This window comes from Notamacropus eugenii, chromosome 3, assembly GCF_028372415.1.
Source record: "Notamacropus eugenii isolate mMacEug1 chromosome 3, mMacEug1.pri_v2, whole genome shotgun sequence".
NCBI lineage: Eukaryota > Metazoa > Chordata > Mammalia > Diprotodontia > Macropodidae > Notamacropus > Notamacropus eugenii.
The window spans coordinates 377,691,629-377,813,524 of NC_092874.1; the positions used below are offsets into that span (position 1 = coordinate 377,691,629).

The window sequence follows — 121,896 nt, forward strand, 5'->3', positions numbered from 1 at the left end:
CTCGCCACCTTAAGTGACCTACTCCGGCCCCTCCCCACCACCTCCTCACTCTCTTAAACTCTCAGGTCACGTGAACCCCATAACCTTCCGTGACCTCCTCACTCCTTTTAAGTCATCCCTGTTATCCGGGATTCGAGGAGCTTGGCCAGGTTTAGATCAGGATTCTGCCCCCCCCTCCCCCCCGCGCTCCCCGACCACCTAATGGATAAACCCAAAGCTCGAGGGGGCGGGCGTTCTAAATCTGGAAATCACAGCACGTGACCTTCACCTCCCCCCTCCCTTCTCCCCCCTCCCCCCTCCCTTCCGCCCCGCCCCCGAGCTCCTCTGCCCCCCCCTTCCGGAGAAGCCCAGAGAAGGGGGGGTCCCCAGCGCGTACCGGCCCGGAGTCCTGGGCTCGTCAGGCCGGTTTTCGGCTGCTCCCCCATTTGTGACATATCGTGACCTTACGACATATCTGCAGAAAGTGGGTTCTCTACGTCCGACGCCCCGCCCGGAGGCGTGAGGAACAGGACGGCTCGCCATTTAGTACTTGACTCGGTCGAGGGCAGAAGGCAGCCCTGAATCCTGCCCCTCTGCCGGCCCCCTCAGGCTGCCGCCCTCCCTTCGACATCCCTGTGAGCCTGCCCCGCGCCCACCCCGCTCCTGGCGTGGCTCGTGCGTGGCTCCTCCGCCAGAGGCCGGGGCGAGCCAGAGCGCTGTGGCGCCTCCTCTCCATCCCGACCCCTCAGCCCGGTCCTTAGTGACGATCTTGACTCGCTCCGACCAGATACCCCCCACTGCTCTTAGATGTAGGGCTGCACAGGGCTGGACCTGTGCTTTCAGTGATGGAGCGGCTAAAACAGGTAAAGACGCCGGACCGGCATCCAATCCGCAGTAACTGGGTTATCTTACCGTAGCGGGGCCAGGCTCCGGGGAGTTCTCAGCTGGTCTCGTCTCTGATGCTTCCGCAGGTCCCTGAAGACCGCGGCAGCCGAGGGCGAGTGCTGGGAAGGCTTGCAGTCTGGGCTGGCCGACCGCAGGACACCTGTGGGGCGAGTTAGGATGGCGGTGGTACTTCCTACGGAGCAGGACCGAGACGGTGCTGGCAAAATACAGTGTGTCCACTGTGCTGATCAGACCAGCAGGTCCACGCGGTCCACCGCAGGTAAGGCACGAACTCCTGTGAACGTCTGGAGTGGAGATGTCTCCAAATATCCTCATTTCACGTTTGAACTTCTGCAATTCTGCTCCGCTCATAGAGCACGGCACGCCCATGGGTACATGCACATCATGTCGGACAGTCCTGTGCCAATGGCTTGCATGTCTGATAATCGGTACCAAAGTTCTACAGAGACACCTTGGGCTGTGGCACTTCTTTTGACCCCCGTATGAATGCTTGCCTTATAGGAGTTCTCAGTAAAATAGTCCTTTAGCAAAGGTATATTTGGTATTTGAATGATTTCAATTCAGCCTATCAGAGTTGCACTCTGCAACAGAGTTGGAGTGCTTGGTCATTCTTCTTGAGAAAGGACCTCCGTAGCTGGTACCTTATCTTGCCAGGTGATCTTCTGAATCTTTCTAAGACAGTTCAAATGGAATTGATTCAGTTTTCTGGCAGTTCATCTGCGTGTCCATTCAAGATAAGTATACTGCCAAGATAAGGGAAATTATACACAGCATTCAAAATTTCTCTATTTGCTGTAACCCATGGTTCCATGTATGAATGGTATGGTGCTGATTAGTAGAGAACCTCTATTTTTTTGGTATTAATTGTCAGGCCAAAATTAGCACAGGAGGCAAAGAATGGATCCATACTGGGTTGCGTCTCAGAGGCTGCCTTGAGTGCGCAAGCATCTGCAAACAAAAAGACTCACATCAGCTCTCCCTCCACTTTAGTTTTGGCTTATAACTTTCAACTTTAGTAACTTCAGTGCAATAACTGAATTTGGTGCTGTTTTTCATCTTTGTTGAAGGTGTCTAACAACATCGAGGAAAATGTTATGCTAAAAAGCATGGGAGTAAGCACACAGCTCTGTTTCATTCCACTGATGACCGGAAAACTGTGAGAGGATCATCCATTTTCCAGAACCTGTGTAGGAATACCATCGAAACAAGTGTACAATACTAATGAACTTTTCTGGGCAACCAGACTCCAACACGATCTTCCATAACATCTCATGGTTGACAGTATCAAAGGCCTTGGTTGGATTGATGAATGTTATGTATAGATCTCTGTTCTGCTCCTATTTCTTCCAGAGCTGTTGGGCAGCAAACACCGTATCAATTATTCCTCAGCCCTTTCTGAAGCCATACTGGCTCTTGAGTAGATTACCATCCTCCAGAGAAAGGATCAGCCTATGAAGGAGCACACACAAGAATCTTGTTAGCAAGGACTAAGAAAGAGACCCCCTTGTAATTGTCACAGAACAACCTATTTCGTTTTTCTTTTTTTCCTTTGTCTGTCTTTTTAAAAAATTTATTAATTTATTTGTTTTCAGTTTTCTACAATCACTTCCATATATCTTAGATTTTTTCCTCCTTCCTCCCCATCCTTTCCTGCTCCCTCCTCCTCCCTAACCAAGACAGTGTGCAATCTTGTATAGGTTCTATAATACATTGTTGTTAAATACATTTTCACCTTAGTCATGTTGCATAGAAGAATTAAAATGAATGGGAGAAACTATGAAAACAAAACAAAACATAATACAAGAGAAAATGGTCTACTTTATTCTGCAATCCAGTTCTTACTCTGGATGTGGAAGGCATTTTGCCTTGAGTTCACTGGGAGTTTTTTAGGTCCTTGCATTTCTATGAATCAGAAATTCCTTTTTCTTGATAGAGATGGACAATGGAGGCATCTTTGATCTCTTGGGGAATAACATCTTTTTGCCATATGATCCAGAAGATTTTTAGTCAGTTTTTGCATGAACACTAACCCTTTGCCTTGTAGATTTCTGCTGGAATGGAATCAGCACCTGTCACTTTGCCCACACAAGAGGAGCCTAATGGCATTCAACTGCTTTTTCAGTTGGAAGTTTAGCTAAAGAGGTGTTGACTTCAACCTGTGTTATATCACCAATGGCTTCAGCATTGGTGACATTCTGTTGAGAATAGTATGGAAGTGGTCAACTATATTGATAATGCATTTTTGCTTATTGTTAACATAATTTTGTTTCTTAATGGGAAGCTCTTTCCCACCCATTAATGGGCCTGCCCATTAAGGGGAGTTTGATTTGGAAAGATTTGTGGGAAGACCCACATCTTTTGTTTATTTTCTAATGAGACACTGGTTATCAAAGGGTGTGATGCCCTCTGGCTCTAAAAAGTGTATAAAGACTCTGAGGTGAGGTTTTACTTTGGAGTTTAGTCTTGGAAGAAGGTTTTGGTGCCAGACGAGACTTTGGGAAGCCACTAAGCAGCCCCCTAGCTTTGAAAATCCAGATATTGGTGCTTCTCTCTGGTAACCATGTATGCATGTAATAGTCAGACAATTGGATCTGTCTGTTGATCTATGATGTATATATTGCTTATGTCAGATAGTTGGAAGTCACATCTGTTGATTTTCATTTCTCTGTATTTTCTCTGAAGTTTAGGGTTCTGACTTTTTTCCCCTGAACTAATTGAATGATACTTGTGCTTAATTAAAGTCATTGTTGACCCCTCACAAGTTGCCTTTCCTTTTAGAAAAGCAGATCTCAGAACCTGTAATAGCAAGCCCCCCATGTATGTCAAGGTGCTTTCTGCTACATCAACCCATCTCTCCAGGATCATGTCCTTATCACTGATTAGTGTGGCTCCATCAACACTGAGTAGCTGAGATGCATCAAAGATCTTTGATCCATAAATAGCCTTAAGGGCATTGTAGAAGTGCTTTAAATTGTTACTATTAAAATAAAACTGAATCACTTCTGTCTTCTCACTGATCCAAGAATCCTGCATCTCTCTAAGCTTCTTTTGCACTTTGCTCTTGATGAAATTTTAAAACTGCCTTCCTAGAACTGGGAGAACTGTCCTGTTGTTAAACATTGTGGAATTCTCATTTTTTATATAGTAGTTTCTGAATTTCCCCATGATTTTCATCAAACCAATCCTGATGTTTGCAAGTGTTTTGACCCAAAGGAGCAAATGTGATGCTGTTCACCAAAACTCTGAAAGTTGCCCACTCATTTTCTGCTCCATTGTTGCCAACCATGGATAGGGATGAAGACTAAACCCATGATTGCATTGCTGTGGGAAATTCCCTGATGAGGAAACCCCCTCTACCAATTCCAGTAGGCACCTTTAATGTAGTACAGAGTTGACTAGACTACTGGGAGATTAAGTAATTTGCCCAGAGTCATAAAACCAGTATGTGTCACAGGTAAGATTTAAACCCAAGTCCTCCTGGTTGGAAAGACCAGCTCCCTATCCACAAGACCCTGCTATCTCTCTCACACATGTGCACAGATTTAGAGCTAGAAGGAACTCAAAGATCACCTATGCTAACCTTCTTATTTTTCAGTTGAGAAAAAAAATTTTCAAATGGCTTTTTTCAAAGTCACATAGTTAGGAAGTAACTAAACCAGAATTCAAACCCATGTCTTTTGATTGCAGGTATCAACACACATACTAAAAAGAAGGTATATGTGTATTAACCAGACATATACCCATATAAATACATGTATATGTGTGTATCTTATAAATATGTGTATGTATGTATATGCCAGGCAGTGCTTAGGCCAGATGACATTTAGGAAATTGCATAGTCCTGTGAGTATATCCTAAGTGCTCACTGCTTCGAAAGATGATCTCTTTAATACCAATATTCTTGGGGTGGTGCCTTGTGTTTGTGAACCATGGAACACCACAATTTCAGAATCAATATTACAGATGACTTAAAGGGAAAAGGGAAGTGAACTGTAGTATGTTACCAAGAACAATATATGTTATAAAAGACACCAGGGGATGACAACTAAATGCACCCTATCATATCTGCCATCTGTCCCAATGTTTACTCTCATTTTCCTGTTATTAAAATGGAAGCAATAGTAGGACATACCTAGCAGTGAGTCTTCACAGAACTATTTCAAAACATCTGTTGTAATAAAGGTTGATTAGGGGAACCCACAATTATTATTATTAACAGCAACAATAATAGAGAATACTCAGTGTTAATGGAGAAAACCAAGCTGATTTAAACTACTATACATTTATATTACGTAACCTCAACTGGGCATTCACTGCTATTCAGCTTTACCTCTACTGACTCACACAATGTCAATATAAAATCATGTCTTCCCTCCAGATCTCAGTTCCGCCTTCCCCACTTAGCATATGACTGCTAAAGGAGTTGAATCATATCAGTCTTAAAATTCTTGGTATAAAGGAAACAAGAAACAAGAGGAAGTTACATCTAAATGGAAGATAAATCCCAGTACACCTTGAAGAGGCAAAGAAAGGAGTTGCTCTTATAGTATAGCCAATGGTAGCAACATTGTTATTGTTCAGTCATATCTGACTCTTTGTGACCCCACTTGGGGTTTTCTTGTAAAAGATACTGGAATGATTTGACATTTCCTTCTCCAGCTCATTCATAGATGTGGAAACTGAGGCAAATAGGATTAAGTGGCACCTAGTTAAGTATCTAAGGTTAGGTTTGAACCCAGGAAGATGATTATTTCTTCTTTCTAACTTCAGGCTCAACCATCCAGCTGCACCCCCATCCCATCTAAGAAATGCTGTTTCATGGGATATTTGGTCATCTGGTATTACAGTACTGATAAGTGTTTGTAAAAAGACCACCATGAAAATAATTGTAGCTTTTGGACCAATATTGATTGTTGAGGATGAAGAGGTAGGTAGAGAAATTCTATAAAAACATTGATAAGGTCCTCCAAAGTAAAGCAGCATATATTTTGATGCTTAATAACTTCAATAAAAGTGAAAAAAGTGAAGATAAAATGTAAATGAGAAAGCAGATTTTAAGAAAAAGGGATGAGAGAAGTCAAAGACTTGTAAATTTCACAGAACCCTCATGCCTTTATCTCACAAACATTTTCTTCAAGAAAAGACATAGTAAGGTTCTACACATGGTGAGCAACAAATAACATTGCAAAAAATGAAATAGATTTTATGCTAATGGACAGAAAAATGCATTAGTGGTGTAAAATTATCTTGGATCAGTTATTTGTGTACAATCAGATATGTTAAGCAAAGGTCAAAATTATTAAAAAGTAAAGAGAACAATAATGAAAAAGTATGAGTTCCTATTTAAACAACTCAATCCTAGATTATTTAAACAAATAATCAGCAATGAAAATTGGGAAATGGGGATCCAAAATGACATTGATACCAATGAAAATTTCTTTTATACAGAAGACTAATGACTGTGGCTATTTTCACAATAAAAAGACCCAAAGGAGCTTAATTTAGTAAACAATGTTTAATGCTTCATTTAGTAAACATTTTACTTACTTGCCAAGTTGAGAGAGATGGGGGCCAAAGGCAACTTCTTCATTTGCCAAAGGCAAATTAGACTACAAATTTTTTCAAAAGGGGGCAGATCCAAGATGACAGAGTAGAAGGACAGACCTGTAGAAGCTCTCCCCGCATAGCCCATAAAATACCTGTAAAAAATGACCCTAAGCAAATTCTAGAGAAGCAGAAACCACAAAACAACAGAGTGAAAGAGATTTCCAGCCCAAGACAGCCTGGAATGCTAACAGGAAAGATCTATTGCACCAGCTCGGAGTAGAGCACAGCCCAGTCTGGGTCACAAGGCAAGGACAAAACTAGAGCAGGCTCCAGGGTGCAGAATCATGTGTAGCAGCTGCAGTTCCCAGATTTCTCAACTCACAAACGTCAAAGATAGCTTCAAAAGTCAATGAGAAAGCTCTTTCCCCTGTGTGAGAGGGGAGCATGGTCTGGCCCCAGCACTAGCCCCTAGATGGCAGCAGCCACTGTGCAGCAGTGTCCACTTTTGGAGCCCTCAGCCTAAAGACCCTGGGGACACTGAGCTGCTGATCTGAGTCTCAGTTCTGAGTGGCAGTCCTGGGGTGAGGAGGAGCACTGACATGGTGGAGCTGGTGGAGGCTCTGGAGAGGGAATCCTACTCACAGATCCTGGGCAGAAAAGAGTGCTTGTAGTTGCTCACAGACCAGAGAACAGGTTAGGAGAGGAGTAAACTCCTCTTCCTTGATTGTACCATCTTGGAGGCCCTGAGAACTTACAGGTCCCTAGAGTATAACCTCCATTTGACAAAGGACTCAAAAGTCAAGTAACTGGCTGGGAAAATGCCCCAAAGGGAAAAATAATACTATAGAAGGTTACTTTCTTGCTGTAAAGGTATTTTCTTCCTTCCTTTCAGATGAGGAAGAACAAAGCATACCATCCGAGGAAGACCTAAAAGTCAAGGCTTCCAAAACCTCCAAAAAAATATGCAGTGGTCTCAGGCCGTGGAAGAACTAAAAAAGGATTTTGAAAATCAAGTAAGAGAGGTGGAGGAAAAATTGGGAAGAGAAATGAGAGCGATGCAAAAAAGTCATGAAAAGCAAGTCAACAGCTTGCTAAAGGCAACCCAAAAAATGCTGAAGAAATTAACACCTTTAAAAATAGACTAACCCAAATGGCAAAAGAGACCCAAAAAGCCAATGAGGAGAAGAATTGCAGAACTGATTTATTAATTAAATTAATAAAATAATAAATAAAAAATAATAAAAAAATAAATTAAATTAATTAAAAAGCAGAATTGATCAAATGGAAAAGAATGTCCAAATGATTACTGAAGAAAATAATTCCTTCAAAATTAGAATGGAGCAAATGGAAGCTAATGACTTTATGAGAAATCAAGAAATTATAAAACAAAAATAAAAGAATGAAAAAATAGAAGACAATCTGAAATATCTCATTGGAAAAACAATTGACCTGGAAAACAGATCCAGGAGAGATAATTTTAAAATTATTGATTTACCTGAAAACCATGATCAAAAAAAGAGCCTACACATCATCTTTCAAGAAATTACCAAGGAAAACTGTCCTGATATTCTAGAACCACAGGGTGAAATAGAAATGGAAAGAATCCACAGATAACCTCCTGAAAGAGACCTGAAAAGGAAAATTCTTAGGAATATTGTAGCCAAATCCAGAGTTCCCAGGTCAAGGAGAAAATATTACAAGCAGCCAGAAAGAAACAATTCAAGTAATGTGGAAATACAATCAGGATAACACAGGATTTAGCAGCTTCTACACTAAGGATCAAAGGACTTGGGATATGATATTCCAGAGGTCAAAGGAGATAGGATTAAAACCAAGAATCACCTACCCAGCAAAATGGAGTATAATAAATACTTCAGGGGGAAAAATGGAAATTCAATGAAATAGAGGACTTCCAAGCATTCCTGTTAAAAAGACCAGAGCTGAATAAAAAATTTGACTTTCAAATACAAGAATCAAGAGAAGCATGAAAAGTTAAACAGGAAAGAAAAGCCATAAGGAACTCATTAAAGTGGAACTGTTTACATTCCTACATGGAAAGATATTATTTGTAAATCATGAGACCTTTTTAAGTATTAGGGTAGTTAGAGGGAATATACATACATACATACATATATATATATATATATATATATATATATATATATATATATATATATATATATATATATATATATATGTAAGTGGGTATGGGTATGTATGTGTATATTATATATGTGTAGGTATGTATATGTATATGGGTATATGTGTGTATGTGTGTGTATATATACACACACACACACAGAGGGCATAGGGTGAGTTGAATATGAAGGGAGAATACCTAAAAAAATAAAATTTACTGTTGAATAGAATGTACTAGGAGTAAGACAAAGGGAGAGGTAGAATGTAGCAAATCATCTCACATAAAAGGGGGAAGAAAGAGCTTTTACAATGGAAGGGAAGAGGGGGACGATGAAAGGAAATAATTGAGCCTTACTCTCTTGGGATTTGGCTTAAGGAGGGAATAACACACTCAATTGGATATGCAAATCGATTTTACCCTGCAGGAAGGCAAGGAGGAAGGGGATAGGAGAGGGAATATAATAGAAGGGACAGCAAATTGGGGAAAGGGATAATCAAAAGCAAATACTGTTGTGGGAGGACAGGTCAAGGGAGAGAATGGAATAAATGTAGGGCAGGATAGGACAGAGGGAAATGTCTTTTACAACATAACTATTATGAAAGTGCTTTGCATTGTTACACATGTATGACCTATATTGAATTGCTTGTTTTCTCAATGATGGTGGGTAGGTGGGGAGGGAGAGAATATAGCACTCAAAGCTTTAAGAATGAAGGTTAAAAATTGTTTTAGCATGCAACTGGAAATTAAGCTATACAGGCAATGGAGTATAGAAATCTATTTTGCCCTACAGGAAAATAGAGGGGAAGAGGGATGGAAGAAGGGTGGGTAGTAGAAGGGAGGACAGACTGGAGGAAGGGGTGAATGGGGTTCATGCTGTCCTGGGGTAGGGGATGGGGAGAGATGGGGAGAAAATTTTGAACTCAAATTCTTGTGGAAGTGAATGTTAAGAACTGAAAAATAAATAAATTATATAAGGAAAAAAAAAACCTTGGGTGGGAGCTGAAATATGAGCTGAACTTTGAGGGAAGGTGGGGATTCTAAGAGGTAAATAAGGTAAGGAAAGGGTCAATTCCAGACCAGGGAACAGATAGTTTGTACAAAGACTGAAGATATAAGTTTTATATATGAGGAAAAGAAAATGGGACACATTGACTGGATGGTAGAATGTGTGAATGGGAGTACTATTTGCTTGGAAAGTTATGTCAGATCAAGTTTGTGAAGGATTTTCAATGCCAATAAATGGAGGTTGGATTTGGTGGTCCATAGTCTTCTTAAATTTCTGAATCTAGTGTCCTTTCTAGGTTTAGAGGCAGTTTATGTGTCTTTTTTTTCTGGTGTTAGTCAGTCAGCAGGCATTTATTGGGTGCTTAATATTTGCTAGACATTGTTAAGAGCTGGAGATACATGGAAAGCAGAAGAAAAAACACACAACATGGTCTCTATCTTTAAGAAGGCCGCATTTTACTGGGGGGAGAAAACATGTAAATAGTTATGTACATAACAGATTTTTACATTGTAGATGGGAGGTAATCTTGAAATGAAAGGCACTGGCAGTAAGTCAATAAACATGTATTAAGCACCTAAAAAAAGAATTTTTTTCAAAAATTTTACAAAGGATGGTGGACAATTATTAGCAATCTAGCCTTAAAGCAGGGAGAAGTAGTAGAAGGTACAGCTAGTTTAATGAAACTTTTGCAAGAAATCCAGCTCCACAAGGTCATCCAAAAGGTATTTGGAGACTAAAATGAAAGGACAACAAATAGAAGAAAAATACAAATAATCTTTAAAGAATACTATGGCAAACTTTTCACCAGTAAGGGAACCTTAATAGTCCACACTTGGACCCTAACATATTCCAGGATACGCTCATAGGGGAGTTAGACATGCCATTAATAAATACAAAGATAGGAAAAGCAACCTGAGTGGATGGAGTAAGTATATGCAGAGGAGATTTATGCTAAAGAACATGCAGTTGTGGGAGAGCTAGAGTCAATGTGTAAGGTTCTGAGTCAGGAGAACATACCAAAGACATGTTTAAAAGAATCAAATAAGAGGACATCAACAGCTATCTATCTATCTATCTATCTATCTATCTATCTATCTATCTATCTATCTATCTATCTATCTATCTGTCTGTCTTTCTATCTATCTATCTACCTACTTTTCTACCTATACATAATCTTTATTCAATTCACATATATAGAATTCAAGAGAATCCTCAATTTTGTGGGGAACAAGCAGAGTTTCAGAAGTGATATTTCAAAAAGAACATCGTTCCAAAATTGTTTGAAAAATATAAAGAATAGAAGATCTTACTATGTTCTTTGTTGATTATTCAAAGTATTTGAATCAATGGGGCAAAATGCCACCTTAAAGGCTCTTTTCTGATGAGATGCCTCTCTATCTACATTAAATCACTGAAGATTTCTGATAAGATGTAAAAGTAGAAATCATAATCATCATAAAACAGGAAAGACTCTCTTCCCCTTATATATTTGTCACTGTACCGGTGCAGAAAATAAATGGGGATTCTCTGTGGATGGTGAGGTCCTATAGATATTGTTGCTTGGGGATGACATTGTATTGTCATCCTCATAAATAAATGGTGCACTGAAAAGACTGTTGGAAAAGATTTGTAACTGTTCAAAGAGTTTGGCCTGACCATCCAAAAAGACCATTATGAATGTCTCTCAGATTATGACATATGTTTACATGGAAAGTCTATAGAGCTTCTCTATTAGTCTATATAACTGGTATAAACAATATAAATGGATAACAAATTGAAGTAGGAGTTGAACAGAACAGGGAGAATGGGATGAATTGTTTTCAGAAAATTATGGAACTCCTTGAATGATCCCAAGTTTTCTATGGACATAAAGGACTATCTTTTAAATGCCAACTTTCTACTGGTGTTCCTGTATGACAAGATATGAAATAGAACAGTCTCTGAAGAATTGAAATAGATTTGCAAGTTAATCTAACAAACATTTAAAAAACAATCCATTCTAATATTGCACAAATTGTCATTCTATCAAGAATGTAGTATTGGTTCAATATTGTTGTTATTCAGTCATTTATTGGTTGTGTCTGACTCTTTATAATGCCATTTGGGGTCTCTTTGGCAAAAATATTTGAAGTGTTCTGCCATTTCCTTCTCCAGCTCATTTTACATTTGAGAAAACTGAGGTAAACAGGATGAAGTGACTTCTCTAGGGTCACAAAGTCAGTAAGTGTCTGAGGCTGGATTTGAACTCACAAAGATGAGTCTCCCTAACTCCAGGCGTGGTACTCTATCCACTGCACCACCTAGCTGCCCTTGGTTCATTATTAGGAAAACTACAAATATTATAGACCATGTTAGTAATGAAACAATAACATCCACATGAGTATATCAAAGTGTAGTGAGAAACTCTTGGAAAAACCACTATAACACCTATTTATGTTAAAAACATAAAAACAAAAACAGGAATAAACAGACTGTTCCTTAATGTGTTGAATAGTATCTACCTAAAAACAAGTTCTAGCATTATCTGTAATAGAGAAACTCTAGAAGCTTTTTCAATAACATTAGGGGTAAAGTAAGCACGCCCACTGTCACCACTATTATTTGAGATAGTTCTAGAAATAAGAAAACAAAAATAAGTTCAGTTCATAGGCAGAAAGGAAACAAAATTATTGCTTTCTGCAAATAACATGATGGTTTGCTTAAAGAACTTAGTGAGCCAAATAAAAACTAATTGAAACAGTAACCAGTGAAGTAACAGGATATATAAAATAACCTCACAAAAATTGTTAGGCTTTTTATATATTACCAACAAAACCTAGCAGGAGGAGATAGAAAAAGACATTCCATCAAAATAATTAAAGAACATGTAAAATACCTAGGACTCCAGACACTAGAACATATAGGAATTAAATGAATATGACTATAAAATACTTTTTATAGAAATAAAGGCAGACCCAGATAACAAAATATCTACTCAGGTTTGGACTATGCCAAAATACTAAATCATTTTACTTATTTTTTTTATTTCAGTGTAATACCACTTCTAAAGAGTTACTTTATACAGTTAGAAAAATAATAACAAAATATGTCATGAGGAACTAAAGGTAACTTCTGAAGAGAAATAATGAAAAAGAGAGGGAAGAGAAAGAACCTAGCAGTCAGTACCAGATGTACTATAAACTGTAATCATTAAAACTATTTGCTCCTGGTTTGAAAATAGAGAAGTTAATCAGTAAAACAGATTAGGTTCAGAAGACCCAGGAGTAAATAAATCTATTAGCATAGTATTTAGTTAACATAAGTTTTCCAACTACCAGCACAAGAATTTAGCAAAAGCAACTAAAGAAGCTGGAAAACAGTCTGGCAGAAATTAAGTTTAGACCAACTTATCACACTGTGTATCATAATTAGCTCCAAATGGAAATGAGGTTTAATTATAAAAGCTCATGTCTTTAACAAACTAGAAGAGCAAGTAAGGAGATACCCTTTACAACTATGGGTAGGGAACTATTTCTTCATCAAACAAGGAATAGAAGGGACAGAAGATACAATGGGCAATTTTGATTGCATAAAATTGAAATGTTTTTACCAAAAAAAAAAAAAACCTAATGCAATTAGAATTAAAAGGGAAAAGTTATTTAGAGAAATATTTGTAGCACATTTCTGAGCTAAATGTTTGATATCTAAGAAATATAGAGAGTTTATATATATATAAACAACTGCCATTTTACAATAAATAAATACTCAAAAGATATGAATAGACAATTCTCAAAGGATTAACCAAACCATTAACAATTACTTGAAAAAATGGTCCAAATCACTAATGCAAAATTAAAATAATACTGAAATTCCATTTCTCATCCACTACATTGATGAAGATGAAAGAAATGGAAGTGACCCTTGTCAAAGGAGTTAGGTAAGTACAAGCACACACTAATGCCCTTTTGTCTCAGTTATTTTTTGATGTAACCATTTAGAAAAATAATTTGGTACGGTAATCAAAAAGTCACTAAACTGTACATGTGCTTGGCCTAGAGATACTCCTACTTGAATTACATCTCCAAAAGATCAAAGAAAGAAGAAAGCAACTCAAATGTACAAAAGTATTAATAGGCGTACTTTTTTTTTTTTAGCAAAGAATGAGAAACAAGGTGGTTGCCCATCAATTGAGCAATGACAACTATAGTATATAAATGTAATTAGATATTTTGTACTATAAGACAGATTCATGGAAAAGATAAGGGACAGATTTAGAGAAACTTGGAAGCATTTGTATGAATTGATTCAGAGTGAAATGAAAAGAACAACTTATACAGTGACAACAATATTGTAAAGAAAAACAGCTGTGAAGGACTGAAGAACCATGATCAATGAAACAAACAATTACAACTACCAAAGACTGATGATGAATCATGCTTTTCGCTTCCTGGCAGTGAGGTGATAAACTAGAAGTAGGAAATGAGTCAAAAGGCAACGTTTAGATTGGTTTTGCATGACTATGCTTGTTTGTTACAAGAAAGGGCTTTTGTTTTTCTTTTGGTGGGAAGAGTTGTGGAGTAGGATAATGAGAAGGAAGAAAGGGGCATTAATCAATCATTTAAAACCATAAAGAAAGAAAAAAGCATTGATGAATCATAAACACATAAACAGAAGAGGACAAAAAAGACATTCTGAAGGGGACACGGTTGGGTAGGGTAATGTTGGAACTACTATTAAATCATTATTATACAAAAAAGTCTTTACACTATAGATAGTAGGTGGAAAAAGAGAAACTGGACACAACAGAAGTTCATAGTTTCATATAAAATCTCTTGTTTTTCTGTGCATAATGAAATAATCTGTTAATGTGAATATTTATTAAAAAGAAAATTTACCAAAAAATATTATTAAGAGGTTAATGGAATGGGCATGATAGGTATGAGTAAGATGCAACATATAACCAATGAATAACATCAAAGAATGGTAATAAAGGATATCATCTAGGAAATATATGATATGGAGAGAAGATGGTCTAGTCAAATGCAGAGGTCAAAGAATAACAGCCTGAATGCTCTGTTGGTCCCCTCCTAATGCCAGAAGAAAGCAAAAAAGGCTTTCAGCATATCATGTAGGCGTCCTGTAGTAAAGTTATGAAAAGATGAAGATAAGAATGGCACAGGATGGTCAGGCACATACGGATTCCAATCCACATTTTTGGAGGGAACTCCCAAATCAGTAAAATCACATATCTACTTAAGTAAGTTAAATTTCCTAACTAGAACTGTTCAAACATGGAATGGCTTGCTTCAAGAGATAGCGAGTTCCCTGTTCTTGGAGGTTATCTGGTAAAAACTGGATGACAACTATGAGGTTTTTTATAGAGAAGATTCTGATAGATCTAGAGGTCCCTCTGAGTTCCCTTTTGACTTTGAGAAGCTATGAAATTTCACATTCTCTGGTATGCATACCTGGATACTCTTTGTGTTTGTTTCTTTATGTTAGTATTTGTTGAGTGAAAAGACATACTCAAAGATCTATAACCATAAATGGAGGTGGCACAGCCAGGTAGCAAAATGGAGAGATAACAGGTGAACAGTCTGAGTACTTTCCAGGTTTCTTCTAGATATTAAAAAAACTAAGTGGAAGGTTTCTAGTGAGTTGGATGGGTTAACTATAAAGGATGAATGGGAAAGTATGTGGGGGGGGTATTACACAGGAGGAAAAGCTGTGGAGAGATTGTGGTTAAGTCATGGACCCACCGTAGTAGATGACATAGCTGCTACCTGGTGATAATATTTAATATAAATGTTAGACTTTAATAAGGGTCAAAGTTTGAATTAAGAAGCGCCTGGACATAATAGTCTCCTTTGTTTAACTTAGAGGATACCTTTTGATGTCAAGCAAACAAATGGGACTTCCTTACCAGACCCTTCTGGCATCTTAGTGATAAGGCCTGGGTTGTAACTCCAGCTTTTGTTAAACTCTGTTAAGATAAACGACTTCAAAGGCCTGTTTAGGACAGGATGTCTGTTATCTGGGTGATGGGACCTTTTCCTTATCTTAAATCACAGAGACATGCTACAGAAAGAAGATGCCCATAGCTTGGGATCATAAAACCCAACTGACACCACTTTGTTTGCAATGTGTTTATCTAAGAGAACTCCTTCCTCATGGCAAAATGTACTTAAGACAGTCAATTTCTGTACTAAGTCAGCCAGTTCTGATCCTGGCTCCATAGCGCTATGTAACCGTTTTCTTTATGGGGAATTGATTGATTAATTAATTAAATCATAAAATGTATGCATTTAGCCTGTTGCCTTTTCTTAACAAGTTTTCAGGTCAACACTGGCTATGCACACTATCTCTTGGGGATAGTAATGAAATCTTTTTTTAAAATGGTATTTTTTCAATTATATTGGAAATTTTAATAATTTCCAATTATATGTAAAGACAAATTTTAGACAAGATTTTGAATTCCAAAATTTTTTCCCTTCCTCTATCCCTTCCTTACCTCTCCTCTTCCTAAAATGGTAAGCAATTTGAAATAGGTTATACATGCAATCATGTAAAACATTTCCATATTAGTCACAATTGTGAAAGAAGAAATAGATCGAAAGGAAAAAACCATAAAGAAAAGGAAGTAAGTGAAAATAGTATACTTCGATCTGCCTTCAGAGTTCATTAGTTCTTTATCTGGATGTGGATAGCATTTACCATCATGAATCCTTTGTAATTGTCTTGGATTATTGCATTGATGAGGAGAGCTAAGTCATTCAATGCTGAACATCACACAATGTTGCTGTTACTATGTACAGTGATTTCCTGGTTCTGCTCATTTTATTTTTCATTGGTTCATATGAGTCTTTCCAGGTTTTTCTGAAAGTAAAGAAATCTTAAGTATAGAATCATATCAAGCTGGAAGGAACTTAAAAAGCTATCCCTTTATAATCTATAACTGAACAGGAAACTACTCTAAAACATCCCTAAAAAATGGTCATCTGGACTCTGTTTAAAAAGACCTCAATTAATGGAAATCACTTTGTGAAATAGCCCATTTTGCTTTTGGACAGCCCTACTTGTTAAGGATTTCTTTTTAATTTCAAACTGAAAAATGCTGATTTGTAACTTCCAAGGAGTTGCTCCAAGTTTTGTCCAATGCGGACAAGTTAAACAAGTTTAGTCTTTTTGTATATAATGAAATTTACCAAATATTTCAAGACAGCTATCAGGTCCTATGAGGGCTTTTCTCCTCCAGGTTAAATAGCCTAAGTTTCTTTAAGCAGTTCTCATACAGCACGGTCTCCAGACTTTTCATCTTCATGATTACCTTCTTCTGCATGAGCTCAAGCTTGTCATAGGTTTTCTTTTCTTTGAGGGTGTGTGTATGGCAATTAGTGACTTGCCCAAAGTCACACAGCTAGTAAGTATCTGAGGCTGGGTTTGAATTTACATTCTTCTGAGTCCAGGGCTAGGACTCTGTCCGCTACACCACCCAGGGGCCCCAGATTGTCGTTGCTTTTCCTAGAATGTATTGTGAAGAACCAAATATAGTACTCCAGATGTGACCTAAATGGGGCATAATATAGCAAGACTATTTCTTCTCTCACTCTGGGTCTAGCCCTACACTGAATTCACTTTTTTTTGGTCACTATGTCATAGTCTTGACTTATATTGAGTATATGGTCCCCTTTTCCATGTGAATTATTGTCTAGTCATATGTTTCTCATTATGTACTCATGAAGTGTTTTTTTTTTTTACTTCATCCATCCCTATTATTTTTCATTTTGTTAAATTTGGCCCATTATTTAAACCTATTATGATCTTTTTCTAACCTGATTCTGTGAACCAGCATATCAGCTATCCTTTTCCCCTCCAGCTTCCTATCTTCAATAAACTTGGTAAATGTTCTATCTCTGCTTTCATCCAAGTCATTGATAAAAATGTTGAACAAACAAAAGGAAAAGACAAATCTTTGATGCACTTTACCAGAGACCTCCCTTCAGGTTGAAACTGATCTATTGATCACAACTTTTTGGAATCAGTCATTCGTTCAATTTTAATCTACCTAATGTGATTATCATCAAACTAACAATTCTACCTAGTCATTTGGTCCTAGGTCTGCATTCCAGGTCCATATAAAATAGTAGGGATGGATGAAGTATCCCAAAATGGGGTCCAAAAAATATCATAGGACAAAGCTTTAGCTATTTGGAAATATTGATCAAAGCCTGTTTGGTCTAGAATGAGTGAATGGATGAATGAATAAAAGAAGCATTTATTAGGTGCTTAGTATGTGCCAAGCTCTATTCAAAGAGAAAAAAATAAAAATAAGATAGTCCCTGATCTCAATAACACATAAAATAAAGATAAGCTGTCAGGTTAACCAGAAGGGCTAGAAAGTCCTAGGAGTCCTGTGCCTTGAAAGATGGCAAAATCCAGGGATCCTGAGGGTCTTTCCTTCTATAATGATTAATAAGGAATTCTCAGGTTTCTACCATCCTAATCACCCTCATCTGGATGTGTTCTAGATTATAAATTATCCTTTTAAAAAGTGGCACATGGAAGTATACATAGTATTTCACAGGCAATCTAACAAGGGGAACATAAGGTTAGATCTATCATGCTTACTGCTAGGTGAAATAGGATTGTGGGATCTGTACTTCTTTTTAGAAGTTTCTCTAAGTGTTTGGTATTTGTTTTTTTTTTAAATCAAAAGCAGGAAATGGTACTTCCTCTTATTACACATATTTCTGCTTCAGTTTCAAGGGAGTATCTTTTCTTGTTATTTAAGGATTTGGTGAACAAGTTCATGTTCGCTTATCTATACTATTTATGATATTAAAGATTCCTATTCTGTTGATTCGATTTAATTAAATTTAAAAAGCTTTGTTTAATTTATAGATGACAGAGCATTGTGTGGCTCAGGGGGTATAAAACTTGGCAATGTCTGCTCTCTTTGAATTGAAGTCACTAGGTCTACATGAACTACATTCCAGAGTCCTGAAAGAAGGGATCAATATTAAGCTGAGTTACTGTTACTTTTCTTTGAGAACACATGAAGAACAAGAGGGATACAGCTGGATTAGAGGTGGACAAATGCTGTTTCAATTTTCAAAAGATAGGTCTTTCAAACTTGAGGTTGGCAAGTTTGATATTATTTCCTTGAAAAATTCTGGAACACACTATTCAAGGGAGGGCCAATTGGAAAAGGAAGTGGTGGTCACTACAAGGCAGTATAGCTTCATCAAAAACAAGTTGTCCCAGAATATCCTCGTTTCCTTTTTGCAAAAAAAAAAAAAAAATGTATTAATTTGTTTGTATATATTTTGTTTTGATACTACAGATGCTTCCCAAGAACTGTCCGCCCTTCACCCCCCAACAAAATCTGTTCCTGAAAACAGTTAAGAGCATGACTGTAATTTTCCGTTTTTGTTGTATACCAATTGTTGACGGAAAGGAAGGATGTGTGCTTTAACTTTCATATTATGGCTCCAACATTGTTCATCATGTTAGACCTGAGCTTGGTGCCTTTTAATGTTGTCTCTATTGACATTTCTAATTTCCTTTCGTAGCAAGTATACTAGAGTCTGCCAACATCACTTCTAGGTCACCTCTTAGCCTACTTGTCCAGTTCTCACATTTAATTTTATTATTCTGAGTCCTCAGGGAAATCTAGGTGTTTGTATGGATATTTTCTTTCAATAAATAAATTGCAACATTTTTCTCATTAATTATCTCAAGCCCTATCTCAGTTTGTTAGATATTATTTATATAATCACCTGGAAAAAATCTCTTTTCGATAATAATTACTCATTTCTCAATACATTAAATTCTTTAACCTTCCGTGATTAAATAAATATTAAAATTATTGATCATACAATTTATTACCAGATGAAAGCATTAATAAAACAAAGGCATATTTTGACTGTGTAAAAATCACAACTAGTTACCTCAAACCCTCACTCTAACGGCAAATGGCTTCTTTTCATTTATGAAAATAGAGTCACACACTATTAAATTTCTCTCAAGATACCAAATCCTCTTTACAAAATAAAGGCAAAAACAGCATCTGAAAAGCAGATCTCTCCATATCTATTTTCTCTGTCTTCTCTACCTTCTCTCACTCCATCATATAAAACAATCTCTTCATTACACTCATTCTTTATTATACTTTATTATTTTACTATATTTTATTATACTTTTCCTATAGTATAACACTTATGCCATTTCTCACAAGAAGGAAAATTTTCCTTCCTTTCTTTCTATCTTCTCCTTATCCTTATAGACCATAGAGGCACATTTTAGGATACTTTAAACTGTAATTGTCAACACAAACCACCTTTTCTACAACTTACCATTTGGCTCTTAACGATACTGTAACAGTATTGATCATTTTAGTAGGACAGCTTAATGAATAGATGTTATATATTTGTAACTAGACTGGTAGGTCAAGTGAATGCTGTAGATGTGTATTTAGCTCTTAATGAAGGATTTGACAAAGTCTTTCTTAATATTCTTGTGGATAAGTGGAAATACAGGTTAGGTGATAATACAGTTAGGTGGATTAAGAATCATTCATAGAGTTGTGATCAGTGTCAACCTAAAAAAAAAAGATCTCTTGTTGCATGCTCAATGGATCTGTCCTTTATCCTGTCCTATTCAACCTTTTAATGAAAACAGATGATTTCCTTATCATATTTATAGATGACAAAGTGCTAGGAAAGATAGGTAACATATTTGATGATAAAATGGAAAAGATCTTACCGGACTAGAATGAAGGGCCAAATCTAATAAAAAGACATTTAATAAAGATGAGTATAAAATCCTGTACTTGGTTTAAAGAAACCAATTGGATGAGGACTGGATGATAAGGGAAACATGGCTTGATAGCAGTTCATGGGGAAAGGTCTCTGGAATTTCATAGGTCTGGAGGGTCACTATAGGTCAACAGAATGACAGAAGCTCCTTAAAACAAAAGAAATATGACCTTCAAAATAAGAAAGGACCAGTTTAAATACTCACTATGTAGGATTACTCAAAGTATGAAAACATGAAATCCATACCTCTAGAGCTTCTGCTTCATGCCTAAGTTCTCCTCTCTCTGTTCACCAACCCCTATATTCATAGGACTCAGAATATGCTGTGATCACATAATTTCTTGAACATAAGGGAAAATGGAAGGAAAGCATTAAGTGCTGCTATGTGGAGCTATCTCCCTTCAGGCATCTGTTAAAAGCTCTTCCCACTTACTCTCCTAGTTCTTTAGGTGTGGCTAGGGAAATTCTTGAAACTCATTCACCCTTGGATCATGGAAAGGGCAAGAAATGTGCGTCCTAGACCCCAGCTCTGGATCACAGACTATACCAAAGGGAATCAAACGAGAGAAAAGCAATTTTTCCCCTCTAGCTCATCAGCCTAGCAGGAACTGTACCTACCAGACTTGGGAATGGAAATTGATCTGTATTGTTTTTGTAGCACTGGTCTGCTGAAGTCTTAGTTGGCCACTTGAATCTCTGGCCATAGCCATCAGTAGCTGGGAGTCTAGCCATCCCATCACCTTATGGTAGTTATTCAGTCTTAGTCAGATGGCAAGGACAATCATCTCTGTCATCCTCTTTCTCTCTGAATCATCATCATCACCTTGGGCCCAGAGTAATATAATAATAATGCAAATAGATTATATTTCAAATGAGCAGAAGAGACTAGAATTTCTATAGTCAAAAAGCCAAGTCAACATGCACTAAGTGCCTTCTATGTGCCAGGCACTCTGAGAAGATAGAATTCATGCTGATCTAAAGTGGGTAGGGAAAGGTTCTTGGAAAAGCAAAGATCTGATGGACTTTAAAGGATGGATAGAATTTAGCTGGGCAGAGAGGAAGGAGGAGTGGCTTTACAGGAATGAGCCTAGCATGACAATGAGAAGGAGACAATGGGGAGACCTCTCTGACAGAACTTCAATCATTTACAGTCATGTCTGATTCTGTGACCCCATTTAGGATTTTATTGGCAAAGACACTGGAGTGCTTTGTCATTTCCTTCTCTAGCTCCTTTTACAGATGAGAAAACTGAAGTAATCAGGGTTAAGTGACTTGTCCAGGGTCACGCAGCTAATAAGTGTCTGAGTCTGGATTTAAACTCAGGATGATGAGTTTTCCTGACTCCAGAATAAGCACTTTATCTACTGTGCCACCTGTGAGCAGAGGGAGACAACATAAGTCTGGAAAGAGAGACAGAGCCCAGATTGTAGAGGTTTTGAATGCTAGACCAAGGAGTTTAGACTTTAACCTATAGACAGAGTTGCAGGTTTTCAAACAGCAGAATGATTTGCTCAGATCTATTCCTCAGGAAGATTTCCCTAGCAATGTATGCATGATGGGAAGATCAGTAAGGAAATTCTCATTGCAGTCCAGGAGAGAGATTTTGAGGGCCTGGCCTCATGCAATGTTCTGAATTAGAAAATTCTTGTGGAGGTAAGATTGACATCATTTAGTGCCAATTGGGTGTAGAAGATGAAGGAGAAAGGAGGAATAAGGAATGATGGGGATGCTAATGATAGTACGAGCGACAGACTCAAGGAAGTCAAGACAAGGGATCAGTTTCTAAAGAAGAGTCAATCTAATGGTGATTCTTGACATGAATGTTCTATTCTAGAACCCCCCCCCCTTGATCCTCTAGGCTCTGACTTTATCATTCCTTCTCAAATTGTAAGAGTACATCTCAGCATGCAGGTACCCAAACTTTCCTGTCCTTTGCCCTCTGCACTAAACAACCTGCAAAATCCAGAATCTTCTCTTAATGGAAAAAGGGTAAAAATGGGCCTCTCTCCACCCCCTCCATGTGCCCCCAGTACCTTCACTCTGGGATTACCTTCCACTTAAAACATTTGTCTATATCTTGTATATTTGTAATCATTTATATGTTGTCTCCTCCGTTACAATGGGAGCGTCTGCAATTGTGCTTAACACAATGCTTGGCATACAGTAAATGCTTAATAAAGCTTTATTGATGATGATGATAGACAATGGTAGTTGTAGTGTCATGCCCACTGTGTATGAGCCCTACCTAGGGATTTTTGCCACTAGGACAAGGAGCACAAAGGAGCCAGGACAAGCAGTAAATTGGGGGTGGGCAGAGTGGGTAACTCAGGGGAAGAATTCACCCTATAGACCATTTGGTTAGCTTCTTTATTTAAAACTGATTTTTATTGATGGGATAGGAACTGGATTTATGACTTCATTGGCACAGAGAATTTCCAAGTGAGGAAATTCCCTCTCTCAAAGCAGGTTAGCACTTTCTCTACGACTTTTAGTCTCAGGGAGTTGCCTAGGGAACTGAAAGGTAAGGGACTGCTCGGGGTCACATAGATGGCATTTGTCAGAGGCTAGATTCAAAACCTGGGTCTTCTTGGCTCAGAGGCCAGCTTTCTATCCACTGCACCACACTGCCTCTATTTTCATTAACCAATTGTGAAATTGTCAATTCTAGCTACTGAAGGATGTACAAGTGCCCTCCAATACAGCATTCTCTGAATTTGGACTTTGAAGGAAAACCCTGGTTACCCATTCCTCCTGTTGCTCTGGGTGTCTTTACATAGCTGGACCCATCCAGATTTGTGTATGTACCAGAATATCTTTTCGTCTGAGTCAAGGTGTGAGTTTGTGTTTGTCTGGTGGTTCCTCTGTTGGTTTTTATTTGTCATTTAAAAAATAAAAACTGTGTTCATGGAGTCATGTCTATATCATCTTTCAGTGTATTATTGGGATGTCTCTAACAGGGATGGGAGCTTTGTGAATGAAAGGGTATTGGGCAACCAATGCAGCAAGTAGAGATCGGCTATGGGGGGGATGGTGGTGGGGTAGAGGTTGCTGGGGGTGGGGAGAGGGCGGCATGAGTCTGCTGGTGTCTAGGCTCCAGGCTGCACCAGGGACTCTGCAGACTAGAACTGGCTTATTTATGTCTGGTATCACAATGAAAAGATCCACATTATTTTTATTTTCCAAACACACACTTTATTTGCACACACACACACACACACACACACACACACACACACACACACACACACACATACACACAGAAACACAAGGGCATGTCCTAGAGAAACGCACAGGTTCACTGGCAAAATACAAACAAAACCCAAACCATGAACTGTTATAAAAGGACACACCGACACGCTACCCTCCCTGCTACCCTACCCTTCGCTTTCCCTGTCTGCCCCTTCCAAATCCTTTGTCATCACCCTTCTTTTCTGTCTTTGTCTCTGTCTCTCTGTGTCTCTGCCTCTCTGTCTCTCTGCGTCTCTGTGTCTAGCTCTTTGCCTGTCTCCGTGCGTGCCTGTCCTGACCTTACCTTCTCCATCACCACGAATCTTTCCTCCCACCCCTTCCCCTCCCTCTAGTGCATCTCTCTCTCCCCTCCCCTCCCCTTCCCTCGGACTACATCCCCCAGGCGCCCCCAGACCCTGCGTTGCGCATGCCTCCTGCTCCCCCCACCCCGTTCTTCCCCCTCCCTCCCCTCCACCTTCCCCCCTCCCCCGCGCCTCCTCTCCCGCATCCCTCCATCCCTCTGCCGCAGCCGCATCGCCACCGCAGCCCTGGTACAGCCGAGCCCGGCCCAGGCCCCTGATCCTACCCCTGTTCCGGCCAGGCTCGATCCCTCGCCCCCTCCCCTGGGGAACCCAGGTGGCTCAGGTACCCCTCCAGTCGCCAGGCTCCGGGGAAGCCCTGCGCCCCTGGCCCGTGCCCCCTCACAGCTTCGGCAGGAGGGAGAGACGAGGAGGAGGAGGAGAAGCCGCCGCAAGATGAAGGATCGGACCCAGGAGCTGCGGAGTGTGAGCTGGGGGGCAGGGAGGAGGTGGGGGGAGAGAAAGTCAGGGGGCACCAAGCACCCCATTATTTGGGGAGGGGGCATGGAGAAGGCATTGAGATGAGGGGCGGAGAATTCGACCAGAGGTGACTTAATGGGATGCACACACAGGTTATCTCCGGGATTCCAGTATTTCCAGAGTGTACCCCCATATTCTGAGGGTATTGGGAAAGCCTGGGAGGGATTAGGAGACTAAGATGAGAAGAGGAATTTGGGGAGCTAGACTGGGGCCTCTGATACTCTGTATTTCCAAGAGAGTACCTAGTGTATAGCAGGGGATAGGATGTGTTTAGGAGAGAATAAGGAAGATAGGTCCCCTGGAGATGGGAGGGGAAGGGGTCTGGGGCCCAAAGATTGTCATATGATGATATTTGAGAGAATGAGAGAGACTGTGAGGACTGGAATAGACTTTAATGGTAGCTGTGTAACAAGCTGATGTGCCCCAGTGTCTTCAGTGGGGATCATAATATTGGGGGGGGGTGCTGAGGAATGAAGAACACCGGACAGCTTCGGAGGGAGCCCAGGGTAGCTGAGGAAGAGGAAGGTGGGGGAATGGGCTTGTGTAAATATTTCCCCCCACCTTTTCTCTGAATGGGGGTTCCTGAAATTTGAAGAACCTGAGAGAGCTTGGAAAGGCCTAGATGGAGGAGGAATAGATAGACAGCAACTGTCATTGTCAGGACACCCCAATATTGGATTGGGCTTGGGACCAAATATGAGATGTGGGAGAAAGGGGAGTTGGCGGAGGATGGCTCAGGGGAACAAGGCACCGTGATAGTTTGTGTGGGATGGGGAAGCGCCTTGGAGTGACAAGAAGGTACTGAGTATGCTGATTGGGGAACGTGATGGGAAATGGTTTGGGGCAGCAAAAGTCCCCTATGTCTGGGAGAAGGTGAGATGCATGAAGATGAAAGACAATAGGAAATTCTGGACCCCCAAGGGGCAGTAGGAGACTTGGGGGAAAGATGAATTTGAGAGGTTGAGGGTCACAGGTTTTGCAGAGATGTTGCTATTTTAGGAGAATTTTGAAAAAGCCCAGGAGAGTCTGGGATGTGGGAATTTGAAGAGGAGGGAGGGGTCCACAGGCCCATGAAGGACTCCAGTAATTAGGAACAGTAAGACAAGGACTGAAAGAAACAGTCTTGGAAGCATTTGGATAGGAATGAAGGTGTTTGGTTTGAAGGGGTGGCTTATTCAAGGCCTTGCATAAAACTAGGATGCCCCCACAGAAGGAAGGGAAAAGGGGGTGATGGCTGAGGGTATCGAGCAGGGACGTTGATACTTAGTCCTTGATATTTTAGGGGCAACAAGAGAAAGGGAATGTTTAAAAAAAAGTGGTTTAGGAAACTGAGTCTCCTGGTGGAGAGGGAATTGGGACATGAGATAGAAGGAAGGAGCTGAAGGTTGGGAGATGTCATTTTGAAGGATAGGGCTCCCCAGATTTTAGGAAGAAGGATAGTCAAGGAAAGGGAGACAGGTTATATGGCTTGAGATAAAGTGAATTTATGGGATTGTGGTATCAAAGGGAAGAATGAAAATGTAGGGGGTCCCTGAATATTTTCTGAAAAGGTTATTCTAGGGGAAGGTGAAAGGGGAGGAAACTTCATATCTGAGTAAACTAAAGAGACACTAGTTGGGATGTGAGGAATTGTGGGGGTGGCAGAATTATCACCCAAATGTTGGAAGGAGGGGTGGGAGGAGCTGGGGAGTTCTTGAGAGGAGTGACTAGGGGCTGGTATAGACATTCTGGGAGATCAGGATTTGATGTACTTGTTGGTCAATCAATGACCATTTATACTAGTAGGAGAGGGGGTGGTATGGGTAGGATGGTAAAAGCCTCCACTGGTTTAGGAAGAGTTAGAGGAATGAAATTCTAGTAAAGAGAAGAGGAAAGCTGGGAGGGGAAAGGTAGGAAGCGGGGAGACTGAATGAAGATTGTCCTGGCTGTCACATTTTTGGGGTGAAGTTCAAATGGAAAGGAGAAGACAAATAAATTGAAAGAGACTGGGGAGGGAGATACTAGGGAAAACTGGAAAGTTTTGGAGTATAGGGACATAGTCCAGAGAAATGAGAGGGATGTGTCACCTCTAGGTTTTGAAGGCACGTTAGAATATACTGAGAAACAACAGGAGGGGGACATTATTAGGCTATGGTAGCCATTGATTGGTGATCTAAGTCTAGGGAGTGAAGCCTTGGATTTGGGAAAGGAAAGGACTGGAAAGGGGAAAAGAAGAGGGTTGGTAGGGGAATCTGGAATAGGAAAATGATGGAGCCTGTGGGGAAAGGGGAAAGAGGGAGCCGAAGGAATGGTGGGAAGTGGGAGGCTGTAAGAGGTGGAAGTCAGGAGCAGCTGGAGGCACCAGAAGGGGCAATGGATGCCCAAAACTGGGAAGGACAGATGGAGGGAAAAGGAGGTAAGGCCTCGAGGGTGAAGATAGAAAAGAACACGGGGTCAGGAGGGAACAGAAACTGGATTTAGAGACTGGGAAGAAATAGAGAGGCCAGAAAACACGACAGCAGAGAATCTGGGAAAGCAGAAGACTGAAGGAACAGTTAGGAGAGTGAATGAGCTCAAGGACGACAGACAGAAAAGTGCCTTACATGAAGAGGGAGATCTGGGGAAAAGGAGCTAGGGATTAAAGCAGGAATTCCTGATCTGGATCTGTGGATAGATTTCAGTTGGTCTGCGATCGTGGATGGAGAAGTGTGTGTGTGTGTGTGTGTGTGTGTGTGTGTGTGTGTGTGTGTGTGTATGTACCTTTATTTTTCACTCACCTCTAACTGAAATTGAGTTTCCTTCAATTATGAATGTAAGCAATAAACCATGGTAATATTAGGCTTCACCAGACTACCAGAGGGGTCCATGATCTGCCCACTCCCTCAAAATGTTAAGAAGCCCTGTTAAGTTAGAAAAGGAGACCAGAGAGGGATGCAGTGGAGACTTAGAGACATGGAGGGATAAGGTACAGATGGAAGAAGGGTGTACTTGAAGGAAAGAAGTCTTTAGTGTCACTACTTGGGATATAAACGAGAAGTAGATAGTGAGTGAGGCAGTGAGAAGTGAGTGAGAAGAGAATTGGGCTGGAAGGATCCCAAGTATGAAGCTGGCCCTGGGGGAAAGGAAAGAAGGTGAGAATGAAGGAAGAGAGGTGAGCCTTCAACGTGCAAAGAGTAAGCTAGAAAGGGGGTAAGGGAAAGGGGACCTAGATCTGTGGGATGGAAGGGGAAAGGAACTGGGAGAGGGTTCAGGTCATGGGAGGAACAGGGATGTAGGAAAGGAGTCAAGAGAGAAAGGGGAAAGAGAGAGGAGAGAGAGAGGTGAATGAAGACCGGATTAGGGAGCCGGAAGGACTGAAGCCATTGGCCCTGTTAGAACTCAGATTTGGGCATCATTTCTCCAAAGGGAGCTGACATTGCCGTAGGCGAGAGAGAGAGAGAGGGATAGGAAGAAGGAGGGGGGGGGGGGAGAGAGAGAGAATGTGTGTGTACATGTGCACGCAGGCTTGCGTGTTTTCCATTTGATCTCTCACCCAGTTTGCTTATGTGTCTCTCTGTTTGGGTTTCAATCTCAGTGTCTCTCTGTTTGGGTTGTCATCTCTATATGTCTCTCCATCACCATCTGTCTCTCAGTCACTGCTTCCCTGCCTTTTGCACATGTGTCCTGGCTCTCTCTGCCTCTGTTCCTTTCACTTTCTTACTTAGGTTTGTCTCTCTTCTCTCTGTTTTCTCCATTTTTTCCTTTCTTTTTCTCCCGTCCTCTCTCTTTTCTGTGTGTCTCTTTATTTTCCCGTTTGCATTTTGTATTTCTCTGTGTCCTTTTCTCTCTCTCCCTTTTCCAAACTCTCCCCTTCTAGTCCCTTTTATCATCTGTGGGTCTGATTGCAAGGAGTTTGGCTTTATGGGGCCCTAAAAGGGCTGGACCTACCAGGCGGGAGGCAAGACAGGATTTGGATGACCTCCTCCCTGCTTGCATTTTCCTGATCGAGCCAGTGCTTAAGTAACAGCTCTTGGGCCGGCTGGAGGCCCAAGCTTTGTACCCTCCTGCAGGCTTACAATCTGGAGCCAGCTGGAGGCAGCAGCCCAAGATCTGGTGTGCTGGAGGCACAAGGCAGGGAAATCCTGAGTTGGAGGTTCTGGGAGGAAGGCTTGGGGAAAAGATGGGGGGGGGGGGGTAGGGAAGGTAGGAAGGGAGGCACCCTTGTAAGCAGCTGGGATTCTCCCACATAGCCTACATTTTAAGGGACCCCTCCTGCGGGTTGCAGAGCCTCAATCTTTCCTTAGAAGATTTTGGAAATTGTGGGGGTTGGGGAGGAATAAAAAACAACAGACGTTTTTCATTTTCATTTAAAATCTCACCTGCCTGTTAACACTCTTTCTTTTGGTCTGAGTCTAATAATTCTAAGACCAAGAAGCTCTATTCATTGTTCTTGTAATCACAGAATGACAGAAGGCTGCTGCTGAAAAGGGACCTTTTAAGACATACCATAACAGAAGGGACCTTGGAGATCAGTGCAGAGGGTCAAAGCTTTTTTTGTGTGATGGATCCCTTTGACAGTCTAGTAAAGCCTGTGGACATCTTCTCGGAATAATGTTTGTAAAAGCACAAAAATGAAATACATATGATTATAGAAGAAACCAATTATGTTGAAATAAAGTCCAAAAAATGTGAAAAAAAACCCCCAAGATCCAGTCCAAAACACACACACGCACACACACACACACACACACACACACACACACACACACACACGCTTTTTCTTTTTTACAGTAAAGGAAACTGAAGCCTATTGAGAGGAAGAGATATAGTCAATAACAAAATTAGAACTAATACTCGGGGGAATCTGGTTCCAGAGACAGTGATCTGAGATTGGACAGAGACTCTAGGTCTGATGAATTGCAGCTACCAGCCTTGAGGTTGGCCTCCAGTTGTCCTTATGACTAACAGGAAACTAACAGGATGGACTCCTATGAGAGGAGAAAGAGAGCCGACCCAAGTGGAGAAGGAGAGATCAGCTACCTGTGGAAACCAGCCTGTTGGTGGAAAGTAACATGATTTTCAGACTTTGGGAGAAGACAGGCATGCTGTGAATGCTAATAGAAAGATCACTGGTCAGAGAGTCAGGAAGCTTAGATTTCAGTCTTCCCTTTGATTTGAGCAAATACTTGACCTCAATTTCCTCATCTTTTAAATTAGGGTAATAGACCCACTTCCCTGCTTCCCTCACAGATCAGATTGTGAAGGAATTCATTGGAGACACAGCTGAAGGAATACAAGCTAGGCCTCAAGAAGAAATTTCTAAGGCCATCCACCATAGGGTGGAGGGAAAGGGGCTGGGGATGGGGGAGCTCTCAGATTTTTGGCCGAGAGGTGGAAGGATCCAGTGACTTATAGAAAGGAAGATAGAGCTGAGAATTTAAGCAGAAGTTTCCAGAGGGAATAGCCTGTACAGGGAGAGTTTTTCAGTTCAATATTTTTTTGTGCTGTACCTGGTTTTCTCTTGAATCACCATCATCCACCCTTTGGAGGGCAGAAGGAGCCTTTTGGTGGGTCCTTTGGGACCCCAGGACTGAGGTCTATGCTCAGGTGGGGCAAGAAGGGGTGATTGGTATGTTCTCCAGACACTAGTGCTAAGTAAGGCAGCCATGAGGTGGGAGGAGGAAGAGGAAGAAGACTGGCCCAGGAACGTGAAGGAGATGGAAATAAGGGGCCGGGAAGAGACAGGGACAGGAGTTGAGACTGAGGTCAGCAGCCTCAGGAAGGTAGTAGCTAGAGGAGGCAGAAAAAAAAAACAGAATAGAAACAGAAATGGAATATATGTATATTGAGCTGTATCTGTGTGTGTGTGTGTGTGTGTTCTCTGTGCTGTGTCTCATTGTGTGGTTACCTGTCCTTAGGTGGATATGCTGAGGGGTACCGTGGTGCAAATTTCCCTGTTGTGTATGTGTGTGACCATGTACCACAAAAGGTATCTCTTCCTGGTATACACCTACCCTATGCTCCTGAATCTGTCTGTGCCCCTGTACATATATTCCTGGGGCATCTTAGTATGTCCATCTGTTCTCATATCTATGTGTGTACCCCTGCACATATATTCATTTTTTGGTAATTTTTTAATTCATTTTAAACTTAAATACAAAATGAGAAAAGAAAAAAATATTTCCATATACACAGAAGAACATGAGAGGATTCAATGAAAAAATAATAAATTTCCATTTCAAGAAAACCTATATAATAAACGCTACATATTTTTTTCAAAGCTACCCAGCTTTTCTTTGCTTCCTTGTAGGTTTTTTTTCATTCTCTGCTATGCACTTTTTACTTTTTTTTTCCTCCCTCACCTAGTCCCAACCTTAAAAAAGGCTACAATTAAACTCATATATGTGTATATATATATATATATACACACATACACACATATATACACACACATGTACATATACTTAGATATCTGTGAACACACATATATACAAACATATGTACACATACTTAGAGATATCTATAAACATACATGCTATATATATACACATACACACATATATACACTCATACATGTATATGTAAGATTGCGCTATGCATGTGCCCACCTGTCATCTGTTTCTCTGGAGGTGGATAGCCTCTTCCTTCATAGGTCCAAGTCTTTTCCTGTTTTTCTGAATCAACCAGCTCTTCATTTCCTACACCACAGCAGTATTCCAACACAATCACATCCTATCTGAGAGACTGTCTATGAAAGTCTTTTCCCCAATTTTCTGCATTCCTTTTATTCTTAGCTACATTGGTTTTATTTATACAAGAAAATCTTAATTTAAAATACTCAAAATTATCCACTTTACACTTTAACAATGTTCTTGCCTTATAATAAAGTTTAAGGTCTGATACTGCTGAATCTCCTTCCATTACATCTTTTTCCCTTGGTTTCTTTGAAATTCCTCACGTTTTATTCTTCCAAATGAACTTTGTTTTTATTTTTTCTAACTCAGTAAGATAATTTTTTACTAATTTAATTGGGATGACATTGAATAAATAGATGAGTTAAATAAAATTGTCATTTTTTTTATTATATTGACTTTACCTACCCATGAACAATAAATATTTTACTCCAGTTATTTAGATCTGACTTTATTTGTATAAAAAGTGTTTTATGATCATGTTCACTTAGTTCCTGTGACTGTTTTGGCAGGTGTATATATATATATATATTCTTGTGTTTGGGTTCTTGGTTTTGATGATTGTGTCTGGTAGTATCTGTGTGCACGTATGGATGTATGTTGCTTTCTCTGTGAATGAGCACAGCATGTTTCTATCTGCAGGTCAGTGGGGTCTGTGTAGTGATGACAGCTTAACATTTCCAAAGACTTGCCATGCTCAGAAGGGACAGATGGGACCACACCCCAAAGTTTCCACAGCTGGCTCCCTGGGGTGTGGGTGATACAGGAACATGACCACTGAAATCTCTGTTGTCCGGGGTTCTGTCTAGTTTCTAGCTTCTAGGCTCTGTCTTGTTTCTGTCCAGTTTCACTTGAGAACTCTCTCTGGGCTCTATCTGAGGTTCGGTGATGCCAGAGCAGTTTGTACTTATTTGTTTCCTGATGCTCCATTTGGGGGTCTAGGTGGCCCCTGCCTAGACACTGAGGCCTTATCCAGATTCTGAGACTTTTTCTGGGTTCTGGCTTGGTTCTGTTTGTCCAGGCTGTCAGGGCTCTGTTAAAGCTGTCTAGATGTTGTCTAGGTTGCATGTGAGACTTTTACCTGGGTTTTGTTTGGGTACTGTCTAGGTTTCGTCTAAACCTTGTCTGAGACAGTCTGGGTTCTGTCTTGGGCTTGTTTTTGCACCTAGGCTTCCTGCTTGGATTTCTGCCTGGGCTCTCTCAATGTTTCCGGATTCAAATCTGGACAAGATTCCATCTTGGGCCTCATCGTGGTTGGGACTCTGTTGGAACCACTTTCTAGGGTGTATTTTTTGAGGCTTAGCCTGGGATATGTTTTGTGATCTGGAGTCCCACCTGGATTCTCGTAGGACCACTAGCTTGGGCTACGTCTCTGTGGACACCAGATACTCTCAGCATGGTGGACCCTGGATTTGACCTGAAGGACCAAGAAAGGGTTGGGAGTCCTCCCCTCCTGCTCTTTTGTTGTATTCCAACCTCTTCTCAAACTGAGGGATGTGAGCAGTCCTAGGTACACTGAGACTTGAGGGGATAGAACCAGGCTGTAGAACAGGGGGGAGGGGATGCATGTATCTGTCAATGTGTGTGTATGTGTGTGTATGGGCCTTTGTGTGTTGGTACATGTCTGTGTATCAGGATGTGGGTGGATGACAGCATTTTGTGTATCAGTGTGCGGGTGTGTCTGTGTGAATGTGTAAGTGTATGCCTCTTTTTGCCTGTGGGTATTGGGGGTGGGGGGCTGAACAGTGCCACAGGAAAATCCAAGCAATAGAAAGTAAGTGGATGTCAAGTTAGCGGAATGAAAGGCAGAGAACTGCGTGGAGTGGGAAGGAGAGGGGGAGGGGAAGAGCATCACTGAGGCCTGTTCAGGACGTCAGGGTTGAAGAATTGTGTGAGCCTTCTCCTGTTCTCTCCTGTCCCAGCTCCCTGGCTATGGTCCTGACTGTGTCTGGCTCCCCACAGGAAGGCAGCAGGGCTGTGACTTTGCAAAGGGGACAGAGCCAGCTGAGGGAGAAGCCAGAGAGACCTGGGGAGTGGGGGACTTCAAGAGGGGAGACTGAGATCGAACCAGGTCAAAGTGAATGAGGAGAACCAGAGTGCGGAGAAGACAAGTCACCTCCCCCTAACAATACCCAGTCCTTGAATTTCATGGCAGGGGAACAAAGAAGCAGAATTCTCCCTCTTTTTCTTGATGGAAAGTGGAAAGCTTGGATAAGGGACACTGGGGTGGAGGGTAATGGTTTTGACCTTGACAGGACAGAGATGCATATGATCTACCCTTGCTTTCCAGGCAAAAGACAGTGATGATGAAGAGGAGGTGGTACATGTGGACCGGGATCATTTCATGGATGAGTTCTTTGAACAGGTAAAAATTTCATGGGAGGCCCCAGTCCTTGTCCTGACAGGCATCCCAGCTCCCATTTCCTTCCCCAAACCCAAATCCCAAATCTCTAGGTTTCCTCTTCCTCTGGACCTCATCTACCTACCAGACTTCCTTGAGTATTTTTTTCCTTACTAGAACTATGATTTCATGGGTGTCAGGAGCTCTCTATAAGGTACTCTCCAAAATGATGCACACTGACCATTTCTTGACAAGTTATAGTTTTATAGCATTGCCTGGAGTGTCACACAGCCAGCATGTAAGGGATTTGCACTCGGGTCTTCCTGACTCTGAGGCTAGCTCTCATTCATGACCTCTCCCTCCTTGGGTTTTTGTTACCATTAACCCCATACTACCACCTCTCCTTCAAGTCCCAGGACTCTTCCTCCATTGCCAGTACCCCTGAACCCTTCCACCTATTATCCTGGGTCTCTCCTCTCTTCCCCCCCTCCCCCCCCCCCCCGCCCCGATCTATTCAAACTCTACAGGTGGAAGAGATCCGAGGCTGTATTGAAAAGCTGTCTGAGGATGTGGAGCAGGTGAAGAAACAGCACAGTGCCATCTTGGCCGCCCCCAACCCCGATGAAAGTGAGTGGGGGGTGGGGTCCTCAAGCCAGGACAGGGGGAGGGGAAAAAGGTCGTTTGTACCTCCACTGGCTCATTGTCATAATCAACCATTGAATCCTATGGATTCTACCTCCACACTATCTTTGGCTTCTATCCCTTCCTCCTTACTGTCACTGCTGACACATTCTTGTACAGGCCCTAACCACCACCTACCTGGTATATTACAATAGATTTCCCAATGGGTCTTCCCACGTCCCCCTCCTTCTCACCCTCATATTCTTACACATAGATCTAGTCATTCCTCTCCTCTAATAATAATAAAAATTCACCAATTCCCTCTTTATTTCCTCAAAGTTCAAATTCTTCTGCCTAGCATTTAAGGCCCTTCGTGACTTAATGCTGAAATACCTTTCCAGCTTTGTTTCTTATTATGCTTCCACATATTCTTCAGGTAGACTCTGCACTCTGTCTCCTAAATATGCCCGAAGCTTTTCTACCTCAGTGCCTTTCTACCTCTGCCTACGTGTTCCCTCTTTCCCTTTTCACTTGTTGAATTTCTCCCTTCCCTGTAGGTGCAGTTCAGAAAGCTCTTTCCCTCCCCAACCCCCTTGTTGGTAATGACCTTCCCCTTGGACTTCACATGGCATTTTGTTTTTCATATCGAAAAACCATTTACAAGTAATGTCATCTACAGTATATAGTTCACTGTGCATCTCTTATCCTCTTGCTTGACTGAAAGGTCCACAAAGTCAGGTGTCACGTCTTACTCTCTGCCCCTGGCTACTCTAGGACAAAACATATTTCACATATATTCCTTTTTTCCTCCACCAATTGCCCCAGCTATCTCTGGGGTTTCTCCATCCCTAAAATGATAAATTGATGATAATGAGAGGTCTCATTTCTAAAGCATTTTATGGTTTACATGATGCTATCCTCATCTCCATACTCTTAACTTTAAAGTGTCAATTGTGGATATATGCAAAATGGAGCAAGACTTGAAAATCTTAACTCCATTTTACAGAGGGGAAAACTGAGACCCAGAGAGAGGAGAGTCACCTGGCTAGCAAATTATGTTGAGACTTGAACCTTTTCTTGAACATAGAATCTCAGATCAATCTCATCCATGAACTGAGGTTCACACAAATGAAATAACTTATTCAAAGTCACACAGGTAGCACAAGGCAAACCCACAGCCTCTGACTCCACATCTTTTTTCATTTTTTCATTTCAGCACACTGGCCTCTCGGATCTTCCGACAAATCCAGTGTTACATCATGGTCACTGTCTTATGACATAGTTTGCTTGATCTTTCCCCTCCATCTGCACAGTCATGGGGTTGTCAGAACAAGGCCTCCATGACTGGCTCCTGTTTCATCATCATTCTCACCCACCAAAAAAATTAACCCTACAGTGTTTTCTAGTGTTTCCAAGTTTCCCATGATTAGTTGAAGGAACAGGGATGTTTCACCAGGAGAAGAAAAAATTCAGGGGGGATATGATGGCTGCCTTCAAGTAGCTGGAATGGTGCCACATGGAACAGCAATTAAACCTGTTCTTCTGAGTCTCAGAGGGCAGAACCAGGAGTGATAATAAAAACTCAAACTGATAAAGACTTACAAAGTATTTTCCTCATGATGACCCGGGAGATAGGTAGTATTATTCTCATTTTACAGAGGAGGAAACCGAGGCTCAGGGAAGTTAAATTATTTCTCCTAGGTTCACACAGCTGTCAAATGTCAGACCCATGACTCAAACCCATATCTTTTTTTTAAAGTTAATTAATTTATTTTTAGTTTTCAAATTTGCTTTTATAAGTTTTAAATTTTCTCCCCCTCCCTCCCATAATCCTCCCCAAGATGGCATGCAATTCAATATAGGCTCTACATATACATTCTTATTAAATATATTTTCACATTAGTCATGTATAGAAGAATCAGAATGAATGGGAGGAACCATGAGAAAGAAAAAAGCAAAACAATACAAAAAAGAAAATAGTCCTTTTCACTCTGCATTCAGCCTCTGTAGGTCTTTCTCTGGATGTGGATGGCATTTTCCATCTTGAGTCCCTTGGAACTGTCAAACCCATATCTCTTGATCCTAAGTACAAAACTCCAGTGCCCCTTGCAAAGATGCAGATTTCTGTTTCATATTAGGAAATTTCCCCCTATAAATTAGAGATAACCAAGAATGTAATGGCTGTCCTGGAAGGTAGTGAGTTCCTCAATAGTAGTTCTCCATCAGTGGAAGCTAGATGATTGTTTTTCAGGAGCTTTACAGAGAGAGACAGGGACAGAGAGAGAGAGACAGAGACAGAGGCAGACAGAGAGAGAGAGAGAGAGAGAGAGAGAGAGAGAGAGAGAGAGAGAGAGAGAGAGAGAGAGAGAGAGTCCTTAGTCAATGGACTAATGATTTAGTCAGTTATAGGCTCATTGATTCTCAGTTTTACTTTTCCCCCACTGACTAGCACAGACTCCTGCTCACACTAGGAGCCCAGTAACTGTTCATTGAACTTGAACTAAAGTTCTAAAGACTTGACCTTTCCCCTCTTTCACCTCTCAGAAACCAAACAGGAGCTAGAAGACCTGACTGCAGACATCAAGAAGACGGCCAACAAGGTTCGGTCCAAGTTGAAAGGTGAGGAACGTCACCCTAAGGCCTCGGGGTCTCACTGCTGTAGTCTAGGGGAAAATGCTATCTCTCCACTAAGGTAAAAAATACCATCTCCTACATAGATTTACAGGTAAATCTCATTTGTTTATCCAGACTCCCAGACAACAGAGGCTCAAACCCTATCTACTGATTATTGAGAAACAAATGGGTGACCGGGAATTAACTCTCCCCTCTATACTAAAAAAGAACAGAAATTCTGTCTCCAATGGCTGCCGGTTGCAGGTGTTATTATGACAGGTGTGTCTCCTATCTGACTGGCACCAATTAAAAAACCCACCTGTTTCTCCAGAATCCTAGGGGATGAACTTTGAGCCCTGTGCAGTTGAGTTCAGTCTTATCCACACTTAGCAAATGCTTGTGAAGTCTTAGGCTGAGTACTGATTCAGCACATCTCTGTGGTATGGTGGAAACAACTCAGGCCTGGAAGTCATGAGGGCTGGGTTCTGAATTCTCATCCTGGTGTCTCTTACTATGTAACCTTGGAGAAGTCATTTCCCTTCTCTGGACCTCAGGGTTCTCATCTATAAAATGAAGGGGTGGGTCCTGAATGGTCTTTAAGCTCTCTTCCAACATTCTATGGTTCCATATTTTAATGTTCCAAGTTCCCTTCCAGTTAGGACATTCTGTGTTCTAAGGTGGCTTCTAGCTCTGATTCTGGAGATCATCTATTGCTGGGGCTCCCAGCCTATGACCCATTGACTATAATGGAGGGCCATGGCGTAATTATCGCAATTACTTTGCAAAGGATTTGCAAAATTATGGCAGAGCCCACACATTTTCATATGTTCTTGTTTAGTCGTTGATAATATTCATTTCTTCAGCTTCTGAATACTAGTAGTACAACAGAATTTCTTAGGCAGCGAGACAGTGCAATGAGTAGAGCCCTGGACCTAGAGGAAGGAAGACCTGAGTTCAAATTTGATCTCTGACACCTACTAATTGTGTGGTCCTGGGCAATGCACTTAACCTCCTGTCTGCCTCAATTTCCTCATCTATAAAATGGAGGCAATGAATAGCATCTGCTTCCCAGGGTTATAGTGAGGATAAATTGAAATGCTTTGTAAACTTTAAAGCACTGTGTGAATTCTAGTTATTATTATCAGATAATCATGTGAAATGTTTTGATGTTAAAAAGAGATCCTTATCCTTGAAAGGGAAACTATTATAGGCACTGGAGACAGAGGATCTGGGTTTGAATCCCACCTCTGACAGTACCTGTGTCAGATCTTGGACAAGTTATTTCAGTTCATCTGTAAAATGAGGGGGTGGGCTTGATGATCTCTGAGCTCAGGATCTGTGACCTGAATAAAATAATCCAATCATGAGATACTAGATTTGGACTGGGAAGGGTATGCAAAGTCTTCAGTCCTATCTTCTCATTTTATAGCTGAGGCAACTTAGGCTCGGAGAAGAAAAATGACTTTCCCAAGGCCACCACAGTAAGAGAGGTCAGAACTGACCTTTCACTCAAGGTCTCAGGGGTGAGGAAATAATAATAGCAGACTCAGGATTTGAACTCAGGTCCTCCAACTCCAAATTCAGCGCTCTTTTTACCCTGCCACCAAAGCTGCCATTCACTCATTTTACTTACAAATTCTTACTGATGCTTTTTTGTCTTTTTTAACACCAAAGTCATTCCCTCTTTAACCCCACCCCATCCCCACCCCCTCCTCTCAACCACCAGAAAACTGTCCTGAGCAAAAGAAAACATTTAGGCAAAACTGACTAACACAGGGACCTCATCTGAGAGCACGGGCAACATTCCAAACCCGGTATGTAAATCTGACCCTCAGTTTGTCAGATCACTCCATTTTACAGAGCGGGAAACTGAGGTCCAGACTGACTTGCCCAGGGTCACCAGAAAGTCTCAGAGGGCAAGTGCATGTTCTGACTCCAAGTCAAGTTTCCTTCTCCTCCAACATGGAGCCTTCTGAGCAATGTGACTGTTCCTCTGGTCGTCTTAAATCTGCCATTGACTGGCAGGCCACTAGTTATTCATCTCCATTTTATGGTCCTAGGTCTGTGCAAAAATGGGGAAGCCAAAGTTCTTAGACACAGCCCTTAGGCCTGAAAAAGGGCCCAAAATGTTCCTACATTTCCAGTATTCTTACATTTTACTTCCCACCATGCAGTCCATGATCCAGTTACACTGACCTACTCAGTCTTTCTGTTACATGAAGCTCCACGTCTTCGCTCCATGCATTTTAAACTGGCTGTGTTCCCAATTCCTGGAAAACTCTCGGTCTTCCTCCTACCTTTAGCTTCTTTCAAATTCCAGCCTTCCTCAAGAGGCCTTTCCTTGCCTCTTCCCTTCCTAACCTTCTGATACTTGCATTTTATCAGTTCTATGTCTGTACATTTATTTCTATACATACATATTTACTTATTACATGCCTTCTTCCTCTCATTACAGTGTAAACTCCTTGAGGGAGTTTTGTGGGGTTTTTGTTGTTTTGTGGATTTTTTTTGCCTTTCTTTGTGTCATCAGCATTTAGCACAGTACCTAGTATATAGTAAGCACTTAATAAATGAATGTTAATATATACATCAACAAGGGAAGATTGAATTACATTTAATAGAATTTTAGGCTCAAAGTATATTTTATTACATTCTCAGTTCTCTGAAGATTGGGAATCAGCGCATGGCTATTCCCAGTTATAGAAGATCACTAGTACCCAAGGTATGCTTTCTCAAGCATTCCAGATGCCTTGAAGCCTTTCCCAGGAAGCTATGGTTAGGTTGGGAAGGAGGGTCATAGGAAATCTTGTGGGTCACCCCTCCCAGCCTGACGGTCTCTCCTTTGCACTGCTCCACACTCTTCACTCTGCTTACCTGCTCTCCTGGCAGCGATTGAGCAAAGCATCGAGCAAGAGGAAGGACTGAACCGGTCTTCAGCTGACCTCCGTATCCGAAAGACCCAGGTAAGAGGGATCAACCCCTCCCCAGGAAAGTTCCCTAGCCATCCTTTGTCCCAAGCAGTACCACAATCTCATGGAGTCATCTCTGGCCTGGCCCAGATGGGTCTTCACATCCCAATCATCTGACTTGTCAGAAGCCTGCCCAGTCCTGGGCTCTAGAAGGGCACAGAGGATGCCCATCCCCAAACTAGGGGGTATGAAGTAGAGGTGGGGAGGGGGGGAAACAGGACTTAACCAGTTCCCCAAACCTGGCCTTCTCTCTCTCCCTCTGCTCTCTATTTTTTATTCCCTTCACCCACCTTTTTCCCACTGTTTAAATACTTCCCCTTTGTCACTTAATCTTTGTCTCTTAATCTCTGACCTGTCACTCTCTGCCTCTTTCCATCCTCTCCCTTCCCTATCTTTCCTCTGCTTCTTCTTTCATCCTCATTATCTTTCTACTCTTGTCACTGTATCTCTCTCCCACTTCCTCCACCATCTCCTTTATCTTCTCTGTCTCCCTTTCCCTGCCTTTCTCTTCTCATCTGTGTCTCTTTCGCCTCTTCCCCTGCCCTTCTCTTTCTTTTTCTCCTCTCTTTTCTTTCCTCTTCCTTCTCCTTCACCTCTTCCTCCATCTTCTTTCTGCTTCTTTCTCTCTCTCTCCCTACTTTTCTCTCCACACCATTCATTCTCTCTCTCTGTCTCTGTCTGTCTCTGTCTGTCTCTGTCTGTCTCTGTCTCTCTGTCTCTGTCTCGGTCTCGGTCTTGGTCTCGGTCTTGGTCTCTCTCTCTCTCTCTCTTTTCCTCCCTCCCTTAACTTGCCTCCTCTCATTGCTGTCTCTCTTGGCCTTACCTGGGGGTCTATTCCTCCCCCCTCCCTAAGCACTCCACACTGTCTCGGAAGTTCGTGGAGGTGATGACTGAATATAATGCAACGCAGTCCAAGTATCGAGACCGATGCAAGGACCGGATCCAGCGACAACTCGAGATCAGTGCGTACTTGGCCCTCCCCTCCCTGCCTACCCAGCTTTCCCCAAATTCTGACCTGCTCCTGGCCTGTGGTTGAGGCTCACAGACCCTGGGACCAATCTGAGATTTACAGGTTCCAGGAGGGAAATGGGGTGGGCAGAGAGGTCTAAACTGAGGCTGGGCCCACCTCTTTTAGGCCTACACTGAAGAGGGGCTTGGGGACTCCCCTAGGCCCAGACCCTTCCCTGGGTATCCATCCTGTCTTTCAACTGGCTCCCTCGCTGGGTCATCCCCATCCCCTCCAATGTCCCTTTCTCTCTGCAGCTGGAAGGACCACAACCAATGAGGAGCTGGAAGACATGCTGGAGAGTGGAAAGCTGGCCATCTTTACGGACGATGTGAGGGAGGGACGGGGTAGTGGGAGGGGGAGACCTCAGCATTCTGTGGTTATCCTTCCACCCAGGACAGAACTCTTTGGCTCATTTGTCCGTGCCCACCGACAGTTCCCAGGGGTTCTCTCCTCTTGGGCGCTTTGTTGTTATTATTTTTCTCACTCAAGCCCTGTATTTCTGTCTTGCCTAACTCTCCCTCTCTTACATAGTAATTTATCAATCAGTCAACAAGCATTTATTAAGTACCTACTGCATGCCACATATGGGCCCCTTAATTGTTGGGACTGGCCTCCAACAGTACCTGTCCCCTGGTCTCTGGGAGCTGGGGGGATATCAGAACTAAGGATTGTCAGAAATCTCGATCAGATCTAGGACCAAAGCAGTTATTTCACAATGAAGGGGATGAACCTGATGTGTCTGCTGATGAGGCCCATTCTTCATCTCCATCCCCACCCCCACCTCCACCTCCCCAGATCAAGATGGACTCACAGATGACCAAGCAGGCTCTGAATGAGATTGAGACAAGGCACAATGAGATCATCAAACTGGAGACCAGCATCCGGGAGCTGCACGACATGTTTGTAGACATGGCCATGCTTGTGGAAAGCCAGGTAGAGTTGTGTGACCCCATGGTCCTCTCCAGACTGTTATCTTTGACTGCTGGACCACTTGGAGCCATACGGGCCCTTCTCTCTGCAGGGGGAGATGATTGATCGAATTGAGTACAACGTGGAACACTCTGTGGACTACGTGGAGCGGGCTGTATCCGACACCAAGAAAGCCGTGAAATATCAGAGCAAGGCCCGGAGGGTGAGAGGGTTGGGCTGGAGCTGGGCCAGGGTTAGGTGGATGGGAAGGAAGTTGGGGACGGGGAGGCAGAAGGCTGGGGTTTAGGGCAAGAAGTATGAGGTAAGTGGTGAAATAGGGGTGGAAGGACCTAATCTCCTGCTCTGACCTCTTCCTTATTTCTGTTTGTCTTTTTTCTCCTGCCCTCTTCCTCTGTGCCCACATCCCTTTTCTCTCTTTACATTCCCAATTACCTCGTCCTCTTTGGCCCTGCCCATCACCTGCTGTCCACCTTTGCTTCTCCTGTTTCACCGTCTTCCTTTTTCTCTCCTTCCCTTTTTCCAATCTTTCCTCCTCTAACTTACCTTTTTTTCCTCTGCCTCCTCCAATTTTCTCTCCCCCCGCCCCTGACTCCCTCCCTCCTCTCTCTCCTCTTTTTGTCTTCTGTATTGCTCTCTCCATCCTCTTCCTCTCACCTCTCCTTTCATCCTCCGTTCTTGCCTTTCTCCTTTCCTTTCACCTTCTCTTCTCCTTCCTCCTTTTCCCCTCTTTTCTGACTTTCTTTTCTCTTACCTTTTTCCTTTTTACCTCCCTCTTTCATATTTTTCCTTCTTCCTGTTCTCCCTTACGTTCTCCTTTCTCTTATCGCCTTCGTTATTTCCTTTCCCCCTCACTTTCAACGCCTCTCTCCCCTCCTTCCTGTTCGCTTTTCCTTTCTTTTTCTTCCTCCTCTAATCCTTTTTTTTCCTCTCCCTTTCTTCTGTCTTTCCTTTCCCTCCTTCCATCTTCCCTCTTCTTTTCTCCCTTTTCCCTCCTCTCTTTACTTCCCTCCTGTCTTTCCTCTCTCTTCCTCTTTCCTTTTCTCTCTTCCTCTCCTCCCCTGTTACCTACTCTTTCCTCCTTTTCTCATCGTTTCCTCACCTCCCCTTTCCTTTCTTTCTCCCCTCCCCCTTTCCTGTCCCTTCATTCTCCTCTCCTTTTCCTTTTCTTTCTCCTCTCTACATTCCTTCCTCTACTTCCTTTCCTTCTCTCCTACCTCCCTCTTTCTGTCTCTCTGTCTCCCGTTACTTTCTCCCACCTGCAGAAGAAAATCATGATCATCATCTGCTGTGTGGTGCTGGGGGTGGTGCTTGCGTCGTCCATCGGGGGGACGCTGGGCTTGTAGACTTGTCCCCTTACTTTCTCCTCATCTCCCCAAGACCCCCTCACCAGAATGGGAGCAATACCCCTCCCCCATCCATCCATCCATCCATCCCCCAGCTCCCCCTACCCGTCCCCCTTCTTCCAGTCTCAGCCCCTAAGATTGGATCCAGGCAGTGCCCTCTCCTCCCCTCCACTGTCCATAATATGGACCTGAGCAATCCCCTCCCCACCCTGAAGTGGGACCCCCATGTCCCATGCCCCTCCTCCGCATGTAGATTACAGCAGGCATGAGCCCTAGCCACCTGCCTCTCCCCACACAGGCCTAGCACCATGGGGGCCCACATGCTGGCAATGTGTAGGGTGGGCATGTGTGTGCTCGGGTGTACGTGCACGCTGGCTCCCCCCACACTCTCCCCTCCCCCATTGCCCCATCCTATGTGTCTGCCTGTGGCCTGAGCTGTCATATACATTGTGGCTGAGTGTATCCCTCCATCAATCCCTACCATGTGTGTCCAGTACAGATTGTAGGGGCTCTGATAGTGGGAGAAGGTGTGGTCACATACGTGGATCTGTAGGCACACTCACTGGCACTGACAAAGTTTGTCTGAGGGACAGCTTCCACATCTATACACACACATGCACGCACACACTCACACACACACACAGAGGTCTGTATGCTCATACATTGCGGATGACATCCTGGGGTATGAATAGCCACCTGCATCCAGTCCATTCACCCTAGATGTACATAGATCATAGGTCAGGGTGTGTGTGTGCTCGGATACACACATGGAGGTGTAAACAATGTGACTTGGTATGTATACAGAGACCCGCTCATTTCTTCCCAGCCATGTGTACACATACACCTTCTTGCTGTGTTTATCCACACGCTATGTAGATACCTATTGTGTTTGTTGTATGACTTATCTTTGTTTAAGCAGTATGAAAATTTACATGCATACACACATGCACGCACGCAAATATGCCTCTCTACTAGACGTGTGTAAATGACCTTTGCATGTGTGTGCACGCTCCTGCACGTATTTACCTCCAGGAGGTGTGTGTGGAGTATGATTGTATGTTAGCCCCAGGCAGAGCCCACCACACTGTGTGTATAACATCTGTATATGTGGGCACAGAGATATATATTTCTATGACCTATCTATACATATTTGCGTGTGTGTTTGTGTGTACATGTGACTACATGGTGTGTCTATAACCCTTTATGTATTCCATACACACATATATTTATCAGCACAGCTGTGTGTCCTGTATGGGTTTGTGTGCATCTGTGTTTAATCTGAGGTCATTCCCCACTCTCCTCCCCCTGCAGGTCTGCACAAGTTCATGTGGAGATGCAAGCTCAAATATTGTGCAACTAGGCATCTTGCCACAAGATTGTGGATCTTTCACATACACACAAACAGACTGCTATCGGTACCATCTCTGCCTCTAGCTTTCATGTTGGTGCATACAGAGGCCCTGACACCCCTAAGCTGGCAGGGGTCTGGCCTGGGTGGCCGCATGACACATACACACATGCTCACAGAGGCATATACACAGACATGCGCACACACACACACGCCTCATTTGTTGGAGAGAGCCTGGGGGAAATAATGGGTGTGCATTTGACATACTTCCTGAAGCCTGACAGAGCTAAAAAAAACACAGGGGGTAGGCAGCCAAAGGCCTGGAAGCAGGATTTTTTTCTGTCCCTGAGACCCAGTTTCTCCTATGCCCTTTGCTTTAGGGTTCTAGGTCCAACACTCATCTTCCTCCTAATGGTGTGATCCTGCTGTGTCCCATACTTACTCCCTCTCTGCCTCGGTAACATGGGCCTTGGCTGCCATCCATAGCAGAACTCAACATGCCCTGAGATGCACTCAGCCTACACTGGAGATCCATAGTTAGATTTTGAGCCCTGAAGCTATTAATTAGTAACTTTATTTTGCTCTGTATTTGTTTCAGTTGCATCAGGACTACTGTATTTCCTTGTGTATCAACTGCCTTTTTTCTAAAGCCATGCCTGGAGCATAGAACTGGTTCATACAAGGGTTGGGCCTCCCTCTTCTCCCCCAAACCCCTGCTCCCTGAATTAAGTGGGGGCTGGCCAGGAAGTACAGCTGCTATGTGGGTAGACTCTTCATCCTTGTGGTGCAGCTAGGGCAGTGTAGGGGTGAGGAGGAAGGTCTCCCATGCCTTCACTCAGGGCTTTGTTTAGTTTGGCATAGCCTGGGAGCCCATGGTAGTTCAACCTTGCTCTCTGCACCTAGGGGCCCCAGATTCCTCTCACTAGTTGGAGAGAACCAAGGCTGGACCTCCCTTATGGTAGCAATAAATAATTCCCCAGCTAGGAAAGACATGCCCTCTCAGGGATGGGCAGCTCTGTGTGTGTGTGTGTATGTATATATGCATCAGTATGTGTATGTGTATTAATGTCTTTGTTTTGTGTGTATCTCAGTACACATACACACACACACATATGCACACAAATACACACACACACACACAAGCAACAGGCTCCAGGGGCCCCTTTGGTCCACTGGCTGAATTATGTACCAGACACAGATGACAATGGAATACCCTCTCCCAGGCTATAGGCATCATTGCCATGTTCAGATATGTGTCTAGTTCATTTGCACACCCACCAACATGGTTGGATATATGCCAACATGCACATATGCCACCCTTGGATCACTGGTGATATATGGCATTGACATAATCCCTCAGTCTCCCTCCTTCTCCACCCCACCCCTGCACCTACATGGCCTTTATAAATGTGCCCTCAGGGTGTGACTAATTAGGGATTTTTAGGCATAGCTGAACCCATAAGGAACATCCACTAGAGGTGAAGTTGACATGTAAGTGAACTTCCCACAGCCCACAACTTTTCTCATGCATATGTGCATCACCCACCCCTTTGGTCAGATCATGTATGTTCTCGTATGTAGATAAGGACTGTGGTTACTGTACCTGTTTAAGAGTGGTTGTCTACGGAAAGTTACTTCTCCCACCCTGGTCAGCAGAGGCCTGTTTCCAGGAAAAGGTGAGCCAGCTTCTCAGAACAGAAAGTATTTGCTATTTGAGCTCCTTTCCCCCCATTACTGTCTCTTTCTAACCTATTTTGGTTGAGGTCTTTGTGCCACTAGGCCCTTCCAGACTTAGACTGCCTCTCACAGTCTCTCTGCCCCACCATCACCCACCCTCAGCCCCTACTAAAGTCCTCAAACCAGGAAGCCCAGACCAGCCTAGGATAAAGGCCAATTAATGCAAAAACAGACAAACTCCTCTCCCACCATCCCCACCCACCCCACACATACATTAACACATATGGAAAGGAAATTTTGTATAGTGGAAAGAATCCTGGAATGAGCATTCAGGAAATCTAGGGCCTAATCTTTGCCCTGTCTCCGAGTCTGTGTGACCTTAGGCATGTCTCTTCCCTTTTCCCTCTCTGGGCTTCAGTTTCCTCCTCTAAAAATGGTGGTGATAGACTAGATGCTCTAAGGTCTTTTCAAATTCTGACATTCTGTGATTTTTACACATACACATACGTATACACACACATTTTCTTGCCCACTCTGTGTTCAGAGACAGCTCCCGCAGGGTGCCAATTCCACATCGCTTCACCCTGTGCTGTCTACATGGTAGCTGTGCCCACACGCCCATCCTGTGTTTGCCAGTCGTCCCCATTTCTACTTCTTCCACTCCCCCCTCTAAGGGTGTCCATGAGAACCTCTGAGAATCTCATCAGAGCTCCTTCATCATTTGGGTCTTCCTGTGTTCTGGGAGGTTACGTCCCAGCGATCCCACTGCATCCCCCAGCAAGTCTTGTCTCCTTCGCTCCGCTCTGGGGTTTCTGTCCTTGGTTCTGGGCGTGAGTGGTAGAGACACATCCAAGATTCATCACAGGCATGTTTCCATCCATGCTTGCCGCTTGTGCCCGTGTGTGCAGGTGTCTTGTCTGGGTACAGATGTGTTTGCATGTAAATGGAAAGGTGTGCCCCGCTATCCCCACGGAACACCCTCAGAGTACGTGGCCATCCGCTGTATCTCCCTAAGTCCCAAGCCCTCCGTGGATCCTGTCCGCAGGTTCAGGCTGGCCCGGGGGTGGCATGGAGGGGGTGGCCGGGGGCACCTCTCCCCCCTCCTAGCCCCCCGCCCAGTTCTGCCTCTCACTAAGCACACTGTGTGTACATCCCATGTGCCCGTGGGTCTCTACACACGCTCCCAGCGCGCTCCAAGCGTGTACACTCTGTGTCTATGCATCGCCCCCTCCGCCCCGCAGCCCTTGTCCAGCCTGACCCGCACCCAGGACGGCCCGGGCTCCCCCGCCCCTCCGCGCTGTGCAGCCGTGTGGCTGGCGTGTCGCGTGACGTAGCCCTTGCCGCCCCCGCCCGTTTCTCCCGTTGGTTTTTAGGGTCCCTCCCACCTGCCCATCCTCCCCGGCCCCCCGCAGAGCGAGGACAGGGTGCCTGGGACGCCGGGGTGGGGCCGGGACGCCTGGCTCCCGAGCAGGAGAGGGCTGCGGAGAGGGAGAAGGTCCTGGGCCGGCGCCGGCCCCTGGGGCTCCCCCCGTCTCTCCCCGCGCCCCCAAGCCCCGGACGTCCTCACCATCGGTGCCCAAGAAGCAAACGGAAAAACGGAAAATCACGACCCTGACCCCCCCGCAGCCCTGCATGTCCCGTCCCGAGACCTTCCCACCCTGGGCCGGGCCGGGCCCCGCGGGAAAAATAGCAAACGTCCAGCCAGCGGGTCGGCCGTGTGCTGCCTCTCCTTCCCCTCCCCGCCGCTGGGGACGGGGGTCGCGACGGGGCGGGGGGCGGGGGTCAGCGCCGGGGGGGCCTGCTGCTGGGGCAGACGGAGGGGCACGGACGCCGGAGGGGCACGGACGCCGGAGGGGCGCGGACCCCAGGGGCAGGAGGGCCAGTGTCGTGTGCGTGGTCGGAAGCCAGCCCCCTCCCCGCCCCCCTTCCCCGGTGCCTGGGCACGGGGTGATGCCAGTCATTTAGACAGAAGAAGCAAAATGTTTAATGTCCACGACACGGGGAAAGTCCATGTTGGGGTAACACTATGGTAAAGGCGGCGAGGCAGCTCGGCCTTATGGAGGATTCCGGCAGAACAAGGCGGCCAACAGAGCCACAGAATGTACTGGGTCCCGAGTTCTCAGGGGAGGCCTGGAGCTCGTGGCTAGGCTTTAGAGGCCAGATCTAGAACCCTAGGCGCTCTTAGGAATCAAGGGAGCTGCTGCCCCTGGGAGCTGGTGGTGGGTGAGGAGGGGAGTGCAGAGGCACTGATCGCAGTCCAGAATCTAGGTCCACCCCTCCCCAAGGCCCTGTCTTTTCACCACCAGTGGAGAGAGATAGTTATCCTTCGGATGGGTGTCAGAAAATGGCATTTAGCACTCAGGTCTACCTTTTCCCAGTCATGGTCACTAGGAACATATGTGGAATTTCCCTCAGTAGAGTTAGAGAAAAGAATCTAAAAGTGTGAAACTTGCCATACTTCTCAGGGTTTGGTCTTTAGATGAAAAATCCCCTGGATAGGGTCATTTATGGGAAACCAGGCTAACCATTCAGGGCTCAGTCACTAGGTAAGGAGAACCCTTGGCTAGGATCAGAGGATGGAATCTAGAACCCAGGGTCTCCTACCTTCAGGGCCCGGTCACAGGGAAGGGGACCAGGACACCCCTTTCTGGTCTTCACCCAGGAAACAGTGCGGTCTCTACTGTCCTCCCAGCCATAGAGGGGCTTATAGCCAAAATGCCTCTGGGCCTTGTCTGTACGAACAGTGAAAGTGGTGCTTGCCAAGGACAGAGTATAGGGGTTGATTAAAGCTGTATAGACCACCAAAGGCCGGAGTAGCCACTGCAAGAAAGCATTGACAGTGGCCAGGAGAAATAGCACGAAGTAAGGCAGAAGGGGCCGAGTTCCCAGGAGGCGAATACCACAGGGGCCCAGGATTTCCAAGTTGAAGTCCTCATAGCTCTTATAAGGGGAGTCATCATAGCAGAAGTAGACTTGCCCACCCATTGTGTCAGCCCTGGAGCCTAGCTCCCTAGCTGCCAGCAGGTGCATCCAAGCAACATTGCCTGAGGAGAACAGATCAGATGCTGCTCAAACACCCATTAGCCCTAAAGGCAACCCACAGAGATGCTTCGAACACCCAGTCTCCTTCCTTGACTACATAGACACCAAGTCCCCTTCCCAGCCTGTACCTCACCACCCATACAGGGAGCCAGCCCCTTTCAGAAGTCTGACTCTTGCTAAAAAGAGACTCTCTCCCCCTAGCCCTTTCCCACATACATACATGCAGCTTCCCCAGTACTTGCTGTCCCATAACCTGGCTTTTGTCTGCACAGAGGTTTCACACATCCCTGCCCTTTACTTAGTCTATACACTGTCTGATACCCACCCTTCTCCTCCAGTCAGAGGGCTTGGTCCTCACCTGCGTAAACTCGGCCATGTTCCACAGAGGGAGAGACAGTCCTGAAAAGCCACCCACCAGTTCGCTGGGCCTTCTGGTAAAAATCGAGCATGAGCTGGTGGCCTTCGCCATAGATCCCCGTGGGACGTAGAGCACATGTCACCAAGGGAAGTCCACCCCGGACCTGAATAGAAGTCGTTGTTGAGACCCAAGCTTCCTGTCCCTCCCCTTCCCAGCTCACCTAACTACATTCATTTGTATGTATCATGGAGGCAAACAGGTGAACCCTATACCCCCAAATTGCAAGACTTCAGGTATCTTCCAGTGGTTTGTTTCATTACTGTACGTACAAATACATACAAGAGGGCTCCTATCTGTGTCCTTGAAAGAGCCATGTACCAGCGATTGGAAGATCTAAATTGCAGTCTTGGCTCTGCATGGGCCTCAGTCTCCCCAGTGAGTGAACTCAATGCCCTCTAAGCTCCAGTGCTGTAGGATTCCCAGACCCAACCATCTGAACCCCCTTACCTTTCTACCATTGGCCTCAAGGACTAGCCTCTCAGCCTGGGCCTTGCTTCGGGGATAGGGCTCTGTATGAGTCACCTCATAGGGGGTGTCCTCGTTACCCCTGGATGTGGGAGACAGGGCATACAGTGAACCCCCTACACACAGTGGGATAGGTGTGATACATCAGGACTTAACTATGAGTTCTCTATGTTTAGAGTTTTCAGAGTCCTTTACAAATATCATCTTGTTTTCCTCACAAGTGCCTTGTGAAATACATGCAGCTATTATATTAATTTTTTAGATGAAGACCACATGATAGAGTGGATAGAAAGCTGGTCTTGGGGTCAGGAAGATATGGGTTCAAGTCCTGTCTCTGACACATACTGTGTGACCCTGGACAAGTCATTCAACCTCTCAGTGGTACCTCAGGCAACGCTCAAAAGGTGGAGACCAGTTTTGCCTGTCTATTTGTCCATGCCACCCTAACAGTGATGATCTGGGAAATGGACCAAGAGAGGTTGTCACGTCCACGAGCAGAGTCAGGTTTTCTGGTTCAAGGTTTTTCCGAATTGGTTTTTTTTTAGTCCAGGGCTTTTCCCATGATACCATTCACATAATTCTGCTTTAAAGTTTACAAAGGACTTCCAGCACCCCCAATAAGGCTGTGAGATGAGTTCATTAGCATTTTATAGCACAGGACCCCTGCAGGAATTGGGAAGGGGGTGGGAAAGAGAGGAAGATGAGGAGTACCGGTAGAAGGGGTGTCCTTTGATATTGGGTCCCAGGGCCTCCATGCTGCTAGTGTACACCAGGAACCGAGTCCCAGTCTGCACACAGGCTTCAATCACATTCTGAGTCCCTAGGGGGAGGAGGGGCAGTTTGTTTTCCTTTCTCCCCAGCTTCCCTCCTATCCTAAGCACACACACACACCTCCACTCTCCACTGGGCAAAGTTTTCTTGACACAGAATTCCAGGGGAAAACCAGTGGGTGGGAGGGAGAGGGAGAGAGAAAGGGACAAGGTCAGGTTAGTTGCACAAATTGGGGAGGGATGATTGGACCATTAGACTAGGTTTAAAGATTCCTCACCCTGAACATTAACCCTGTGGATGACCTCAGGGTCATTCAGTCCCCACACATCCACCAGCCCTGCTACATGAATGACCACATCTGCTCCAGCTACAGCTGCCACCACATCCTCTGCACGAGTCACATCCCCCTGGATTGGGATCACCTGCATGGGCCCTGAGAGAGAACAGATGTTGGCCCACATGACATGTTCCTCCCAGGCCCCCTCTTCCCCACCCCCAATAGAGTAACACCCTCCAAATCATCACTTTCCATCCGTGAGTCATTCCCCATCCAGATGCAGTCCAGTCATAAACACACTTCCCCTTGAGGACTGGAGGGAGAAACTGGGTTGCCTCCCTTTGTAATGGGGAGCAGGGAAAGGATTTGGTCCTGGGAAGGAACAGGACCTGGGAGTTGGAGAGGTGGGTTTCTGATAGGTCCAGATACCTCCTCTTCCCTCACCTGGGTTTAGTGCCTCCAGCCAGGGCCCCAGGTGAATGTCAAATACCCGAAGCTCTCTGAGCCGGGGCTCCATCTCCAGCAGGGTCCTAACCACATGTTCCCCCAAGAAGCCGCAGCCCCCTGTCACCAGGTACACCAGATCTGGGCCTCCGTCTGTCATATCTAATTGCAGTGAGAAAGACAGGTGGGCCAGGCATGTTGATCAGTGCCTATTCGTGCCCTCCACCCATCTCAAGGACTATCTTCTCTGCTCTTGCCAAATGGCTTATGTTTGGTTGCCCAGCCATACTCACCCATTTCCCACAAAGGCTCATCTGTGACTCTTGTATAAGGCGGAACATGCACATTATGGCCAGAGCAGGACACAGCCTGGCTTCACCGTCCAAAAATATCCAGGAGTTTGTTTAATCAAGGGACAGGAACAGGATTAGGTGGGAGGGAAGGGACGGTTCTGGTAAACTCTGAGCCCCAACGGCACTTTGTTCCTGACTTAAGATGAGGAAAGGGGGATGGCAGGTTGGCAGAACTGTGTAAGAGAGGGTCGAGGGGGCTGCATGTCAGTGAAAAGGGGAGATAGGGCTGAGGTCAAAGTGGGACTAAGAATGAGAACCTCCTACCTGGAAGAGGTCAGCTCTGCAGTGGTCTGTCAGCTCCCACAGCTTGTAAGACACCACCTAAAACCCTTTAGGACAAAATCTTGGCCACCCCTTTTTATAAAATTCAGTTCCCTTAGCTTTCCTTTTCCGTCCACCCTCCCCCATCCCAGCTATTATCCTAAGTACAGCCCCTTCTAGGAATCAGCCAACCTACAGTCCCGAGCAACCGCCCTTTGGCCCCGCCTTCGATTCTGGTAGAGAAAACACCTCCTGCTGACCCAGACTGGCTACTGCATCTGCCAGCCAGTAGGACCTGGGGTGGGATTTATAGCGGTGACCATCCACTATTCCTCAGTTTCCGGACCCTCAAGGCTGAGACTGTCTAGACTCATGGCAAATGAAAGGATGTTAAGACTGGGAAAATGACTTGAAGGCTTCAGCTGATGACCCCCTCATCACTCTTCACCTTCACATATTTTCTTTCACTATTGCCCCATTCCCCACCCCTCAGTGTTGGGCAGGGCAAAGGGCTCTGGTAAGGGAAGCAAGGGCAGGGGAAGATCAAGGAACCCATAGTCACAATAGTTATATGCCCTCAGCTAGTCCCCAAGCAAGTTTCTCTGCATTTAAAATTAACAGGCAGAACCAGAATAAATACTTAAGCATCAAGATGTGAATGGGACGATGGTCAGGTGCCTGAGCATACCACTTCCTAATCCCATTAACACAAAAGATGATCTTTAAGGTCTGTTCTAGCTCTAAATTTATAACCCTAAATTACCCGTGCTCATGTACCTCAAAAGTCCAGTCATCTCTATCCATTCTGCAATAATCAGGTACCGACAGATTCCTACCACCACAAAGCCAAAAAGGATGGACAACTTTTGTACAATAAAGTTTAATCACAATTATAAAAATGTGGCGTCGGGTCCGAGGCATCCGCGCTATTAACATATGTACAAAACCAGGCCAACAGGAGTGGGGGCGGGGAAAGATACAGCTGGGGTCAAATCCTGGGGGCCCATGCCATCTGTCTTCTCCCAGCCCCTGGCCAGCTGTGCAGCCACTTATGGGGTGGGAATTTGAACATGGCCTTTTGAAGAACAGGGCAGAGGCAGCTTAGGGGGGAACAGGAGACACCCTCCCATGTCCCAAATCCCCTTTCCCCAGGCCTGGCCTTGATGCCTCTAAAGCCCAAAGGGAAGGCCCAGGTTTCAGATAACCCCTTGTGGCCTCTTAGGCCTAATATGGCCAGACGACAAGGCCTGGGAAATCACAGACCCCTGTCTTCCCTGGTTTGGGGGAGGAGGAAGTATCAATACCAGGGAAGGGAGAGATTCCTAGCTGGGGTCCAGGAAAGAGCTCTCCTGAGGGTGGAAAAATATGGCCAGCTGCTCCAGAGACCCCAAAATGGAGAAGAAAAGAGGTGTAGGGGGAACAGCCCCCAATAAAACAAGGTGAGGGGATGGGAAAGTCCTCCCCCCTCAAAGAACAGCATCTGTACAGGCCGGCACCCCAGGTTTCCACAGGAAACAGCAGCTAGCAGCTACAAAACATTTACAGTTTCTTCTCCGAAAAGAAAAAAAGTGGGGGCAGAACCTGCCTCATGTTTTGGGCATTCCCCACAACCCAGAATCTGGGAGACCCATACTCCCCACAAGGGGAAGGGGCAGGGAACACTCCAATTATTTTTTTCCTGTGTCAGTTCCTAAATGGTGGGGTAGACTTTATCTGCTCACCCTGCAGAGACCTCGTGCCCCCTACCACTCTCCCACCTTATCTTGGGAACCACAGGAAATGGAGGCTCAGGGTCTAAGTCTGAACCCCAGAACCTAAGTCAAAGGGCAATTCAAGCCCCAGCTGGTTCTCTAGCCTGTGGCGTGAATAAATTAGGGGCATATGTGTGTGTTGGAGGAGGCGGTGGTAGGGTAAAGCCAATCCCTCCATAAGGCCCTCAGTTGAGGGAACCTCGGCAACTTTCAGTGCCGCACAAACATGGGATCTTGTTGTCTTCCAAGGGGAATTTGTAGTCATAGGTGATTTCTTCATCCACCCCAATTGGCTGCTTGGAGTAGATTACAATCTTCTTCTGGGCCTCAATGGTGATCACCTTGGCATAGCAGTTGGGCTGTGGTTGGAGAAGGGAGTTATTAGCTTTGACTTTGGCTCCTTAGCTACTGCACCCATTTCTCCCAAAAACCAAGTTTCCTCAGTCATGTATCCCCTTTCTCTGCCTTCATTTTGCTCTCCAGCACCTTTAAAAGTGCCCTCCCAAACCCAAATAAGTAATCCAAAACCAGTTCCTGCCCCCAGATCCAGCTCTCACCGTGCAGCAGTGATTGATAAATCGTGCCAGATTTCCACATTTGGTGGCATCAATGATGGTGTCATGGTCCACCCGAAACAGATAGCTGCTGCCAATGCCCTCCTGCACATACCGTTTCTCCCTCATGTCAGCTACCACCTGACAAGCCAAGAAAGTTCAGAAAAAGTTTTCCAGAGAAAACCAAGATCTTCCTTCTTCCCCATCTAAGTCTTGAAAACTTTTGGTATAAATGATATTAGATGTCACATTTGTTATCCAAATATCCTTCACACATACTTGCTTTGGCATACAGGCTTTCCACCCTTTAGGCCTGTGACTGTCTACCTTGTCTCTGTGCTCACTCCATAAAACAACTCTCTCAATCTCATACCTCCTCCATGCCCATTAAATTGTCTTTTTTCATCATAAAATAGCTCTAAAACTTCCACCTCCTCCATGAAGTATTCCTGAGTTGATTTGGTTCCTTCTATTCACCCACATGGACATGATTCTTCCAATGTTACCACTGCTTTCTAGTTGTACACTTACCCTTAGTCCCCATAACAGGGATTTCAGAGGGCATGCCCTATGTATGGATGAGTCCACATCACTGCCTATCTCTGAGGCTCTAGTTCTGCCTCAGAGCAGTGACCACACCTCCCCTAAGAACACCACACCCAATCTGACGCCTCATCATCTTCATGCTGGTGGCTAGACAAGGCAGCTTGTTCACCTGACGTATGTTCTGTCCCACATACTCGATAACCATCTCATCAGCTGCAATAGGTTCCATAGCAAAAAGACCCCACTCGTGGATCCGGCTCCTGCCAAATCTCAGTTTTTTCTTCCGGAACTACAGGGGTAGAAAAGACAGAAGGGAGAAATTCAGGCATAAGGGATAGCATCATGTCCTGCCTTCTTCCCCACTGCCCAAACCAAGCTCTTTACTTTCTCACTATGGCTGTGATTCATGAACACAATGGGCACATGGTGCTGGGGGACTGCTCTTCCCCCAAGATAAAAGACCACATTCTTTCCCTTCTTTTCTGTTCCAAGACATTCCCAATTCCTTGTTTACCATGATATCTGTGTATGTGTGTGTGTGTATACATATATATGTATATACATGCATACATACACATATTTATGTATAAGTATATGTGTATATATACATACACACACATACACATAAATAAATAAAAACCAAAACGGCTCCCCATCCTTGAAACTCCACTCATTTGCTTAAGGCTTCTCTCCTGCTATGGCTATGCTCCTTGCGTAAGACCAATGGCTGTTGTACCCCAAAGTCTCAGAGCTCCCCACCTCCCTCAAAGTTATTCTCACCTTGAGCTGATTCAGTTTCAGCAGGTCACTGTCCACAATGGCTGATGTACCAATGGCACTGAGCAGCCTACGCTGCTCTGACCTTCTTTCTGATAACACCCGGTTTGTCCCCTGGGAAGGAAAAAGAACCTCATCAGTAGGAAAGTGCAGGGAAATGAACAAAAACTGGTCAACTGCAGAGAATGGCCCTGGTGTCATTACCTGGGTGTCTGAGCCCTCTAGCTGACGTGCGGATACAGGACAGACATCCAAGTACTTATCCTTTTCTTTCTTACTGATGGGGTAGTAACCTTCACTCCGAGCTGAACCTGTCTGATGCTCCCGGGGTCCATCCAGGGGCTTTCGCTTACGTTTGGGAGTGGTCAAGTTGGTGAGTGATATAAGGTTAAGGAAGAAAACAGGTTTTTCAGTGGCCCACTCCCAGGCCTGTTCAGAGGCTCAAGAATCGTTTGCAGCTCTCCCTGACCGCTCCCCAGTCTGGAAGGAGAGCAACCTAAGATGGACATGAGAGTGAAATGGTGAAGTAGGGGAAGCCAGATTGTGGGGAAAGAAGGCAAGAGAGAGACATACAGCCAATTCTAATAACCTTCCTAAGACCATGGAAATGTATTAGGCAGAGAAAAATGAAATGAAATGAACAAGAATGAAGGTGAAAAGTGGCAGACAAAAAAAAAGTACTCAACAATGGACTCACAGAAATATCATTACTAAAATGACTGATTAAGAAGGAGAGGTGAGACTTGACGCTTCTGGTACAATAGCTCCCACATGCGCACAGAGGTCTAGGATATTGGTGTGATGGACCCAGTGGGTATCATTGAGCCAGTCAGCTCCACCATCCTGCTGTAGCAGCCTCTCATAGGTGAGTCGTAAGTAGCTCATGTCCTCAGCATCAAGTCCAGAATTCCAGATGTCATACAAGATGGTCATCTGTTCAAACTCACTTCGAGGCTCATAACTGGGTGGGGGTGGAGGGGCAGGGGGCAAGGGCTGTCGACGGCGCTTGGCATGGGATCGAAGGCTCCTCCGCCTCAAGGCACCCTCCCCATCACTGCTGCTACTACTACTCTCTGATGATTCAGACTCTTCTTCCTCTTCCTCGTCCTCCTCTTCCTCCTCCACCTCAGCAACCACCACCTCAGGGGCTTCTAGGACCTCATCGGCAGGTGAGCTGAAGACAGTGGCAGGGGAAGGAAGTGGGTCCAGGGATCTGGAAACTGGAGCAGGGGGAGTGGGCCGGACAGCCAGAGCATAGTTGTGCTCCAGAAGAACATGAACAATTGAGGGACCTGCTGGACCCAAACGCTCGGCCTCGTCTGAGGTCTCCGTGGCCTCAGAATCATCTCCTATGGGTAGAGCGACCAGCCCTCGCCGAGCTGGAGTCAGGGCCAAATCTGCCAAGACTGCCAGGTCTACTTCAGTCCCAGGTTCTTCTTCTTCTGGCAGACGACTCCGACCTCCACTCCGGTTTCGCCCTGCCCGGGATCCATCCTCTGGCCAGCTCTTGACCAGAGAAGCATGGTCCAGGGGCAAATTTCGAATGGTCCGATCCCCACCCCGGGAGATTTTCCGGGGAAGGGGACCAACAGGCTTAGCTGGAGGTGGAACAGGTGGTGGAACCTCAGGAGTTGGGGTGGTTGGGGTTTCCTCTGATGCAGAGAAGGAGACTGTTTTCCGCCGCTTCTTCGGTGGTGGGAGAAGTGGGATAGGAGAAGATGGACACTCTTCAGGACGAGGGGCAAGAGGTAGGGGAGGAGAGGTTTGGGAGACAGCTGGTGGCTCTGGGGGATGTTGAGGTGTCTCAGGCAATAGTTCCTCAGGAGGACCTGGTGAAAGGGATGTAGTAAAGAGAGTATCACAAACTCAGACTTCAATATGACATGTTCTTGTAATAAGCTGGGATTTATCCTCATACTATGTATGTTGGACACACAATTATAATAATTCACTGGCTATCACTCAGAGAGGCATGTTATCATAGGATCAAGAGCCACAGGAGACCTTAGCTGACCTTAAAATGACCAAAGTCATTTCACAGATGAGCAAACTCAGACCCAGAGAGGGGAAATGACATTTTCAAATTACAAAATTAATACAAGGGAGAACAAGGATTTGAACCCAGGTCTTCTGACACTAAATCTAAGTGATCTTTCTACTTTTCCACAATGATTTTGCTACTCTTGTTTCCTCCATTCACTCAAAACTCAAAAGTCCTCTTTCCAAACAGAGGGCATATACACATTATGCATCATAATCTCACAGTCTATGGTTTCATACTCAACTTTCTCATAAATCTACCTACCTGGAGGCCTCACTGGGACCTTCTCCAGCTCAGGGACAGGTATGACAGGTGGAACTGGAAGCTTCTCTTGTTCTGGTTCCTCCACAGGGATAGGGAGGTCTGATGGGACGTCCAGAGGGGGTGACAAGGCTGAAGAAACTACTGATGGTTCCTCCTCCTCCTCCTCTTCAGATGCAGAGGAGGAAGAGGAGGAAGAGGAAGAGGAGGAGGGGCTGGAGGAAGAGCTGCTAGAGGAAGTGCTGCTCTCAGAGTCTGAAGTGCTGTCATTCTCACCTTCTGATTCAGCGTACAGAGAATATTTGGAGGAGGAGGCACTCTCCTCATCCTCACCTGGAAGTCCAGGGGCAAATAGAGAAAAGGTCAAGAAAAGATAGTCAAGACAGCACAGCAGGACCCACGTAGAGTTCATCATGCTTAACTGGGCAAGAAGAGGGACCAGAACTTCCAGGGGTGCTAAGGAAAGTCGTAGGAACCAAGTGCAACACTGAAACACAGGACCTTGTGGAGGGAACAGCTGCCTATGTCTACAGGAAATGTTCTCCTACTCTTCCCTTAAGGTTTCCAAAATGATAGCTTCGACTCACCTCCAGATGCCTCGGCTGTCTTCTTATTGGTCTCCATGGTTTCACTGCGCTCTTCTTCCTCTTCCTCATCCTCATCATCTTCTTCCTCCTTAGGAAAAGGGATAAAAACAAGCGACTGATTCTCCACACTTATGAAGTGGGACCCAAGCCCCTAACCAGAGCAGAGTGTTACATAAAGTCAGCGAGGAGATTTCCTGGGTCACAAGAGTAGAGAAGTTGGAAAATAGACCCCAATACATTGCCAGTGCCCAGACTGAAAAAGCAAAATGTACATGGTTCTTTGAAAGGGAGAGATGAAGCAACAGGGACAGAAGACCTAACAAGGCAGCCAAACCACTGTGATGAGCTGCTGACATACAGCAAAGCCATCTCACTCACCTTCTCAGAGGAGGACTCTTGTGACGCCTCTTCTCCTTCACTGTCCAGAGCAAAAGGTTTTCGGTGTTTGCCCTGGGCCTTACTCCTCTCCTCTTCCCGCTTTGGGCCCTTCATCCCTGGTCGACTTGACTCTCCAGCTTCCTTCTCTCGATCAGGTTCTGGACATCAGCATTATCATGGTAATGTATTATCAAGAGTAATCCTTAGGATTTGCCTAATACTTCTAAAATTTTTCAAACAATATTTTATCTTTTATGTTAATGAAATAGGTAGTGGGAGAGTTATGCCTATTTACAGGTAAGAAAATGGATACATAGTGAAAGCGACTTGCCTGAAGTCATAGCAAATTAGTAGTAGAACCTAGACTAGATCAATTTAACTTCCAATCCAGGGAAATGCCTCCAAAAACTATTCTACCCAGTTTCAAAATCTCCCCTCCATTCAACTCCTCTGGACATCTTGGTCCCAAGTCTCTAATTTTTTCTCCATAGTTCCCCTCTCCTCTCAGAAACTGGATATTCTGTTTTGCTCTCCTTACTCACCATCTTCATCCTCTTCTGCTGGGGTAGAAGGCCGAGGCCGCTTTTCTTCTCCACCCTCTGAAATTTCAGAAGGCTCTTTCCGTTTTACCTGAAGTAGGGAGAGAATAAAAAAGAGACACATGCTTATCTAGACTCCAAATTTATTTCCTACTACTTCCAGCCCTAAGATAGGAACTCTCCTCATCCCCCATTTTTTCCCCACTCAGACTCTAGGAGTCCCAGTTTCCAGTACCTTGAATGATGGTAGTCGAAGTGCCCCTCGAAGCCCAGAGCCAAATCCAAAGCCTTCCAGGCCTGCAGCACCCCCACTCTTGGCCCAGTCCACTAGGGAGAGCAGCCCTGGCTCCTTTAGTTTTGTCTTCTCCTTGTCTTCCTCTTTTGCCTGCTGTTTGGCTGCATTCTGGAAAGGCTGCGAAGAAGGGGTAGGCAAGTATGAACAACTGAGTAATCCAGCATCTTTCAAAAGTGCTTCCTTTCATCCAAAAACCATCCTAGATCCTATGTATCCAGCCAATTCCAATGTTTTCCTCTATCCTCTTTCCTTCTTCTTAGTTCTGCTTCTCTCTTTTAACTCCTATTTATCTCTTAAACCCAAGGATAGGACTATGGAATCCCAGAGATGAAAGGCCCTTGTATGGGTGAACCTTGACCCAAAGTACCCACCTCATCTCTGACCTCTCCAAGAGTAATTACCTAGACAATACTTCTAATGATGGGTGGCTTATCATTGTCAACTCATTCCACTTTTGGAAAGCTCCAACATTTTAGTAAATCTTTAGAGTGAGTTGAAATCTGCCTCCTAATAATGGTCACACACTGATCCTTGCTCTGAAGCTACATGGCAGCCTCTTGGAAATTTGAAGTCAGTCGGGTCTCCTCAATTGCCTATCCCTTGGGGGAAATCTTCTCTTCTCCAAACTAAAGACCCTCAGTTCCTTCAACCATTCCTCATAAAACAGTTTTCCAAGTGCACTTTAGCTTCAACAGCCCTCACTCTCACCTTAGCCTTTTCCTCTTTACTTTCCCACCACTGGTCAAAAGCTCCAAAAGCTACATTTTCAACCATCTTGCGATTAAGGTCCCGTTGCATGATGTTCTTCATCTCCTGTACCAGCGTAGCCAGCACCCGGCCCACTGTGCCAGCAGGAGGTGGTGCCTTCCCCTCTGCCATTTCTACCTCCTCCCCAAAAGGGGGATGTTCCTCCTCCCTTAAGGCAGAGGAGGAAGGCAAGGGCTCTGCCTGTAAGGGCAGATGATAGCCCTCACGGGCATAAGCCCCTCGGTTCTCCTGTCCAGGGGTATACAGAGTGTAGGGTAGTGTATAGGCAGCTTCTTGATGTGGAGGGAATGGAAGGAAATGTTCCCCAAAACCTCCACTAGGGGGGGCTGCTGATGCAGCAGTTACCCCACTACCCTGCCTCAGCTGGTGCAACCGGGTCAACATTTGGGTCTGCATTTGGAAGGACATGGGCATCCCTCCCCACTGAGCCCCAAGTCGGTCCATTAGCTCAAGGGAGTTGACAAAGTCATAGATGTGTGGGGGAGGGGGAGGGGGTGGAGGATATTCAGGGGGTGGGGGTGCCTCTGGCCGGGGTGGAAGAAGATAGGCAGGCTGATGGGGATAGCCCAGGGGAAGGGGAGCCAGAAAGGGTGGAGGGGGAGGTGGGGGAGGTGGAGGAGGTGGAGGTTGCGGAGGTGAGGGGGCTGTTGGGGGTGATCCTCCACCATCATCATCTGAGATTTCCATGTCCTCGCCAGAAGAATGAAGAGAGGCCTAAAAGAACATGGGAGAGAAGGGTTAGAAGGATTCTGCTCTCTGCTTCCCAATTCATCGGTTTTATTCCTAAAAAAATTGACAAGTCAAGATCCCTTCTCAGAACTCAAGCTGTTTCTCAGGTTTTTTCTCTTCTCACCTGGTCCTGTCCATTGGCTTTGGGAGATTCTCCGGGTGCCCCAGGTTCAATGTTCCCCATGGGAACTACATCCTCAAAATTTGCCGGGGCTGGGGGAGGTGTGCAAGGCCCATGAGTTGGTCCCAGAAGGACCTCACTCCCAGATTCTTTGACCCCAGGGCCCAAACTACTGTTGTCCTCCTCTTCTTCTGTGTCTGAGGCCAAGAAGGAAAACTTGGACCGCTGTTCCTTCAGTAGCATTTCAATCCGGGAATCTAGGCTGCTATGCTGGGCAAAGGGCACACTCTCATTGGTGATCTCTGGGGCAGGTGAGCAAGATCGAATGGGGGATGCTGGACGAGGTGAATTCTTGGCTTCCTCTTGTTCAGGGCTGGCCCCCCTACCCACTCCACCAACAGGTTCTGGAGGCTCTGGAGGTGCAGCCTCTGGGGCTGAAGGTCGATAATCCTGGTCAGCAGGGCGACTGGGCTCAGGGGGCAGGTAGGAGGTGTAGGAGGGTGGAAAGCGCTCAGGAAAAGGAGTTCCTGGGGGCTCCTCCCGGGGCGCACGTCGGGGTGGGTAGGAGGCATGGCGCTGGTATCGGCTACTGCTCTCATAATATGCTGGATAATGTGAGTCAGAACTACGGTAATGAGAAGAGGAGGAGGAGGATGAAGATGAAGAGGAGGAGGAGGATGACGATGATGATGATGATGATGATGATGATGATGATGATGATGATGATGAAGAAGAAGAAGAGGCAACAGTGGTAGCTGAAGAAGAGAAGTGTCGGCGGGAATAGGAATCCTGATAGCTGTTCTCAGACCGACGAGGCTTAAAAGAAGAAGAGGTGGTAGAAGAAGAGGAATCCGGATGGTAACTGGAATAGCCAGGAGTTCCTTGCCTAAAGGAAAAAAAAAAGTCAAAAAGGGTTATTAAGAATAAGAAATCTCTTCCTAAGCTTGTATGGCATCAAACCCAAGTATTCTAGTTTTTAGGCCCTATAGCTCCCATAGGAGCCAGGCTTTCCATATTCCTAAAACAGACTGTAAATTCTCTGACTACAAGGACCATGTATTCCACCTGGCACAAGGCCTGACACACATAGTAGATATTCAATAAATGTTTTCTCAAAGAATAACAGCAGCAAACTCCTTAGCCTCAGATATTTTGCCTGGCATGTATTAGCTCCCAGACTTCAGTAGCTGAGGGAACCCCGGTATTGCCCCCTTCCAAACCTGCTGGAATAGGCAGAGTCCTGGGAATACGGGGTGCTGCCCCGGGAGGTATAAGGCGTCCCTTGAGAGGATTGTGGCGTGAACTGGCCATAGGAGGAGGGGGTGTCTTGCCGGCTACCGGAGTAAGTTGTGTCCTGAGAACAGGGTGTGCCATTTCCAGGTGTGACTGGCACAGAAGTGCTTGATGGGTAGGTTGAATCAGATGAAGGCCGGCGTCGAGATTCCGTCTTGAGAGAAAGGGAGAAAAGAAAGTTAGTGTATATTCACTGCACCCTCTTTGAATCAAGCACCTTCCCACTTATAAAAAGACCCGAGCACTTTTCCCCAGGCCCTTCCTACTCACATTCACTTTTATTCCTCACCTGGAAGTCCTTACTCATCAGTCTTTCCCTCTTCAATCTCTCAAATACCCTGAATCTAGTTCCCTCCAGGAGTCCAGGCATCTGTCTCCCAGAATTCAGATGACCCAACCCTAGGTAGTGTCAGCTTCTCACCGTCTCAGTGGGTATTGCAGGTCCTTGGAACTTCTCATTCAAGACTTTGCCATCTGTGGGCACTGTTTGGGGGGTATAGGAGCCATTGACAATCAGTTCATAGTATTTCATCCGTTGTTGCCCTGGAACAGGAATCAAAAAAGTCAGTCTAAACAAATGGAGGGTATTAGCCCATTCTCTGACAGTCCAGCTTCTCTCTCTAGCTTTAAATTCCCATCTCCACCCTCCCTTGGTCTTAGCACATGAAGTCAGTTTCTCTCACCCATCTCTAACTTTAGGATCTCAATTCTTCTTCCTTTCCCAAATTATCTAGATTTTTTTTTTTCCAAATAGGAACAGATCAGGATTGTAAGAGATAGGCAAGGGACATCACCTTTGATGTCAAGCTGGGCGTGGATGATATTGCCCATGACCGGGGTGTGATGGAGATGTTTTACAGTCTCTTTGGCACCCCGAGTGCTGGCAAAGAGCACTCGGGCTAGGCCTAGATGCTTTCGTGTTCGGGGGTGCAACAGGATCTCCACCTCTTCCACCTCTCCATACTTTCGGCACATGTCCTTCAGGAAGGTCTCCCGAACGTTGTCATTCAGCCGGGCAAAGGTCACTTCCTTCAGTGGGACCTGCCCGATGTAGAACTCGTCAAGCTGTGGAAGGAAAGCAGAAGCTGGGTCAGGATCCAGAGTCACCCTGGCATGAAATAGAGCCTTCAGGAAGATCTGCTCATGGACAAGAGGCAGAGCCATAGGACACTGAGCCTTGGTCTGTAGATTCATGTGTATGTGTTATGGGCAGGAGGGATAGGCAAGAGGGAACTCTATTGAACGCTAAGAGAGATGGCTAACAGAGAAGACTTGAATAAGATGATCTCATTGTACAAAATCGTAAAATCATGGTCCTAAACCTCCTCTGAAGTGAATGCAGGAACCAGAAAAATAAACCTCATAAAAAGCCATAGAAGAAGGACCAAGAGGAAAATCTTTACAAAGTCCAAAAACCTGAACACCCAGATGGGGAAAGATAAGACAGAGAAGTCCTATGAAAAGACACAGAACTTAGAGCTGGAAGTAACCTCATAGGTCATCTAGTCCAATACAACTCTGTAGGAATCCCCTCTACAATATCCTTGACAAGTGCTCATCTACCCGAGAAGAGTAGTTAAATAGAACTTATTCCCTTGTCTATACACTTTTGGACCATTCCAACAACTAGAATGATTATCAGAGGTACCTAGGAGGCAGAGTAGATAGAACACTGGGCTAGGAGTCAGGAAGACCTGAGTTTAACTCTGGCCTCAGACACTTACTAGCTGTAACACAGGGCAAATCACTTAATCTCTGTTTGTTTCTACTTCCTCAACCAAAAATGGGGATAGTAACAATACAGACCTCCCAGGATTGTTTTGAGGATCAAATGAAATAATATTTGCAATGGGATTAGCATGGGGCCTGGTCCATAGTAGGTGCTTAATAAATCCATCCTTCCTTCCTTCTCTTATTTAGACAAAATCTGCCTCTCCTAACTTCCCCTTCTGATTTGTAGTTACAGCTTGAGGCCACAAAACCTAAGAGCACATGAGAATGTAAATAGAGTACTCTGTAAACCTTGGAACACATATATTCTACTTGTTATTCCATGTAACAGTCCTTCAAATATTTAGAGACAGTGACTTTATCTGTTTCTACTTCATAGCCCCCAGTCCCAAGACTAAAACTCTATAGTTCCTTCAAATCTTGTATGTAATGGGCTCAAATTCCTTTAATATCCTCTAGAAAAGTTCCAGATAAATTAATGTCTTTCTAAAAATGTGGCAGCCAGAACTGAGCATATTATTGCAGACGTGATCTGACCAGGACAGAATACAGCGGGAACACAACCCCTCTCATTCAGGACATTGCTTCTATTTAATGCAGCCCAATTCAAATTAGCTCCTCATTTTGTGAGATCTGCAACTATGACAAGCATGCCAAGGAAGATCACAAGACTACATGAGAGTGCAACTTTTGGAACTCCAGAGTCTTTAATACCATCCCTATGATCTAAAGGTAGAGCTGCTACTACTTAGGATACCACATCATTTTTTATACAACACAAAACTCAGATTCAGAAATCACATGAACTAGATTTCTTTTCTGCTCTCATAGCTAAGTTCTCATCAGAATGTCAACCATCCCTTCCCCAAAGGCTAAGGCCACCTTCCTTAACTAAAAAACAACAGCTAATCATAACCTCTAAGGAAAGCCCACCTAGACTCAACCACAAAGTGAAATTATGAATTGCTAGGTCAGGACACTTCACTCAGTTATTCACAAATGCTATGTACAATTTGCTTGTTCAAAGACAAACTCCTTCCTTGGTTGCCTATGTGGATTTGCACATTTTCCTATAACTGTCACCCTCCATAAAAACTATCAGATCATGAAAGTAATGAAGACTTACCTTAAACTTAGGAACTGGGAGGGAAAGGTCTCTGTTTTTGGACCATGTGAGTCGTTGACGGGGATCTTGAAGCTTGCTAACAATCTTGTATCCTGCATCCTGGGATGAAAGAGATGGGAAGGCAATTTAATCACTTTGGGGGAAACAATTTAAAAACTTAGGCCCAGAGTTGGTTGAAATGTAGGACTTCTAACTTTCTGAAAAAAAACAGTGGGGTACAAAGAGCAGAAATTTTGGGAGACAGAAAATTATCTACCCAAGAACCTTGGGGGGAACAGTTGAGGCAAAATAACTCACATTGACACTGAAGTGAATCCCATCATAGCGGTAAACCTTCTGAGGGAGCCTGTGCAGTGCAGGGTCCACAATGAGTTTGTAGTTTCGCCACTGGAAGTTGGGGGGCTTTTGCCCATCTCCCCCTCCTTCCTGGTCCATCCTGGCTCATTTACACTATGAACAATTAAAGGAAGGGAGTAAGGCCCTGAACTTCCAGTCTTCTTTCATACTTATCTATACCCAGAGCCCTTCCAGGGCCCCAACCCATTCCCCATAGACAACCACAGTCCTTTCAAGGTACCACTTTATGCTCCACAAACACAGACCTCTTTACCCCAAGTGCCTCAGATATACTTGCCCCCAAACACATCCCTGTGCCCCCACAGCTTCCTTTCACCCGCAGTCTTCTGCCACCTGTACATGTCCAACCTTCACCCCATACACACTGCAGAAAGCCCTACCTCCATGGCATCCTTCCCCCGTGCCTCCCTCCTGCAAGTCCCTTTGCCCCCGCACCCAATCCTTCTTCCCTACTCATGCCCTTTACAGCCCCCCCTTTCATACGTATTTCTCTCAGGGCAACTTCCCCCCACTGATAACCCCTCCCCGCCTGCCAATTCGTCCCCACAGCCTGCTCCCCCAAACACATCCTGTCCTCACACATGCTCCCCCCAAGCCCTCCCTCTCCTCACCTCCCCTCCCTCCAGACGCGGCCTCCAGGAGCCCCTTCCCGAGCCCCGCCACACGCCCCCCAGGCCTCCTGAGGTGCCGGGCACCCGCGCCTTCCCCATCGCCGGCGGCCCCGGGACACCGCTTCGCTCCCACTCGCAGAGGGACCCGGACCTGGGAAGCCCTCCCTCAGCCCCCCCGCCCCCCGCCCGGCCCCTCCCCCCCAGCCGGAGGCGCGCCCCTCCCAAGCCCCGCCCCCTCCGCCTGTCTCCTCACCGGCGGCCAGCCAGGGCCGGTGCCCCGCTCTCCGGCCCCCCCTGCCCCTCCACCCCAGCTCCCCGGGGCCCAGGGACCCTGCGGCCCCGAGCCAGGAAGGTGGAACCTTCCTCCGGGGCCGCGGCGGGGCTCCGGAAACGCCGCGAGACCCTCCGGGCCGGCCCGGCCCGGGCCCGGGCCCCGGCGGGGGAGGAGGCAGCGCGCGCGGCACTTCCCTCTCCTCGCGCACCCCCGCGAGCCGCCCCCTCCCCACCCGCGCGCGCAGTCCCCTCCCCGCCGAGCGCGCGCGCGCACCGCATTCTGCACTCACCCGCTCGGGGCGAGCGAGTCGCTCCCTCCCCTTCCCTTCCCCACCTCGCTCCACCTCCGCGGCGGCGCGAGACCCGGGCCCCGCAGCGGCAGCGGCGGCGGCGGCGCCCCCACCACCACCTCCCTCCTCCCCGGCGCGCGCACCAAACACCACCGCCACCTGCGCGAGGCCCGGCGGGCTCTGCGTTCACCGGAGCACATTCGACACGGGCGCCTCCGGGACTCTGGCGGGTGGCAGAGGAGCGCTTCCACCTCTTTCTTCCCTCCGAGCCGCACGGGAAGAAGCAGTGGGGGAAGCCGGCAGGCCGGCCGCATCCCTCGAAGAGCGGACCTCACCAACACTCTCTCCTTGCCCGGTTCTGGACGTGTGACGAATCTGCAACTGCTGAAGCGGCGCCGAGTCCCCGAGGAAAAGGGGGCGGGGCGCACGGGCGGAGGCCGGGCCGGGGATGAGCAGGAGAGGTTAGCTCGTCCGGCAGCCGCAGATTCGCCGGAGGTGAATCGGCGGTAGCGGAACTTGCGCTACTTCCTGCATCGGTCTGGCTGGGAAGAGTAGAAATTCCGGATTCGCAGATTCGCCACAGGCCCCGGCTGCTGGCTTCGTTCGGGGTGCCCGGTCTACATCGGAAAAGCAACGCCAGTGTTAGCGTATGGCCACTCGGCTCCCTAACAGTAGTCCAGTTTGGCCTCTCATCCTTGGTTGGCGTTTCTCGCAAATATCACTAAATTTTCCTACTTTGGCATTAGGCACAGAAGATGGATCCAAACGGACCCGACTTTGAATTAAAGGGCTGGGTCGGAGCGATCCGAAATAGGCTTGTCATCGGAGGGACGAATCTGCAGATCACCGTCCCGGTGCTTGACAGGAATGCGAATCTGCGAGCGGGAACCCGACAGCTAGCGGGAGGGGCGGGGCTTGATAGGAGGCGGGGCGAAGGGCTGCGGCGGGGGCGGGGCTGGGAGTGAAGGGGTGGGCTTCTTCCCAAGTCCCAAGTCGAGCCCCAAAGCTACCTCTCCCCACGTGGCCATTACCGCGGTGCTTTTGACAGGAGTTGCTGGAACTGGCACCGGCGGCGACCTTGAACAAATGTGACAGCTTCTCCGAGCCTCAGGGTTATCTGTGACATGGGGATTATCCACGGCACACCTGGTGGGGCCAGGACGGAGAAAACCGCTCGCTGTGGTCCCAGCGTGCAGACATTATCCGGCTGGGAACACCGGCGTCCGGAGGCGAATGCCTTGACCAAGCATCTCCCTAACCTCCCCTCTCAAAGGATGGAGGCTAGATGATCTCTGAATCCCATGACCTTTTGGGGGCAAAGCGAGGAACAGTGGTGGGATGGCCTCTTGCTTCGGAGGACAGACTGAAAAAGTTTAGGATCTAGAGGAAATGCAATAAAACCTTGGGGGATGGGAAGGGTTGGAGCACCCTGCCCCCATCCTCTGCCAAAAAGGTCTGGAAATACTTTCCTGAACTGTCAATTCTCTGTTCCCAGTTTCTAGATGAAAAGTCCATTACAGACTCCTTTAAGACCCTATGACAGTCCCCCTTCCTAAGCCTCTTGGCATTTATTTGCATGGTCAGGGATTAGGAAATCAGGAGGGGGGGCGTGTTACAGTTCCCCTGGACAGAGAAGGAAGAAGCCACTCTGGCCCCAAGAGATGTCAGAGAATGTGCTAAGATGGGACTGTGCTGGCAGCAAAGGGAGGTACCTAAGACCATTATGTCTGGAGTCCTTGCCCCAGGCTGCATTCCCATGTGTTGGCAGGGCCCTGCTGGTGAGGTCAGTCATTACCCACCACATACCCGGTGAACCCAACCCTTCATCTCCAATAGCTACTTTTTTTTGGTAGCCCACCCATTCATCCCCCACTCCCATCTCCACACTCCTCAGCTTGGCCCACTCAGAGCTTAATCTTTTCTGCTCCTCTCTGAGCCCTGGCACAGCTTGCTATTAGTTTTCAAGACAAGTTTCTATCTTCGTAAATCTGGAAGCTTCCCTCTATGGCACAACCTGCCTAGACTTCTGCTCTCTCCAAGTAACAGCAACCCCTTGGATCTTTACTCCACTTCATCCCCTCCCATCAAGGCACACTCCATTCCTGGAACCCAGACCCCAGTTCCTCAGCCTCTGCCCTCATTGTAGTACTCTACCCTTGCTCTTCAATAACCAGGAATAAATGATCCCATCTGTTGTTCTTCCCTTCCAAGATACAGAGGGCCACCCCTACTCTACCCTCCACAGCCACGGTAATGTGTTTCAAACAAGGTTTATTGTACAAAAAAAAAAAAAGATGCAGTGAAAATTCAATGTCAGAGTTGATCCACCATAATTACAGAGGAGGGATCCCTAGGGTGCTCAGCGTGAGGCAAAGCCTATGTGGGGGTATGATTGGACAGGACCTTCTGCATGGAAGCCTGTTCCTCCTTTAGCAGCCCCTCTCCCCTGTTCCTACCCTGGTCAGGAGGAGGAAAAGATGGAACTTTGAGAGGGACAGGTGATGTTGGCACAAAGACCATGAAAAAAACGCTTTTTGAAGGTAAGGCATCAGAGCCACAGGGCAGTACTTACAATAAAAAGGTCCTTCAATTTGGAGGCAATGTTGTGTGACCTATCCCTAGGGCTCCTAAGAACTTGGAAACAAAATGCAGAAGTTGTAGGTTGGCACTGGAGAACCTACCCAAGTGGAAAGGTGACTGACAATTCCAAGGGGTGGGGAGGGAGTGTAGGGAGACAAGTCTTAGACCCTAAGGAGAACTTATCTCCATTCCATGGCCTTGGAGTTCTAGAGGTAGGACTAAGATTGAATTTGGGGCAATCCTTAAACAGCATGCTTGGGGGGTTTCTTTAGAAAAGTCAGCTCTGGCTTGAGAATTCCTCCAGGAAGCATAAATCTATTGGAGAGAACCTAGGAAATGGGAGGAGCTAACTAACGCTTTAGGTGCTACCAAAATGGGCATAGCTGCCACCAATAAGTTGTCCATGATATGAGAACCATCACAGTCAAATGGATATTTTTCCAAAGAGGATGCCTGTGTGAGGAGGGCCTCAGAATACGCCAAGCCCTATCACTATAGGCTATATGGAAAAGGGAAGGCAAGGGAACTAGGGCTCCCTTAAAGGCCAGCCTGACCTGATGCCCCTCCCCCATTCTCAGGGCTACCCGAGTGAGTTGTTCCACTTTGTTTTGGGTGGTGTGGGGCTCCTCCTCTCAGCCTAGGGCTCCTGGGTCAGGCTGCCAGGGGCCTTCTTCCTGGGCCTACCTTGGGGACACCCTGTAGTTCTGTTGCTGGGGCCCCTTCCAATCTGTGGCTGTGTGAGAGCTGCAGTTCCATCTTCCATTTGTTTCTTCCCAAGGCCCTGTTCCTTCCCTCACTCCCATTTCACACAGCCTGAAGTTCTCCCTGGAGGCGGCTCAGCTCTTCCAGCTCCTGTTGATGTCGGTCCGTTTTATGAGTGACCAGAGATCGGTAAAAATGGAGGGCAAAGGCAACAAAAACCAGGCCCACGGGTACCATGATCACTGTTGAGGCCATTGCGGCATGCCACCCAGGCCCATGTGGTGAGGCTACTGGCCCCTCGCACCTCTGTGAGCAGCTCACAGCCGAGGGCCCAACCCTGGGTGGTGTTTCTGAGACTGAGGTCACAGTTGGGGGATTCAAGGGGACCACTGACTCTGTCAGGGATAGTCCTGGACTTGGGCCCATGGAGGTTGGTGCATCAGGTAAAGGGCTCTCTGGACCTCTTGCAGTCAAGGAGGAAGGGATCTCGGGCACAGGAGCCACCGCAGGCCCCCCAATGGGCATGAACTTCACCCAGCCAACCAAGACCACTTCGGCTAGGAAGAGGAAAGTGCCCAAGGCTGTGGAAAACCCCCAGGCCAGCTCCACATAGCGGTGGAGTCGCTGATGGGGAGACTGGTGGACAGAATTGAGGTTGTGAATGTTGCTGACGGCCTCAATGTGGGGCAGCAGGCAGGTGGATACCATGAGGGCGAAGAGGTGGACGGCCACCAGCACTGTGGTACAGGCACTAAAAGCCACCAGCAGCCCCGGGGGGTAGTCGTGGTTGGTCTCTAGTTGGACCTCCACCATGGCCACCTGGAGAGGAGAGTCAGGGGTTCAAGGACCTGGTTTCTAACTCCCAAACCTTCCCACCTGGACCCAGCTGGTAGACTTTACTCCCTTCATAGAACCTTAGCTTTCTAGCTATATTCCCTCTTTGGATTTAATAGGGTTTACCCAATTACTCTAGAGCTTGATGGAAGGGGAAGGAGAGGGAAGGAGGGCAAGGAGCCAGGTAAGGAGGTAGGAAAAATGTAGGGGGAGGGGAATACTTTGGACCCAGTTATTTTAGGAAATTGGGACACAGCAGATGGCAACAGGTGCTGCTCAAAGCTAGGGATCTGGGCCAGTCTCATCAGAGAAAATGCAACCAGAAGTCCTCCCCCTTCTCTGTGATGATCATCCCAGCACCCTGCTCCCATTTCCCTGGTCTCACATCCTCTTACCCAGCCCCTCTTTTCCATTAAAATTTTAGTAAGCAGCCTTCCAGACTAGAACTCACTCTCTACCCTGGGCTACATTTCCCCTACTGAACTCAGGCATCAGTTCTCCAGCCCTTACAGGAGGGCCTGGCCCCTTAAGCCGTCACCTCAGCAACATGGCAGCAGAGTGAACTGTCTCCCTAGGAACAAGTTTGGGTCTTAGGGCTAAGATTTGCTTTAGCCTTGTGTTATAGGCCTTCCTACAGGGGTGCCCTATTCTCTGGGGTTAATAACATCCTCCACTATCCACATTTTTACCCTTCATTCAGTAACTACTACTCTCCTTAGCAGGCCAAGATTTTCTTTTCCCCCAATACCACCTCCTAGGTTGCCTTGGTCCTCAAAAATTCATCCTGGTCTTTCCCTGAAGAGAGAGAAACATGGAGTGGGGAGAGGTGGGAAGGGAATGGGACAGGGAATGTATGTGTAGTTTGGCCTTTCCCTACCTTTCTCCCCCATACACACTTTTCACCCCTTCAGAGACATAATCTTGCCAACCTCCCCCCCTCCATTTTATGTAAGGAGATTGAGGCCCAGGGAGGTAAAAGTCACTTATGAATGAATGGCAGAGCTCAGACAAGCAGTTAGGTTTGATAACTCCCTGTTCCCTTTCTTTCATCAGGATGACACTGCCATATAAATCTTACTCCATCAAGTTCCGAAGTTCCCCATCTCACTCCTGGCCTGGTGGAAAGGATTCTATACTGGTCTTTTAATCTGGAGATTTGCATTCTAACCACTAATTCACTGGGTGACCTTGGGCCAAGTCACTTCTCTACAACTTCAGTGTCCCCAACTGTAAAATGAAGGTGTGTGATTAGATAATTTCTAAGGTCCCCTGTAGCTCTAAAACTCTGCCATCCTGTACTCCTTATTACTTAATCAGTTATCACCCTCTGGATCTGCATTCCAAAGCTTTCTCACCGGATCTTTCTCTTCTCAAATAGCTTCAAACTCTCTAAGCTCAGGGCATCCTCACCCTGTGGCGCTGTTCTCACCCCACAGAAATTACTGCTTGACTGTAAGTCAGACCAGCATTCAGTTATTCTCAGCTGTGGATTTGCTCCCTTCTGCCTGCACATACGGATTCCGACTCTTAACATGCAGGGTTGGCAGCCTTTGGGGCACCTACCACCAGGAGCCCCCTTGTCCCCCCCATCCAGCATTAGCCTAAGGCTCCTTCCTAGCCTTCCCCTTACCTCCTTCCTCACCGCTCCATCCCCAACGATCCCTTACCCCACTGTCTCAGAAAACAACCTCCTCACCATGGCAAAACCGGACAGCAAGGCAGACGTTCGGCTGGAGGCCTTCAGTTTGGCCCGGCTGAGGTAGAGGCGCCGCCAGCTAAGGGCCCGCAGTGAGTGCTGGCTGGCTCCCATGAGGTCCAGGTAGCCTCGATGCACAAAGTCCCGGTAGGTGGCTGAGCCTCCGGGGCTCTCTCCAGCCTCGGGGTTAAGGGGGGCCTGTTCTCCTGCATCCCCCTCTCCTCCTTTCATCCTGGAGAGTCCAGGAAAATGGGGAGGGGGGAAGGAGAGACCCTGGGGCAGAGACAGGGGTTAAGCTTAAAGGGGAGAGGCTCTGGGAACTGGACTACTCGAGTCCTAAGAAAGAGGGAGCAAAGCCGAGCCCGCAGACTCAGGAAGGGAGGCCAAGTGGCTACAGCGGCACAGGGATAGTTCTAAGAATTCAGAGATGGGGGAGAGCCCTTGGGCATCCCCAGTTTGCTGATCAGCTCTAGAAGTGGGGTGGATGGTAGGAAAAGGAGAGCGGAGCATTAGAACTCGATGGGGCTAGGATGCTTGGGTTCCCGGAAGGAAGGAGTCAGTTTAGAGCCTCAGGCCAACAGAGCCCAGGAGGAGTAGGAGGCGGGAGCCCCAGGGGCCGAGAGGGAGGAGAGGCAGAAACAGGAACTGGCTCTAGGGGCGGGGACGGGGGGCAGCCACATGATGAGGGAGGAGCTGGGGAGAGACCGAATCCTCAGTCCGAGTACTGCACCCAGAAACGTGCCTGCCTTGAGCTACCCTCTCCAGTACTCGGGAATCTTGGTTCCCAGCTTCCTCTTGAATGAATGAAACCGGGTTACTTCTCTTAGCTCCCTAACCCCGGCATCTCCTTGGGGAAAATGTCGGGGCGCGGGGCCGGATGGCCGCAGTTGCAGCAAGGGTCTGCATCTTAGATAGGCCCCTTCCCCTCTGGGTCCGAAGAGTTAAATCTTACGGGGACAAAGTCCCATAAAACCAGCGAAGCCAAAATCTTCAGCTCAGGGCGGAGGATGAAATGAGAATATCTTAACATCCTAAGCGACCCTGGAAAGCAGCCAGTTCAGTCTCTTTCAATGCAGGAATTCACTGTACCTTCCCGAGAGTGCTGCCGAGTCCAGGGACCAGGAGTCCAGGTTTCCTCCCAAGCTACCCCACCTTTCCACTTCAACAAAGTAGACACAGCACAGCCCTCAGCTGGAAGGTTTTATGTTTTATAGCAAACCATATTGTACAATTCCGAGATCCAGGGGGCCTGGGGCCCAGCCCAGCCCAGCCCACTCCCCTTGCTCCCATTTTATCCCTTTCCCTTTGTGTGCCCCATCCTTCCAAATCCTCTCTAGTTCCATCTCCAAATTGTCTCTCCCTCCCCCTAAACCCCCACCCTCCCGGCCTTTGGTCCACCTCTTCTCTCCCTCCCCCCATCCTTTTCCCTTCCTGTTACCTGAGGTATGTGGTTCACTCTGCCCTCTGCCCTCCCCCCCCCAAGTGGTTTAGTCCATGTGGCCTGAGGCTAGCCTCCGGAGCCACACCCCACCTTTGGGCTTGGGGTATCTTCCCCAGGACAAACCCATAAGGTGGAGCTAGCTGTAGAGATTCCCCCCCCAGCCACGCCTCTTGGGTGGAGTTTCAGGGGGAGCGGCTGTTACTATAGCGACAGGGATGAGTAAAAGAGAGGAGAGAAAGAGAGAAAAAAAACCCTGGAAGTTCCCATGGCAACCTAGAGGGGCCTTTCCAGCTTGGGCACTGGCTTTGGGAGTGTGTCCATTGGTTGCTATTTCCTTGGCAACCAGGAGTGGCATTTCCCTGGGCAAATGGGATGCAAGTTTCCATGACAACAGAAGGGGTGGAAATAACCAGCTTTGGGGAGTCCCTTCTCCCCATCACAGGCTGTCTGGCCCCTGGGGGAGGGTGGGAGAGGACAGATACAGTAAGAGTAAGACTGGGAAGGTCTCAGTCCAAATTGCCAACAACCCAATTCAAACTGATCACTTCCCCACCCTCTCCCCCCTCCCAACTCCCACCTCCCCATCCCCAAAGTCCCCTAAGTTCAAGTAACACTTCAGTACAGATGAATGTTCAAGTATTTTTTCAGGGAAGTGGGGTGGTCTGGAGATCCCTCACTCCCCTGGCAGGGCCCCGATTCCCTGTACAGCAGTAAAGGCCCCTATCCTCCCCCCACCTCCACAATTAGCTGCCATGTCAGTGACGGGTCAAGAGTTGGAGAGGGGAGAGGAAGGGACAGAGTCTTAGGGTGATAAGGATGGGAAGGGGGTAGCCCTTGGCCTGCCTGATGCTCCCCCATAGCTCACTCCCATCCCCCTCCTTCCCTCTACAGCCTCACTTCATCCCTCTTTCCCCAACCCCAATTTTAGTTGTTCCCTTTGAGCTGCCCTCAATCTGACACCCGTTTCTCCCACTTCCTGTTTTCCTTTTTTAACCCTCCCCCACCCTCCCCCAAATATGTGGTCCTTGTTTCCTTTATGCTTCAGTTTCTGTTTGTCTGCTTACCGCCCCTCCCCCCACTGCCTTCCCTGTCCCCCTGAATCCCCATTAGAAATGTGCAGATTGCCCCACCACCAGAACCTTTCCCAGCCACGTTCCCAATCCCCTCCACCTAAATGCTGCCCCCCTAAACTTCCCCCCTCCTTCCAAGCCCCCCAGTCCCTCCCCCAAATCAGTACCTGTGCCCCACTTCCCCCCAGGACAATGAAGTGGGCAGGGGCACGGGAGGGGAAGACATTAACCCCCAGGGATGTATCAGTGCAGGGGGTTGGGGGTTGTTCTACAGTCTCTATGTGGGAGAATCAAGTCAGAAGGTAGAGAGAGCCAGCCCCTGGGTAATGGATGGGGGAGATGGGGAAAGGGGCCCCAAGATAAGGGCTTGCAAGTCCTGAGGGAAGTTGGGGGGCACCCCACTAGCTGTCCTTGAGCAGCAGCTTCTCCTCAGGGCATCGGAAGGGACCGGGGGGACCTGCAGCTGCCAGCCTAGCACAGGCTTCAGGTGAGAGCTGGCGACAGGAGCGAAGGTCCAGGCGTCGAAGTCTGGGGCATCGGCGGAAGAGCGGGAGGCAGTGATCCGTGAGGCGGTGGCAACCTGAGGGTAGCAGTGGCTGACATGGGGCTCCCTCTGGGGAGGGGGGCAAAGCTACCAATGAGGGCTGAGGAGCTGCTGGTATCAGGAAAAGGGGTGAGGGTTGCTTACCCGCTAGGTTGAGGTGAACAAGGGTCTCTCGGAGTGGGGAGGTGGGGGCTGTGAGGAGGTGGACACTGGGATCCCCAACATGGGCGCAGTGGCTGAGGTCAAGGGCACTGAGCTGGGGAGCATGGCGTAGGAGAAGGCGGAGGGAGGCATCTGTCAGCTCCAGGCCAGCCAGGCGCAGCTCAGCTACCCCCTGCAGCCGTCCCCTGCTCTCTGTTTGGCCTAAAGGATAGGAGACAGTCAGGCCCTAAAATGAATACTCTCTTTCCCCAGTTCAGGGTACTAGCCAGAACCCTAGCATCTATGCTTCCCACCCCAACACACGCATAGGTAGTTAACAACAGGTGCTGAGAGAGCTCAGGAGGAACAGATTAACGATGTTAATTACAGAAGGGAACAACCATACCTTTCTCACACTTCCCCTACCCCAAAAACCCAGTGGCACCCTCTCCGCTCAGCTAAGTTCTAACAGAATTGATGGAATAGAAGAAAAGGGCAAGTCTTGGTCTCAGCTCTATTATATCATTTTCCTCCTTTACACCTCCTGGAGCCTCAGGTTTCTCATCTGTAAAACAGGTGTTGCATTTTTAAAGGACAAAGTGGTTAACAGGGAAATGAAACTCAAGATAAGGAAAGAGGAAGGAAAAGGGCACCTAGTTACTCTCAATGAGTTAGTCATCATCAGGCCTAGATGCATCAAATTCCAGGGAAGGGAAAGAACAGAATGAGATGACTGCTAAGCTGATCTTCAAAAACTGGGGAGGATGAGATACTCTGAAAACTAGAGATAGGCAAACAGTATGCCTGCCTTCCATTTCTGGCAAAACTCTAGAGTCATTACTAAAGAGATGGCTTAATAAGCTCTTAGAAAAGAAAGCAACAATCATGACGGATTTCTGTCAAAGCAAGTTGTACTTGGGTCCCTTTGCCCCTTGGCTCTGATTAACTGTTTTGTTGTAAGGGGGAGATCTATTTGGGGGTAAGGAGAAAAGACATCAAGAAATTTTTGTAGTATAAAAGAAAGGCATCGATAACTTTTTTTAAAGACATAGAAAAACAAAATCCTGCCAGACTAAGCTCATTTCTTTTTTGACGTACTCACTAGAATTGTAGACTGACATAGCTGTACTCAGAGATGGATTTCACCTAAGCAAGTGATGGAATATTTTGAGACATTTGTAAATAAGTTAGAGATACTGTGGTTAGATAATGGTACAGCTAGTATTCAGAACTGGGTGAATCATCAATCAGACCCAAAGTGTGGCAACTAAAGGAATGATGTCCAATTAGAAGAAAATCACTAGTGGAATGTCACAGGGATCTGTTCTATTCTGCTTAACATATTTATCAATGCCTTGCATGAAGACATAGATGGAATACTCCTCAGATATTAATTTTATTAAATAAACTATTCATCAGTAAGATCTTTGCATCATTTCTCTAAGAAGGTTCAGATTTCCAAGGTCCATACAGAAATAATGCAAACATATAATAAAAGCCAGTCTGCAAATGACAGGGTCTAAACAGTTCAATTTTCTTGTAAAAGAGAACTGTAAAACTATGAACAACCACATGAAATATTATTCTAAATCATGAATAACAAGAGGAATGGAAATCAAAACGTCTGAAATTTTGCCTCATGTTGAACAAACTGGCAAAGATGGAGCGAGTCAGAACAAAGGAGGGTAGAGTCGATGTTGGAATGGTTTTTGAAACACAGGCACACTAATAAACTATCAGTGGAACTCAGAATTGGCCCAACCATTGTGGAAAACAATTTAGAACTATGCTAAGAAAGGGAATAAAATGTCCAAACTCTTTATCCAGAGTTCACTGTAAGGGACCTATCCCAAGGAGGTTAAAGATTAGAAGAAAGGCAATGAATACTTAAAACACACTAAAATATCGATAACAGAACTTTTGCAGTAGCAAAGAAATGGAAACAAAGTAGATGTTCGTATACAGCTACACAAACTGTGGTATAGGAATATGTGGAGTATCCCACTGCACCTTAAGAAATGATGAACAGAAAAAGTGTGGGGAGCTTTATATGAACAGATACAAAGTGAAGAAACCAGAACTGGGAAAATATATACAAGGGCTGCAACAGTGTAAATGGAAAGTACAGCAGCAGGATAATCAAAAGTGAATATTGCGAAGTTATAATGACTAAGCTTGGCTCCAAAGAAGAGACGTGAGGATGCATCTACCCTTTTGGCAGAGGAGGGGCGCTGTGAGTCCAGAATACTGCATATACTGTCAGCCTTGGCTGATGCAGTGGCTATTTTTTTCCTCTTTTTTCCCCCTTTGTTATAAAGGGTGACTTTCTAGCAGGGGTAGAGGAGAGTGATATATTAAGATATCAATAACTATTTTAAAAGGTTTAGGGGGAAAGAACACATAATCCTGTGAACCTATGCTTAGTTCAAAAACTTAACTGCATGAAGTACAGATGGGGGAGACACAAACACACCACAGATCTAGTTTGTGTAGAAACAACTCCCAAACTTACGAGGTTTTAGGGGACTGAAAGTTCATTGTAATGTTGTTTGTCCTTAGTCTCTAAGAGGACTGATGACATCATGGGGTAATGTCCTGGCTTGCCCGTGAACTGGATTTAAGAGAGGCAGAGTTGCCCAAAGTGTCAGCCTCACTCTCTCTTCCAGTCATCAAAGCCCAGCAGCAGGGCAAAGTCAAGACAACTGGTGATGCCCAGGATGCAGTGGGCAACCTTGATGTTCATCGTCTGACCAAGCTCTAAGTACCCCACAGTGCCTGCTTCAGTAGCCTTCATGGTCACTGGAACAAACTGTTCTGATCTGCCCACTGCACTGGGAAAGCCTTCACATGCTTGGGGTAAATACCCCCCTAATTCACCAATGGGTCTGAGGCCTCAATCTGGTTTTACCAGGGTGTGGCTACTGCTCATGCTACCACTTTTTGGAGCCACAGGTGACTGTTGGGCGACCGGTGGACACCAAAGGTGGATGAGCAGCCCTCACACCAGAGGCGTCTTCAGGGAGGACTAGCACCTCTGATGTGAAGTGGACAATGGAAAAGGACGAACATAACCTCCTCAAGGACACTTTCTGTCTCCCCCTTTTGTGTATTTCCTCAGTGTCTGGAACATAAGCAGGCACTTAATAAATGCTTACTGTTTGCTAGCCAAAAACACTGGTGCAAGTATAGATACACAACACATAGCACACTGGCAAGTTCACAGCCTGGCCAGGATGGTCTGACAGCATTTAGAATATTTGCTCAGTTCTAAATGCCACATTCTAGCAACAACATGAACAAGTTGAAGTGTAGCCAAAGAAGAGTGATCAGGATGGTGAGGAGAGCTCACAATCAAATCACTTCAAACATGTTTTAAACTTAGAAAAGAGTGGACTAAAGGGGGACAGGGGAAGGGGCATAAAAGTTGTCTTTGAGTTTCTGAAAGACTCACATGGAGGAGGGATCGGATAGTTTTGTTTGTCCTTAATGAGTGATATTTGTAGCTGTTGTTGTCTGCGTTTAGGTGACAGAGTGGAGGCAGGAAGACCTGATTTACCTCAGACCCTTCTTAGCTGTGTGACCCTAGGCAAATCACTGAAACTTGTTTGCCTCAGTTTCCTCTTCTGTCAAATAAGCAAGAGAATGAAACTGCAAACCATTCCAGTATCTTTGCCAAGAAAACCCCAAATGGGGTCACAAAAAAAATCAAACATGACTGAAATGGATGAAGAACAACTAAATGGGTGACTAAATGGACCGTTGGACAGAGAAAAGTCCCTAACAATTAAGAGCTGTCAAAAAGTGAAATGAGCAGCATTGAGAAATAATAAGTTTCCCATTAGTGGAGATTTTTGAGAAGAAGCTGACTATTCTTGGAGAGTACTATAACTACATGACCTCTGAGGTTCTCTCCAACTCCAAAATCTTTTGATTCTACTAATGCTTACAGAGCTATTATGAGGCTCAAATGAGATAATTGATATATCAGGGCCTAGAAAGTTGAACATGTCATAAAAATTAAGGTATTATTGATTGAATGGAACTATTGCCAATTCTCCAACATAGACCTCATTTTTCTACTTTTATTCATGCTATTCCTTCTGCCCACAATTTGCATGGAATGGAAGAAAATGTATTACATTTGGAGATAAAACATGAGTGCTTGAAAACTAATTCTGAGATTTTAGAATGAGAGTGCTGGACTATGATGGTATGATGCTACATGATTCCTCCCCAAAATTTTCACCATCATTCTCATCCCCTAATGTCTGCCTGTTTAAAGACAACCTATCCTTCAAATCCCAGTTTAAATCCTACCTGCTTCATCAAACCTTTGCGAACCAGTCAAGTCAGAAACAGCCTGATTTTCCTTGGATGTGACAGTGTTTCTGTGATCTCTTATGGCATTGATCATATCCAACCTAGTGTTAGTAATATATATCAGGATTTCATCTATCAACTTCCTAAGTGAGCACCATCAGAGAAAGGACTGTTCTTATTTATCTTTGCACAGGCTACAGAGCCTTGCACTCAGTAAGTTCTCAACTGGTGTTTGATGAATAATTGAATGAATAGGATGTAGACAGGAATGGGAAAGATATCACCTTGAAAGAGCCTGAAATCTAGAGCCTTGTAAGAGGCAGCACCTGGTTTGGTGTCGGGTGGAGGTAACAGTAGCTCCCTGAGCTGGGAGTCCTTAACATCCTCAATCCAACGGAGGTCCAAAAGCCGCAGTGCAGGCAATGGGGCTGAGCCCAGTGCTGAGACTGAGAGCCAAGAGCAGCCCGAAAGCACCAGCTCCTGCAAGCCTGGAGGACAAGGTACAAGTTCAAACTTTCAGCCCCAGGGAGTCCCACTTATCAGCCCTCTGTCTTGGCCTCCCCCACCTTCATACCTTGCAGCCTGTTCAGGAGCCACATGAGCTGCTTCTTGGAAACTCCTGTCCAGCTGAGATCCAGGGCCCGTGGTTGCCGCCTAACCACACCACTCAGCATTGGTGGAGTTAGTGATTTCCTCCGGCTCAGGTCCATTCGGGGCCACAGACGCTTGTCATAGCACCTGGGAGCCACAAGGGGAAGACAGAGACCACAAGCCACAAGGCTCAGCTGCGTTCCAGGAGATCATCTCACTGCCCCGTCCAGGTCCTGTCTTAAGCCCAGATGCCTGACACATGTCCTGGCTCCTAGGACTCTTGCCATTGGTCTTTCTTCCCTCTGACCCCTCACCTCTCTCTCCTCCCCATGAACTGATGATCTAATGGATGTTGTTATGAAGGAGAGAAGAGCTACAGGAGAAAGGCCCTCTAGCAACTTCTTCACTTGATTTTGGGGCAGCAGCAGCAAGAAAAGCCAACCCATCTGTCCAGCTGAGCCTGAGCACTCAGAGGCTCCTCAAGTCCCACAATCTTGCCAACCTCTGAGCCACCATCTTCTCTACATTCTTTCAACTCAACAACTTTCACTGCTGTCCTCCTGACTCTCAAATCTGTCCTCAGTTCTTATCCAAGATGCCCAAATGTATGACAGACTTCTCTCTCTAGATGCCCCCCAGGCACCTCAAACGTAACAAGTCAAAGGTACTATCTTTCTACCAAATCACTTTCCTGACTTCTCCATTTCTGTCAATGATGTCATCCCTTCTCCCATTTATCTTGGATTCAAGCCTCAAAAGTCATCTTTTAACTCCTCCTCTTCCCCAACCATCAACCATTTGTCAAGTCCTGCCAATTCTCCTGTAATCTCATACGCTCATCCTCCTTTTAACTTTCAGTGCTATTTATGACCTCAGTCAAGGCTTCAGCACCTCTTTCCAGAACCATAGCAATAGCCCTTGGTCTCCTCTCAAGCCAGTTCATCCAGATTAACATAACTACTGTATATCGCTTCTTTACACAAAAGCCTTTACCTACTGAAAACAAAGGCTCGCCCTTAATGCCTGCCACAGTCTTGTCTCCTAGCTTTATCGTCCGTTCACTTTTATATTCCAGTGCCTTCCTCCTCATGAAGTCTTTCCTCAACTCCCCAGCCAAAACAACAGAATCATAGACTGTAGGACTGGAAGGGACCTTAGAGGTCACTGATCGTTTAGTCCAACCCCTTATTTAACAGGCCCAGAGAATAATCTACTGAAGGTCACACAGCTAAAAAATGTCTATTAAATAGCAAAGTAGTAGAGCCCAAACTTAAGCAATTTCTTGCTTAAAGGGGTATTTCAACCTTATTTGGTATCTCTTGTGATTATCTGTGCCCCTATCCTATCTCCCCAATTAGATTATAAACTCCTAGAAGGAAGGGACCATGTTTTATACTTTTCTGTATCCTTAATGCACAGCAGAGAGTAGGCAGAGCTGAGGCGCCTTGCACCATTTTTACCTGGAGTCGTGCTTTTATTGATGTAGAGTGTTCTCAGTGAAGATTTTCCTCTAATTTCTTCTACCAATAGAGACCAGCACTTCTTCTGCAAATGACAGCCTCAGAGAATTCCCTGGAGCTCTGAGAGGTTGCCCAGGGTCCCATAACTAGCATGAGGTGGGGAGGGGGGGGGGTTAGAACCCCAGGTCCTTCCTGACTTTGAGGCTAGCTCTTTATTTGCTACTTATACTACTTCTACCCTATCCTTAATAAGTCCTTCACATTATCCATCTCTATTATTTGCCTAGGTCCTTTTTCCTATCCCTACCAACCAAACCACTTTCCCTCCTTTCTCAATGAGCTTAGTGGAGATGAAAGTCTCTCCCCTACCCAGAATCCTTCTCCTGGTCCCTGGTGACATCAGTATTTATGGTGATGGCCCTGTGAACATCCTGGCCTTCTAGGTTATCAAAGTCCTCAATCCTCAGAACTCCATTCTCTGCTCTACCTCAGTCACCAACAGTAGTCACAGTTTAGAATCAAACATCACCCAAGAAGTTCTACTTAAAGACCTTGAATTCTAAAATCCCTCTTTCTCTCTGATCACAATCCCCTATCCTTCCCCATCTCCCACAGAACCTCTTAAACCTGTTCTTTATCTTGATGGTGACCAATGGTCCAGTGATCCTTCCTTGTTTGTATTCACCTTTGTTCTTGGCCTCACTCCACTCAGAATCTTTGGTTAACAAGTTCAAAAAGATATTGTCCTTCATCTTTGAATGTCTCTCCCTCTTGTCTTTGAGGTGTTCACACTCTGGGAGCTTTGGTTCCCCCTCACTATCTACCTTCTTTCTCTTCCCAAGCTACTGGAGCCATGTTAACTGAGTTCCCTCCAAATTCACATTAGCTAACTTCAAATGAGTGCTCATGACAGCATGCCAATCTTTCTTTTCATCTCTGAGTGACTCTATCACCCTTTCTCAGCTGTTCCAAACTTCTTTCTCCTCAAGTCTCCAGCTCCATCTTTACCCCCATCTCTACAAGCAGAGGATTTTGCTTCACACTTCACTGAGAAGACTGAGATTATCATCTATCATGTACACCCTCACTCTTCCTCCCTCAAACTCCCAAACCTCTCTTTACCCACTGCTTTGCTCAAAGGCCTTTCTCCTTCCCAAAGCTAACCCCTCCGCCTGAGCTGCTGACCCAATCTCCTTCAGAGTCTTCCCCTCATCAGCCATTTTTTTTTTCAGTTCTTATGAGTTCAGTCCTCACTGCCCACAAGCATGCTCAGATCTCCCCTAGCCATGCTTGGCACAGTGCTTGTCACATAATAGGTGTTTACTAGACCCTGTCATCCCCTCACTGCTCCAGTATTAAAGTAGTCTATCCTCCCTGCCTTAGAGCTCCCTCACCAAATATTCATTCACTTCTCAAGTCCTTGTAACATGGATTCTGATCCCACCACTCTACTGAAACTGCTCTTCTCAATGGTCACCAATCACTTCTTGACTGTTAAAGCCAATGGACTTTTCTTCACCCTCCTTACCTTGTTTTTTACATCATTCAATACTGCCGAGCAGTCCTTTCTCCTGAATGATCTCCCTTCCTTGGTTTCATGATACAGCTCTCTCCTAGGCAGGTTTCCTCCTACCTGTCTGACTGCTCGTTCTCAGTCTCCTTTCCTTATTTAGCAACTAACTCCTGTAGGCTACTTTCTCTCTCTTTATACATTCTTCCTTGGTAATCTTATCTGCTGCTATAGAGATGACTCCCGAATCCATATATTCATTCCTAATCTCTCCCCTAAACTCCAGTCTCCACATTTCCAGTGGCCTACTGGTCATCTGTACCTGGACATCCTAAAGCAGTATTATTAAACTCAAATAGAAATGGGGGCCACTAAACCCTATATAAGGATCCCTTTATGGGCTGTATATTGGCTTAGAAAACCACATGTTAACATTATCTACCTCATATTACGTTTTCATTTATTTTGTTAAATATTTCCCAATTATATTTACACTCAGCTGTACTCAAGAATGTTGCAGGCTAAATGTGGCAGCTGGGACTCTTGACAGCTCTGTCCTACAGGTACCCCAAATTCAACTTGTCCTAGACTGAAATGATGTTCCTGTCACCCCTAATTCCAACTTCTCTTTTTCTGTTCATGGCTTCACCATCCTCCAAGCCACTTAGGTTTGAAACACTGAAGAATTACCTTTGATTCTCTCTTCTACCTCTTCTTCCACACACATTTAGATGCCAAGTTCTGATTCTATCCCTACAATATTCTTCACATTCAAGTCCTGACCTCTTCACTCATATATGCTCTCAGTTCAGGCCCTCATCACCTTTTGTCTGAACTACTGTAATGACTCTTAATTTATTTGTTTCCAGCCTCTTCCCTTTTCTAATCCATTCTCCACACAGTTGCCAAAATAATCTCCTTAAAACAGAGATCTGTTCATATCCTTCTTAAAAAAAATACATTTAGTGGATCCCTATTGCTTTTAGGATAAAATATGGATTACCCATCTTGGCTTTTAGGGTCTTCTGTAATCTGGCTCTCATCTAGCTTTCCAGATTTATTTCAAATTACTTCCCTCCATATGTTCTATGATCCAAAGTGGAACTGAGTTCCTTGAACTTAACATGCTACTTCCCACTTTCATTCAAGCAGACCATCCCCACCCCAATCCCCTCCTGTGTCCTTCAGAATCCTCATCTTCCTTCAAAGATCAGTTCAGATGCCACCTTTCCTGTGAATCTTTCACGATACTTCCCCCAAGTGAAAATATACTCTCCTTCCTAGAATGCAATGCTCTCTCCTATGCCCCAATTCACACTCCCTGCTTTGAATTAAACCAGTTTTTCCACATATTATCAACCTTGACCTGCTTGTTCCAGTAGAATATAAGCTCCTTGAGAGTAGGGACTGCCATTTTTTAATCTTTGTACCTCCAGCACTTAACACATAGCAAGGACTTGATAAATGTTTATTGCTTCTTGTTCAATCCAAATGACTGAAGTAGTTACAGACTGTCTACATCTCTATGTAATATTAGAGACAGTCCCTCAGTTACAAATTTTAAGAGGGCAACGTAAGCTGGCTTTAGGGAAGAGAATTCTGCTTATGCATCCCTTGCCCCTTTTCCTTGTCTACCACCACCACCCCCCAGGTGCAAGCTGGGTGCAAAGTATCTCCAAAATACTAACAACAGTCTGCTTGTGGGTCTGCCTTCCTCAAGCCTCTCCCCACAGCACCCCTCCTCTATTCATCTGTCAACCGAGCTTCCTAAAGTATCAGTTTGTCAGTCTATGTCAGTGGCTCCCTATTGCCTCCAGGGTCAAATAAAATCACAAATAAAATCAAATTAAATGCCCTTTCCTCTCTTAGTATTTTTATATGTTATGCCCTCTTCCCCACCCCCTCATCTACTCTGTGACCTAACATTGTTTGAGCTGCTTGCTATTCCTTGAACAAGACATTCCATCTTCGGACTCTGGCCATTTTCATTTGCTTGTCCCCCATGCCTGGATATCTCCCTCCTCCATTCCCTGGCTTTCTTCATGTCTCAGCTAAGTCCCAGACCCTCACCCTTTCCTCTGTTGGTTACCTCCAGTTTGTCTTGTCGACATCCTGTTTGTATGCAGTTGTATGTTTTTTCCACCATTAGACTGTGGGCACCTTAAGAGCCTTTTTTGCTCTTTTGCCTTTCTCTGTACACCCGCTGCTTAGTACAATGTCTGCCATATAGTAGGACCCTAATTAATGCTTGCTGACTTACACACAGGCAAAGGCTCAGCTCCATCCAACAGACCAAGAAAGCCATTTCTACAGACCTTTCACTCCACCCACAGTCTACCAGACAAAAGAGGAGATACAGAGAAAGGTGAAATGAGTTTGCCCAAAGGAAGGGGAACCTATTGCTATGCGACTGTAGCTAGGGACCATGCCACACCACCCTCCAGCCTCTGTACTAAGCTATCCAAGCACTTACCATCGGCTCCAGGTCCGGCAGACCCTCATGCAGATGCACAATTCTCTGGGCCCGAGGTGCTGGAAGACTCGAAGCCAAGCAGCCCGTGGTAGAGGGTGGTCAGGCCCCGCTACCAAGGGCAATGTATCAGGCTCTGGGCTTCGTGGTGGCGGCCTCACCACATGTCTCTCAAGCTGTGGGGGGCGGGGTGGGGGTGCAGGACCCAAGGGCCAACTCAGCAGAGGGCCCCCACTCCCAGGCCGCCAGGCCCGACGGCCACCCCTGTTCTCCTTCTCCCCAGAGTTGCCCCGTGGGGGCCGTCGCCCATTTCGGGCTTCTCCAGGGGCCTCATCCTCACTGAGGGACGTAGCTGATGAGTCTGAATCTGAGTCTGAGTCTGAGGAAGATGATGAGGTGTCTGGCACCCGCTCAAGCAACTGACACATCCGCTTGAAACGCTCCAGCTTTTCCCTCTGTGGGGAAGGGGCTGGAGCTGCGGGACCCTCGGGAGACGCTGAAGGAGGCTTTGGTTTCTGAAGAGAAAGCAGATGAAATATTTGTTCCATGATCGCCCTAAAGAACCCTTGAAAAGTCCCAGGGACTTTTCTAGGCAGCCTTGAATTTCCACGAAAATACAAGAAACAGAATGGAATGGTGCACAGAGAACCAAAGAACACTGAAGGAGCAAGAGACCTAAGTTCTATCTAAACTCTGTTGCTAAGTTTCTTCATGAGGGGATTAGACTGGATGAGTAGATTAATAATCACTTACCTTTATAGAGTGCATTACTTTACAAAGTCTCAAAAACCCTGTAAAGTGGGTAGTATTAAATATTATTCTCCCTATTTTACAGATTACAAAACTAAGAGGTAGAGGGATTTTCCTACCATCATATGGCTAGTAAAAAGGACAGACCTGGGCCTCAAACACAGATCCTGAATTTCTAGCCCACTTTTCTTTCCATTACACATCAGGGTATTTCGATTCACAGAGTGCTTTAACATACACTCTTCTCATTTGGTCCTCACAACAACTCTGTGACTTAGGTAAGTTAAGCATTATTATCTCTGTGCTACATATAAGAAAACTGAAGGTCAGGCCAAGTTAAATGATATGCCCATGATTACTCTGCTAGTAAAGTGGTGGAATGGGCTCTCAGACATTCACTGTTCATCTCAGTTCATCTTAGATCAGTACCATGGCCTAGCCTACCCTTTCAGCTCTAAGAATCTGAGCCCTAGGGTTCTTCAACCTCATTCCATTGTACTCTCTTTCTCATGCTTCTCCTTTCCAAGTTCCACAAACTAGCTGAAAAACAAGCAGCTAAGATTTTTATTTCCATGGTAGGTGAAGGCCCATGATTTTCCTCCCACCCAAGCTCTTAGATCTTAAGATCTTGCCCCAAGGTGGAAGGCTATAACATCCTGGCTCTCATCCAGAGCACCTGGAGGGCTAAGGTGGGGCAGAATAGGACATCCAGTTCCAATGTGATGAGGTCTCAAAGGGAAAGGGCAATCTTCCATCTCCACTCACCTTCTTCAGGTGCTTCTCTCTTCCTCCTTTTATCTGTTCAGGTGGGTGGGATAGTGGTAGTGTTGAAAGCAAAGAAACTCGATTAGGCCCTTTATCCCTTGTAAAACTCAAGTTTCTGCCCCTACCTTGGACTACAAATCCCAGAAGCCCCCTTCCCAGACAAGACTGTGAGCATGCTCACCTTTCAATCATACCGTCTCCTTTCCACTGAGCATGCTCCTGCTCTTCTTTCTTCCTACTCAGGCCCTCTCCAGCCCCTCCTTTTTCCTCCTCCCTAGGAGCCAACTTGAGCATGCTCTCTCCTCCTCTCCAACTCTGTCTAAATTACTCCCCTACTCCCTGGAGTTCCCCTACCACCCCCTCCCTTACCTATACCTCCCAGATTCTTACAAGCCACACTGAGCATGCTCCACCCTCCCCCATTTCCCCACCCATCCCTTAAACAACATTCCAGCTCTAGAACTACATCTCCCAGAAATCCCACAGGGAGCCCACAAAGTGCTGACTCCCAATCCTTCCTCCTTTTTTGTCATCAGGACTACATCCTCCAGAATTCCTTCTACCTGGCCCTCACAGGGCACGATCCTCCCAGCCTTTACCTTCTTCCTAGGTGTGGGGGGTTCATTCCCCACCTCTCTCTCTTTCCGCTTATGAGGTCCAGGGCCATCCTCTGAGGGAGCCCCTGGGGGCAGGGGGCCTTTTCGCCGAGGGAGGGGTGGTGGTAGCTCCTCGGTCAGCTTCCAGCCGCTTCCCAGCCCTGGCCCCTCCTCCCCATTGTCAGCTCTTCTGCGTCCAGGCCCCTCCCCAGAATCCTAGAGTAGAGAAGAAGTGAAGATCCGTTCTCCCCCTCTTCTTCCAAATCCTTCCCAGCCAGAATTCCAGCCTCCCCAGGCTCAGATCCCTACCCTACCTTGCTGGTCCTGCCTTCCTGGGTACATCGAGGACACTCCCAGCAGTTTGGGATCTCAGTGTTGATGACACCCTCAGCCTTTCCCATCTAGCAGAAACGGAAAGGGAAGAGCAGGTTCTGTATATCCTAGCCTTACCTAGAAGCTTTTGTTTACATTTTGTTACATGCTGCCCCAAGTCTCTACTATCCCTCTGTGTTCTCCTCCAGCTGGCCCTCAGCTCTGCTTCCCAGCCTCGCCTTATTCCTTCCCAGTTCCTCCCTCCCTGCACTAAGCATTTTGTAGATTTTCTGCTTTGGTCCAAGCAACCCACCCCGGTCCCCAAACCTTACCTTGAGACAGCCTGGGTGGACAATCTCATTGCAGATTGTACACTCCATGAGGCTCAGAGCAAATTTCTCCTCTTCTCCCTCCACTGTGTCCTCCTTTCCAGCCTCTCCACACAGCAAACACACAGCTGTGTGGGGCAGCACAGGCTGCAGACAAGAGAGGAAAGTCAGGGTCATGGTCGGGCAGCACCCCTTCACAGGGCACAGGAAAACAAAGGGCAGTGGCTAATCAAACACTCATGAATGACTGAAATAGAGAGAAAGAGACATCCTTCAAGCAGACAGCAGTCACTTAGTAAATGCTGAACTGAACTGGAGCACAAAATAAATTGTGGCTAACTCTGATGCATGGAGAGATAGCAGGTGAGTCTTACAGAGGGATGGACCTGAAGGTTTCTAGACAGGGCAGCAGAAGCAATAGTTGGTTGATATAGAGGAATCGGAGAAGGGCAGAAGGAGACTGTAGGTTATAACAGTGTGGCTTTGGGGAGGAAAGCAGTCACAACTGAGAGTCTATAGGTGTCTAATAAGGGGAAGAGTGGGAGACAAAAAAGAGAGACCTAAAAACCATCTCTGGGATAGGTGACTTAGCACGGAGATGCCACAATTTCTGAGGAGTGAAACCAGGACATCCAGTGACTTGAGAGTGCAATTTGGAGAAAGGGTAGGGAAAAAGGGAAATAGGAGGAACTGGAAAATAAGAAACTGAAGGGCAGAGATGGGCAACGAAGAGACCGAAAAAGAGAAGGGGAACCAAGGGAGAAGGGAAGTAGAATACAGTTGTAAAAGTTGAAGAGCTGGTGTCTAGGCATCAGTCCCTGGGAGGACTCTCAGCAAACAAATCCACCACATCAATTACCTCCCCCCTGTTCTTCCTGGGAGAGGATCTGAGATAGAAAGATGTGGCATAGGGGCAGCTGGCTCTGGATCAAGCCATTCTGGTGCCAAAGACTATTCCCATAACCTAGGCTCTGGACTAGTGCTCAGCAAGGCTAAGTACAACAGAAAGACATACTCTTTAGAGAGAAGTCAGCAAATACCCTGAAAAAGAAAATGAGACCTTTTCTGAGTCAGTCATGGAAAAGGTACATTCTACCAGCTAATGACAGCTCCTAAATGCAGCTGACTTGAGAATAAAAAGACCATAACCAGTCTAATGGGAGGACCCAGAGGCTGAGAAATGGCCAATGGACCAAGGGAGCCTGAGCAAGTCAACTGATGGGTTGAGGGGCACAGAAAGGGAAAACTCACAGCAGTACACTGGCGGAGCAGACAGGACTGCTTCATTCGCCCAGGACCCCCGAATTTCTTCATGTCCCGGCAGAAGTGGCAGTCCCCGCACTCGGTTCGCACACAGGCCCGGCAGCGCCGGCAGCGGGTTCGGCGTCTGCGCGCTCCGGCCCCCGGCCCCCGGCCGCTGGACGACATTGGGGGCGTCAGCAACGCCGAGGGCTGTGAGGAAGGAAAGTGGCAGGAAAAGTCAGCCCAGCTCTCTTCTCTCTACTCCCTTCTTTGCCTCCACAACAACCTGTCTAGCTCTGCTCTTCTCCAGAGGGTATAATGGAATCTGAGAGATCTAATCAACTGTTCCCCCTGGCTATCCTTCAATCAGATCCTCCCTCTGCCCTCCCTCCCTCCTGGAGGCCAAAGGCCACCCCATTCAGTCCACACCCCTTCTCCCTCTACTCCTCAGAGTTCTGCAATTGATCCATTGATCCCTCAGCCTCCAGACCTCACATCCACCCCTCACTTTCCTCCCTTCCCTGGAGAGCCCATTAGTGATGCCCAGTCTCCTCTGATACTCCCACCTTGAAACTCCCCAGGAAGGCCAAGACATCCCAGTGGAGGTTACCTCAGGAAGCTCCTGACTCTTCCCCTCGATCTCCAAATGCAGCTCTCCCCAGGCTCTCCCCAACCTGAAATTCCCAGATATACCTCCAAGGTCCCCTCTGATCCCAGGCTGTGAGTTCCACACTCCCCCCTCCATCCGACCCTACATAAACAAACTAAATTTTGCCCACAAATCTCTTCTCAACCCAGCCCTCAGGAAGCCTTGAAAACCAGGATCCCACCTCACCTTCTGACATTTCTCAAAAATTTTCAAGTTCTCAAGAAGCCTATATCTCTCCAAGCACCCTGTAATCTCTCCTATATATCCCTCCATCCTATGTGATTGCCCACAAGATTTCTGGGTCTCTTCTACTATCCTTTTCCTTGACAGTATTGGACTCCCACCGCCCTAGAAGGCTCCTGACTAGAAAAAGATAGTCATGATCCTGGAAACTCTCCTCTTCCCAGATTCCAAGACACCTAACTCCTTCACAAAGTCTACACTTCTACCTTCAGATTCCTCAGTTTACCTAGGCAATCACTCAGATTCTCAAAAATTTCAAAACTCAATCTGATTCCATATTACCCAAGAGTTCCAGATCCTCTAAACTGTTTTCTGCTCCTAATTGTGTAGAAACCCCTTGAACTTCCCTTTCTATAGGAACTAGATTCTCCAAGATCCCATCCAGAAATCTCTGATTGCTGCGAGTTTTCCACCCCCATCCTCCTGGTCCAGAGATTTAATTTGATGGCATTCCCCAGCTCCCTTCCCAATTCCCCTAGGCTTCCAAGTTTCCTTAATTCTGTAGAGATCTGTTGCTCTTCCTAGTCCATAAAAGAGAAAATGAGATTAGGAAAACTTCTAAAGATTTCCAAGGGTGAGCCAAGACCCACGAGGGGAATATAAATCCCAGAGGATTGTAAAGTGGAAGCTAGGATTGAAGGAAGCCAGGAGGAGCTCAGGTCCTGGGCATGGGGAAGGGCTCCATGGAAAAGTCAGATATACTGAAGGGGCCTGGAAAGAGTCAGAGATGAGCTAAAGATGAACTGAAGGAGACGGGAAAGAAATCTAGATTCGTGGGAAGCGCAGAAGGAAGAAGACAGACATCAACCCACCTCACACGTGTCCCAGGAGCCATCTCTCCCTTCTCGGAAGCTCCCGGTGGGTCGTCGGCCATCAGCAGTGGGGACAGGGGGTGGAGGGCGCTGGATGCTCACAACTCCGGGGTCCACGGCCCCCTGAGGCTGCACAGCCTCCCCTGGAGGCTGGGGCAGTGGGTAGAGATAGGTGAAAGCACCTATTGGGGTGCTCAGGTGTGGATCCCCTTGGAGGAGAGGCCCTCCCACTGGTTTTCGTGCTAGGTTTCCAGGAGAGTCCCTGATCTGGGGAGACTCAGTCCTTCAGCCCCACCCTCAAGTCAATAGGCTCAGGTTCTTGGGTTCCTTGGCTATTGGGAGGTCAAGTCCTTCCCCAGTGTCTCTTGGTTTAGGGGTTCAAATACGCCCCTTCCCTGCTTCAGTGACTCCTACCCTTTTCCGTCCTAAGTGGCTCTGGCCTGTTAAGTCCCACCTTTTCCTTCCCAGCACCCTAGCCCCCTCCAGCTACTCTTGAGGACCAGGCCCACCCCCCCCTCCCCGTTTCCCGGGGTCCGGGTCCTTCCCACCGCTGGTTCCTGGGGAGGGGAGGGGGGGGTCACCTTAACCTTCCCCCCTCCCCCGAGGCCGTTCCACCCTCCTGTGACCCCCTCCTTGGCAGGGAAGGGGGGAGGGGAGGGGGGCTGAAGGAAGCGACTCTGGCCCCGCCCACCCCGGCCCTTGCGCCCCCCCACCCCCCTCCCCCGCAATCGCCCCTAAGAAGAAATAAATTTAAATAAATTTGAATAAAACCCCCCTCGAGTAGGAGGAAGGGAGGGAAGGAGGAAGGGGGAGGGGAGGGGGGAGGGGGCAATTGGGGTGTCTCAGCCACCCCGGCCCCCTGGCCCCGCGCTGCTCCGGCCCCGGGCCCCAGCCGCCTCTCTCATCCCTCCTCAGCTCCTTCCTCCTTCCTCCTCTCCTCCCCCCTCCTTCTCTCCTCCTTCTTCCCTCCCTCCTTCCCTCCCTCCCTCCTTCTTCCAGGCCAACCCCTCCCCCTTTCCCCCCTACACCTCCACCTTCCTGGAATGAGGGGCGCGGAGCACGACGGGTATTGTAGTCTTCTAGCCCTTGGGGCAGTCGTGGAAGACAATGGAACGCTGGAGAGGGCAAAAACTACATAGAAGATGGCGGCCAACCGGCCCGGCTGGGGACCTCCCTGCAAATCAAGAACGACGGGAGTTGTATTCCAACAGTTCCTGAGAGTTTCATTGGGGAACACAGAACGGGAACAAGAACAGGGACTACAAACAAGATGGCATCTTCCTCCGTGCTCCTCTCCAAGATCTCAGCCTCTTTCCTTCTACAACTCTTTGCGCGTGAGGGACATGACTGCAGTCTCAGTCCGTCCACGTCCTTTCCTCTACAGTTATCCCCGTCAGGAACAATGGAAAGGTGAAGACAGATAAGGACTACGTGCAAGATGGCGGTAGAGGGACTAACTGGCTCGCCTGTCGCGCGGGGGGCGATAGGAATAGTAGTCCGCTAGCTTGCAACAATCCTTAAGGAGAGCGAACCCGGAAAAAGGATAAAACTACAACCAAGATGGCGACCGAGATTGACATTCTCTTCGCCGCCTCCTTTTAGTTCTGTCTGTATCTCACTCACCGCCAGTATCAAAAGCAATACGATAACGCAAGGGACGACGGGAGTTGCAGTTTTCCAGACTCCACCTCTTTTCCGTTCAACAGAGACAATGGAAAAGGGAATGGGGCGGGGTCTATAGGCAAGATGGCGGCAAAAAGAAAAATGAAATAAGCATTTATAGGCTTTTTGGGAGTTGTAGTCTGAAGCCCCTGACTACTCATTACAGACTTGTGAAAAAAAGGACTCTAGCGAAGATGGTGGCATAAGCAGTCTTTACCTGCGCTGTGTATGCTGGGAGGCGTAGTATCTTCCTTAGGGAGAGGGAATGTTGGCCAGTGGAAGATTGCGTCATGATCGTGACGTAAAAAAAGGAAAGCCGGTCGGGTCCACACAGTCTGCTGGGAAATGTAGTCGGCCTCTATTGGCGTCTTAGCAGAGCATAAAGGTCCCAAGTGTGTAGAGAAAAGAGGCCCACACAGGACACCCTGGGATTTGTAGTTTTTGTGATAACGTGCTGTCCTTTAAAGGGGTTTCTTAAAGGCACAGCGCAAGGTGTTGTCACCATTTAATCGAGCTTACACAAGCATCTTACCAAGTAGTCCCTCCGTCAAGCTCTGACCTTCTGAGATTGTGTGCGACGGCCAGAGAAGTGAACCTTGAGAGATGCTCGCCTCTCCCAGTGCCCCATGGTGATGTGTGCCTCCCCCTGTCCCTCCCAACCTTGCTGTGGGAGTGGCAGGCTCAGCTGTTTGTGCTCTGGTCCAATGAATTTCTGAGCCCCCAGTGCTTTCTGTAAGAGACAGAAGTTCTTCCTCACAGGAGAGCAAAGGTGTCCAAATATGCAACCTGTGGCCCTCAGGTCACTGGGAGAGGATGAGCAAGCCCTTGGGATCTGTGCCTCTGGTTGGCCCCTCCCCGTGGATCAAGCAAGCCCAGTGCAGAGGGAGGCAGTAATGACGCTTGTATTTGAATCGCTTACTTTATAAAAAGGAGTTTTCCGCAGGTCGGGGTGCAAGGAAGGTCTTTGCAGGCACAGCTGCAATACCGACAATAGATCATGCAGCACCGCCCCCGTTCTCCAGGCTGCGATACTCTCTCTCTGTCTCTGTCTGTCTGTCTGTCTGTCTCTCTGTGTGTCTGTCTGTCTGTCACACACACACACACACACACACACACACACACACACACACACACACACACACACACACACACACACACACACACACACTCACTGATGTGTTGGCGCCACCTTGAGGTTAATACGAACTTCAATAACATCATTCGGATGGGAGCTTGAGAGGACAGGTGCGGGAGCTGTGTTTATTCCCATCCTCTAAACGATCCTTTGGGAAGCTTGGTGGAGGGTAGGGGAGGCAAGCCTTCTCCTTGAAGCGAAGAGAAAGTAAGAGAAAAGCAGACGCATCAAGTGATGCGACGCAAAAAATTTTTATTACAGTTTGCTTTGAAATAAAAAAATTTCATCCCATCCCTGTTTTCTTTTCCTTGTGGATTAAAAAAAAAATGGAGCTGCGTCCATTGATACAGTTTGGTCCTTCAAGGTATTGTAAATTTTCAGCCTTTTTAGTATTAAACACTCTCTGTGAAAAGAAAAAAGGAAGTTTACCAAAGCAGCCACGGGAAGAGTTCTTTTGGGTATCACGTATATATGATCTAGGTCAGGGGTGGGGAACCTGCAGCCTCAAAGCCTCGTATAGACTTGTGGTCCGCGGATCCGGCCTTTGGTCTGAGTCCAAGTTTTACAAAACAAATTCTTTCGTTAAGGGGTTTGTTCTGTGAAGTTTGGATTCAATCAAAGGGCTGCACTTGAGGTCCTAGAGGGCCACATGTGGTCTTGAAGTTGCAGCAGGCTCCCCTGACTAGGTTCATCATTGTGGGAACTCCAGCTACCAAATCACTAAACCATCAAACCCAAACATGACTTAGAAGGTAAGTTTTAGACAGTTGCCTGAGGGAGATAGCAGTTAAGTGACTGGCCCAGGGTCAGTTAGCTAGGAAATGTCAAATACTGAATTCAAATGCATGATTGAAGACCAGCACTCTATCTGTTCTCCCCTGCCAACTACCTGCATTTATGTATGTATATTTTTATATGTTTTTGCATGTATTTATGGCTCCACCCAGGCAAAGGGTTTGTGTTCTGTACTCATATAGGGGTTGCATTCATCCTGGAGGCAGCCTGACGCTATAGGGAAGAGTCAGATTTTTCTTTCACTTTCTTTCTCTCTGGCTCATTGTTCCCCACTTAGTGTACCAGAGGAAATCTCTAAATAAATCTTAGGTATGGCCTCTGTCAAGTATCTTCTCACAAATGGGTTAAAGGTGTCTCTTCTCATATAAATATATTATATGCATATTATATATACACATATACATAATATACAAAATGGATATGAAGTATAAGACTGAAATTTATTTCCTTTACCAGCAAAGGAAAACATTCAACACAAAAGACATAGGCATACATTAACAAAGATTATCAAGGTAAAACAACAATTCATCACCATCATTATAACTTCCCTAAAAGGTAAAAGTACTTTGTGGGACTGCTGAACATATATTTCACTTTTGCCTGAGCCTTGCTCTGTGTGAGGTCCAGATCTGCTGACCATTCAGGCACATCCCTCTAGTCCCTTCATGGTCTGGACAATCTTATTTTTGCCATACAGGCAGGAATCACCTATTGGGTAACATCACTGAGTCAGGTACCCAGGTTCTCTCTAACTCATGAGGTAGCAATCAAGACTGGAAACATCTGTATCAAGATTGCTGGTTTATGCTCATAAACAATCAGGGGAAATACACAAAGCAAAAGAGTCAACCAAGTGGTTAACATTCTTGTCTCCCTCAATGTTCCTTATACCATAGTTGTACATACTTATTGCATACTTCTCCCACCCGCAGGAGAATATAAGCTTCATGAAGTCAGGTAGGACTGAATTTGTGTCTTTGTGTCTTCCACACCTAGGATAGTGTTCTGCAAATAATAGTTCCTTAATAAATGATTATTGAATTAAATTGAACCCTTTTAAGTTAACCAGTCATAAAAGCTCTTCATTTTTCCTTCATAATTCTTTCTCATTCATCCCCTCCACTGTATCCTGAGTCCCAGTGATCTTAGCTCAAGTCCTGGTAATTTCCTGCTGGGAATATAGTGACAACTTCCTGTTTAATCTTTCATTTCTTTAAGCTGTCTTTCTAAGGTTGCCCAAGATTCTTTCAATCTACAAATCTTACCTTGTTTCTTCCCTGCTCAAAAAAATTTAGTGGCTCTCCATAGTTTGCAAGATAAAATGTAAACATTCAGCCTGGCATTCAGGGCCCTTATCTTTGTCTTACCATTCTACCAACCATTATTCAGAAAACAAGGGGACAGCTACGTGGTGCAGTGGATAGAGCACCAGTGAAGGAGTCAGGAGGACCTGAGTTCAAATCTCACCTCGGACACTTGACACTCACTAGTTGTGTGACCTTGGGCAAGTCACTTAATCCCGATTGCCTCATCCTGGGTCATTTCCAGTCATCCTGATGAATATCTGGTCACTGGATTCAGATGGCTGTGGAGGAGAAGTGAGGCTGGTGACCTGCACAGCCCTCCCTCCCTCAAAACAGTCAAGTGCAAGTTATGTCTTTATTTCTCTGATGGCATGGTCTTCTTTGGCAACGAAGGACGAACACACAACAACTGGAGGAAAAGGCTCACGCTGAAAATTTAGCAATAGTCTCCCAGGAGCTGGTGGGAGCTGGCTCCAATACAACTCTGGACATATTATACTATACATGTATACAATATAGGGAGAAATTGCTAGATCCTAGAACAGCAATAGAAATAAAGACATACAGTCATTGCATATGTACATGTACTTATATTCAGACTTGTTTTAATAACTAAACCCAAAGAGTCATTAATGAGTCAGTCTCAGCTTGGAAGGAGATCTCCAGTGGTGTGATCTGGTACTTAACCCTGTGGTATTCAATATTTTTATAAACTTCTTAGCTGTAGGCAGAGATGGTATGTTTATCAGATTAGAAGATGATGCAAAGCTCTGTAGGATACTTGATAGGTTCAATGACAAAAAGATCTTGACATGCTAGAGCACTGAATTTTTTAATGAGAGGAAATTTAACAGGGGCAAATATAAACTTTGTACTTAGGTTTAAAACAATCAACTTTACAAGCATAAGACTGGGAAAGGGAAGAGATATCCAGACAGCAATTCCTACCGGGGGTGGGAGGAAATCTGAGAAAATACAACACTTTTTGTAGTAGCAAAGACCTGGAAACAAAGCAGATAGCCATCAACTGGGCAAATTATGGTATGTGGAATAGTATATCACTGTATAATGGAGTTTGGAACATGTCCAGATTGCCTAACATGGAGGCACCCTGCCTTTGTCTACCATGTGAGTGAAGGAGGCCTCCTTTGATTTGAGTAGGCTACATCTTTATAACTCTCCAAAATAAGAAAATCTCTCTTTTCTGTGCCCTTTCTTGCTTCATCCAGAGGGTGAATATCACAGTTCACCTAGCGTTCTGGTGCAATAAACTGAACTGAAAGGGGAGATACCTTCCCCCACTCTCTAACCCTTTTATTTGGCTTGGAGAAATGGGACTGGGGTCTCTGTTTTGTACTATTTGACCTTCTCAGTTTTAAGTACCAGGATTTGGAGCCACGGCAAACTGAGAGTCAAGATGGCAGTCAGGATGTTGCAACCAGTTAGCCTGGCAGGGAAACTGGAAGAAAGCAGGGTAGCTGGGATTCTAGCCCAAGGTGGGCTTGGGATTTGGAACTAGCACTATGTGCTATATGGAAACTAAGCAATATCATTGACCTAATCTCCTCCCTTTACCAGTGACTGGGATGGTATGGGGGAGAAGGGGTATTATGCTACCCATGTATTAGTGGGAGTAAATTTATATATTTGCTGTTATATCTTTTAAAGTAAATGTTTCTTTGTAAAAGTTAGCCCAACTGTTAATGCCTAAATGTAACTAAGGTACAAAAGGACTACCCCCAACTTGGTAAAAAAAACATTGGTAGGGGTTGAAGCCATTTTCAGAAACTCTAGACATCCCAAAGTCTGGTAAGGATATTGGAGGACTGAAATATAATATACCTGACCTTCAGGCAATGGGAGCCAGGTAGTTAGTGTTAACTGCACTGTAAAAGATGACATGTATGATGAATATGGAGGAACATAGGAAGACTTACATGAACTGATGCAGAGTGAAGTAAACTGTACAAACTCCCTCTGCTACCAGTCAGTTCCAACCAAGGGACTCAATATCCTCTAGATCTTTTGAATTTACAAGGTCATCTCCAAAACTGGACTCACTCATCTCAAGGTCACTATTCCAGCATCTGCATTCAGGAATGAAATTCAAAATGGAAGAGGCAGCTGGAACGTTAATATCCCTTCTTGCCCTTAGTAGGCAGGACATACGCTTTAGCTCCCATGTTCTTCTGGGATGGGAAAATGAGAGAGCTGCCCTTCCCCCTGCTCTCATGGGAAGTCTCAGAGTTATGAAATGCCACCTGAAGAATCAAAAGAAGAGAGAGCCAGAGGGCAGAATTCCTCCCTTTTTAAAGGTCCACTGAGTCATCCCCACCTCCTACTGCCTGCTGAGTGACCAATAAGGAGATTGCTTTGTCATCTCCAAAGTGGCTAAACTCTGAGCTCAAACACAGGGTCAGCCAGAAGCTGCTAGGGGAGGTTTGTATTAGACCCCTAGTTGCAACTAAAACAATGTAAATGAAAAGGCCAACAAACAAAATAATCCAAAATGAATGCTGTGAAACTATAGTGACCAAATTTGGCCTTAAAGAACAGATATGAGAATGCACCTCCCTTTTTTCTTTTCCAGGGTGAAAGATTATGGGTATGGAACACTACATATAATTTGGGATTTCATTGCAATGTTGGTTAATATTGTTAAACTGGTTTTTTTCTGTTTTATTTATGATAAGAAATGACTGTCTAGGAGGGGAAATGTGAGATATGTTAGGAAGTGAAGATAATACAAAAAGATGCATCAATAATACTTTTTTTTTTTGAAAAAAGAAAATGATCTGAGAGATTTAATGGATGAATCAACAGCACAAGATAGCAGCCAGAAAGGGGGGAAGGAGGGAAAGGAGCAAGGATTTATTAAGCACCCACTGTATGCCGAGCATTTTATAAATATTATCTCATTGGATTCTCATATTTCAGTGAGGTAGTTGCTATTATTATCCCCATTTTACATAAAACAAGACTGAAATTAAGTAACTTGCCCAGGGTCACACAGTTGATGTCTAAGGTCAAATTTAAATTCAGGTCTTCCTTACTTAAGCATTCTATCTACTGCACACTTAGCTGCCTCAAAAAAAAAAAGCAACTAATGACGTCCTAAACTAATAGAATCAATGTCCAGAAAGAGGGAAGTAATGTTCCACTCTGTCCTGGTCAGGAATCATCTGAAATTTTGTGTTGAGTTTTGCATACTACATTTTAGGATTTACATAGGTAAGCTAAAGTCCATCTTACCAGAATAGATGACAGGACTGAAAATATGCCTTATGAAGATTGGTTGAAGGAATTGGGCTATTTAGTCTGGAGAAAGGAAGTCTTGGTGGCGGAAGACGGAATGTTACTATACTCAAGTATATGAAGATCTGTGTGTGGCAGAGGTATTTTAGCGCAGCACTAGTGACAATGAGTGGAAAATACCTAAAGACAGAATTGGATCTAGTGAAAGGAATATCTTTTCAATAATGTGAACTGTCCCATATTGGAATGGGTTGCTTTGAGAGGTGGTGGGTTCCTTCTCACTAGAGGTCTTCACAGACAGTTTGGATGATCACTCATCAATGATGCTGTAAATTCCTATTCAGGGACAGATTATACTAAAGGACTTCTGAGATCCCTTTTGAATTCCTTATTGTGTGCCTTCAAATCCTGTCCTCTTTCTCCTCCAGTTACCTGGGGATTCCCTGGATCAAGCATTGGGCTTAGCGACAGAGAATCTGGATTTGTTGGGGAAACTGAACGTTGGAATGGAAACTGAAGTGATTTTTGTTCAGAGTAAATTTAGAGTTGGTGCTGCAATTAAAGATCAGGTTTCTTGACTGCAAATATAGTACATAACACATCCTACTGTATCTCTTTCAGGCTGTTCTCTCTATAAGGCAGGAACTAAACTAGCTTTCTTTTGGTCTTTCCTTGAAATGGAATGTCTACTACAACTATGCTTCATGGAGAGAATTATGGATATGGGACTAAAAGATGAACCTTAAGCAGACTCATGTTCCTCAATTATGGTCATACTAGGAGGAGAACCAGACATATAGCCCCTAACGAGAGTTGAGGGAAGAGGAAGAAAAGAAAATGAACTGGGCTGATGATTCTCCTTCCTTCCCTAGTCATATATTAGATCTAATCTGGAGAGAACAGGAAAAGAGAAGGTTGCAGAGGAGCACTGCCATATAGTCCTTCACCTCTAGGCTCTTCTCCTTTCATTCCATCCTCATCATACCAATGCCTAATTAGTCTTCTTAGAATATGAATCACTTTTCTACCAAGGGCCAGAACCGTAACTTCCTACTACATCAAGTCTAACCTCTATTTAACCTTCAAGATGTTCCATACTCTGGCCCCCTCCCACCACTTTGTCTCCCACTGCTCCACAACATGGGCACTTTACTCCAGCCAGGTCAGCACCAAGTAAATATGACATTAATACTCTTCTCTTTATAATTTGTGCTATCCACTTCCTGGATTGTCTCTCATGAGACCAGAGCTACTTATGGCATTCAGACTGAGGATACCAGTAGTGTTGCAGTTGGCAATACATGATATCGTTCACTTTAGAGTGGAAGTACACTAATCTAACCCTGTCATTTTACATATGAGGAAACTGAGTCAAAAGAGGTGTCTGATCTAAGTCATTCAGATGTTAAATGACATAGAGAGAATTAGACAGACCGCAGTTCTTCTGACTCCAGATTCAGTGTTCCTTTAACTAATTACATTGCTTCCATACCTATAGAATTGGGATTAGATATACCTATAAAGTTATGTGTAGAGATGCCAATAAGATTGAAGTTATTGATTCTCCTCGAGGATATTGTCATCGTCATCATCATCATTATTGACTAAGTTTTGGGAAAAGATGATTGAAAGACAGTGGGCTTTGGTAGTAAAGTAAGTGTAAATACAAGGTAGCCTACTAGCCACATTCTTTTTCTTCTTTTTTTTGCAAGGCAATCAGGATTAAGTGACTTGCCCAGCTAGTGTCGAGTTTCTGAGGCCACATTTGAACTCAGGACCTCCTGACTCCTGGGCTAGTGCTCTACCCACCAAACCACATACCTCCCCCATTTTTTTGGCTTGTTGCTTTGGGGCTTTTTGGGGCAATTGGGGTTAAGTGACTTGCTCAGAGTCACACAGTTAGTGTAGGCCAGATTTGAACTAAGATCCTCCTAACTCAAGGGCTCTATCCACTGTGCCACCTACCTGTCTCAGTCACATTAATTTTTTTAAATAAAAGAACAAGTATGACTCCAAAATGAGGTGGGTTGATCATGTAGTGAGGAGAGCAGGCAAATGGTCAGTCCAAATATTGCCCTAGTAGTCTAACATATTGAGAAAATATAAGAAGGACTTCCCTCACTGGATGGATCTTCAAAGGATATTATATAGAAAGACAGGGGCAAGAATCAATTCAAATTGGTAGAATCACTTTTCTACTAAGGGCCAGAACCATAACTACCCACTACCTCAAATCTAAACTCCATTTAACCTGCAAAGTCTTCCATAATCTGGCCCATATTAACAAGATCACAGATCCACCTACAAATCTAAGGAAGAGCTGGGTTGATTAATACCTAGAGAATCAAGTCCAGCCTTGGAACAGAAAAAGGTGTCAGACTCTCAACTAGTAGTCTGAACAAATCAGTAGACTGTAATATTAAATCTAAAGCAAACCTGGGGTCTGTGGTACTATCAGGATTCCTACCAGCTTGTGAGAAGCAGCTGGCATGGATTTAGGAGTCAGGAAAGCCTGGGCACGGATCTTGCCTCAGATCATTAGTAGAGGTGTGCTCCTAGGTAAGTCAGTTAATCTGTTTTTATCTTAGTTTCTTCCTCTATAAAATGAGGGGATTGGACTGAGTAACCGCTAAGGTCCCTTACAGTGCTAAATCTATGATCCTATGAATGTACCTCCAACACTGACAGCATGCAGGACTCATTAGTGCTGCCTTGCTTGAAAGACTGGGGGAGACTAGGTATCCTGTCTTGAGAATTCTCAGCTTTCTTGGGAGGATCTCTCTGTGACTGAGGGATAGAACAGAGTACAGAAAAAGAGTTTCTGGGACCAGGGGAGACACAAGAGAGGGAATAAAACTGGAGGCAAGGGGATGGGATAGATCTGGGCATAAAGAAACCTAGAAAAAGGGAGAGAGAAATGAAAATTAGAGAAAGGGGAGGAAGATGAGGGTCAGAGAAAGGTGAGAACAGGTCTTAGAAGAGGGAAAATAAGGTCTTAGTAATAGGAAGACCTAGAAAGAGAAGAAAGGCAGAACTTTAAGACCTAAAGCACGAGAAAGAGGGGTACTGATGTGGTGGGGGAGAAGTATCATACCCAGATGACCAAATGAATAACCTGTAGCCAGGCACCCTAAATTGCCCTCTCCCCTCCTGGCTTCCACGTATACCCTTTACCTGTGAATAGGTCCCAGATCGGGTTCCTGCCTCCTTCCCCTCCTGCCAGCCCCACGCCTCACTGAGCCCTCTCAATGGGTCCCAGCTAATCCCCTGACATCACCTACTCCCCCCCATACAGTCCCCTCAGCTAAAGGCCTGTTTGCCAAGGAGCCAAAGCAGTCTCCTGGCCCTTCCTCTTCTCTGGATATCTGGATTCACATCAGCTTCCAAATATATTATCCATGCTTTTGCTCCTGGCTTGCCATCTTGGAGCTGATTCCCAAGTCACCTTTTTCTTGTTCTGACTTTTCTGAAGCCCTGATTCTCCGGTTAATCTTCTACTCCCTGGCCCCAAGACCTCAGGAAGCTGGTATTTCTAAGTCCCAGGCAGCTGGCTGCTGCTTCTCCCCCTCCACCCAGAAGTGGAAACCTCAGGGCAGGTAGGATGGGACATTATCCTGTCCCCAAAGCCTGGATGGGGTTAGGGTGGGGGCCCAGGCACTCGATGACTCTGAGGCTGGGCAGTGGGTGACACATGAACACAGGAGCCATTAAGGATCAGGGAGGGGCTAGGAAAACAAAATCTTTCCCAATGGCTCCCAACTTTTTCTAATATGACAAAATATGTCAGATGACAGAATGTTAAACTCCTGATAGTAGTTGTACTAATGTCTGTGGATTGAAAAAATACATGATAACAAAAGGTGACTATAAATCCAATGATACGCAAGTGAATTTATATTTTGTTAATCATAATGAATTATACATATATTTGAAAAATAGTAATATGTTATGGTATGCTTGCTAAACAGAGATAAAAATGACATGGTTTGATTTGCATATTGAGTCTCAGACCCCTTGCAGTGACTTAGAGACAAATTCCCCCTCATTGACCCTCCCCCCCAGCTTCTCAGCCAGTAACTTAAAGGGTGGGAACCATTGCTCTATTCCAGGGATCCAGATGCACTGTCCTTGGCCTCAAGTTCTTAGGGGGCTTACTACATGTGCTATATTTCTGTATCTTCAACAGTAGAGAGAAATACTGTAACAGGTATTTGGTGAATTTTTGTGAAATAATTGCTCCTAGCTCAGAATCCAGATGTTCTTGCTCTCTAGGACCCCATTTGCCCTCTTCTCCTAGCCAATTGCCTTCATAGTTTACTGGGTGCCAAGGTTGGGATGGGGGTAGGGTTGGGAGGGTGCTGAAGGACAGAGGAAGCCTATGCTGAGGGGCGGAGTAGAGCCGCCTCTGGGGGAAACTAGATCTCAGGACGTGCGGAGTTGCAGGGATCGGGGCGGCCCCATTGTCCCCCATAATCCCCTCCCCGCCCTTAGCCCTCTCCCTCCCTTGCTTCTGGTGTTTTACAGACCAGGCAATGGAGGAAGGGTGGGGGGAACCAGAGAAAGCAGGGTTGGGGTCCATGGTTATACTATTGGGGAGCCTCTTTACCTGCCTATTCCCAGACTCTTTTCACCTTGGGTTCTCCTTGGCCTCTTCCCCATTCATCCTTTTTCTTTCTCTGTCTTTCCCTCTTCTCTCTATTTCTTCTTCTCTGACTCTCCCAAACCTTTCTTCCCATGACATCTCTCATCATCTACAGTCTTCTTCCTTCCCTTTTTCCCATGCCACCCTCTTCTCTGTCCAATTCTCTCTCCCGCTTCCTGGGCTCCCCCACCCCAACCCTTTCTTCCCTCCTCCAGGGTGTGGTTCTCTGCCTGTCCCATCCAAAGCCTCAGGGATAAAAGGTATAAAGAACCTCAGGCTAGGGCCAGAGAGAACAGGTGCCCCAGGGACCTAGAGACAGACTGCAAAGGAAAGAGGAATGAACATGATCAACTCGATAGGTAAGTAGCTGAAACTTGTGGAGGAGAAAAGTCCTGAATCATGGGACCTGAGGAACAGAGGATCTGGAGTAAGACATTAGATCAAGAATTCTGGGGCCACATATTGGTGTGTGCTTTGGGCTTGCTTGACTGGAGTTGTCTTTTTTTTTCCTCTCTCTTCATCTGCTGGGAATTTTTATAGGACAAGGCTCTCTTGTCTTCTGAAGAAATGGAGGTTGGATCCTCACAGAGAAATCTCAGACCTGCCTCTGACTTTCTTTCCTGTATCCCAACCAGTTGTCCCCTGCCTGTTGTCTCTGCTGCTGGCACCCTTTGTCCTGGGTGCCCCGGTATCCCTGGCTGACCCCATCAACCAAGCCTATAACTTGGCCCTCTACATGCAGAAGAACACATCGATGCTACTGCAGACTTATGTGAGTGAGGGTGGACAGCTGGGCAGGTGGGAGGAGGCTCTTACATTGGAGATAAGATGGGGCTGCAAGACAGAGGCTCTTCCTCTTGGGGAAAAATAAGGGATTTCAAGGAGAAGTCTCCTTCAGCAGGGGAAAAGAAGGGGATTCTGGAAATAGGAATCTGAAAGAAGAGACTCAAAGAAAGCTCTCAATTCCATTTGAAAATTATAAAGTACTATATAATGCAAATTATTGTAATTTTTATTATTGCCTCAAGAGCCACCAGGGAGACTATGAAGGCAGTGGTTTAGGAGGCAGGAGAATTGGGTTCTAGTCGGGGGTGTGCTGGAACCAGCTTCTACCAGCTTCTGAGAGGCAACTATGAAATTTTCGGTGTGTGCATTCACACTTCAGATATTGGCATATGGCTACAAATCAGTCTGACTTATTGTTTCATTGACTGTCTAGACTTCAAAAATGATGGGGAAATGTTAATAGTGCAGATGAAATTGAAAAGTGCTCACTCCTACATTTCTTTTCTTGGAAAGCTGATTGTTAAATATATACCAACACATTTCTGATTCTAGTTCTGGCTCTGCTATTAAGTGTGTGAACAAGTTATGTTTTTTTTCCTCTGGTGCCTGGATTCCTCCTCTATAAACTGAAGGTTAACACAGATTTTACATATTTATTGGGATGGGGTTGGGAGATAATAGCTCTTTGGAGGGCTGTTATGGGGAAGAAAGATTAGACTTGATCTCTTTGACTCCCAGAGGATAGAAGTGATAAAATATTAAATTTAGACTTAATAGAAAGGAAAACTGTCTAACCTTTGGAGCCATACAAAAATAGAATTAGTTGCCTCTGCAGGCAGTAATTTCCCCATTATGAGAGGTCTTCAAGCAGAAGCCTAGTCACTTGTCAGGGATGATATAAAAAGGTAGTTCGTGTAATAGAAGCAATTGACTTAGAATTGGAAGAGAACATGACAGCTAGGTGGCGCAGTGGATAGAGTGCCGGCCCTGGAGTTGGAGGACCTGAATTAAAATCATACTAACAGACACTTGTGGTGTGACCCTGAGCAAGTCACTTAACCCCAACTGCCTCCAAAAAATCAAACAAAAAGAATTTTAAAGAACAGGAACTAAATCCCATCTTTAACATTTGCTATGTCATCATGGACAGGTCAGTTTACCTCTCTTACATTCAGTTTTCTCATCTATAAAATGAGTATAGTGGTATCTTCACAGGGTTGTATCAAGAATCAACATGATGAAGTAGGAATAGTGTTTTGCAAACTTGAAAGGGATGTAAAAATGTCAGCTTCTGCTGTTCAAGTGGATTTTCATGTCAGGGATGAGTTGGAGTAGACAATCTTTATGTCCCTTCTTACTAAGAATCTGGGACTGGATCACATCTACAATCTTTTCCATTCATAGGATTGTGTGGTTGCAGAAGTTCAAAGGAGGAGGGAAAGGAAGGAAATAAGCATTTACATAGCACCTACTTTTTTCTAGACAGTGTGCAAATGTTATCTTGTTTGATTCTCACAACAACTTTGCAAGGTAGGTGGTATTATCCCCATTTTACAACTGGCAAAAACTGAGGCAAACAGAGGTTAAGTGACTTGCCCAGGATCACACCACAAGTTATTTTTGTCTGAGGCTGAATTTGAACTCAGGTCTTTAGGATTCTAGCTGGGTCCAGTGATCTATCCTCTGTATCTTCTAAATCCTTTCACCAGAAATGAGAAAGTCTTCTTATAGGGGGAGGGGAAGACAAGAATAAGCATTAATTAAACGCCTACTATGTGCCAAGGCACTGTTAAATGCATTACAACTATTATATCATTTGATCCATATAACAAACTTATTATCTCCATTTTACAGATGAGTAAACTGAAGCAGACAATGACTTGCCCAGGGTCACATAACTAGTATCAGACATTGTATCTGAACCCAGGACTTCCTGACTCCAGGTCCTGGGCTCTGTCCCTGGTGCCACCTAAGGGCCTATGTGACTTGAGTATGCTGGTTACACTCTATGTACTTTGTTTCATTTACACAGCTCCAGTACCAAGGCAGTCCCTTCAGTGACCCAGGCTTCTCAGCCCCTGAGCTCCAGCTGAGCAGCCTGGCCCCTGCAGCTGTCCCCTTCATGTCCTGGCGTGGCCTCGGGGATGGGGAGAGGCTGGTCCAGGCCCGAGGGGCTTTCTCAGCCCTGGCCCAGCACCTCCAGCTTGTGAGTGATGACCAGGCTGACCTGAACCCTGGCAATTCTATCTTGCTGTCTCAACTTGCGGCTGCAAGGCTCCGAGCCCAGGGCCTGATGGGCAACATGGCTTCTGTCATGATGGCCTTGGGGGTGTCCATTCCTCCTGAAGTGGACGCTCTTGGCCCCGCACCCTTTGGAGCCTCTGCCTTTGAGAGAAAATGTCGGGGCTATGTGGTGACCCGGGAATATGGACACTGGACAGACAGGGCTGTGCGGGACATGGCTCTGCTTAAGGCCAAATATGTGGCCTAGTCAGCAGACTGGAATTCCTGACTGAAACAGCAACTTTTGAGCCTCACCATGGACAATTTCCTGTCCTATTATCTGTACACTTTTGAGAGGGAGGGAAAGTTTTGCAGTGTGCTGTTCCTTAGGGGTTAGCCAGTTCCCATGGGGCAATGCCTCCCTATCTGTCCTCTGGGGCCATTGGCCCCATTCCCCTAGTGTTTCTGCTTAGTGGAGAGCCCCCCAAAGTGGCTTTCTCCAGTGCTGTTAGCTGCGTCCAGGTGGTGCTGGCAGGACCTCCTTTGTAGAAAGGTGTGAACAGGTGGTTTGAGGCCATTTCTGTACAGATAAGCCTTAGCTATTTCAAGCTTTCGCACTTATTTGGGCATGTGCAGTACAGGGTATGATGTCCTGTGTGAATGGATTTCACTTCCTACCTCTAGAGGGATTAATTTCCTCATTTAGTCTACCTCACCACCCATGACTTTGGGCTCCTGCTGCCACTCAACGGATGTCATTGTCTTCTCTATGTTAGCTATTTCCTATGGTTTAATGTCAAACATTCACTTTTCCTTCAAATCATATCTATTCTGCATATAATAGCCTTTCATTTTCTGGCTCTCAGAGTGAAAGGATGTCATTGTCTAAGAGTTCTCAGTTCCTTTATTTAATGCCGTATTTATATTGCATCCCTGAAATTTGTGTTTAATCTATCCCAAGAAACAACCCCAATCGCCCTCCACCCAACACTGTTCCTCCCAACTCCAAGAACTGTACATAGAAGGGTATTTTTTTAATTTACCAAAAAAATTAATTTATTCTCAGAAATAAAAATCTCCTTTTCAGGGAGAACTTTTTCACAGACTTCATAGCTTGGTGTGCTAGAATCAGGGGATTAGAGGTATAAGGAAGGGAAAGCAGGATAGAAGGGTAAAAAAGTGGACTAGGGCTATGGGGAACAACAGAGATCCATGAGGGGATAGGGCATAAATTGGGGGTAATGATGCAAGAAACAGTGTGGGCTTCAAAGAGAATTAGGCTGAAGGCTCCTCTAGGTAAATGTCTTGGAACTTTCTTCTATAGTGATCTCTTAAGCAGATATTTACTGGCCCTAGGACTCAATCCAAAGCTGAGCAGCACAGGAAGACAGAGGATGAAGTAGACAGAGAGGCTCTGAGATGGAGATAACAGCTAGTGAAGGGATAGTGACAGAAGATGAGGATGGAGTGGGAAGGAAGCCAGTTGGTGGCCCTTCATGGGGGAAGATTTGGGGTAAGGTGGGCTCCTCTCTCAGCCTAGCCCTGCCCTCATCAGCTGACCTAGGTCACCTTCTGTGCAGCTTACCCACTCCTGGTACAACCCACATACCCTGTAGCCCAACAGCTTAGCCAGGAAGACCCCAGGAGATTCAGGGAGTATGGGATGTGGCCCTGGGGGCCCTGGGGTTGCACCTAGTGCCCCCAGAACAACCTCTACAGCATTCCCCAGCGCCCTTGACTGGTGAGAGGCATCTTCTAGCCGCCGGAGGAGCCGACGGGCAAAAGGGTTGAGGTCAGCCTGGAGCCGGCGGATGGTGTCCAGTAGTGGGGACAGTGAGTTCAGGGCAGCTGCATCAAGCTGCAGCCTCTCAAGGGTGGGGAGCCCTGAATGAGTTGGGGCTGGGGAGTTCAGCCCGGGAACTGGTAACCCTGGGGGAGAGAAGCTGGGCAGCCCGAATGGGTCCCCCTGGTGCTGGACCTGTAAGGGAAGGGTGGGGAGAGGTGTTAGGAGGAGTCTTTTCTTCCCCTTGGACAGACCCTCCCTGGAGGATCCAACTTAAGGCAACAGATTCCCAGTCTTCTATAAAAGTCCCAGGCAAGAGCAACTCCTCTGGATGTGAACCATTTATGCTATAAAATTGCCTTATTTTCTACCAGCTTTGGTGAGACCTATGAGGTCTCTTTGCTCTTTTTGCTTGGTTCTCATTAGGGAAATTGATCCTTCTCATCAATAACACAAGATTTTTCTTCCTTCCCACCCCACCTGCCAAAAGTTCTACAGGTGAAAAACTTCTGTTCTACCTCCCAGAGAAATGTTTCCCTTTGTAGGGTTGGATCCCAATTAGAATCACAGAATCTGGAATATTTTTATAGGAAACTGAGGTATAGAACTGAGGCATAAGTTGCCCAAGGTCACACAAGTATAAAAAAACAGAAATAGAACTTTGTCACTTGCACTGTAGTTTTTCCAAGCCAGTGTTAGTGGGGAGGTCCTGTAGCAGAGATAGTATTAAACAGTAATAATCTAACAGTCAATAGCCTATGGGTCATGGGGATTTGAATTTCGATGCATGGCATAAACTTCCCTCCTACCTTCTACCAGTTTCATTTGTGCCAGTATTAATGTTTCTGTCTCATCAGCACTCATCGGCTTGTCAGAGAAGGCTGGTGAGGGTGAGGTGGGAGGGGGGGTGGGGGTGGGGGGATAGGGTGGGGGATGGAAGGGAGCCTGCTAGGCAATGGAAACATAAAGCTTTTGGTGATTAACAGCTTGATCTGAATGGAAAGCTGACAGGAGGTGGATTTTCCTCTACATATGTGGGAATGAGTTCTCATCTTTCTTATTTCTAATTCTGAAGCTGCCTACCCTTTAAGACAAAGCCAAGGTTGGTCTGTTGTCAAGAACTCTAGAATGAGAATCCGTGGTCCTGGATTCTAATCCTACTTCTAACATTGATTCACTGTGTGACCCTGGGCAAGTCCTATCCACTTCTCAGCTTCTTCTTCTGTGTAATAGTGGGGCTGGATTAGATGGTCTTCCCAGGGCTTGCCCCTAAAATGGAATAATTCAAAGGGTATAGAGTAATCTTTCCCATTCTTCCCCATCCCCTTTTCCACCCCACCACCTCCCACCTCTGTACTCACATATTCCTGAAGCAGCTGCTCAGCATAGCTAGTGAGGAGTCTTGCAAGACTGTGGGTCTGACGGATCTTGGCCTCAAGGTGGGAGAAAGATGAGGCCGAATGGGACTGTAAGTCCACTGGAGGGGACAGGGGAGGATGAGGAGGAATCAAAACCCAGGTCCCCTGACATAACAGATCTCCCTTCTTCCCATAACATACTATTTTTAGTGTCTTATTGGTGGCTTGATTCCACATTCTCACCTTATACCAATTGGGGCTGTAGTCCTATCTTCCCCTACCCTAATTATCTGAAAGAAGAAATTGATCTACAGGAGCTGGAGGTAGGGAAGCAAGGAGGTGTGGGGCCTGGACAGGAGACTTGAATGACTATATTGCAGATAATCACAATTCCTAGGTGATTATGTGTTATAATACCTGGAGTACCCTTTGATAATACCAACTACAGTTTCAAATCCTGACAAGTTGACTGATTAATAACTTGAATTGGCCTTAGACTCCTCTGAATTGGGAGTTCAGTTACTTAAGGGATTAGAAAATTTTAATTCTTAACAGTTTATAACCTAGTCCCACTGTATACATCACCAAAGACAAGAAGGGGAGATGCTAGGACAGGAGTTCCTAACTTTTTTGTATGTCATACTCTTTTGGCAGCCTGGTAAAATCTATGGACCCCTACTCAGAATTACATCTTTAAATTCATACAATAAAATGGATAATTAATTATATCAAAAGTTATCAAAAAATTAAAACAAAACAAGTTCATAGACCTCAGGTATAGAAAACACTTGACTACACATTCTGGCTTCACTTTACTCTTGACTAGGAGAAAACTACATTTCCCAGGATGCAAAGAACTTAGGCAGATGCTAGGCACATGGTGCTTAATATTGTAGGGGGAGGACTAGTAAGAAGGAAGCGACATGCAAAGGTGACCAAGTTCTTTAACCCATGTCTGGCCCCAAAGACCTATCACCACATCTTTTGCTGTTCAGCTCTCTCTCTCTCTCTCTCTCTCTCTCTCTCTTTCTCTCTCTTTCTCTCTCTCTCTCTGTCACACACACACACACACACACACACACACACGCGCGCGCGCGCGCGCACACACACGCACGCACACACACACACACACACACACACACACACACACACACACACACACACACACTCGTCAACTTTCTTCCCAAGACCCTATCTCTCTTGAGTACTCGAGTAGCTTATCAATTAGCTCTGGTTCTCCTTTATAAAGAGCAAAGAGCTTCCTTGCATTCTACCCTCCCCCACCTCGATCTCCTTCCTTTCCCTCCCCCCCAGCCCCCCCCCCCCACTCCCAGTCATTAATTGACCATCCTGCTCTATTCAAACTATGAGACTTCAGCCAGAGGCTGGTATTTTTGCCAAAGACTCTCAACCCCACACTCTTTGCCCCTCTTCAACATATAAGTTGTTAAGGTGAGCCCACATCTCACTTCCACAGCCCCACTTCCACTTCAAGTCCTATCCTTTTAGTTTCCTCCTCCAAGTCCTTCCCCATTTTCTTAATCAGATCCCTTTCCTTTCTCAGAATCCATCCATTTGGCTGTTTAGCCACTAAGCTGTCCTTTTCAGAACACAAACATTACATTACAGCCCCAGGCACCTAACTTGTAGGACTGAACCCTGCTCCTCCTATTAACCTGCAGTCTTGCCCAGTTCCCAGCTTTCTCTTCTAGACCCAATTTTTCCAAGTCCCAGAAGTCCCTTACCCTTGTTTCCCTCCCTCTGGCTCATGTTGGCCCCCTCCGTCCCCTGGCTGGTCCCGGTTCCCTACATGCCCCCTCCTCCCCTTCCCAGAGAGAAGAAGAAGGGAGGGAAAAGGGGGGTAGGGGGCGTGGTCCACTATCAACCAATCAGGGGCCACCCCCAAACTCCCCCCACCTCACCCCAAGCCCAGATTCCAGGGCCCTGAGCTCACCTTTTAGCCCTGCCCTGAGGAGCGGAGAAAGGCCTGGGAGCGAGAATATAGGTCTTGGGAAGATAAAAACCATAAGGATCTTGGGGCGCTCCCTCCCAGAGAGCTTCAACTTTTCTCCTAGTCTAGGAATTGGATTGAGAACTGTCACCTTGCTGATGAGGTCACCCAGACAGCAAAGGGGCAGGGACTGTCAGAGTTCTGAGAGGGCAGTTGAGAGGAAAGAAGCTAGGAGTTGGGGTGGGGGTTGGGGGGAAGGAAGAGGAGGACTCCTGGGTTCAGGGAGGGAACTGGCATGCCTGGAATTCAAAGAATGTACCTACTGGATAGCTTTCCTGGGGATACACCAAGTGAACTACCCCCAGGAGTTGGGGGGTGGATGGAGGAAGGGGAAAAGATTTGCGAGGTTGTTGGAGAAGGTGGCACCGGAAATGTATTATAGTCACAGGGATGTGCAGACACACACCAAGAGATCTACTACCATATTCTTGAACAGATAGTCACATCTCAATCTCACCAATTAGACAGTAAAGCAAACTGATAGACAGACACATTTTAAAAGGATATCTGATATATTATGGGCGCCTGCCCAGGAATGAAACAGTGGTATCCACAAACACTTAGATCCACGGCACAACCCCACTTGCTGACTCTTAAACCAGCACCCACAGATGCTGTGCAGAGTGAGAGACATGTTTCCTGAAGGACTTTCACAAACATGCTAGGGAAGAAGATATACAAGTACCCCAGTTTGATACAATTGCATTAATGCCCACAGTGATACATAATCGCCAACTGATACACATATACACGCACATGCACATAGAGGCTGAAACTCCACAGGCACAAGGGGGCAGTCAAAGGAACTTAAAACGAAATCGAGTAGGGACCTCCCCTTCCCCCTGCCCCTAGCCCTGGCCCTGCCTCTACGGCCAGGCCCTGGTCCTGTCTCTGGAGAGCAGGGGGCGCTGTGGGGGAGCCAGAGTGGGCGGGGAAACAACTCAGCACAGGGGGCGGAGGGTCTGGTCCAGGGGACTACTGCTCCTTGGTTTCCTGGCTGCAGCAGGGAAATCCCCAAGCCAGAGCAGAACTAAAAGGCGGCTGGGGCAGGGGCGGGCTTAGAGGAGAAGCCAGAAAGAAGTGACAGGGAAGGAGACAGACACTGACGACAGGGAGCCGAAGAAAGGGAAAGAGAGACAGTGAGGGAGGCAGGAAGAGTGACTCACAGAGAAAAGCGAAGACGACAGACAGCACTGGGAAGGGAGGAGAGCAAAGAAAAAACATTTTTGTTTTTAAAAGCAGGAAGACAGGATGGAAAACCAAGAGGGAAAGAAAGAGAGGGAGTGAATCAAACCGACGAGGAGATTGAGAAGTGGGGAAACAGGAAGCCAGTGAGCAAGGGGTAGGGGGAGAAAGGGATAGCTTAGGAGGAAGAGAGAACTGAGTAAGGCAGAGAGGGAGCTCCAGGGGAGAAGGGCACCAAGTGACCCAGACAGAGGTGTCTGGGGAGTCCAGGAAGCATCCCTAGTGCAAGCCAGGTGGGCCTCGGGAGAAGCGACACCTCAGTTCTCATGGCGGGCCGGACGGTGAGGGCTGAGACCAGGAGCCGGGCCAAGGATGACATCAAGAAGGTGATGGCAACCATCGAAAAGGTCCGGAGATGGTGAGAATGGAGGCCCAGGGACTGGAAGGCTTGGGTTTGAGACAGGGAGGAAGGGAAGGGATGTGGGGTAATAACATGGAGTGAGAGCAGTGGGATGAAGGTTTCAGACAGACCACCCTCCAAAGCTTTGGATATCTAGGTCCATCCCAATTAGACTGCTGTTTTTCCCTTCTCCAAAGATAGCTGTGCCATAGAACTGTGTGTTTTTATGTGTTGGTGAGATGTGTGTGTGTGTGTGTGTGAGAGAGAGAGAGACAGAGTGAGAGAGAAAGAGAGACAGAGAGAGAGAGAGAGAGAGAGAGAGAGAGAATCTCTGGCTCTGCATGACCTGGCTCTGTGGATCACCCCTAGGGAGAAACGCTGGGTGACAGTGGGAGACACTTCCCTCCGTATCTACAAGTGGGTGCCTGTGGTGGACCCACATGAGGAGGTGAGAGAATTCTATTTCCCTTATGACATACTGCCTTCTCCACTATTCCCTTTCTTTCTTTTCTTTGTAACATTATCAGTCTTTTCCCCCAAACCAGATTCCCCCCCTTTACTTGGTCTTTTTTCAGTGTCACTACCATGTATCCCAGTCTCCCCTAAACATTGGATTCTTCACTCTCATATCCTATATGTTACTAAGCTCTGCTGAATCTTTTCACTGCAGTAACATTTGCATCTGTACTTTCCTTTCTATTTCTACTTGCTACCACCCTAGTGCAGGCTCTCATTATTATCCACCTAGGTTATTGCAATAGCCTCTAAATCTATCCTTCATATTGCTACCAGATGTTTCCCACCCCACCCCCACCCCTCAGCTTGCCATATCTTGTCATGCCACTCCATTGCCCAAAATCTTCCACGGTTTCTTGTTGTTGTCTATCCATTGAAGGTCGAAGCTCTTTTGCCTGGCATTCAAGGCCCTCCACAGCTAGGCATCACCCAGCTTTGCACACTTCCCCCTACAGCTTTCCTCCATCTTCACTGACCGCTTAAGCCAAAGTAGATTGCTTTCTGTCCCCAATTTCTTGCACCTGAAAATGTCTCCATCCCCTTCTCACCTGTTGAATTTTTACCCATTTTAAAAGCCTAACTCAAATATTACCTCTACCATAAAGCTTCCCTGGCTTTATCAGTAACAGCTGCACTCTCCCTCTCCCCAAACCCATAAAATAATCTTTACAAGTATGCAATGAATTGATTATATATTCCTTTGGATTATGTTACATGTGTCCCATTTCCTTAACTGGGCAGCTCCTGGAGGGCTGGTCTCCAATTAAAATTTTTTTTATTCCCTCCATACCTTAGCACAATTCCCAGAACACTGGAGGTACCTAATGAATGTTTGTTGAAAAGAGCTGAATTCCTTCAGGATCTGACTCTTTTCCCTTTCTTGGGAAACTTTCCTGCTCCCTCTCCCAACTAATTCATTCATCTTTTCTCTACCACTCTCGAACTACCTTGCTCCTTTTCCTTTCTGTAGGAACGTCGACGGGCAGGAAGTGGGGCTGACAGGCCCCGAGTCAGGGAACGGAGGGGTCGGGGAGCCAGTCCAAGAGGGGGTGGTCCCCTCATCTTGCTTGACCTCAGTGGTATGTAGGGGTGTCTGGAGGGTGGGAGAATGGAAGTCTTAGGTTGGGGGAAGGGAGAAGAGATCCTAAGGTAGAGGAAGCAGAGGCACCCCAAGGCCCACCCCTCCCAGCCTCTTTTCCCAGCAGATGAGAACAGCAATCAGAGCTTCCACTCAGAGGGCTCCCTGCAGAAGGGCACAGAGCCCAGCCCAGGGGGAACGCCTCAGCCTAGCAGACCAGCCTCACCTGCTGCTCCACCAGATGGGACTTCTGAAGATGTTCAGCCCCCAAGACTGGGCCAGGAAAGAGGTAAGAACTAAACAACTCCTCCATTGGCTTCCCACTGTGATCTTTAGCTCCTTGTTCCCTGGGGTAACCTGCTTTCTTGTTATTCCAGATCCAGGGGGTGTGACTATGGGTGGGACAGATGAACCCCCAATGCTCACTAAGGAAGAACCTGTGCCTGAGTTATTGGAGGCAGAGGTGAGAAAGGCTGGAGGAGGCTGGACTTTGGAGCGGTAGGGAATGAGGGATGTGGAAGGACTGGGGGTTGGAGGGGGCGGGCAAGATCCTTGGGATCTAGGAGAACTTATCCCCAGTTCCTCCTCTCCAGGTTCCTGAAGCTTACCCAGTCTTTGAACCAGTGCCCCCTGTGCCTGAGGCAGCTGTGGGGGAAACTGAAGACTCAGAGGGGGCACCCCCTCTCAAGCGTATCTGTCCAGATGCCCCTGAAGGCAGTCCGCTCCCCCCAGATCCTTGAGCCTAAAAAGCTGATCCATAAACTGTTGTGTCCTCCCTGGCTTTTTACAAATAAAGAACCTTTTGTAGCCAAGTATCCTCTCATTTCAGTTAGCACACCAAGGTTCTGCCGCCCATTCATTAACTCAGGAACCCGCGCTGTCCTAACGATGCAAGGAAAAGTGGACACCAGACATCCATAAATATCCATATTTCTCCTATTGGAGAAGGGAAATGAGGAAGAGGAGAATGAGAAGATAGACTGTGTGCTGGGTCCTATAAGTATTAGGGTTCTTCTCGCTTCTCCTCTTGTGCTCTCCCTTCTACCCTTTCTTTTCCATTTTCTTTCCTTCTTCTATTACAACTTAAATCCTCCTCTGTGCAAGTTCCCCTTTTGATATTTTTAAACATTTCTTTAAATTATGAACTTAGTCACCAACATAAACATTTCGAAATAGAAAGAATGAAATCATATAAGAAACTTTGAATTTGTTATGTAGCTTAAAGAAATACATATTACACTTAACAAGGTAGTAACAAAATCACTATATCCCTTCGGTATTTTTTTTGTTCTGTGCATTTAAAAATGTTTTTATTTATATTCTACTATTTCATGCCTATCAATTTCAACTAATCTAGACCTTCCCTTCAGTATGCCTCTTTTATAAAATTGTTTTCTTCAGTTAACTTTTGCACCTCCTTTTCCATCTGTCCAATTGTTCCTTTTAAAGAGTTACTTTTTCCAGTTAGTTTTTGTACTTCCTTTTCCATTTGTTCAGTTTTCCCAATTAGGTTTTATGCTTCCTTTTCCATTTTTCCAATTTTCTTTTTAAAGACCTGTTCTCTTCAGTCAGTTCTTTTTTCATATTTTTAAAATCATTGTCCAGTTTTTCTTCTCCTTCTCTAATTTGACTTTTAAAATTCTTCCTGAGTTGTTCCAAGAATACTCTTTGGTCTTGAGACCAGTTCATATTCCCTTCTGAAGTTTCAGATGGGAGTACAGTCTCAATGCTGACCTCTTTGATATTCATGTTTTGGTCCTTATCCCCATAGAAAGATTCTATGGTCTTTTCTGCTTTGCTTCTTATGATGGTCACCCTTTTCCTGGCTTTTAAAGTAGATCTCTGTTTCTGGGGCACAGGGGGCTCTGTCCCATAGTTCTTGTGCCTTGAACTTGAGGCTTTGTGTGTTGTAGCCTCTGGTTCTTTCAGCTAGAAGCTAAAATGTTGCAGCTTACCTGGTTCTGGGCTGGCTAATGGGAGAAAGCAGAGGTCAAGTGAAGTCTTTCTGGGTTTCCTGGAGCTAGCTGTGTTAAGTGTGGGGGAGGGGTGGTCTGGCTACAGCAGGTCTCCTCTGCTGAGCTAGAGCTTAGGTAAGTTCAGTGGTTGGTGATCCCGTCTGCCCTAGTGTCTTCCAGATTCCCCGGGGTGCTGAGGCATGCCTGGGATCCTGGTGTTGGCAGTTGAAGGTTCCACCCCCCCCGGGGATCTCCTCCCAGTTTACTGAGGTGAGGCTGTCTGGAACAGCTGTGGTCTTGCACTGGTCCCCTTCAGTCACAACAAGAGGGACCCTCAACAATTTTCCTGGCCCCAAATGCTAAGAGACTGTTTGCCCTTTTGGCTGATCCCACTATTCCAAGATTTTTCTGGGGAGATAGTTTATGGGTGTTTCAGTGTCAACAAGGGAAAGGGGAGAGCTTTTACTGATCACTCCAGCATCCTGGGTCCCAGAAGTTCAAGTAGGTGACTTATAGACATTTAATCTGAGGGCTGATAGTCTTAGGAGCAGCCACTGCAGATACCTGGGGCTCCGAGGCTCTCACTCACTCAGTCCCACTGGATTCCTGTCCTTGGCTGATATGCCCGAGATTCTGCAGGGCAGCCACTGCCTCAGACCACCTGGGGCTTCCTGCTTGGCCCTGCCGCGGGGATGCGCTGGTACAGCCTGTGCGCTCTGTGCTGTGTGCTCCTCCAGCCTCCCACAACAGATCCTTCTCGATGACCTTCTAGTCTGTCCTGGGTTGTGAATCTGCCACAGTCTGTCTCCTATTGGATTCTGCCCCTCCAAAATCTGATCAGATTCTCTTTTTAGAGGTATCTGAAGGAGTTTGTCTAAGAGCTTAGGTGAGTAGCTGCTCTCACTCCGCCATCTTGGCTCTGCCCCTCCAGTAAGGCCTCTTTTGAAACAATTAAGTAAAACAAACCAACACACCAGCCATGTGTGAGAATGTGTTTCTCATCACTTCTAGTCTACTACCTCCCTGCCAAAAGGCAGGATGTATGTTTCATCGTGAATCTTTTGAAGTCATAATTGGGCAGTGTTTTGGTTGGAGTTCTGAGATCTTTTAAAGTTGTTTCCTGTCACATTATTATCTTGGTCTTCTGATTGTTCTAATTTTACTCTACCTCAGCTCATGCAAGTCTTTCTATACTTTCTTGAATATATCATATTTATCATTTCTTATTATATGAGAATATTCCCATATATTCTTATACCACAGCTATCCCCAGTTGAAGGCAATTATTTTTATTTCCAATTCTTTACTGTAACAAAAAGTACTCTTATGGTCTTATAAAATTATATGGGTGCTTAGGTATCCTTGACCTGATTGGAGTATAATGTTGGGCCATTATTTTTCTTCAAATATTGTAAGATCATTTGGACTATATATGATACAGAATACTTATTTGCTCAGATGGATTTGTAGTTGTACCCCTAGGGAAAACCATTTACTATTAGAGCATCAGGTTGCATATGGAGTCTTTTACTGGCTACTTTCAGGTGTATGCCAAGTTTTTCTTGATATTACTTCCATACATATTCCTGTTTGCAAGTCTCATTGTATGAATGGAGCTGTAATGAGATGTTTCTCAAACATTTTCAGTACTAGGAACAGTTAAAGGTCTCTTTATGTTGACTGTGAAATGGAATATATATTTCTCCACAAGTCTTATATTATAGGACCTTAGGTTAGGCTTACTCTTCAGAGCCTTCAACAGCAACCTCAGGGAAGTAATTGAGCATATAAGTACAAGGCCTATTCATTCAGCAGGATCTTGTTATAGACCTGGAAGATGACCTCAGAGTCTGTCTACTCCAGTGGTATCAAACTCTCCTTCACACATAAGGAGCGCTGAGGGTTGCATGTTGACTTAGTTTTCTAACGTAATGTTATCTCCATTTTATTGTATTTTTACGTATTTTGTTAAATATTTCCCCATTACATTTCAGTCTGGTTCTGGACTCACTGGAATGTTGTGGGCCATACTGCCTCCCTGTTTGACACCTCTGATCTGGTACAACCCCCTAATTTTCCAGATTAGGAAAAAAGTTGAGAGGTTAAGTGACTATCCGAGGTTATAAAGGTAGTTAAATGGCAGAAGTAGCATTTCAACCAGATTCTACTGCACCATCCTATCTCAGTCTGTGTTAAGGCCAGGAGGTAAATCCTAAGCTGGGATATGGGCTGAAAAGGACAAGAGACCATAGTGTTAATTCATCTATCACATTTCAAAGATTAGTTAATAGATGTTCAGAGATTAAGTAGTTTCCAAAGATGGTCAACAGCTCAATAGAGATTTGAATCCAAGTCTTCTGACTGTAAGTCAAGGCAATTGCCTTTAGTGTTCCTCTCCAAGTGGTGGTGCACACTGAGCCAAAACTTCTCTGAGAAACAGACCTGCATAGTGGCTGAAGTTTCTTTTACTCTCTAAAGATCCCCCCCACCCCTGCCCAAAACACAGAGGACTAGAGCTATTCATTAGCTAAAGTTTTTCCCTCTATGATGATGAGCATTTTGGGGGTGAATAAGAAACAAATATTTCCCACTGTAACCAAACTTCCTCTTGTATGATCTTTCTGGGGAGGCTTCCAGATTTGTGGCTTTTCCACAAATGATCTAAATGGGCTGAAAAGTTGGGCAAGAACCATTGCAGCCTGAGACAGGGCCTTCTTCTGATTGGATAGACAAACTCTCTGACGTTGCTTCTTGTGGTCCCTCTAGTATGGCCATTCCTTGAGGAGCTTAGTGGGCTTTTATCCACAAGGACCCTGGAACTTAGGTATTACATTTAACCCATGCATCTTGCAGGTACATCTCCAGGTTCTTCCTTCATTACTAGCTAGTCCTTCTCAAGACTTTTCTTTGTTGTTTTTTTTAAGGTTTTATTGAAACCTTGTCTTTATATTAATCATTTCTAATACCAGTCATTAGTACCCTTCCCCTCTTTCCACCTTCCCTACAACAGAGAAAAATAGATAAAGCAAAAGCAACAAATACTACAACCACATCTGACTTTGTACATAATGTTTTGCACTTATGGTTCCCCACCAACAAAAGGAAGAGGGGCATTTCCCTACCATGTTTCTTCTGGAGCCAAGATTGATCATTACAGCTACTAGACTTTGCTTTATTCTTCTTTTTGTTTACATTACAATATATTTGGCTTTATGATTCTATTTCACTTTGTAATGGTTAATACACATTTTGCCATTTTTTCTCCCGTTTTCTTCCTCCTGTGAACAATAAAAAGAGGGACATCAGATCACAGAGCTAGGACTGGAAGACACCTTAGAATTAATCTAGTCCAAACTACTTATTTTATAGAAAAGGGAACTGAGGCACAAAGAACTTGAATGCTTTGCCTAAGATCATACAGATTTAGAATTTGAACTTAGGTTCTATCATTCCAAGTGCAGGACTCTTTTTTTTCAGGGGGAACTCCCCTTTCCAACCCCCAAGACCTAATTAGAGAGCATAAAAAAAAAATAAGATCCTTTATTTCCAGTCTATGAAGTAGGATTCCTAGTTATAAGGAAGGGACACTATTTAGCTAGGCTCAAATAATGTAGTTCTGCCACATGATTATCTCTGTATTTTTCCTACTGAAAACATAACAGTTGTACCCACTTTTCCTAAGAGAAATATGTAGCCCCATAAGTACAAGTCACAAATATCTAGAATCAGAGTTTAGTTCTACTTTGTCTG

General features: G+C 45.8%; 9 protein-coding genes across 22 annotated transcripts in view; 3 read left to right on the forward strand and 6 right to left on the reverse strand.

Moving 5' to 3' along the window:
* Positions 1 to 6,670, reverse strand: part of STX4 (syntaxin 4) — a 23,291-nt gene extending 16,621 nt beyond the window's left edge. The window contains exons 1-3 of one of the 3 annotated variants that reach the window (XM_072597510.1): positions 6,433 to 6,668; positions 892 to 2,334; positions 377 to 454 (exon numbers count right to left, since the gene is read on the reverse strand). The gene's annotated coding sequence lies outside the window, so the exon portion shown is untranslated. Of the gene's footprint in view, positions 1 to 376; positions 2,335 to 6,432 lie in introns of all 3 variants that reach the window. The other 2 variants (XR_011964504.1, XM_072597509.1) reach the window with 2 other exon arrangements.
* A 17,420-nt stretch (positions 6,671 to 24,090) lies between these two features.
* Positions 24,091 to 53,125, forward strand: STX1B (syntaxin 1B). 4 transcript variants are annotated; one of them, XM_072597528.1, is made up of 10 exons: positions 24,091 to 24,387; positions 33,382 to 33,456; positions 33,960 to 34,059; positions 36,598 to 36,672; positions 39,556 to 39,629; positions 40,489 to 40,597; positions 40,899 to 40,972; positions 41,440 to 41,577; positions 41,666 to 41,776; positions 49,323 to 53,125. In XM_072597528.1, the coding sequence occupies exons 1-10, from the start codon at positions 24,358 to 24,360 to the stop codon at positions 49,470 to 49,472; spliced, it is 936 nt and encodes a 311-aa protein (XP_072453629.1). In that variant the 5' UTR covers positions 24,091 to 24,357; the 3' UTR covers positions 49,473 to 53,125. The 4 variants fall into 4 exon arrangements, with proteins under 4 accessions (XP_072453629.1, XP_072453632.1, XP_072453633.1 ...); XM_072597531.1 differs by lacking the exon at positions 49,323 to 53,125 and adding an exon at positions 44,646 to 46,723; XM_072597532.1 differs by lacking the exon at positions 49,323 to 53,125 and adding an exon at positions 45,847 to 46,723.
* Positions 47,903 to 51,791, reverse strand: HSD3B7 (hydroxy-delta-5-steroid dehydrogenase, 3 beta- and steroid delta-isomerase 7). Its single transcript, XM_072597533.1, has 6 exons — positions 51,653 to 51,791; positions 51,360 to 51,521; positions 50,916 to 51,071; positions 50,579 to 50,687; positions 49,343 to 49,505; positions 47,903 to 48,986 (listed from the first exon to the last, which is right to left on the reverse strand). The coding sequence occupies exons 1-5, from the start codon at positions 51,654 to 51,656 to the stop codon at positions 49,481 to 49,483; spliced, it is 456 nt and encodes a 151-aa protein (XP_072453634.1). The 5' UTR covers positions 51,657 to 51,791; the 3' UTR covers positions 47,903 to 48,986; positions 49,343 to 49,480.
* Positions 52,838 to 67,253, reverse strand: SETD1A (SET domain containing 1A, histone lysine methyltransferase). Of its 5 annotated transcripts, none has more exons than XM_072597521.1 (19): positions 67,161 to 67,253; positions 65,768 to 65,920; positions 65,471 to 65,569; positions 63,408 to 63,678; positions 63,035 to 63,156; positions 62,541 to 62,767; positions 61,324 to 62,206; positions 60,411 to 61,184; positions 59,643 to 59,819; positions 59,411 to 59,498; positions 58,869 to 59,026; positions 58,491 to 58,578; positions 57,907 to 58,236; positions 56,396 to 57,430; positions 55,806 to 55,978; positions 55,605 to 55,715; positions 54,994 to 55,113; positions 54,282 to 54,419; positions 52,838 to 54,083 (listed from the first exon to the last, which is right to left on the reverse strand). In XM_072597521.1, the coding sequence occupies exons 2-19, from the start codon at positions 65,903 to 65,905 to the stop codon at positions 53,910 to 53,912; spliced, it is 5,106 nt and encodes a 1,701-aa protein (XP_072453622.1). In that variant the 5' UTR covers positions 65,906 to 65,920; positions 67,161 to 67,253; the 3' UTR covers positions 52,838 to 53,909. The 5 variants fall into 5 exon arrangements, with proteins under 5 accessions (XP_072453622.1, XP_072453623.1, XP_072453619.1 ...); XM_072597522.1 differs by lacking the exon at positions 67,161 to 67,253 and adding an exon at positions 67,046 to 67,138; XM_072597518.1 differs by lacking the exon at positions 67,161 to 67,253 and adding an exon at positions 67,002 to 67,089.
* A 2,002-nt stretch (positions 67,254 to 69,255) lies between these two features.
* On the reverse strand, positions 69,256 to 73,871 carry ORAI3 (ORAI calcium release-activated calcium modulator 3). Its single transcript, XM_072597527.1, has 2 exons — positions 72,814 to 73,871; positions 69,256 to 71,102 (listed from the first exon to the last, which is right to left on the reverse strand). The coding sequence occupies exons 1-2, from the start codon at positions 73,042 to 73,044 to the stop codon at positions 70,386 to 70,388; spliced, it is 948 nt and encodes a 315-aa protein (XP_072453628.1). The 5' UTR covers positions 73,045 to 73,871; the 3' UTR covers positions 69,256 to 70,385.
* A 129-nt stretch (positions 73,872 to 74,000) lies between these two features.
* Positions 74,001 to 92,752, reverse strand: FBXL19 (F-box and leucine rich repeat protein 19). 3 transcript variants are annotated; one of them, XM_072597524.1, is made up of 12 exons: positions 92,059 to 92,752; positions 90,965 to 91,028; positions 90,364 to 90,564; positions 89,116 to 89,259; positions 88,786 to 88,872; positions 88,475 to 88,687; positions 87,876 to 87,908; positions 86,364 to 86,875; positions 80,904 to 81,067; positions 80,656 to 80,817; positions 76,013 to 76,231; positions 74,001 to 75,904 (listed from the first exon to the last, which is right to left on the reverse strand). In XM_072597524.1, exons 1-12 carry the CDS (start codon positions 92,118 to 92,120, stop codon positions 75,726 to 75,728), a joined length of 2,040 nt encoding a protein of 679 aa, XP_072453625.1. In that variant the 5' UTR covers positions 92,121 to 92,752; the 3' UTR covers positions 74,001 to 75,725. The 3 variants fall into 3 exon arrangements, with proteins under 3 accessions (XP_072453625.1, XP_072453627.1, XP_072453626.1); XM_072597526.1 differs by lacking the exon at positions 90,965 to 91,028 and having other exon boundaries at positions 92,059 to 92,342; XM_072597525.1 differs by lacking the exons at positions 90,965 to 91,028; positions 92,059 to 92,752 and adding an exon at positions 90,921 to 90,942.
* A 12,442-nt stretch (positions 92,753 to 105,194) lies between these two features.
* Positions 105,195 to 108,963, forward strand: LOC140532214 (cardiotrophin-2-like). The gene is made up of 3 exons (XM_072650681.1): positions 105,195 to 105,210; positions 105,487 to 105,623; positions 107,670 to 108,963. Exons 1-3 carry the CDS (start codon positions 105,195 to 105,197, stop codon positions 108,126 to 108,128), a joined length of 612 nt encoding a protein of 203 aa, XP_072506782.1. The 3' UTR covers positions 108,129 to 108,963.
* On the reverse strand, positions 108,890 to 113,220 carry CTF1 (cardiotrophin 1). Of its 2 annotated transcripts, none has more exons than XM_072597516.1 (3): positions 112,956 to 113,220; positions 111,005 to 111,120; positions 108,890 to 109,838 (listed from the first exon to the last, which is right to left on the reverse strand). In XM_072597516.1, exons 1-3 carry the CDS (start codon positions 113,026 to 113,028, stop codon positions 109,392 to 109,394), a joined length of 636 nt encoding a protein of 211 aa, XP_072453617.1. In that variant the 5' UTR covers positions 113,029 to 113,220; the 3' UTR covers positions 108,890 to 109,391. The 2 variants fall into 2 exon arrangements, with proteins under 2 accessions (XP_072453617.1, XP_072453618.1); XM_072597517.1 differs by lacking the exon at positions 112,956 to 113,220 and adding an exon at positions 112,747 to 112,860.
* A 695-nt stretch (positions 113,221 to 113,915) lies between these two features.
* On the forward strand, positions 113,916 to 117,003 carry BCL7C (BAF chromatin remodeling complex subunit BCL7C). 2 transcript variants are annotated; one of them, XM_072597515.1, is made up of 6 exons: positions 113,916 to 114,615; positions 114,967 to 115,045; positions 116,084 to 116,192; positions 116,319 to 116,480; positions 116,569 to 116,654; positions 116,785 to 117,003. In XM_072597515.1, the coding sequence occupies exons 1-6, from the start codon at positions 114,524 to 114,526 to the stop codon at positions 116,929 to 116,931; spliced, it is 675 nt and encodes a 224-aa protein (XP_072453616.1). In that variant the 5' UTR covers positions 113,916 to 114,523; the 3' UTR covers positions 116,932 to 117,003. The 2 variants fall into 2 exon arrangements, with proteins under 2 accessions (XP_072453616.1, XP_072453615.1); XM_072597514.1 differs by having other exon boundaries at positions 113,970 to 114,615; positions 116,316 to 116,480.
* Positions 117,004 to 121,896: the final 4,893 nt, after the last annotated feature.

Bases quoted from the DNA above. Each gene is read 5' to 3' on its own strand.
- HSD3B7 (XM_072597533.1), bottom strand. The intron at 50,688-50,915 runs GTGAGGAATCTT...TCCTCCCCCTAG, and splicing joins CCACAGGGTTAATGTTCAGG to GGACTCAGAATGTGATTGAA. The intron at 49,506-50,578 runs GTACTCCTCATC...ACTTCTATTCAG, and splicing joins AAAGGACACCCCTTCTACCG to GTCCGGGGTGGACTTCCCTT.
- LOC140532214 (XM_072650681.1), top strand. The intron at 105,624-107,669 runs GTGAGTGAGGGT...TCATTTACACAG, and splicing joins CGATGCTACTGCAGACTTAT to CTCCAGTACCAAGGCAGTCC.
- SETD1A (XM_072597521.1), bottom strand. From the start codon at position 65,905: ATGGACCAGGAAGGAGGGGGAGATGGGCAAAAGCCCCCCAACTTCCAG. The intron at 57,431-57,906 runs GTAGGTAGATTT...CCCTTTCACCAG, and splicing joins GGTCCCAGTGAGGCCTCCAG to GTCCTCCTGAGGAACTATTG. The intron at 55,114-55,604 runs GTGAGAATAACT...CTACCCCTGTAG, and splicing joins TGAAACTGAATCAGCTCAAG to TTCCGGAAGAAAAAACTGAG.
- BCL7C (XM_072597514.1), top strand. From the start codon at position 114,524: ATGGCGGGCCGGACGGTGAGGGCTGAGACCAGGAGCCGGGCCAAGGAT. The intron at 114,616-114,966 runs GTGAGAATGGAG...GATCACCCCTAG, and splicing joins ATCGAAAAGGTCCGGAGATG to GGAGAAACGCTGGGTGACAG. The intron at 116,193-116,315 runs GTATGTAGGGGT...CTCTTTTCCCAG, and splicing joins CATCTTGCTTGACCTCAGTG to CAGATGAGAACAGCAATCAG.
- STX1B (XM_072597528.1), top strand. From the start codon at position 24,358: ATGAAGGATCGGACCCAGGAGCTGCGGAGT. The intron at 39,630-40,488 runs GTAAGAGGGATC...CCCCTCCCTAAG, and splicing joins TCCGTATCCGAAAGACCCAG to CACTCCACACTGTCTCGGAA. The intron at 40,598-40,898 runs GTGCGTACTTGG...TTCTCTCTGCAG, and splicing joins CCAGCGACAACTCGAGATCA to CTGGAAGGACCACAACCAAT.
- ORAI3 (XM_072597527.1), bottom strand. From the start codon at position 73,044: ATGAAAGGAGGAGAGGGGGATGCAGGAGAACAGGCCCCCCTTAACCCC. The intron at 71,103-72,813 runs GTGAGGAGGTTG...TCTCCTCTCCAG, and splicing joins TGCTGTCCGGTTTTGCCATG to GTGGCCATGGTGGAGGTCCA.
- FBXL19 (XM_072597524.1), bottom strand. From the start codon at position 92,120: ATGGCCGACGACCCACCGGGAGCTTCCGAGAAGGGAGAGATGGCTCCT. The intron at 81,068-86,363 runs GTAAGTGCTTGG...TGTGGCTCCCAG, and splicing joins TGCCGGACCTGGAGCCGATG to GTGCTATGACAAGCGTCTGT. The intron at 75,905-76,012 runs GTAAGCAACCCT...TGCTACCCTCAG, and splicing joins TGTTCACCTCAACCTAGCGG to GTTGCCACCGCCTCACGGAT.
- CTF1 (XM_072597516.1), bottom strand. From the start codon at position 113,028: ATGGTTTTTATCTTCCCAAGACCTATATTCTCGCTCCCAGGCCTTTCT. The intron at 111,121-112,955 runs GTGAGCTCAGGG...TGTCCCCTCCAG, and splicing joins CCTCAGGGCAGGGCTAAAAG to TGGACTTACAGTCCCATTCG. The intron at 109,839-111,004 runs GTGAGTACAGAG...CTTCCCTTACAG, and splicing joins AGCAGCTGCTTCAGGAATAT to GTCCAGCACCAGGGGGACCC.